The 126,191-nt window shown below is 45.9% G+C and overlaps 1 protein-coding gene across 4 annotated transcripts; it reads right to left on the bottom strand.

The window, feature by feature from the left end:
• Positions 1-17,646: 17,646 nt before the first annotated feature.
• Positions 17,647-119,817, bottom strand: MARCHF4 (membrane associated ring-CH-type finger 4). 4 transcript variants are annotated; one of them, XM_027734793.2, is made up of 5 exons: positions 119,627-119,817; positions 117,747-119,508; positions 49,030-49,191; positions 39,893-40,085; positions 17,647-21,321 (listed from the first exon to the last, which is right to left on the bottom strand). In XM_027734793.2, the coding sequence occupies exons 2-5, from the start codon at positions 118,206-118,208 to the stop codon at positions 20,960-20,962; spliced, it is 1,179 nt and encodes a 392-aa protein (XP_027590594.1). In that variant the 5' UTR covers positions 118,209-119,508; positions 119,627-119,817; the 3' UTR covers positions 17,647-20,959. The 4 variants fall into 4 exon arrangements, with proteins under 4 accessions (XP_027590594.1, XP_027590593.1, XP_027590595.1 ...); XM_027734792.2 differs by having other exon boundaries at positions 117,747-118,951; positions 119,068-119,817; XM_027734794.2 differs by having other exon boundaries at positions 49,036-49,191; positions 117,747-119,817.
• Between the last annotated feature and the right edge of the window lie 6,374 nt (positions 119,818-126,191).

Consider the following 126,191-nt stretch of genomic DNA (forward strand, 5'->3'; position numbering starts at 1 on the left):
ATATAGTGCAGCTGAGAGAGCACCTGCGCTTAGCTGATCTAGCAATGTGTGATACGGTGGTCTGGTATCCTAAGAAAACTCACTGTGGAACTTTCCTTATTTGTTGGCACCAAGTTGGCTTGTGAACTACTCACTGTTACGAGCAACAACTGGGGATCTGTAAATTCACAACTTCAGTGCTGTCGTCCTGCACAACTGTTACCCCAACCGTGTCTGTTAGAGGAGGGCAGGCCCCTCCTCAGGTGGGGCTCTAGGCTGGCAGACAAGTCATGTCCTTGCCACAGATCTTTGTGGACTGACTCTGCACCCTTGAGCTGGGCAAGTCAAAGCCAGTGTGGCAGTGATGCTGGTGGCACGTCTTCATGTGTGCAGTACAATTCATTGCTCACCAGTTGCTGACTGATGCCCAGCCATTGGTGCCTCCTGGCCAAACCCCCCAGTTTATATACTGAGCATGACGTTCTATGGTATGGAATATCCCTTCAGTCAGTTTTGGTCAGCTGTCCTGGCCATGCTTTCTCCTGGCTCCTTGTGCAAATGCTCACTGGCAGAGCATCAGAAACTAAAAAGTCCTTGATTTAGGGTAAATGCTACTTAGCAACAACTAAGACATTGGTGTGTTATCAACATTATTCTCATATTAAATCCAAAACACAGCACTGTACCAGCTACTAAGAAAAACATTAACTCTCTCCCAGCTGAAACCAGGACACTGCTGTAACCCAGTGTGTAGGGGTTCACTGTCTCATGCAGCTGCCTGAGATCCTCGCTCCAAATGGAACAAATATACTCCCTTTCAACTAAGCCTTCACTCCCTTGATTGCTTTTTAAAATGTCTAAAAGAACATTTGCAAAACTATTAAAGGAATCTAATAATCTGTTTATGCTTATTTCCGTGGGAGCATGCAAGAGGGCTCCAGACAAAATTGCTTCTCTGCAAGAGATTGTTTGTGCACTCTTTGCTATCTGCTGCAGCTTGGCTGATGGAGGAGACAATGCTGGAATGTGTCATCAGAGTTGGTGTTGTTCTCTGCCTGGCAAATCAAAGCATATGAAAAGATTTCAAAGATCTTGTGTGCTGCCAGCCATATTTTATGTGCTGGTAGTAAATTGGTGGTACCTGTAATTAGGACTTATGAGTTCTACTTTTTAGTTTTGCTGTGAGTTTCTAACCCCAGGGGGGGTAGTTTAGATCAATTGTCCATGCAGAGCTTTGAGCAGGACGTTAACTGCAGTTTTCAGTGCTGCTCAGCACATGCACTCTGTCATTTCTGGTACACCCTTTGCTTCATTCAGTTTCTATGCAAGAGGGACAATGCACTTTCAGTGCTCCTTTGTTTGAAAGCAACTTATTGGGCAGTTCTTGAGCCCTTTGCTAAATTCAACACATCTTTTACAGTTTCTTGGACAGACATCCTTCCCCTTTCTGTGCTTCAGAAGGGACATTTAGCTCAGAGGCCACCTGTGAAGGATGTGTGAAAATGCAGTGTTAAGCACATGAGATGGAAAGGCATTAGAAAAGTGTAATAATTTTGTTGGAGAGGAAGATATTAAAAGATGTACCATATACATGGGTGAGGGGAAGATAGGTCAAGTTAGAGTGGAGCCTCAATCAAAAATTATTATCTCGAGTTTGTTCAAGCCTTGATGATGCTTCTGTCTCTTGAACTGCATTCTTATCAGCTGAACTGGACCAAACTGCTCAACTCCAGACCTGAGTGAAATACTCTGAAACGTAATCTATGATTACAGGTCTCAGACCAAAATCAAAATTCTAGGAGCAATGTGTTGCATTTGGTTTTATTTTTGCTGGTTTACATAACAATACAGTTTCACTGATTTCAGCAGAGGGATGCTTATTTTTTATATTCTTGTGGATAAAATCAGTCCCTCTGCATATCCAGATGCATACATATATATGAAAATAAGGCAGCTACACTGCAGTAGCTGGTTAGCCAAGAACCAAACAGCATCAGAGAAGAGTTGGTTTTGTTTTCCCTTCTTCCTCCTCCTCTCACAGCTCCTGAAGGTACAAATGGGAGACTCTCCTGACATTGAGAACTGAGACTGTAATTAACAAGTGTTTAATGTGCCAGTCTAATTAATGTTTCTCTTGACTGTCCATGACGATAGTGCTGTGTAATTGGAGGTATTAATTAATTTATAAAATGAGAGTTAGAAAGTGATTTTTATTACACTTCTACTACATGCCTGTTTGTGGATGAACAGGACAGAAGTGTAGTAGAGAATAGCTAATTCAATATGACACTTGTTTTGCAGTGTGGCAGGTTACACCAAGTACCTCTGTAGCACTAGGTCTATACATTGGATAAAAATAACACTGGGGCTTACCTTGAACTGACAGAAAGAAATTTGAAGCTAAAGTTATACCCACATCCCCATCTTACTTTGTAATGGCCAAATGCTGCAGGGAGCTTGGAATGATGGTTCTGCTTGCAGTATGCTGTAAGACTTTCCTGTTGTTATGAAAGTTGTTTCTTCTAACCTGATCTTTTGGAGGGAGTTATGGCTTTAACATTACAAGTCAATATGTGAAATGGGCTTAAACCTAAAACGGGGACAAAAAAATATCCCTGCCTTTGGAGAGCTGTTTCTTGGTACCTTTCCTGAATGTGCAGTCTTATGGGGCTGGACAAGAGAGGAAGGACTTTTGGAGAATAAGACAACTTAAATGTGTGATACTGGGAAGGGATTGAAAGTAAAAGAATTGAAAAACCCCAACCCTCCCACACATCCTTGCTCTCTCTTTTTTTAGAGTGGTCTTTAGCTGAGTTGCAGGTAGAGTCAGAAAATCTGACCCAAATCTTAGTTTGAGTGATGGATTCACTCCACAGTGGATGCACACGTCTGAACATATCTGTCACATCAACTGATCTGCAGAGACATGCCGCATTATCTGCTTTCTGAAGATGGCTTAAAATGCACTGGCAGAAGATTAACCTCCTCTTGCCCTTTGGACTCAGGGGATCACAGTGTTCTGAAGAGATACTTACATGACTCTGACCTAGCTGACTTTTCTGAGATGCCTAGGGCACACCTGCATGCTTCTGTTCTGCATGGTACAGACATACCTTGGGGCAGCTGGGGCTCACCTGAGCAATGACAGCTCCTTGAGTGTTTCTGTTACTCTTCAATAATGTTAATCCTTGAACATCTGCTCTGTCCTAATTTCTCTTCCAATCTTCTCCTGGGAAATCTAGGTATGTATGTGGCATCTGTCTTTCACCCTCCTTTGTTTAGATGGAGACAAAGAGTTATTAGTATTTGGAAATGGCCGCTGCATCTGTTGGAAAGTGCCTTCCTACCACTGCCCTTTCAGATCTATTTCTTTCCTTGATTGTTTACCTCTTTTTATGTAACTGGAAAAGGGGTCTGTTGTTTACTCTACTTGTATGTTAAAAGTTCCTTTCCATAGCGAACCCGTCTGAAACACTTTAAGAACCAGCTACTGTAGTTTGAAACAAAAGCCCCGTATTTATTTTCTTCTGCTTACTTGCTCCTGTTTTACTCTTTGATAGGTGGTTTGTTTTCAATTACTGAACTAAAGACCCAGCAATAAGCAAGAGCCATGCACCCAGAATATAATCACCTTCTCTCTAAGGTGAGGGTGGTGAGACATTGGAACAAGTTGCCCAGGGAAGTTGTGAATGCCCCATCCCTGGAAGTGTTCAGTGCCAGATTGGGTGGGACTCTGAGCAACCTGGGCTAGTGGAAAGTGTTCCAGATCGTGCCAGGGGATTGAAAGTAGATGACATTTAAGGTTGCTTCCAACCCAAACCATTCTATGATTATAGAGCAATGATCTCTGTATTGACTTCAACATGTCTAATCCCACTGTTTCCTGCCCCATTCCAGCATGGAAAGTTATGGGAAGTTGTAGCCTGCATCATGCTCAGCTGAGGCTGCTGTTGCAAAGAGGATTCTCCTCTTGTCCTCAGGAGAGAGGCAGTGTTTAATGAGAACAGCTGTCATGCTTCAACACACTGATGCCTAAGATTGACTGGCAGTCAGTGGGATTGTTGTATTATGGTCGTATTAACTAAGCACTGCTGATAATTGCTATTAATTATTGTCTTGGATCTGTAGTATGAAGAAGCCTTAGTTCCTCAATTGTTACTGTTCAAGGTGAAATGCAAGAACTGCTTAACAATGCATAAGTAGGATAAAAATGGAAGAAAAGGCTTTTTTCCCTCTGAAAAAAGCAGCACCTTGCAGTGCAAGGTCTCCAAACTACACATGTGAGCTGCACTGTCTTTGAAGATAGTCTGGTGTCATCCAGCCGTTTGCTGCAAAATAAAATGGTATTTCATGGTGTTTCCTCAAAATCCCATTGTGTTCCAGCCAGGCTTAGTTTGCAAGACTGATGATCAGTGCAGACAGAGGGCGAAAAATGAAAAGGACTAATTCCTTCCTGCTGGCTGTGGCCATTTTTCCCTGCAGTACACAGACAACATCTTTTGCATTTAAATGGTTGTGCGTTAGGGATTTCCTCTTTTTCCTTCTTTGGAAAGTGGTTCTGGAGTCTAGGATTTCTCACAGTAGAAAGTCCTTTGATTGGGTTCATCTTGTTGGACTTAATGAACCTTATGGGTCCCTTCCAGCTCAGGATGTTCTATGGTTCTGTCTCTCACGCCCTCTTTTTGCTCCTGACCAAGTCAGGACACACAATCTATGTCTGGTTTCTGAGTCTTTCCTTGAGGTTCCCACAGGAAAATTTAATTTGCCACCACTTTTTGAGCAACTGGTGATGCTTTTTGTCATTCTTTGAATGATGAACATGGGAAGCATTGGAAGAGTTTGGGTCCCCATTACATTTCCAAAATCCTGCTTTGTTAGGACTGGTTACAACTATTCCAAGGAGAACAGAGACTCAAGAGCAATACTTAACCCATTCATTATAGCTTGGAGAGTCTGGACAAAGGACAGAAAGGGCCAAAGCCTCCTTAATTTCCTCAGCAGTTCATGTCCTTTACTGAGACTGCGCCTTCCACTGATGTTGAGAGGAGAGAAAGAAAGGGGAGAGAGAAGGAGATCAAACAAGAAATTAAAATTGCTAGGCCCCAGCTCCCAGTGTTACATCAAAAGATTAATGCACCATGGTGGGGATGCTTTGAACTCCATGATATGCTCTGCTGCCACTGTTCTGGGCCTGTTCGAAGTGGTCTCTTCTGCCAGTTCAGGCAGTGATGCTGTTAGATTTATTGAGGACTTTGGCAATTAATTGCCTTCAGACCTGAGAAGGGCCTCGTTGTCCATCAGAGTTTTAATTAATCAAAGCGGCAGATGGGTAGTATCAGCCTCAAATGCTGGTGTAATTAACTCATTCATTATCATGTTCTCTTGCTTTGTGATGGTTTATAAAGGACATCTTTAATCTAGCTGTCATCATGCTGTCCCCATAGTAGGAGTTAAATGATTTTCATCAGTCTTTACCATAATTACCCTGTATCCAGGATACTATTAGGGAAAATGCTGATTTTCCCCAATAAATATGAAGACCCTCCTTGGCTTCAGATAGGTGAGTGGAGTTCGATCAGCAAAGATGAGTAGGGCTGGTGAAATTAGTTATCCCTTTGAAAGTCTCTGGAATTTCTTTGTGACTCACCCAGTACCTCCAGAGACATCCTGTCCTGAACCGTCTGGTCTCCTTGTTTGCGCTGTGTTAAGACAGAAATGCAGTCAACTGTTGCATGTTTCACAGACCAAAACAGCCTTTCTACCTTGGAGAAATAAAAAGAACACACCTTTTTAGGCCCTCAAAACTGGATGTGCAAATTGCTTCAGGAGGGTTTTGCTCTCAGCTAAGTCCTTGCTGGGGTATAGTGCCAGTTTGGGAGGAGTTTCCTGGGACTTTCTGCATATACTCTACCTAAGTCGTTTGAGACATGTCCTCCATCATGAATGGATGCCCAGGAAACGCTCCCAGGATTGTCTGGTAAGTTGTTAGCACAGCTTTTGACATGCTTTTGGCCCAGGCTGTCTCCATGAGAGTAGCCAACAAGGCTCAGGAGTTAACACTGATCAGAAGCAAAACACAGTTTGGATGCAGCCACCCTTTGGACTTTTTTGCCCTGAGGAAAAAGAGTTTGGACATGGCTGAGTCTGTACCAGTTGGCATCAGCACCAGAAAAAGGTTCTGAGCTCACTGAGCATACTAGGATACGTGTTGCCATAGATACTTATCATGCATTAAATTAAGAATTCGAAGTAGAACCAGAAGCAAAAGAACAAAGAACTTAAATCCTATGTTTCTGAAATGTAATCAATACTCCTCCTGAATCATCATGTGATGCCTGGGAGGATTTCTCACTGCCTTGTGACAGCAGCTGCTTCAGGAACTTTAGAGTGACCTGTACAAGTGCTCATATCCAAATAGCTGCTTGCAGCCTAATACGGGTGCTGGCAAGCTGCCTTTGCTCCCAAATGGTATTTCCAAGATTGCCTGAAAGGGATATGAAAGCAAGGACTTTGGTTTACTGAGGAAACCTTTTGTCCTGGATGCTCTTCCTGAGAAGAAGTGGAGGGAAGGTCGCAGTTTTATCTCAACTGTTGTCCCTTTATATGAGGATGGGGGCAACCTCTCCATGGCACTGTCCATCCCAGCTGTGAAGCCAGTGCTTCTCCCCAGCACTGAGGCCATCCTACATAATGAGGTCATTCACCTTTAGGGTGGTGTCAAGAAGGCAAAGGGGTTACCTCTCTGACTGTTGTGTGAAGACTTTACTGCTGCCTGCGTGGTTGCTTTCAAAACATTTGTTAGGAACACAAAACGTGTTAAAATTAAGACCAAAATCCTTGGCCAAACCAATACTGTGGCTTTATTAATCAAAAGGTTTGGGAAAAGAACAGCTTGGCTGTTCTTAATTAAGGTTGTCTTTCCCTGGCAGATTAATTACCCAGAATTCATTGCAAATTCCTGGCACTGTGAATGTTATTGATCCAGTCAGGCTGCTAGTTTGTGCTTGCAGGGATCTGTCTGTGATCCTCCCTCTAAGGGAATTTGAGGAGTGAGGGAAGGAGGGAGCTGGCTGCTAGTTATTAATAGAATTTGGAGCAGGTTTTTTCCCCCTAGCTGATTAAATCAAAATGCTAGACAGTTGCATAATCTCATGCATCTCAGTAACAGCAGCAAATACCACCACCATCACATGCCAGAGAAGAGTGTGGAAGAAGTGTGAAGACAGATGCCAAAGGCAACAGTGGATTTTTTTTTTTTCTGGAGTAGTAAAGTAATGGGATTATTTTACGCATGTTCAGAAACAGTGTGCTTAGAATGTACTGTGAATGTTTCCAATGCCTCCTGGGCTGTAGTTTTAGTGTAACCTGATGGGTTCAAATCAAGTCCACTGCAAGGAACACAATTACTGGTCTCCTTTGATGGTGTCCATGTGCAGTATAGGAGTGATCCCACCATAGCTGCTGGTGCTTGTGTGCACAGGCCCAGTGGCCACTTGCTGGGGGGGAACTGAAGCCAGTGGCATCTGCGCTGCAGAAGAACAGCATGTCTTGGGTTTCCTGAAGGGGACTCTGAGACAGGCTGCAGGTCAAGTGATGGGGAGAGGAGCACTACTGTTTGGGTAGCTGAGAAAAGCAGTCCAAGGAATGTCTGCTGGGAGCAGAGCTCTCCCTGAAAACATCAATTGCTTGTTGTGTGAGGTCATGAGTGATTTCCTTTCTTAGATCTGTTACTTTGGAAAATAGAATGGGCACCAAAAACTTTGGCTTGTGGAGTCTCTGATCTCCAATCTTGCAAATAGTATTTTAAAGCCTCAACACACTTCTGTATGCCTCTTCTTGTTTGCTTTGGCTATCAGGCAAATGCCTTAGTTAAACATTTTCAGGCATGCTTTCTGATCCAGGGGCTATCCTTTAGCATGAGATTCTGCTTTCCATCAGGCCAGTTGTTGGCTATGGTGGCTGTACTCGCTCCATTTTGCCTGTGTACTTAGCCTCTTTCTACCTTCCCTTTTCTGTTTTCTCAGGATTTTTCTCCCTTCTACTGCAGTCTTTAAACAAGAAAACAAACAATTCCCCAAAGCTCTGAAAGATGCTTCTGTTACAAGACATGCTGTAATGATGAGAGTCACAAATGGTGACAGGCATAGGACTAAGCTGCCTTGCTTAGAGAACAGCTCTTTGCCAGGCTTCATCCACAGCCTTGAAGAATTTCCTGTTTAAAAAATGCTGGGTTTCCCCTGAGAGTTTAGAAATTCAGGCTTGAATTTTTAGGAAGTAACAGTAATTTTAAGGCCCTAAATTGTTTTAGAAAGTGTTTTTTTTTTTATTTCCAGGAAAAGTTGAACAGTATTTTATTCCATGCTTTTTGCAAATTCAGAACAGAAGTTAAGAATAGGAGACGTTGCAAGCAACAGATGTATCAAGCTGTAGACCATAAGCACAATTAACTGCAGGGAAAAGAGGTTTGGTAGTTGAAGTCTTATACTGACTGTGGATGGTGGAACTTCACAAGTTCCTTAGGTTTCTTCTCCCTTTTTCAGTAACATAAGCAAAGAAACAAATGCTTTGGGGACCCCATCTCATATCAGCCTGAGAAGCCTAACCCACTCCCCCTGATTAAAAAAAGTCATGGGAAAGATGACTGATGGGACTGCTGGATACCCAGTATGTGCCAAAGAGGGGCAGGTGCTTTATTCCTAACTTTTGAGATAGGTGTCAATTTAAAATTGAGACGGTGGAGGCCAGTTAAGCATCTCAAATCATACTAGACAGCTGTGTAGGCAGTTTGGTGGTGAATACAATCAGGATGAATAATTCCTAGGAGGCACCTATTTTTCTCTGATGATTACTAAGGCAGCTTAGAACATGACAAGTGGCCTTTACATGTATAAATTTGGGTGAGCTGTAGCAGTGGATGCCCACGTTGAATACAAAGGCAGATTGAAATAGGTGGTCTTAAGTATTGCTCAGCTCATAGAAGTGGTTTCTGGAGATTGAGGACAGACACAGCTTCCAGGGTCACTCCATATGCTGTGAACACAGACGACTCCATATCTGGCATCTTTTACTACCAAGAAACCTTATCTGAATTGAAAAGACAAACATATGGATTGCATGTGAAAGTGGGACTCCAGTGAAATGATTTAGCCTCCCTGTACTCCAGTTATAGTGTTGAAAACGATCCATTACAGTCCGACCTGAGACAGCTCCGAAGTTTGATAAGGCTTTAGTGGTGCAATAAAGTTGACAGCATTCACAAATTAGAGAAGGCTGTGGGCATTAAAAAAGTATATAAAATAAGTGAGTTTATGGATGTCTGTTGTTATTTAGTGCATTAAATAACCAGGGCACTGTTTACATTAAGTAATCAGTGCTTGTTGCTCCCAGCTAAACTCGAAATGAGAGTGAGTGGAATACTTATTCTCTGTAAGGGGTGCAACTCTGTGACTGTGTCTAGCCTGGATGCATGGGGCTACTGCTGACTATTTTTGGGGATGTGAGGCTTTGTTTATAGATATGTAAGTAACTGATCTTGGTAATGAACTCACAACGGTTGAGCTAATCTACCATAACTGTCTGTGAACAGGCTCTTTTCCCCTGTAGAAGCAGGGCAACTACATTTCCACTTCAGCTGATGCCAGTTCGTGGGGCAGTGGGACAATGCATGCCAGCAGCCATCTCAGTGTAGCTGCTGCACACCCCTGGGTTTGCCCTGCACCAGCTCTGTGTGTGTCCATAGCACTGTGAGTGCTATCTCACACAGGCATGTATTTACACACGTAAGCATGACTGGACGTAGGTGTGCAGATTCACACAAATTTTGTTGCAATGATGATGCTTTAAGATTAATGGCTATTAGTTCATTGGAAGACGAGGGGGTTTTTTGGTAGTGGGTGGTAAAAATAGTAATTTTTACAAATCTTGCATTAAGACTGACTCAGTTGACCTTGCAGAGTCAATCCACTGACTGCTCTCCTGTGCTTTTGCTTCTGGATTGCAAAACCAGAAAAGTACTGAGTCCTGAGGAGCTGGGAGTACAAAATGCCCCAAGGGCACAATCCTGATCTTATGTGCCCACTCAAGCCTGAGGAAAAATCCTGCTGATTTCAGTCAGGTTTATGTCAGCCCCTTAGGTGTTCTCATTCAAAATTAATTAACTAGTTGTCTGATAGATTTACTTTACATTGGGATTTTTATCACTGTAATTGCAGACAGTTGTTGGACATTTTTTTCAGGTACTGGATCCTCTGGCCATTGAGCAGACAGCTGTTGTACAGCCTCTAGAAGTGGCCATTTCTGGATGGGAGACACTGGTTCACTGCTTGAAATTCTCAAACCACATTATTTTCTCTTTGAGATTCAGGTAAATATATTCCCCATTCAGATACACCTACATTCATTGTAGGTTAGGTTTTGAAATTTCCACCCATTTCTAAAGCAAGATAGTTTCATGTTTCCAGCGGTGAAAACATCTTCCTGCCACCACCTTGCCTCAGATGCTGTTTACTCTAGAGTCTGTGATTTTTGCAATTCTGCTGTGAACTTTGCAGCTTGGGCTCAGATCCCAATGTTTTGGCAACACTCCTGTCTGTGTGTGAGGGAATCCAGGCTGCAATATCACTCAAACCTTCCTGTGTAACAGACTACCTTACATTTCTGAAGAGTAACCCAGTGTTTCAGCCTTCCCGTTTCCTAAAATCCACTGAGCTGGCGAAGACCACATTGTCTTATTGCTGTTACAATTCTGCAGAGCCCTGGCTGGCTGGTGCTGGAAATTACTTTGGGTCTGAGCATGTGCAGGCAACATGATGGCTTTTAGCAATGTAGCTGTGTGCACAGAATAAAACTAGCCCTTGGAGGCCACCTTGAATTAGGAACAATACATTTCGTTAGAAATAATTGGGTTAGAGGTAAGTTAATGTGTGCAGTAATTTGTGTTTTCCTAGCCTAGGTGATGCAGCTTTTTGTTAATCAGGGGCTTGTTAATCTAGCAAGAAGGTTGGTTGTCAGGCTGCAGTCTGTGAAAGACTCAGTATTCGTACTGGACTCATGGAAAGACTGGTTGGAGAGGACTCGATGAAGTCCAGTTCTGTCCATGTTTCCTGGCTCCTTCCTCCCTTCCCTGAGGATCCTCTAGGGCCTGTCTTGTCCTCTTTATTCCAAACCATCAGTGTTATTGCTGCAGTAATCAATATTTGCCACCAGCCTCTTCACACCACATATCTTCCTTCTCTCTGCCAGTCCTATCCATTCTCCCACTGCCAATTCCCCTCTCCTTGTTTTTTGTCATCCATTTCTGATTAGCACGGCTGTTTCTCTCTGAGCAGCTCCTTGTCCTACACATTTTATTTTCTCTATTTGTTCCCTTCTCCCTTTCTGTCTCTCTGTGTATTTCAATAGACTTATTTGAATAGATCTATATTAAAACAACAAAAAAGAAGGGAAGGGAAGGTTTGGGAAGGAAGGGTTTGGGAAGGGAAGGGAACGGAAGGGAAGGGAAGAAAAAGAAAGGAAAGGAAAAGAAAAGAAAGAAAGGAAAAGAAGGAAAAAGAAGAGAAAATAAAAGAAAAGAAAAGAAAGAAAAGAACGACAAGAAAAGAAAAATAAAAAGAAAAGAAACGAAAGAAAGAAAAGAAACGCCAAAGTAAAAGAAAAAGAAAACATAAAAAGGAAAGGAAAGGAAAGGAAAGGAAAGGAAAGGAAAGGAAAGGAAAAGAAAAGAAAAGAAAAGAAAAGAAAAGAAAAGAAAAGAAAAGAAAAGAAAAGAAAAGAAAAGAAAAGAAAAGAAAAGAAGAAAAGAAAAGAAAAGAAAAGAAAAGAAAAGAAAAGAAAAGAAAAGAAAAGAAAAGAAAAGAAAAGAAAAGAAAAGAAAAGAAAAGAAAGAAAAGGACTTAACCAGTTTCCAGGGGAAGGATGAGGAACAGACTCTACCTGTCTTCCAGAGCAGGATCCTCACATGTGCAAATATGGAAAATTCTCTTATGCTTCAGCATAAGTAGTGTTCAGAGCTTCTTGTGGCTGTCTTTGGCTGATAAACACTGCCCCTGCTTTCCTCCTGAGACAGGTAGGCTGTGTGGTTTATTGCACTAGGAATTGCACCTTGAAAAGTGATGCTCTAGGCATTCAGTGGGCACTACAGAAGCAAGGGGCAGCCTCAGAAGATGTCCTGGGGCAGAGGTTGCTGTCATGTGCCAAGCATTCAGGAGAGGAGCTCCAGATCTAGCCTAGCTCTTTACTATCACCTTTGGTATTGCATCCACTGTCCTCTCTTTCTTTGTGCATACTTGCTCTGAGCATTCCCTGTCTGGAGTTCACGTAGCAATTTGTAGAAGATAAAGCCCTGAAGTAAGGACTGACTCCAGCACTGCTTAGACAGATGTCCACTGTTGAGGGCAGTTCTGTAGCGTCCCTGGGAAGGACCCAGCACACCAGAGTGGCTATTCTGAAAATAGCAGCACTTTTCAGTGCTTGCCTGTACTTACCATGGTTGCCTCAAGCTTCTCTTTTGCACAAAGGGGAGGCACTGCACAAGAACCTTAGAGAGATGTTTGCTAAACGATTTTTGTTGTTTAATGCCATAAACAAATGATAAGTCAAAGTGATAACACATTGAGCTATGGCATTTTGTTCAAATCTCCTTACGTGAATTCTTGGCCTCTGATGTGTAGACAGAAGATGAAAGCTTACTGTATAAGGCCCTGTGTGAATTGTGACCAGAAAGAAAGAATTTTTATTGCAGTAAACAAATAAGAAAGGAGGTAAATTTCACAGTGTGTTAAAAGTTAACAGAGGAGAGAAAAAGATTAACAAGATTCATTCATTAGCTTTTTTTATTATGTATATTTTCATTAGAAAACAACCTTGAACACCCAGGAATAGTTTTCTAATAAACGTAAGCTCATGAAGAGCACTTGGAAGTTTCCATTCTGGGTTCAGGAGAATGACGGGACAGTAACACAGTTGACATGGTCATTCCTCTTAGTCAACCCCTCCCTTGTGGCTGATTTTTTCTTACATTGCAACCTTCCCTTCCCCATGCTTCCTGCCCTGGACAAAACCACCTCCTCCCTCCCAACGCCACAGACATCTCTGTAGAAGTCTCAAAGAGAGTATTTCTGCATGGACACACCATTGATTCAACCCTCAGTGAACAGAGTGATTTCTTCCAGGCCTGAATGAGGACCCCAGCAACAGACCTCGAGGATCCATGCAGAGACACTGCTTCCTCTCCTGGGCAGACCCTGTAGTAGTGAAGGAGTCCTTAGGAGTGATTTCAAAGGCAACTTACATGTAGAGATGCAAAATTAGCCTAACTGGGACTCTGCCCACTGGAGATGAAGATCCAGAGAAGTGTTCTTGCCCTCCTGCTACCTCTGTTCTTACGCTCAGCCTCTCAGGGGCAAAAGTCCTGAAGGGGTTGTGCATAGCTATGGGCTGGTTGTGCTTCTGGAATGAGGAAGATTTCCCCACCAAGCCTGGCCTGCATTGCCTACAAAGGGTTTGTTTGTAGTTGAGAGCTGATGTGTATGAGCTAAAAACACGAGGGACAATGCCATTTTGATTTGCTACCAAATAAATCTGACAAAGATTCCTGCTCCTCTATCATCAGAGTAGACCTCACCCAGGTTTACCACCATCTACAAGGAATTTGTCCTTACTGTGTTTTTGGCTCAGGTACATCATCCACTATAGTTACCCTGAGGCTAAGAAACAAAAGATTCCCCATGCCATTATCCCACAGCTCGATAGCTTGAAAGTGGTTGCTCTTCTGGTTGCTCTTCTGGATCAAGAAGCAAAACTCCATGAAAAAGGGTTGTGCTGGCAACATCATTATAGAGGGATGTGAGGAAGGTTTGTGTGCCTGTTAGCAAGGAGTAGAAGGGCTGTCCACACTCCCATCTCAGAGAGATGTTTTGCCATTTAGTAGCAATGATCACCCCTTTCCAAGGGAAAGCAAAGGTTATGGAGTAGTGGGTGAAAGGGGAGGGGGAATATAATCTCATAAGAACATAGGTACTGAGATTAGCTGATCAGAGAACATCAATTTTTGTCTCTCTAGCTGGAAAAGAAGATCAGGTGGGTTAGAATAGAAGTCTGTTCATCCTTATAGGAAAAAGAACCTCAGTAAAATGTAGTGGAAGAACTCCAAGAGAAGAGTGCTAGGCTGGATTTTAAAGCAAAGCTGTCCTGTGACGAAGGACAAAGAGCAGAGTAGCTCTCTCACCAAATTAAGCTGTGAAAGAATGAGACAGGTCACTTGCAGGGGCACAGTGAGCATGTGCAATTTTTGTGTTTATTAGTAACAAAACCTACATAAGCTGATAGATGCTGCCCAACAGTGACTTGCTAACAACAGGAGGTCATCCTGCCATAGAGGGAGGCAACTGTAGGCAAACAGCCTGATGCTGGCTATCCCATCCAAAGGGGAGCTGTGGTCCTCTGCAGACGACTATACTCTAGGAAGGCTCCTTGAGCAGACTTGATCACTCAGACTTTCTTTGAGCAATCAGGCAACTGAAAGTGATGTCCTAATTCTGTTTGGTAAAGTACACCTTGATGCATAATGCAACATATAAAGGAGCATCTCCCCTTAGTACCTCTTCTCTACTGTTATTTAATTCTTTAAGACTTGGATATCAGAACTCTCTTTTTTAATTTTCTCTTTTTTTTTTTATTTTCCCCACCTTTTTTCTTTTTCTTTTTCTTTTTCTTTTTCTTTTTCTTTTTTTCTTTTTCTTTCCCAAGATGCTTGGAAAAAAAAGGGTTATTAATAAAAAATTAAAAATATAGGAAAAAGGTCCTGACAATGTGGCTTGGAAAAGAATTTCTGTCTGAGTTCTTGCCCCACTCAGAAATCCATCTCTTCTCAAACAGTTGTGGTGGCGAGTGCTCGTGCTTTTGCATCATTGTGCTTTTTTGAGTATGGCTCAGATAAGTTTGAGGGGTCTTCAGTTTGTTTCCCACTGCTGGAGCTGAGCATCTGTTTTCCACATACTTCTGCCTTAATTAAATGCTATACAATAATGAGCATGAACCAAAGATAGGCCAGAAGTCACATGAAAGCATTTCCCTCTTCTGTCTTCTCTTTGCCTGGAGTCAAATCATATGTCGCATTTTCCACATGGCAACTCCCTAGCTCCTGTCGGACTTATTCAGTACAGTTAAGTATTCTTTCAGGTTTATTTAGGAGTTTTTTTCTCTTCTTTATCTTTTCAGGATAACATTTATAAATATATACATGTATGTTTACATATATTTTATCTTGAAATTCCGATTCTGGAAGAGAAAACATCATTCTTTCATCAAAGGAGAAATTCACCCACTGACCTGGAGGTAATCTGAATAATGAACTAGGATAGTTTTTGATGTTTGTGTAAACAGCACAGGATTGTCGGTTTCTGCTCTCCTTGTATCCAACATGAGAGATAGGAGATCAAAGACTGCCTTCAGTAACTGCAGTATGTCAGACTTGCATTATTGAGGGAAATATTCCTAGAGCCATCGATTCACTGCTGCTGAATGGGGGAAATCAATCAGTGTTTTCACCATCTCCTTCAACATGTAAGAAGAGGTGGAGGTCAATGCAATAAGCTCCTACACTTGTTTCCCCTCTCACTTATTCAAATAAATCACTATTCATCAATGAAATGATTTTGCCTGTCTGGAAACATGAAGGATGTTGAAGACTTTAAAACTAGTGTGTGAGGAATTCTGTATCTGCTCAGGAAATCTTCGGGGCTGGAGTCTAGGGACAGCAGAGGGGATGAGGCATCTGTTGGCTCAGGAATGGGAAGGAGCAGTCACAGGTGAGGTGACAGTGGAGATTAGGATATTCAGCCAGTAGTCCACTAAGGCAATTGCACTGCTGACTGTTCCCCTACAAGTGCTTGCCCATCATACAATAGTAAGAGGAAGGAATAGGTCTTTCTGACTGTGCATTCTCACAAGGAGATGTGCAGGAATCCTGGCAGATGAACCACAGGTTGGAAGTGCTAATGGTGCAGCCTCCTCCTACACTCAAGCGTAGTAGTGCTTTGATTAGTTTGCTTTAGTTTCCTCTCAAGGAAAACAAAGAGGATGCTTGAATGACTGACCACAACATGTGGGCAGAGGATGGTCTTCAGGACTGGAAAGTCTTCAAAGTTGTCCTCCAGCTACGGGCGTTGGCTATGATGTTTTACTGCTGCCGGATCAAGGCCTTTGAGAAGAGTCAGGGACCTGGCAGCATAAGCAGTATTTTCCTGTCTCCCTGAGTAAAAACAGGACAGCCAACACTTCTCCCAACTAAAATCTATGCTGCTGACTTGCTCTTTCCTTGGGTCATCCATCACAGTAAGCTAAGACATGCAGCTCTTCAGCACCTTGCTTGGGAAACCACAAGAGGGAACATACCTGATTTACTTCAAAAGCAGCCCATCATTTCTTACATTTTAAATTAGAAACCAAGTGTTAGCTGGGTATATGGGTTTTGCTAGCATTATTGTGGTTTTTTGTGGCAACCAAATAACAGCAGGCACTGAGACTGGCAATGAAAATACATACCAAAGAAGACTGACTGATGCTTATAGAGTTTGACTTACTGATACAAACTCTTAATGGTCCCTGTGTTCTCTGATGACTCTTGGGTTAGTGCACGTGCTTGATCCATTGCAGGCACAGAGGAAGAAGGTTTGAACTTGGCAGTGAGTATTTACCAAGAGACAGGATGGCAAGAATAGAAGAGCTGTGGGAGCTGGAGGCCAGCACTGATGTTTCAGTAGTCAAGAATAGCATTGGCAACTGACACAGAGCAAAACACCTCTGAAGAGCATAACCAGAAAAGAATTACCAGAAAGAACTGTCAAAGCTGACAGAAAATCAGGGGACTGGCAGAAATCACAAGATTGAGCAGGACCATACACACGCATTTTCTGATGAAGGCTGAACCCACTGACCACCCCCAAACAATGTCAGAGGACCACAAAGCCCAGGAACTGAAGGGTCTCCACAGTGATAGGACCTGGAATTTTCTCCACTGGGAGAAACAGCTGCCAAACTCTGCAAGCTTTGTTTGTCAGTGGAAGGCGATCTGACAGCTTTGTAACAAAATACAGGGAATGTCTCTTCAGGGACCCATCAGACAAGACTAGAGGAAAGACATTGGGAAGAAGAGATGCCTTCTGTAGCATAGCTCTGCCCCATCTCTTCTGTCAGCTAGAATCCCGCAACACAAAACTTATTTTTCATGTCTCAGGAGTGTACTGTCTCTGTTTGCACCTTTGAAAGTCCTGCATAGTAGCACAAAGGGGATGGCACAAGGAGATTGTGGGAGATGAAAGAACTGTGCTATGGAAGGAAGAGATCCTCATTAGTGTTTCTTCCATCAATACTTTGGGGAGGAAAGAAAAAGAGAATTCAAAACCCCAACCCCCACACTAAATTTGCACTTGTTCTCTTAGATTGGCAGCCTAGAAGTTCATAAACTCAGAAGTACCTTGTTCTGGAGTAAACTGTTCTGAAAACAGTTTCCAATGCCTTCCCCAAGTTTGCTTTGCTGGTGGCAGCCCTTCGGCTCCGTGCTGGCACGTGTATGAAGCTCTCTGAACAAGTTTTGACCTTCCATTAGCCCCTCTGCCCATCAAGCCAGCTAATGACATGCTTCGTATTGCACAGAACACATACAATTGACAAGTTCATAGTGTTGTTTAAATATTAAACAGTCTAGACAGGCTTTTGAGTCTTACGCCACTATGACAAGGCTCAGACCACACCCATCTCTGAAATTGGGCTGCGGGATCATTTGCACAGTAAGACAGACAAAAAGACTTGTATACATTGCCATGCAACAGAATAGACCCCAAACCGCCAGCCCTAAGTGGAAAGTTTATTTCTAAGCACAATATATGGAAAAAACCAAACCAACAAACCCCACAGATATAGAAAACGTTGTAGCAAATCCCTGGTCAAGTAGGACTTCATGTCTGTCACTACCCTGCACCTCACAGCCGCTTAAAATGTCATGCAATGGAGGAGAGGGCACTTGGACGACACCCTCTGCTTCGGATCAAGGAGGATCTCCAAGCAGGAGAAGGCCGATGGAACTCCTGCTGAGTGATTCAGACTGTAACCAGCAAAAGGGCAGCGCTGCTCACCCCCACCACACGCCTCGTGACTACCGGTGGTAGACTTAGCACTTCAACAGGCTTTACCAACGTGGGTTCTCACAACATCCCTGTGAGGTAGGTACGTATTGTTATTCCCCCTTTGTGTGGAGGGGGGACTGAGCCAAACAGCCCAAGGCTACAGAGTCAGTGGCAGAGCTGGAGTGAGAGTATGCAGAGTCCTGTGTGCTCAGAGTACCAGATCACACCACTCTTTCACAGCAAGTTGTGCTTCTGACCTCATAAACTTTTAGCCATTAGCCAAATTAAAGGAATTTGACTTCTCCATACTAAATGAGTGGAGGGCAGGGAGGGAAACAACATCATGGGTTACAGTTGTCCTTTCATCTGCATATGCTTTCCCCTTCCCAAAACCACCATAATTACTCATCTCTTGGAATGGGGACAGCTTCCAGAACAGGTATAGGGGCGAAAGGCTGCTGTGTTTGCTTGCTTTGGCCAGGTTTCTCTCTACTGTGGATCAGAAGCAGTTCTTCCAGAGGCTGTTCGTTGCAACACTTTCCTTCTGGGGATAGCTACTTTCAGAGATGACTGGAACTGCCCCTTCCCTTTCCCTCTGCCCACCAACACCCTCTTCTCCTCTCCACCAAAAGCACTCTTTGGTAGATAGTAAATCTGGTCAGATAAAGGTACAGTGGCCTCAGAAACCATGTTTCACATGGGTCCTCAGTAAGTCAGCTTTTTTGAATGGTGTTTCACCTCCCACACTCTCTGCCACAGAAGTACCTGTTCTGTTGCATCCTGATATTTAAAGGGACACTGTCAAGTAATTGAGGTGAAAAATATGGCCTTGCCTTAAGATGCTAACCTCCATCTTCAACGTTGCAGAATGGCTGGTGCGCTCAAACCCAGGGGCTGAAGTCTGACACCTTCTCTGGTCCAGAAACACCTGACCTATGACAGCCTGGGTGCCAAAGGAGCTGGTAGCCCATGTTTGCCCTGTCTCCAATAGAAGCTGTGAGAGGTGCTGGTATGATATGGAGGGCAGCTGAATGCAGCCATCGTGCAACGTTGCTCGGCACTGCTGCTAAATGGATGCAGTTTGGCTGAAGTGCTTATCTTGATTTTGGGGGGAGCTGGGTTCAGGCTTGATCACCACAGGTTCATTGTTTTAGGACTGCTGAGCTGTTGCTCCTCAATTAGCTAATCTCTGTGTTTTTAAGGTTCTTGCTCTTATGCTTTCTTCATGGCAGATGCAAAATAGCTAAACACCACAGAGTTGGGACATACCCTCCACAGAGCCAGGACATTCAGCAGGAAATCAGCAATATGGATTTCCTCCTGTTGCAGAAGAAAGGTGGGGGGGAGAGGGATAGGGATGATGAAAGGAATGGAGTGAGTGGAGAGAACCATACGTGCCCAAATGGAAAAGGACAAAATCGGTAGGGAAAGAAATTTTATTTTCAAGCTTGTAAGAGAATATTACAAACAATGGAGAGTAAAAAAAGCCCAAACCCTAAAAACTATTAAAAAGTACTTGACAGTGTCCCTTTAATATCCACAAATGATTCAGCCATTGTGCATTAAAAGAGAATGTTCCTGAAGAGCAACCGGTACCTTCGAGGATATATCCCAGAGAAGGAGACTTATTAGAAGTGTTACACAGTCAATCAGCAACTGTGCTCCCTCTTCAGACTAACTCTCTTTTGGATGATTGAATGGAATAGACTCTGTAATAAACTAACAGACTGGATGTGAAAGGATCAGCCTACAAGACTGAGTGAGACTGTTGCAAATTGAGCAGCAGGGATACAGACACCAAAAAAAAAAGTACATCTCTAATGCATGAGTGTCTGAATTGGCAAGGGAGCAGACACCCACAGAGGATGGGTCATCTTCTTGTGACTGGAGTAAAATGGAAGGAAATTAACCTGGAATGTCTGCATGGAAAATGATGTGTGTGAGTGGCAAGATTTGGATGCTGGATTTGGGGTTATGAAGGCATGAATCACACCAGTACTTGTGCTTGAAACACCTGCGGAACGTTTGTACAAAATTTGCCAAAAATGCCTATACGTCGAATAAAGGTCATGGAGCACCCTCCCCCCTCCCAGTTCTACCCTTACAAACCCCTCGTCAGGAACATTATGAAAAAAAAAAGGATTTTTGGTGAAATTTGCGTATGTCTGGATTTTTTTAAGATTTTTTTTGGTGAGATGTTTCAATCTCTCCTTCTGTAAATAAATACTGAAAAATCCCCAGCCATTTAACTTCAGGTACCCCATGGTAAATCAAACAAAGCTCCAGTGACTAATGAAACAAAACAACTCATAGCCCTGGTTAATCACAGTCTGGAAAATAAAAACACTCCAAATATTTCGTTCCCTTCCATGTTTTTATAAATCTCACACTATGTGTGTGTGTTTGTGTGCTCGTGCGTGTGTGTACGGGGGGTGTGTACAGAGCGTTACCTATTCCAGGTAATAGAATTTGTAAGACATGCTAAACCGTCTGTTCCTCTGCTTCCCCAGAACTCTGCCTACTCAGTTTGTAGTCTGTATTGCACTTGTTTTGTTGTTTTTTTTATGATTTGTGTTGTTGTTTTTTTTCTTTTTTTTCTTTTTTTTTTTTTTTAAACAGGCTGGAAAACATTAACCTCTTTAGCATGAGTGTGCAGCTCTCCCTCCACCTGCTTTTTTCCTCAGCTGGCCAGGTGCCGCCTCTTATATCTTGTGCAGTTACTGAAAAATTAAAAGGAGAGGAGGAAAAAAAAGAGAAAAAAGAAAAGGAAAGAGAAAGAAAAAGGCACACCATGCTCCTCTGCTTTATGAGTTCTTTGTCTCCTCCGCTTCATGTTAAGGCCTCCTGAATTCCTCGGCTCAGACCGTCGTGACCCTCATGACGAGCTCTCTGTTACTACTAGACTGACTCCTCTGTTCGTGAGGCCTCAGGTGGCTGAGTATATGCAGGATGGTATAAGCACAGTGGTGGTCAGAGAGGGTGCCTGTGGCATGGCCGGCAGCCCGTGCCCCGCTGTCGGCTGGAGCGGAGTTAGTGGCTGTACCACCAGTGGAGGACGAGTGGGTGGTTTGGGAGGAGGGGCGCTGATTTGTCCTGGTCCCTGTTTTTTGCTCCTCCATGTCCTTTGTTTTGTCATAGTTCAGCACTTTCCACTGCTGATTGACCGCCTGCCACCGTTTAAAAATCCGGTAAACCGAGGGCCCTTCGTGTATTATTAGACCTGGAGGGAAGTGGGAAAGAAATAAACATAAAACAGAAACAAAACTTTAGAAAGAACCACAAACCTACCCCAGCATTCCCCAGCTAGCTGGTTAATCTCAGCTCTCCCTCAGCCAGTGTTTACTCCATATAAATCCTGTATTTTAATTACCGACAGTCAGAACACTGGTTCTCCTCCTCTCCTGGATCCCTTTTCCCCCTGAATTAAAAGGATTACAGTTTTATCTCAGCCATCTATAAAAGGATCGTAAATGCAGCACAGTGAGTTATGCTCTTACAGCAACAGAGTATCTGTTTACCAATAAATGCCTGAGGTTCCTCAGTCGCTGGACTAATTTTTCATGATGCATAGGCATGATTCACTGAGCTAACGGGGTGTGTTTGGAGGGGGTGTAACTGGATCTGATGTTCCAGTGACAGCTGCTGCTCCAGCACCATGTGTGTGCACAGCCCGTGTCTCTCCCCACACACACAGCAGCAGAGCAGACACACATGTGCAGGCCAGAGGCAGCAATCAAGCCAAAAAAAAGGGTCTGTCTATTCCCGTAAGTGGTTTGTTATCCAAGGCAAAGTTTTGCTCATTTGCAGAGCAGGTACCTCACTGGACGTCATTGCTTCGTCTCAAGGGGGAACTCAGCACGCTTGACAGAAAGGGCAGATGAGCTCACACAGTGTGTGCTCACAGTGTGTGCACTGAGTGTGTCCTGCTGCCCACCTGCATTCACCAGAGCTGATGTCTGGGGGTGGCACTGGGCTGCATGACACCTGACTTCTAATGGTCTCCACATTCAAAAAAGAATGAGCAGCTCAGGCCCTTCCACCCAGCGGTTATCTCATCTCCCAGCTGTCTCCATCATCCTCCACAACCTTTCCAGATGAATAAGGACTTAAATAATTGTAGTTGTTTAGATGATGACAGTACTTGAGTATTAAGTTCTGTTATTATTAAGTTGCCAGGCTCTGGCTAGACCCTTAGGAAGCACTAGGTCCAGCAGTGGCTGCAACACAGAGGTGTTCTTCTCCACTCGGGCTGGAGGAAGCTGCAACATCTCATGTAGATTAGCTGGCACGCTGTAATTTATCCCACAGGCTTTGCTAGACAATGGGATTTATGCGGAATGAGGGGGGTCTGAGTCTCCTTGTTTTGCAGCCATCTGTCTCTTAGGAAAGTGCCTTTTTACTCCATGCAGCTAAAGCCAGACCAGCAGGCAGGACTGGGTGAGTTAGCACATGGACAGCTTCATTGTTCTTAATGACTATGGCTTCACCATTCTCAATCAGGATCAAGATTATCGAAAACATTTCTAGGAAGAATAGCTCTCTTACCTGCCTGTTGCAAGTGTAAAAGTACAAGAACAAAAGACCCACAAGAAATAAGAATCAAAATCATGCCTAAACAAAGGGGCTGACTTGACCAACAATGTGTGGAGAGATGATAGTCACCACAGAATAAAGTGGTTTATGGCTATTCCCAATGAATCAAATGCTACAGCTTTAGCCACCACCTGTCTTTTCTGGATTGTTCTAGTTTTTGATGGCAGATAATACTGGAGTAAACCCGTGCTACATCAAAAAAACCCCAAATACCTGAAGGTCATCTTACCCTTAGGGCTGATCTCCCCATTACTCACTGATGGGATGCAGCCACCCCATTTCTCAGGGTCTGCATCTGATGTTAGAGAGTTTAAATCACTGCTTCAATACAGACTGAGTTTCTAGCCTGCCTGGTTTTAAGCATAACTAGGAGCCCTGCTGACTGGATCGTAGATTAGCTTCAGGGGGACTCTCACATTCATTGAAATGGGGTGCCAAGCCTGCTTCCTGGCTGTAGAAGTAATTACATTGGATAGTTTAAGTATGCAGATCTGACTGTTTTGGGACAGGGAATGGCATAGTATGAGAGAGCTCTACTCTCTGGTTCCCATAGACCGTTGAGATTACACAGCTGTAATCCTGCAGTGGTGCTGGCTTTTCATAACCAAACACTATGACATCATAATAGAAAAACGTGGTTTTTCCCCCCTGCTTTGAAACATGGTTGAGAATTCTGACGTGGTCTGATCAAAGCATCAACAATAAAACGCAGGACTTAGGGAAAGCCTGCAGATCCAGCCAAGGAGATGGAGCTTTGAAGCAGGCCTGAAGTGGATCAGCCCACGACAAGGGACATTAGACATATATTTAAATGAGCTGTCTGATCTGTAATGAATGAAATTTCACTCTGATCAATGAGAGAGCCAGTGTTTCTCAGAGGCCACCTTAAGCCTGGGATAAAAGAGTTGAAATCAAATGCTTTCTCTTTGGCTGTAGAACATTCTTCATAGAATCAAATCCATTCTACGAAGTATTAAACACTGAGCCAGGATTGTAAATCTATTCTTAATTACCTTATCACAAATATTTAATGCGCAGCCTGATTCAAGAGGGCTGTTTATAAAATTCTTGTTTGTTTGCCTTCTAATTATAAATGTTTATGATCTTATGCAATTAACTGTGTGATGCTGATGGATGGGTTGCTGAGTCAACTGAGCACCTGCTTTCTTAGATAATTCTGGTTTCCAAATATTTATAAAAGTACAAAATAACTTGTTTTCGTCTGTATTTACTGGGCTCTAAATTACTTATCGATTTCCCAGTGTCAAGCTCAGGAAGCTGTGAAATTAAGAAGAAACCAAGTGGAGGGGTGGGCAGGGAGGCGGAAGTAACAGTGATTCATTTGCAAGAGTAAATGCCAAGAGTAAGCAAGAGTCTTCCCCTTTATATCAAGCTGCAGGATGCTTAATGCTCCCATTGAAACAAATTTTGTCTGCCTTAGATAAATAAGGACTGGAATTTCTAGATTCAGCTCTGTGAATCCCCTAACAAAAAAACCCCTCCCTCAAAGATCATTCTTGTTGACAGAGGTGAAACTTTCAAGTTTAAGGCCAGAGTTCAGTGGGAAATCCTTCAGGAAGAACTGTATTCAACTTGACGTGTCCAGCTAAAGCCAATTATTCCATAAGTCAAATCCTCTGTGTGGGTGTGTAAGATTGCAGGTTGGTGTGAACTTCTCTGTGCAATTCTCTCTTTTCAACACATAGAGAGTTTAAGATGGATTCTGGTAGTGTCCTGGTCCTTTTACACTCCTTCCCAGTTTACCTCACCCTCTTCTGTTTCACAAAATCTGTTCTCAATTGATCCTCTGTGAAAATCATCCTCTTCAGAAGGAAAATCTCTGTAAATTTTACACGGAACTTGTTGGTCCAGACTGTTGCCTGTTTTATGAAATCCCTAGTTCGTGGTGCTGGTGAAATAAAACTCCCATGGAATGTGGACACTGATGATGTGCTGTTCTCATTCCCATTTTCTTGTGTAGAGACCTGGCTGGACCAGCATTGGACAAAATTCCTTGAGCTGAAAGTTGTAGAAAGCTGGAATTCCTTGGTTTAGAAGGGATTGGATCAGCATTGGATCAGCAGACTTGTGACAAAACTGATCAAGAGAAATGGCAGATGTAACAGGGACAACTGTGTTTATGTCTCTGGGTAAGGAAGGGGGAATCAGCTGGTGTACCATCAACTGTGAGGTTAAACGGGGGGTTGTGAACCTCCAATCTAAGGCAATTTTGGAGCAGCAGTTTCCCAGAAATGACAAGCAGTGACCTCCTAAACATGGTCAGACTCTGACACCAAGTTATCTTTTCAGCAGGACTTTCAGTCTCTAATTAAAACTTTCTTCTTATTCCAACACTTACCATGCACTTTCCTGAAAGAAATAGGTAAATTCTTGGGAAAGGAACTGTTTCACCTCTTCGCCCATAAAAAACCCACCAAAACAGGGCTTCTGCTGACAGTGGGTGGTACATCATCCCTGCACTGACACTCTTATTATCTACTGGAGGAAAAATCAGAGTCCATTCCAGCCAGTTGCCTTCTCAAAAAGGCCCTGTCTTGCCACCTGAGTTGTCACCTCTTGTTTCCACCTTCAGCAGCACTTTGCTCTTTTGTTTTCCTTTCCAAATGCAGTTTCATCTCAGCCAGACAGCTGCCATGCTTTAGCCTGTTTCTGTTGCTTTCATTACTGGGTGTCAGGGGAAGATTATGGCAGCTGTGATCAAAGCTTAATGTTTGCATCCACAGCAGTGGTGACTCAGGCCAAGGTAAACCAAGCTTTCTGTGAGACAACACTTCTCGTTGCCAGCTTTTCTCTCTACTGACATCATACACAAACACTTCCCTCCCTTTCTGCGAATTCTTTAATCTTTTGTGACAATCTCAAGTTTCTCCACTTTTGTTTCCAAAACTCCAGCAGCTCAGCCCTCACTTATCTCTTTGCCTTAATCTCATCCTATTTGCTCCATCCTTAGTCGCCTTTTATCTTGACCTAAGAGCAGGAAAGTGGCTCATGATAAACCAGGAAAAGAGAGCCAGAGGGATCTGTTGCAGGAAATACGGGCAGGGAAAGGGATACCTAGTATCTGGCATTCCCCAACATCGTGACCAGGTGAGTTCCAGCATGACATGTTCTTTAAACAACCTAGCATACAATCCTCCTGTGGGTGATAATCAAGGCTATAGAGCTGTGCTCTTCAGGAAACGGGGAAGAGGGTGAACCAAGGAGTGGGGAGAGATAGTTTCATAATTGAAAATAATGTCATGGCACCAATGGGACTCTCACTTGGGCTGATTTGGGAGGAGAGGTGTGAACCTCAGAGCTGGCCAGGTTGGGAATGAGGTAATGTCCTTCTTCTCCTCATTCCTGTTCATCACCTCCAGAACCTCTTCATTTCATCCCCCTTTTTTCTTCATGTGAACTCCCCAGGAGGGTGCAGTCCCTAGACCACAGAGGTGCAGAATCTACACTGTACACACCACCTGCCTTTTGATTCCCTGATGAAATAAATTGATATGTCACAGAATTCCTGTCTTCAGCAATGTGACTGCCTGGTCCAGCTTGTGTTTGCACTTCTCTTTATTCGATTACATCTTGTTGGTTCCTCCAATTTGCCAGAATCATTTAAAATTTCAAATGCTGATCTGATCCTCCAAAGTGCTTGCAGCCTTTCCAATCTTGGTGTCATATGTGAATTTTATAACAACACTTCCTATTTAATTATCTAAGTCATTAATAAAAATATTGAAGAGAGCAGAGTACAAAACAGTCTCTACTTGAAATGGGTTCCCAGTTTACAGTACACCACTGACAGCTACTGAAAAAGCAGTTTTTCCACTGGCTGTATACCTGCACTATAATTATGTAATCTAGAGCACATTTCTCTTGTTTATTTAGGAGAATCTAAAGGCAAGGAATCAAGAGCATTGCCCAAATCACAGCATAACAACCTAACTGCTTTCTCTTTAGCCACTAGTACAATGATCCTTCCAAATCACAAATGGTTATACCCTCATGCTCATCAGTTGGTTAGCTAAAAAAATATTCCACTATCTTTCTGTGAATCAGTTAAGCTGATTTGCCCTTCATTTCCTTCATCCTCAGTTCCTACTTTCTTTAATGATAGAGGTTATATTTAAAGATAGGTACTCTGCTTGCATTTCCCCAGCTGCCTGGCACCTCCTGCATCCTCCCCAAGTTCCTGATGATGAAATGCTCATGGGTCAGAGACTGTTCCTGCAGCTTCCTCTGAAGTTCATTAGGACACGCTGACAATGACAGAGCTAACTCATTTGAGGCTGTTCTCTTCTGATTCTGCCCTGGGCTTCCTTCTCCGCATTAAAATTATTTTAGCTAAGTTTTCAGGACTGAAACAAAGGCAACATTTAACTCGTTGGCCCTCTGTGTATCAAATATTACTTGAGCTCTTAGACTTGCCTTGTTCGTCTTCTTTACATATGCTTATGGACTCATTTCTTTTTGCCTTTTGTATTCCTGGATGGTCATCTTGGGGTTCAACCCTGATAGCTGCCCATGCCTGTGTGATTTCTAGAGACTTTTCATTAGTTGAAGGTTATTCTTTCTACCTTTTGTGTGATTGCAGCTTCTGATTTTGGGTCCTCAAAGAGTTCCTGATTTAGCTTCAGTGCTCTCTTCCCACGCTTCTGAGCTTCCCCCTGCACAGGCACAGTTTGCTGTTGTGCCTTCAGTATCATCCTTTTGGCAGCTGTGAGCTGTTCACAGCTCTTTTATCCTTCAAGTTCTCTTCCCAAGAGACGCTCCCTGCTCTGGTCCCCTGAGGCTGCTGCCACTGTTTTTCTGGAGTCCATTATCCTCACATCTTACTTTTCTTCAGCTCAGGAATGCTTTCATCAAACAGTCACTTTCCATACAAACTACTGCTACATTCAGATTTTCAGGGATTTTTTGCTTTCTGGTGAAATCGAAGAGGAAGTATAGACTCCTTCATAACTGCCATCTCCACTTTCCAAAACATAAATTTTGTCCCCAGAATGTTTCAAGAGCTTAGTGGACAGTCTACCCTGCATATAGGAGTAGTTCATAGCGAATGACTTAGAACCTCTGGTGCTGTCTTTTAGACATTTCTGGCAGTTGCAAGACGCTTGACCAGTGGTCACAAGACATCTAGCAAAGATTTGCTCTGAATAACACTTGAACTGTACTAGAGGGTGAGCAAACTTAGCAACTGCCAGCATTGAATGAGAGACAGTATAAACTGAAAATGTATTCATAATGATCAGAGCTAAAATGAATGCTTAACATATGGAAAAATAATTAGCTGATTATAATCAGGCATCTTCTTATCAATCATTTTCAATGCACATTTTTTTAGTATCTTAAGAACTGATTATGTATGAATCTGGACTGTATTTTGTCTTGGCAGAACTGGGATGTCTGCATGGCTGGACTCTGTTAGAGTGCTGTTGATCACTGGATGGCATGTGCCATTATGGAATCCATGGGTCTGGGGAAGATAAAACACACCTTTTGCTCTCTGAGTGCCTTCACCGTAACAAGATTTCACTGTCACAGGGCTTTTGCAGCATGTGTGTGCCATGCTTGGATCTCCTAAGGCCACAGGGGCCACAACTCCATTGGGTCACTACAGCACAAACAGGCCGGTCCACAACCTTCAATTGATGACTAACCAGAAAACCTTGTGTTTATTACAGCTTATCTCCTCTTGTTCAAGGGCAGCTGTTCCTCAAAGCTTCCTCAGCCCCTGGTGGGCCAGGACCCCCCAGAAATGCAGAAAGAGCCCTTCTCCCTCCCTGCTTCCTCCGCTCCATCTGGCAGAGCCATGGGAGCAGCAGGTCCCATCTGGGCGGGTGATTACGCTGTGTCCCTGCAGCTCTCTGCAGCCATTAACACCCACCCCCAGACTCAGCAGGAGTCCTGCTTGGTGGGAGATGGATCCAGCATGCCGGCATCTCAGAGAATCCCCACAGTTGCTGCTCCACCAGGCGAGTGATCATGGAGCAGAGCGTGGGGGGCTGGGGAGAGGAGGCAGCTCCTTTAGTACTGCTGGCAGTGCTTGGTGTGGCAGCTGGCAGCATCTCTCCCCCAGGCAGCACGGTGATTTTGCAGGATGCTGCTGAGCTATGTGGCAAGGAACAATTGCCAGGTCGTGATGCTGCAGCACGTCATGAGTTCATGTAACACAAGTATGCAGCAGTGATTCCTGTGTGCACAGAATGCTATGGGCTCCTCTTGGAAGCAGGACCAGTTCATCCCACAGACATGGCATTTGTAGCTGTGGGAGGACGAAGGCTTTATCCAGCAGGATGAATTGAGCTGACAGGTAGGACTGCCTGTCATGGGGCTTGTGGAGCTTGTGGGAGCTGGGGACAGCATGTTGTAGAAGCATTTGGGGAGCTTTTATGGCTGCAAGGTAGATGCATCTTCTCTGCGAGCTGCTGCCTCCATCCCAGGGCAAACATCCTCAGCCATGTCCCCTGCCGACTCATGTACTCCTCTGCAACACACTGACTGGGCCCTGTAGGGCTGAGCTGGTAAGACCCAAAATGAGGAAAGTCTGGCAAAATTAAGGATCTGACAGGAGATGTCCAGTGGACAGGAAATTACTTTTCATTCAGCACTCCCACATGGTTTGTTTGCAATGGGACATTAGCACTGCCTGTCTGCAGGATGCTGTCTGTGACAGAGGAGCTGAGGTGACCCCAGCAGCTGCACACAGCAACACCCTTGCTCTAGAGATGCCACAATACTTCCAGCTGTAAGCACATGAAATATCAACCACCACTAATTTCTCCTGCGCTGCCCAGACTAGTACTTTTACTCCTTGCCTCAAAACTGCGACAAAAACCACTAAAAAACCAAAAGAAGAAATAACAGTGAAAATACATAAAATGAAACCCTAAGAAATCCTTGCTCGGGCAACAGATAAAACGTAAACTGAAGTACTCCCGTAAACCCAGCTGGCTGTGGACAGCTACAGCAAAATGGATGTTGTGCCCTTAAGGGCTCTTGTACTCCCATGGTATTTAATTCACAGTGCATGATAAAGCAGAGGATTAAAGGGCAGTCTCTAGTTATGCAGGGAGCAATAAATGAGATTCTTCTTGGAAAAAGCAAATAAATAAATAGAGATCGGAGCTCCACCAGCAGAAGCCTTGCTTCTGAATCATGCCTTTCCAGCAGCATTCCCCACTTGTGAGTCTACCTGTAACTGTGCCAGGAAAGGAGGGACAGGGCTTGGAGGCAGTACTAACACACCCTCTTGCTCTCTTAAATTTCCCCCTCCTTATTTTGTAGCTAGGATTGTATAGATCCTCTTGGAGCCTTTTTTCATCAAATTTGAAACGGAGATCACAGCAACACCCCACATCTTGAAAAGGCTTTGTGTACAACAGGTGAAAGACGCTCATTGTGTGCATGACAGATACTCCAAGGTCTTTAAAAGAAGGGAGTAAATAATCATTTCAAGCTAGATTGAACAGAGCACTGGCTAAATGCACACCCTCATCTCTGGGTGATTTTATGGGTCTTTTCTACCTTTAGGTTTCCAGATATAAGTCTATGGAGTTGAATACTCATGGCGAAAAGGGAAAAAGCATGTGGCTTCCATTTCACAGTGCTTATACGAAGATAGTCATTGCTTCAGGTCTGCATTCTGAACCTTGCTATACCATAGCTAATGTTACTTTGACCAAAACACTGCCTGTGCAGTCATGCTGGATCCTCAGCCATTCCCATGACACTTCTTTAAAGGCAAAGCTGGACAACAGCCCTGTTCTGTGTAGGGTTTGGGAATCTGTCTTCACGCTTGCTTGGAGTGAGATCTGAAAAAGTCACACTGTTCCCCAGAATGGAATAATACACATGTATTTTCAGACAGGTGAAAATGTTTCATTTGGACTTGAATTTTTTTAAAATGTTGTATTCCAAAATCTGACACTGAATTTAAAATACTCAGCATGAGCAGTCGTCTCTAAATGCTAAATCAAAATGCTTTATTCAATAATGATCAAAACATGACATTTGCTTATTGAAGGTAGAATTAGTGCCTCCCTCTCTGCTTTTATTAGCAAATGCAATTCTGTAGGGAAAAATGAGAATAGTTTCACATTTTTTCATTTTCTAAGGGATGCAGGTCCTGTCTGAGCCCAGTTCCTCCATCCTGTTCCAGCCACCTCACTGCTCTTCCCCTAAGAGGATTAGGAACCAGTTAGGAGAAACACAAAGGTGAGCACGGATCACCCTTAACATCCCTCAGGGAAATGTAGGGCACACAGGCTAAGTTAATGGACCTGAGAGTGCCTCTGAAGTCACAGGTCAGCATGTGCATTGTGATTTTTTCTACTCCCTCATTGGAGCAAGATGTGGGCATCTTTCCCTCCTGATGTGTAGGAAGGCATCCCATGGATGTCAGGTAGAAGATGTTCATGGTGCTCTTTGGCTAGCCTTTTGTTGGGATAAATGTATTCCTGGGATACACTGTGGTGCAGCCTGTGTTTGGCTGCTTTGTCCTGCACAGCCATGATAAAATCATTCATTGCAAATCTAGGATTTCTGTGAGATTCCCAGAAGCCTTCCATCTTGGGTGCTGCAGCCTCTCCTCTCTGCTCCTTATGCTGTCCTCACAGGTCTCACCCCACCTTCTCCCCTGCAAGGCCTTCACCTCTCCAACAGAAGCACTTTTCAAAATTAATTAGGGTGGTAGAAGCCAAAAGGAAAAGGGTCTATCATTTCTGATCCGTTACTAGCTAGGATCTCTAAGAGAGCAAAACTTTTTCCTTCTTACTCTGGGTATACAAGCTTCTTCCACCAGAGCTGAAGGCCTTTATGAGCTGTGATATCCAGCTGAGTGAATGCTGACGGTGGTTAATGGGGCAGGTAAGAGTTTATCTGCACCTATGGGATCCACCAATGCTGAGCTGACAAGTATGACAGCAGTGAAAGGAACCAAGAGTGGCTAAGCCTGCAGCAAAGGTCTTCAGAAGGGCCTTGTAGGATGCAGAGAGGTCCGTCATGTGGCCGTGGCTGAGCAGAGTGAATTGTCCACTTGAGCAAAGTGAAGTGTCTGGACCTTCAGCTCTTCAGGCTTCTCTGTATTCAGCAGGTAGTGATGACTGCTCACTCCACACTGCCTGAATGTCATTGCTGTGGGCTTGTTTGCTGAGAAGGTAAAGTGTTGGCTGGACTACTGGGCATAGGATCCCTGGAGTTATTTAATATTACTGAACAATTTCTACTTAACACTGCACAGTCACAAGGGTATTATGGATCCAGCTCTGCCATGAGACAGAGGGACTCAGGCTATGGCTGCCATTGGTGGATCTTGGTGCAGTAAGAAAAGCTCTGCTTCAGGGAAAAACTTCCAGGAAGAATTAAGTTTAGCAACTTCGCCCGTGGGCCTGTTTGCAATTCTTCCTTATAGATTGTTGTATTCTGGATCTGAAAGATGGCTCTGTTGGTAGGTAGCCGTCATCAGTCAGTCTCTAGGAAGTGATCCCAGAGCTGGATTAATGTGGTTTCATATTAATCTCCCCTTATGTCTGCTGCTGGCTCCCCACAGAGCTGGGGACACACCAAAAGCAGCTCCATCACTGTGCATGGGGGATGACCTCCTGTGATCTCATCTTTGACCACAGAGTTGAATTCTCTTGGTACAGCCGCAACAGAATGCCATGGACCACAGCTTCCCACCTCCAGGAGTAAAGTGTCTGTGGGGATGCAGGCAGTAGTAGGAGGAGCAATGGGACAGAAGGCAGTTGGAAAAACACAGCCTGGCAAAGAGCTGACTTTTTTTCATCCTTTAGTAGATAGCACAATTTGTGCAGCTGGCATGGGAGATCCTACCAGCTGCCTACAAGGGAATTTCCTGCCATAGTGTAGAAGCTATGACAGGCAGGTAAGTGCTTCTGCCTCTGCCTACGTATGGAAACTTAACCCAGGGACACCAGACACTTCATTTCAGCATGGAGTTTAGTGACAGGGAACCATCATTCTGATTATAACGTATCACACTTGAAAGCACAAGGTGCAATTCACAAGGCAAAAGATTTTTTTTTTCCCTCAGAAAATGTTAATTACATTGCCCTCATTAAATGCTAAACACATTGATCCACTGGAGCAGAGAGCACCATATGGTTATTCACGACAAAATACATCTCTGGAGCCCTGTTGCAACAGTGGGACCCTGCATGGAGATAGATGCGGTGAAGGAGTGTGGAGCTGAACAGACACGTGTGAAAGGCCAGGTGCTGCTCTGATTGTGCTGGAAGCTGAGTTTGTTCCCTACTAAAAGGGAGAGGGTTCAGAGGCAGGTGCAAACCCTGTGGCTCTGCTCAGCACCAACATGCTCACTCTGCAGAAAGCTGCCAGAGCTGCACTGGAGTTCAGTGGGCACATTGAGCCTCTGCAGACACGCCCGCTGGCTAGAGCAGCACCCATGCACGCACGCCAGCTGCCCCACTCTCTTATGGAATAATCAATGCAGCATTAGATAAAAACAGGTCCCGTCTTTCAGGAACAGAGTGGTGGCCTGTCTGGATTTTGCCGAGCATCCGCTGTTCCTGGATAGCGGCCAAGGAGTTGGTTGTCAGATCAGCTGTGCAGCGTTGCTCCTCCTGGTGCCGGCCCAGCTACAAGGCCTGCAATAATTGCTCTCAGGAACAGACTTTGCCCAGCTGGATTGAGAGCCCCATAACGTGACCTGTGGGGACTGTTCCTGTCTCCAAACCCCTCTTTACACCTGATAGATCAATGATTTGCTCAGTGGTTTTGCAAGCATGCACATTTGGCTGAATGTGTGCAAACCAGGGTTCACAGCAAAAAAACGGTGAACTGGCTGCCTGATTTTATCCTGACTGCTGGCTGTGAAGGTAGGACCTGGATCTGGCCACTTCAATTAGCTCCTGGTAGCTCCAGTTTACAGGCAAACTGGGTAATAAGTGCATGAAGAGTGTGGCAAGCAGTGCATCAAGTTGAAAGGCATGGAAGACTTCCGTATATTCTCATGGGTGTCAAAGCCACACACATTTGCTGCGTGTGCTGGTGTCAAGTCTCTCCTCCACACATTTGCTGAACTTCTTTGCCTTGTGCTCTGTCTTTAGGGTGTCATCAAGCCAACACATGAGCTTGGTGCTTCCTCAAAACTGATTCCCTACTGCTGCTGTAAAAATTCTTCCTGCTTTGTACCTTGAGGAACTATGCAGACCTGAATGAAAACATCTGCTTTTCTTTTGAGAATTGGATCAATACAGATGAAGACTAAGACCCTGAAGACACCTCATTTCTCAGTTTCTCTTTATTTTGTTGTGACTTTGTCTCCTAAATCCTTTGAATGCTGAAGAACCAAGTGACCTGGCTAGAAAATACCCTCAGGTTACCTCAGCCTGGCATTTTCTCTAGGAAGCAAAGCTCATTTAAAATGAAACCGCATTAGTCTTGGCAGGAAGCTTGAATTGTCACTGTCTCAAGGAAGCTCCATTAATTACTGTTCCCATTGCACTATGAAAGATCAAATGCTGTGGATCAGTTTTAATTGGCTATTGATTTCTTATGTTATTACCTACGGTTGTGCTGAGATGCCGTCAGACATACTGGATGCTTTTGATTATTCTTTCTGGCAGCTGGGATTTGAAAACAGCAGGCAGACACTTCCTGATCTGTAATAGATTGCCATGGTGTGCCAAAAAAATCGTTGGCTGGATGAATGGTCCTGCTTTGCCTCTCTTGTACTCCTGAGCTGCAGTGCAGTTGCTGTTGTGGAGGCAAATACCGTCAGGGACTGGCTGCCAGGGAAAGAGCGGGAAAAGCTTCAAAGAACACAAGGATTTAGTCCCCGTGGAAGTGCACTGCTGTCAGCACTGAGGCAGGGTGAGTCAGAGAGCAAGGACTGGTGGGCATGGACAAAGCAACAGTCCCCATCAGACAGTGATCCAAGGAGAGGCAGATTGGATTAGTTTTGCATTGCTGGGGATAAACCCCCCAGCATGCCAAGCTCAGGGACAGCCCTCTGTGAGCCCAAGCAGGACGGCACACACAGACCCTAACGGCGACAGCCCTGCACACACAGCCCACCCCAGGCCCTCCTGGGACGCACTTCTCCCTCGGAACTGATCTGGTGGTGCCTGAGCCTAGGCTGTGACATGTTCTCATCAGCTGGCAGAGTTCCTCCATGTTTAACAAGAGAAGGTTTCCTGTCCTACTGACACCAAATGACACCCTAATCTACAAATGCTGACTTTCCCTAATTGCACCTTGACAGAGAGAGAGGCAAACCCCTCCTTTCTCCTCCAAGGACTGTCATTTAATTAACAGGCAGGCATCTCTCAGGATTTACAGCCCAGCTCTTAGCTGCTACTCTCCCTACTCAGTAACTGAGGCCTACGAAGGCTCATTCCATTTATCTGTGCATTTCAATAACCTCATTTCTGCTAATCTCTATGCCAGCTTTCTGGATTTACCTCTCATGGACCGTGGAGAGAACAGTTAATCAAACGAACAGTCCCTGTTTCAATTCTCATTCCCTTCCTGGTTCTTGATCTTAAATCTTTGTGTTGTAGGTGGCTTCACAGCAGAGCAATACCTATGCTGGCACCATCACCAGGTTCTAGTTTAATCCAACTCTCATTATTTGTCCTACAGATGTGACCAGATATAGCACAGATGAAAGAAATCAGAATCAAAGATGTTGAGGCTGGCTGGATATCAAGAAGCATTTAATCGATTCCTCCTTTGTGAACTGGGATCATCTCTCTGCAACCTGTTCTTGACATATTTCCAACAGGTTCTTAAAAAAAAAATCCAGTACTGGAGGTTCCCACAAATCCCAAGCAATCCTTTCCAGTTCCTCCTGCCCTCCTGTTAGATGTCTGAGAGCAAGGGGGAGAACAATGTTGAAAGACCATCTTGCACATCTTGCCCAGATGGACATAGCTTCTGGTCCTTGGGGCCATACCATCTGTCCTGCTGGTCATGAGGAGCAGACTGGTTGCATTTTGGTTGCAGTTTTATTTCCATGGTGGGTGAATGGTGTCTGTCCCTTCCAATTGTTTTTGTGGAGCATGCTAGGATCTAGCAAAGGCCAAAGAAAAGGAGAGTCCTACTGAACATTAGTGGCTGAGGGTCAAAATCAGGGCCCCTGGATTTTGTTGCAGAGATCAATAGTGTCTGAGTTAACAGACGTATTTTGAGAGCTCAGCTTTGAGACACTCTGACTATTACAGATCAAGTACAGCTCAAGTGAAGGTAACAACAACAAAATGATCTGTACTTAGGGAGCTATACATACAAAGGAGCACTTGTGCCCTCTACTCTGACTCTACATTGGAAAGACCAGTTCTTCCATGAGATTACCCATTCAAATTGCCACAGATACCTCTATCTAGGCAAATTGCTACCTAAATCCCTTAATGACTTGGTAGAGAGGAGATCACACAAAACAGCTGTGCAGTTGCTGATGCAGGTGTGTATTCCCTGTTTGATGTTAGTCAGATCTCTGCAGATTTGGTGACTTCTCCAGCTTTGAGGCTCCACAGTGCCAGAGGAAGTGTTCTGCTGAGCACCTCCAGTGACAGGGTGTATAAACCGGCCTCCTGGACAAATGTCCCTGGCTACCCAGTGGACATGAGACATTCAAAGACAACTGAAGGAGCTCTGTTTCAGAACATCTGCTCTTTAGTAAGTACCTTGTCTTTCAAACCTCTGCTCCTCTGCCAGTGAAAGCAAAACGTGGGGGTCAAACTGGAGAAAGAAACAACTGGAATTAGTGTAGGACCTACAGTATAACCTTCTGCTAGCTAAGGCTGCCTGGCCTGTTACCAAACAATGTACAGACAATTTGTGTGTTATATTAGTTGGAAAAAACAACTGTGTGATCTGAGTGCACCTAATGTCCTGCCCTTTCCCCATGACTGAACATTTCATAGTTCCTAAATCTTTCCTACACACCCACAGGCTGGATAGCAAAAGGAGAAAAGGGCTGTACTGCAGAGGAGGAGACATTGGATTGCACAGACAGCACTCCAGTGTTTAAAGATCTGTTGTCACTGCAATTATCCATGAGAGGTTTTATCCTGAACTTGCAGAAGTGGAACTAAAACCCAGGGAGGAGTAACAAGAGGCTTCGGGCCATGCTGGCAGTCAGCAGCAGAACTTTCAATCTCCAAAGCTGGCTTTGCCCAGTTGTAATCAAAAGACCCTGCATGAAGCAGCCAGGTTTGGGAGAAGGATAAAGAGAGGGAGAATAGCTGATCCACAGTGAAGAACTCACTGCAAATCTTCTAGGGAGCTGGAATTGCTGCATCCATCACGGTTGCACAAAACTATAATGAATGAGGAATTAAATTCAGTTGTGGTGTTCATAGAATTACAGAATGGGTTGTGTTGGAAGGGACCCTAAAGATCATCTAGTTTCAACCCCTCTGCTGTGGGCAACGATATTTTCCACTACATCAGGTTGCTCAAAACTCCGTCCATCCTGGCCTTGAACATTTCCAGGGATGGGGCATCCACAAATTCTCTGGCAACCTGTTCCAGTGCCTCACCACCCCCACAGTAAAGAATTTCTTCCTAATATCTAATCTAAACCTACTCTCTTTCAAATTAAAGCCATTACCTCTGTCCTATCACTACATGCCCTTGTAAAAAGTCCCTCTTCATCTCTCTTGTAGGTCCTTTTATGTAATGGGAAGCTGGTTTTCCTGGAGCCTTCTCTTCTCCAGGCTGAACAACCCCAACAGTCTCAGACCTTCTTCATAGGAGAGTATTACTTTTGATGAATCACTTCCACTGGCCTGACCTGGCCTGGCCTCTCAATGGGACAGACTAGCCTTTTGGCTCAAGCTAGTGCAGCCCCCCAAAACCTGCAGGGCTAAAGAGAAGTCTCTCAGAGGAGAGACCTGACCACATGAACAGTCAGGGAGTCACAGATCCCCATGAAAATCTCATGTCACTAAGTTCAAACTGGGCAGAGGAAGAGGAGGAGGCAGGGAGGACAGTGAACACCCGACCTCAGCTAGCACTGCTCAGAGCTCCTTTCGTCTCCACTGCTGAGCAGGGAGCAGCAGCAGCTGGGACTGCAAAGAGCATAGATGTACTATACAAGCAAGTTTTACACCGTGGAGTGGCAGGGGCAGAGTGCTGGCACAGATGAACTTTTGTACAGAAATGGATACACAGGCTCACGTGGTCCAGAACATCGCTTCTCCTGGTTGAGTATGGGTGGGCTGCCTGGCAGCACAGGCAGACGTGCTGCACATAGCCCAAGTGGAGCCAGCTCTGGGTAGTTTCTGAGTGCTGGGCAAGAGAACCCACATACAGACATGTTAACTCACTGCATCTGTAATGCTTCCCACTGGCTTTTGAGTTTGTGGGAAAGCCAGCATGCCTGGCACCCCAGCTGTGCAGGGAAGAGCATGAGACAAGGGGCTGCCTCAAGTCACGACTCTGAAATTTTCCTGCAAATGGGATGGCTGCTTGTTCTTTGGCTGGAAAAAAGTCAAAGCTCCCAGCTTAGGGCATTAAGTTTAATAGTGACATTGGTGGAGATGCAAATGGGCTTATTTTCCCTCTGAGAAGGTGGAAAAGAGAAATAGAGGCCAGATCCTTAGAAAAATGAACAGAAAAATAAAAAAATGAACCTCAAATCTGAATCTGTCTTCCTGATTCCCCTTCAGTTCAAGACTGGCATGGTTTGTTCTCTGCTGTGTGGGAGGATTTAGCTATTGACAGATGAGCTAATCAGTTCCCCTCAGCTCTTGAAGCTTTATCAAAGCCAGTTAATCATGTTACTGATGTCTGCCCAGGCCAGAGCTCTCCACTTCTGTCCTCTGCCAACAAATGCACACCATACATGTGTAGGGATAACTTTTTTCCACTTTCAGTTCCACCAGCAAGAGGACATCACCAGTGGCTATTCAGCCAACATGTGGGTGCTGCCCATCTCTCTTTCAGCCCCTTTGCCACCACTTCTTCCTGGGGAGATGTGGTAGCTCCACCAGCATCTCATGAAGGAGCAGGATGATCTCTACAGGCCAAGCTCACCTCTCATTGCTAGCACAGTGGTGGCAACAGTGGGAGGAATTGTCCTCGGTTTTGGAAGGCCCAAGTCCCATGCTGGAAGGCTGCTGAAGCCAAGAGCCATTTGAAACCAGATACCAGGGTGTGCACTCCAGAATTCTGTCCCTGCCACTGGGTTTGTTTTACTTCTGTACCCAAATTTCACCAACTGCTGCTCTGTCCTGCTTCTCCTGAGGGCTGAACTGGTGGCTGTGATCCTTCCCTCTGGAATGGCTCCATCCACACACACACACACATTTCCACCAAGTCAAGAGGATTGCCTTTTCCCACTGACTTTTGGACGGCTCCTTCCACCTTTATACCAGTGATGGGAGGACCCAGACATGAAGAAGTCTCTGGTCCCGTTTTTGCTTCCTGTCAGGGTCACTTGAACTGATGTTACCTAGTGGCCTGTGCAGGTGGACACTGCTCAGGAGCACATTTGGAGGTTGCCGGTGTTCACCAGACTGTTTCAGTAACTGTTTCAGGTACTGGCAGCTGCGTTCCCCCATCCTGCAGAACTGCACTAGGGCTAAAGCCTGAGCTCCCAGGGAGACTTCTGGGGCCAGGCTGCCAGCATCTGCTCTCTCTCCGGGCATTTGCACTGTGAGTGACATGGCTTCATCCTCAGAGCTACTCTGTTCCAGTAACCTGACAAGTACCCCAGGCTGGTCCATGACCTGGTTGGAACCTGCAGCTCCAAGGTGGACCAAAGAAGGGGCTGCCACCTCTGCCTGGCAGAGAGAGTGGGTTGGAGAGCCAAGGAGCTGCATGTGGAGAGACCCTGCCATGCCCAACCACGGGGCAGTCCCTAAACTAGCTATTCCAGATAGAAAGGAGTTTCTCTAAAGCCTTATACTTCCCAGCTTCCCCCAGACCTCCCCAGCCACTTTTCGATCTGAGGTGAGATTTGTTTCTCTGTGGGTTCGCTGCAGGTCCCTCTGCCATCCCAGCCAAGGAGACACTCTGGGGCCACCCAGAGGAGGAGAGAGGACAGTGAAGAAGGTGCCATAAAAGCAAAGAGGAGGAAAAGCCATGGATGCTCAATCCAAGCCAAGCTGTATGGGCTGGCTCTCCATGCCATCTCCTGCTCCTCTCCACAGGTGAGCAAGTGGGCGCCCTTGGCTGCGCCGTGAGACACGATCACCCACCTATACAGACAATGTCCATGAAGCCGTACATTCCATAGCAGATCTGGAAGAGCAGGTCCTGGCGCTGCCATTTGGCTGAAGGACTGAAGGTCGACCAGATGAGCCACGAGATACTGGCAATGAGGAAGAGGGAACCCAGGATGGCCGCTGCTATCTGAACCTTCTCAATGACTGTCAGAGAGATGGCCTGCCACTGCAACAGGAGGCAACAGGGAGAGGGGACAAGAGGGAGGGAGGAAGGAAAAAAGATAAGACATTAGTTACTTGGGGCACGTCACTGTTTTACATCATTGTGGTGGTTTTGGAGATCTCAAAGAGCGCCTATAAGCATAAGTGCTTTTACCTGGTCCACATCTGGGATGGAGCATGGCATTTGTTCACCAGCACATGGCCCCGTGTTTCCTGACAGCACTGATTAAGAGGCGATGGAGAAGAATCCTGCATCTCACCAGTAAAGCATATAGATTTGAGCGAGGCATGACAGACAAGGGTGATACACCAAAAATAACATCCCCATGACAGTAGTTCTGTGATGGTGATCACAAACCAGGAAGTTCAGTTGCTTCCTCAAATAGAGGCCAGACAGCATCCTCAGCCAGGGCATCCTAGCACATAAGCATCTCAGAGAGCCAAGCTTTCTTTCAGAGGCCTCACATGAGCTGGCTCTGTGCCACTTAGTGAGATCTGGCAGGATCACAGCCCTAGGTAGGATCTTGCAGCGTCAATGCACATCCCACAGAACTAGCTGCAAACAACACAAGTTGCTCTGGTCAGGACACCCTGCCTTTAGGTGATGACAAATTCAGGCTGTATTCCAAGGTAAATGTCATTGCTTCTTCCTCAGAAGAAGAAAAAAATAGAAATAACTCCCCCAAATCCATTCACTATGTCAAATAGCTTTGTACAAGCTACATTATAAATATCCTAAGCCTGGACTCTGTCATCCAGCATAAAACCTCCTCACTCAGATTTACACTGCTGAGAAAACTGCCCTATAAAACCAAGAGCAGAAATTGGTGTCTTTAACAAGACTTGGGGACGTGGTCCATAGCCTCTCCTTCAAATCAAAAATCAAGCACGTAAACAGGCTGGGGAGAGACAGTCTCTCCTGGCATCCAAGTATATAGGCCACCTCTAGCTGTGAGATACATGCCCTTGAAATTGCAATGGGACTGGCAGAAGGATAAACAAAGACGGACTTCAGCCTCCTGCAGGTACAGAATATTCAGAGGAATTGAAAATGTTTAGCCTAGATTCTGCCCAAATCCAGTGTCCCCATGAAGTGTCAGCTCTTCTGAGACCTCAGTACCCTGCATGATTGTCAAACATATCCTAGGACAGCAGGGTCACCCATCAAGCTTGTCCCATCCTTCTGCAGGGTAAAAAGGAGTTCAGTTGCTGGGTTACTCTTTAATGCCCAGGTCAGTCAGGAATTAGGAATGTTTTTTGCAAGGTAGGGAGGACTTTGAACCCTGATTGAAGTGCAAGAAGGATAAGAGGTGGCTTGTCTGGTACAGGCATGCATGGCATTGCTACCAGTCCAAAGACCAGACCCCTGAACTGAATGCTCTTCTCTGAAAAGGGCTGGATTTGGAGAAGAACAGATGAGAGTTTCAGCCTGAGGCTGAGGTCTGCGGGCTGCAACTGGAAGGAGATTGCTCTGCCTCTGCCAGCCTTGCTCCTTGGCTTACATCCCGCAAGGGCAGACAGCCCTCAAATCGTCTATCATGGATGTGCAGCATCAGTGAGGTGGGTGGTACCAGCCATTTCGTAGTTGGCCACAGAATAAATGGCCATAGAGCTGCTGAACAGAGAGAGAGCTTGTTCCCTGCTGAAGCAGGACTGGGTTCAGCTAAACCCAATCCCCTCTCTGGGCTCACTAGCCCCAGTCCCCTTCCTATCATCTGCCCCAGCAGCTGGCCCAGCCAAAGGCAAACATCACATACTGGGGACACTCAATGATCCCTTCAACAGCCCATTCCCACTCTGCCACAGCCCAAACTGCTCCATGCCTCCACCAAATCCAGCCACACAAGTGGCCTCTTTGTGCCACTAAGATGTTGACGTAGTGAACAGACTCCCCTTAGGGCTGGAAGCTTGGTGGTAGCAGTCCCAATGGGTCAAGGCAGGGTGCATGAGTGCTGGAGGTCAAAGAAAGGCCACAGCTGTGCAACTCCTCTCTTGACATAAAAGAGAGCAAAGGCCACCTAGCACCCATTGCCCCCAAATTTGTTTTCTGAGGGTGGGATCAGCAGCTATGCCTTCCTCCCATCAGCTCTTCAGCTTTGTTCTCAACAGCACTATAAGCCAATGCAGGACAAATCTGCAGTGCCATCAGCTCAGAGCTCCAGGACTAAATGCATGTGCCAGGAAGGGAGCTTAGATATGTGTGTGGGGTTGCACTTTCACCACTGCAGCTTTCCCCAGACCTCATCTCCCTATCCAATAACTGGCTGATGCCGAGGGGAAGGGAGTGGAGGGAGCACAGGCTGGTGCTGCGTGCGAAGGCTTTCCTGCAGGTCCCTCACACTGACCCGCGTGCGCCTGTGCCAGCCAAATCATTCTGCATCATTTCTCTCTCTCGAGGAGGTAATGGACTGACTCCTCACCATCTGTCTGGCACACTGCAAGGCCTGTGGTGGCAACAGGTCCTTCCAAGGAAGCAATTAAAGACAGAAAAAGAAGAAGGAACTGCTAGAACAACTAGCAGCTATGTACAACCAACACCACTGTTTTGCAGAGAAAGGGAGGCTTAGGTGCAGTACTAAATACGCAGTCAAAGGGGATGGGACGTAGAGTGCAGAGAGTCACACCTGGGTGCAAACTTCAAACCCTGCTCCTCTCGGTTGGGAACAGAGAAGCTGGAGCAGCAGCAGGGACGCTGCCTGACACTGCTCAGCTGGCAGTGGCTGCCAGGAAGTTTGCTGTGGTGATAATGAAGAGGCTGGAGTCTGTCAGCCGTGCCAGGGGGCAGGAGGCTCTCCCCCTGCATCTGGCACTAAGTGACAGTGACACACACAGCGGCAGTCCTGACTCTGTTCAGGAGATGGCACTGGGGTGTGATTACCCTCTGGCAAGGAGGTAAATGGGTCAGCGCTGAACACTGGGGAAAATAACCAGCTTGCAGAAGAATTTAATATTTTCCAGGAAAAAAAAATAAAGTAATAAGTATTGTATTTCTTCTCTGGCAACCCCAAGAACTGTGATTTAGCGCCCCACATCTAGCATGAGCCACCAACAACCAGAGTAATTATTTCTCATCTTTTAATTCCATTTTGCTACACAACTTAGGGTATGAGGTTTTTGAACAGAGAGGAGAAAAGGGGTGAGACAGAAGATAAAGCCTTTTACCCAGTGAGTGCACACACAGAAGGGTCCAAGAGCTGTTCAGAGGTGGAATGTGCAGATGAATTCCAGCTGCAGGAGCTGGGCTTGATGTGTCCCTGCATTTCTGGCCTTGGGAGCCCACCTCAATCACAGCACTGCGCCTTTCAGATTTCATAACAGGCCTTAGAAAATCACCTCTTTTCTTAACCTCTCTCCACTGCCATTATGACCAGCAGATCAGGGATTTGGCAGGTGACCCTGTTAATCCTTGGGTCATCACTAGAGTTGCAAAGGAAGGTCTCAGCAACACTGCAGAGTCCCTTTACTGGTACATCTAAAACCCGCAAAGCTCTTTGTCTGAATGCCTGGCTGCATACACGACCCCCTCCCTCCAAATCTCCAGCTCAAATGTTCAAGCTGTAGCAAGATCATAGTGTCAAGCAATCCAACCTTGTGGGGATAGATCTAAAGATGAGCCCTTCTTCCTTTGGCTGATAATGACTGTTGAGTTCTCAGTAGCTACTGGGCTGCACTCAGGTTGTCAGTCAGGGATGTGACCTTTAGGCAGGTAGAAAGCTCTACAGATGCTCTGTCAGGGCAGAATGGGGCAGAACTAAGGACTTGGTGGTAACAGAAAGCTTTAAAGGCTTCTGCAGGATAACAGGAGCAGCTTTGTGAGCTCCAGGCTCTCAATGGCTTTAGAGCATGCCCATGCAGCTCTCTGTGATGGTTTGCCATCCACACTGGAAAAAGGGCTCCAACCCTCCGACCCATTCTGAAGAAGCTGTCTGGAGCTGTCTGTCTGTCCTCTGCTATCACCTCCCTTGGCCAGGTGCTTTGGCACACCACCCACATCTGCAGGTGCGATACACCACTCTCTCTCAGATCAATTTCCCCAAGTTTCTCCATTTTGCCCAAATTGCAAAGCTCTGCAGCCCAGATGCCTCAGAAACGGTTTCTTAGGAGTCCAGGTCTGACATTTGTGATGACCATAGCCAGGGGCCCAGTTGGGACCAGTGCCTGCCACTCATGTAACTCATTCTCTTGCACTTTCATAACCTACGTGTAGTACTTAGGACAAACCTGGTTCTCTGTTTGCTTCGGTGCTTCTGCTTGAAGGCTTGGAGTGAAAACCTGCAACTGCTAATGTAACACAGATGAATAATGTCATTAGTATAATATTTAAGGCTTGATCTGTATTTCTCTTTCTTTGACACCAGTAGTCTTCAAAGGTTCCCAAGCACCAGCACTGATAGATTCAAGGCAGCTATTGCCTGCATAAGATGTCTATGTCTTGCTGCAGCAGCTTGCAAAGAAGCCTTGTTTGCTGGAAAAGCCTTCCTACACTCCCCTGAGAGCTTCCCCATGCCTGCCTCAGGCAGTTCAGTTTATTTTTATTGCTGTATCTGACACGTCCCCTTAATACGTATCATTAACATCCTGAGCTGTGCTAGCCAGCAATTTAATTCTCAGACCCAGGGTCACAAGCAAAAACAGCTTTTTCCTAGAAGGTTGGAAAGGATCATTTCTAGCACTGCTTAGGTCTGGCTCTCCCCTTGCTGCTGTCCCAAGGCCCTGGCCATCCTCCTCAATTATCTTTTGGCTTTTCTTTTTATAAATTCACCAAGCAAAGTTATGCCACCTCTGTAGCATAGCCTCCCTGCTGTACACTTACAGATGCTGTGGCTTATTCAGATACTAGAAAGGCAACAGGGAGGAGGGAGGGTCCAGTAGAGCCATGTAATGGAAACGTGCAGTGATGAAAACCCCTCTCTTCCATGTGCCAGAGCATTTGGTAAGACTAAGCATCGATATCCTAGAAAGTTCCCATTATAATGCACAGGCCAGGAAGTCTCTCTTGCAATGATGGCACCCACTGCTTGCAAGCTACAGCTGAAGCTCTGCAGGGACCAGGCAAAGCTCACACTCAGCACAACCAATTCAGCAGGATGGGACAGCCAGGAGACATCAGTAAACTTGCCTCAAGCTTTTTAGCTCAGGATCTCAGGCTGAGGTTCAAGCACCCTGTGACCTCAGGGTGAGTGAAGTTCAAACACTCTGTGAACGCAGATGTGAGTGTCCTGATGAGGAGGCCATATAAGAGCACTCATCAGCTCTTAACAGTGCACCACCACAGACAAAATAGAGCCAGAAGAGACCGGATCCCAACCCCAGCACTGGATAACTGAGAATCTTTGGAGCTGAAACAGCCCACAACACAGGAAGAGTCAGTGATACCAACTGTAAATCAGTTGAACTCTCCAAGACTGCAGACAGTTGTAGGTCTGGGAAGGTTGGTTCAAACAGATTTTCTATTTGCTAAATAGAAGAAAATAGAGCATCAGAGTGGATGTGGCTCAGGAGCAACTACAAAGGACCTGTATAGATTAAATACACTGCAGAGCCACTCCATGGCAGATACCTGTTCCACTATGTATCAGCACCAGGGTGCAGGCAGTACTATCATGTGCTTCTAAAAACCTGTGTCTTCAGGGTCTTTTTAAAATCATGGGCTTTGCACAACTACTGTGCAATATCGGAGAGGAGCATTTAAAGCCTCCACGCCCATGACTCCTGTCTTGGTGACTGGAAGACTGGAGAGCAAGAAAATGGATGGATGGATGGACAAAAGCTCTGAATCTTCTGGTTGCTCACAGCTGGTGGGATATTTTTGCTCATTTTCTGTTTGACTGCTGCTTGGCAGGACACCTGCCATGTTGTCTAACAACTTTAATCCCCCAGTCTCAGCAGGTCAGCAGTGTTGCTGCTTTAAGACCTTTGCTCTTAAATGCCTGCAGTCCAGGGAGAGGGGATGGAGTGGGTTAATTTATAGAGAGTAATTCTGCCAAAATACCAGACTAGAGGTCTCTCTCTGGTATGAAACATCATAATAGCCCGGAGGCTGGAAGGAGTCTGTGTTAATTATGCAGGAACCCGGCTGTAACTTCTCTGCCCACACCATGGGTCTCCACACACATTTGGCCCATGCTGTGCTCCTAAGCACTCCAAAAAATGTGCAGATATCAAAATGGGCAGAGAAACATGCAGATCCTGGGAATATGTGGGTGTTGGATGTGCTGCTCTTCTCAGACCAACTGGACAGGCTTCAGGGAGCCCTGGACCTGCCAGCTGCCTGGGTTTGGCGTTCCAGCAGTCTATCAGATGAGAGGACACAGGAGATAGGTAGGTCATGTTGTTGATTAGAATCCAGGCAGGCTCACATCATCACCCAAACAGTATTCATTTGACAAGGAGGTGAGGTTTGTGGTCCTTGCCTGTATTATGGTTGATCTGGAATAAACAGATGACCACGGCTTCTTACAGCATTTCTGCTCCAAAAACTGTGTTTGAGAAATTCAGACATTTCTAGTAAGAATAAAGCTGGGCAGAAGTTCCAGCAGACCCTGAGAAGAAAGGTTAGGGACTTTGAGGCTTTACTTAGAGATATGCTTGTATGTCCAGCTGGCCCATGTTATGCACGTGTAGGGTGAAGACTAAGCAGAAAGGATGCTCTTCTCACCTGCACATGCTGTGACATGTTGTTACAGGACACAGTGTCAGGGCATTGCAGCTCCTGTGTCCTCTCTGCCTCCCTTTCCTGGCATCTCACCAGATGGTGAGAGCCACTGAGGAACAAGGCATGCGTAGTGATGGGTTATGAGGGGCCCAAGCCTTCAGTCCTCATGGGAAGCCCAGGCCTGGTGGATCAGCCACTTTTCACAGCATTTTGGAAACTAGTGCTAGTGTAGCATCTGTTTCCCAGCAGTGCCTTTGTGCTGGCACCAGACAGGCATCCAGGCACACAGCTGTAACTCTACACACGCTGCATTTAATCTGAACCAAGAGGCTTTTCACTCCAGTTGCTTCTTCCCACCCTTCAAATCTCCCAGTGCTTCTGCGAGAAGTGCTGTGAAGTCTAAGTCAGCAACATGAAGGTCCAAGCTGGGATCTGTACAGTCCTCTGGAACCTTTGCTCTCCAGAGCTGAGCTCTCTAACTCAGTTGTTCCTGCCACTCAGTTTTTGCGTTCATGGCAAAGGCCAGCAGATCAGGCCACTTTCTGACAGGGGAGCCCAGAAAGAGCAATGCTTTGCACAGGCTCTGAAACATGTATGTGGGATGTGAGTTTGTCTGTGAACAGCTCCAACAAATTTTAGCTGAGTGAGGAATGGGAAGAAAGTCACTGACCTACTTCTCTAAACAACCTGAAAGTGCAGAGCATTTGGAGGTCATTAATTAAAGGAAGTGCTGGCAACACACACGCTCCCAAATCTGCACCCACAAACCTTCAGTGCTGCTCAACATCACATCCTCGACTTGAGACATAGGAAGCATTAGGGCAGTCAAGGAGCAGCTTTTCAGAAATAAACAAATGCTGCTTGGTCCACATCCCTCCTCCTGTGTTTCAATCTGTTCTGAGTTACTAGGGCCAAAAAATTGAAACAGTCTGGGTCTGAGGCTTGGGATTAAACTACTGATATCTCCAAACCAGGGCTCACGGAAAATTCAGTCAGAAGCTGTAGGGACTCTCAGAGACCACGCAGGCTTTTTCCTTTCCAACAGCAAATCTTACCCATGATGCTCTCCTAATTTCCCTATTTCATTTAAGTCTGAAATCCTAAAGGGTTGTCCCTCTTTCTTCACTGTGGTTAGTGACCTCAGGCCTGGAGAAAGACACACAGAGGCCACAGTTTGAAGGAGAGAGCAGGAGTTTGCATTCCTCCTCAACCCTGTACAACCAGGGACCATCACTAGCACAGTCCTTGCCTCCTGGTAGAGAATGACCTGCAGAGAGCCAGGAACTGTACAGACCGACATCCCTACAGACATCACCCTGGTCTCTAAACCACTGTAATGTCTTTCCAGTCCAGATGATGCTGATTAAGCAGTAGTGCCTGGATGTGATGTGCTTCCTTACCTCTGAGGCATTAATGGTGCTCAGCAAAGGCATGCAACAATTAATCCATCTTCAGGTGTTGCTCCCGCAATAAACCAATAGCTATTAAGGATAACTTATCCCACTTTTAATAGTCACACAGTTTTACCCTTCTGAATCTTGATTTTAAATTACCAGTCTGCAGTGGGGCCTATTAAACCACAATGCTTTTGAACTCAGAAGAGAAAGAAGGTGGGTCCTTGGATGACTTTCACAGCCACTTACGTCAAGATGTGCTTTACCTGTTGTGCGCACATCTCCAAAAGCCCACCAAGAATAAGGCTTGGAGAGATCAGAGTATCAGAGTCAATACCCCTTGTGCCATGCCACAATCATGGGAGAGCAGTAAAGTGAAAAAGGTGGCAAGAGGAGAATTGTAAGAACCCTCCATCTGCCTCCTCCATCCTTCATGCCAGCAGAGAGGAGTCTCAGCAGGAGGAGATCAAGGTTGATGGAACAACTATAGACAAGTAGAGTCTCATCATACCCTTCTGTCACTGTCACAGACTGTGTCCTCTGTTGCAGTAAATCCCATAATGGCTCTGCCCCTGGAGACAGGGGTCTCCAGTGGATGAACACATTTGAATGGCTATGGGGGTTACAGCACTATCGTGGTCACACTGGAATTTTCAACAAAAACCAAGTGAATGTAAGAATTGCCAAGTACAAAAAAAGCTGATTCCTGAAGGATTCCCCTGGAACCACTGAGCAGAATATGGGGCCTCTTTGAACCAGCCCCCGACGACCCTTTCTAAATGCCTCAGACATATGAATCCCTGTGCACAGGGAAGGAAAACCCACACAGGTAAAATCCACTTGCTCCCAGAAACAAAAACTGAAACAAGAATAAATAGACTTTGAAATGTCTCTAGTACCTTTACCTGCAGAGGGTTCTTTGTGCTTATGGCAATGACGTGATACTTGTAGTAACACAGCTCACAGCTCCAGCAGCCTCTCTCGCTAATCCATTTGATCAGACATGGCTGGTGCGTGCACTTCACCGATCCATCGCATCGACACGGGCTCAGCAACTCCCCCTGAAAGAGAGAGACAGCATCAGCAAGGCTCCCCTCCTCCCCTCATCTCACAAGCATGGCACAGCACAGCACGAGGTGGCACAGCATGGCCCGGCAGAAGTTCCATCATCCACCAATTTGATCTTTGTTCCTTTTTACCTGGTTTGGCTTAGGCAATCATGCTGCCTCCATTCATTTTCCCTCTAATAATGCTTGGCTGATGTGAACAGAGATTGACAGGGATGTAATGGTCTCAAATACTTGGGTCTTACGTTTTTTTGTGGGAAGAGATAGCTGGGTAGATGAGAAGTGCCTAATCACCACTGAAGGAAAAGCTAAATGAACACAACTCTTACTAGGCACTAGAGGACCCACACTAGACCACAACCAGCGAACACAGCTCTGCTGGCAACTGGATATCACTGGTACACTGCTCAGGTTTCTGTTTCTCTGCTACCTGTTTTATAAAGTGAGGTTGGTGGTGGGTATAACTGTGAGACAGCCTCTGCTGCAGACTGGAGTCCCACTCAGCCCAGGGCGGCTTCCTCAAAGCCAGGCAGGCAGGAGGGCGAGCACAGATGTGGCAGCCCTTGGAATTTCTGTGCAGGCTGGCTTGTGCCAGCTGTGGAGGTGCTGTTCCTCCCTGGGAGCTGGCTTGAGCCCAGTGCCATGCAGTAATTCCCAGGACTTGGCAAGCAGTGGGCATTTGCGGTGTTAGACACAAGACTCTCCTTCCCAGTGCTCCCAGACATGGAGGGACAAACCTGACCATGGGTGGCAGGTGTGTGCCTGGGGTCCAGGTTTTTGCATACTCATAGTCCATCAAGGAAAAGGTCCTCAAATTTCACTTCCCTCTCTGTCCACTTCCTCCAGGCAGTCATACCAATGCATAGCCTACAGGGCTGGCTCTTTGCACCCTAGGAACAAGCAAGATGGAGAACAAATTGTGTCCTGGATTGTGACAGAGATATTTATGAGCAGTGGCCAAAACACTGAACCTCCTGGCTTGCTCACTTTTTTCTGGCATAGCTTTAAATAAGGTATCCAGGAAAACCCAGTATTATTCTGATCCATCTGCTATTTTCCTGTTCCCCATGGGACTAAATTCCTCTCTGCACACAAGCTCAGGATCTCATTTTACAGTTTTTTGCCATCACTTTATTTAGGGAAGGACAGAGCCATTACATTTTAGTCCTCAACTCTTAGTGTTTAAAAGCCACAGTAGAGCCCCCAATAGTGTATTTAGCTGTGCTTCAAGATTTAAAAGCTTTTAGAGGCAGAATAATACCTATGGGACAGGGAAGGCTGGCATCATACTTTCAGTGTTGGGGAGATGATATTTGCTCTTACACCCACAGATTAGCCCCATCATTATCACTGATGGAGCACTGGGACAACTGACCCTGGATTTGGACACTGGTGGATATGGTAAAAGACACCCATTCCAACTGCCTCGGATTAGGAAACAGATCCTGCTCTTGCTAACCCTGGTGGGAAACTACCTCAGCTTCCAGGTCACTACATCAGGTCTCAGGACTTGAGGAACTGAGCGCCACACCGGGCAAAGCGATACCCCTTTTTATGAAACCTAATGCAAACATGTTAATTGTTTCATTTGTTTCAGCTAGGTGACCTAGAAATGTCATCTTCTATGAAATTTTAGCAAAACCGTAAATAACTGCTTATGTTACAAAACCAGCCTCAGCTCTACTTGGTTCTTGTTTTCATTACACACTGGAGGGGACGCAAAGGAGGGTTGCAGGGCCCATGAACCTTTTTCACCTGGGAGGGGGGAACAGGACAAACCAGAAGAAGGGAAGCAGAGAAGGATTAGATGGGAGAAAGGAGCACGTGGGAAGGACCATTTGGCATTCAAACTCCCCATGTGAGGTCCAATTTGAGGGCTCGGTTCAGCTGTGCATGTTTTTGACCTTTGATGAGACTGGGATCTTGTTGGAACAGCACAAGTGTGGTAAGGAGCCAGCATTGGCACATACTGCCACACAGGATGCAAAAGGGAAAGGATCAGAGCTTAGCACAGCTACTCTGATTCCCAGCTTGCCAACCTCTTCCACACCAAGAACTAGCCTCATACAAGGACCTCTGCTCTGTGTCTCTGGTCTACCCTTCTCATCTCAGACCCTGGTGCCTTATTTTCTCAACAGCTTCATTCCTCAGCATACAAGTGCATCCCCAGCAACAAGGAGGTAGAGCAGAAACCTCCCAGCTCTGCAGCATCCCTGCCTTTCTTTCCACCTCGCTGCACAGCAGGGTCTCCTGCAGGGCTCAAAGTGGTTAAGTGCGGGACCTGGGTTTTGTCTAACGAGCAGCTGGAGGCATCGGTGATGGAGGATCAGGAACAGAGCAGAATGGAGCAGGAACTAAGAGCAACAACCTCCAGGCAAAGGCAGAGGAGAAAAACTGTAGCTGCAGCCTGGACTCAAGTTAAGTCCTTCTTCTTGGGCTCTGTAATAACTGATCTATGAAATCTGAGCTTATCTCTTCAGAGTCAAGAGATGTTCATAGACATCCTACACTTCCACGGGCACCCAGTCCCTCTTCCCTAACTGGGATGCTCCAACCTAGACAGTCCTGCCAGCTCCTGTAACCTCAGGACTCAACTGTGGAGATGAATCCCCCAGTTACTTCATTTTTGCAAATCCAGCAAAAACTCTATTTATCACATTTTCTCCAGCCGTGTGAAATATTATATCCTTGCATGTGGTGCACAGCTATTTTTGCATACTGTGAAGCCCAATTCTGTCCACAGCAGGAATTTGTAAAACACTGCCACATGCACACACGCGCACATGCACTCCTGTACCAGCAGAAAAACAAACACCAGGGGCATATTAAAGGAATAAATCCTTTGTACAGCAAAGGAGAAGGAGTCTCATTGCTGGCTGTACAGAGAGCTCAGGAACAGACCATCGGCTGTGATACACAGGAAGGATTCACTGCCCAGAGAGTTCTGCTGCTAAAAGCTACATGAACATAAAAGCAAGCCTAAAGTGAGATGCAGATCACAGCAATCAGAGATGGAAATTAAATCCCCATGCCTGTTTCTGCAGGTTTGTAGAAGATGGTTCTGCATAACACATTCTCCAGTGCTCAAACAGCAGCATTCCCACCAATTCCCTTTGGGGACTGCTCTCCAAAGACCCTTTGAAGGGTCTATTTCCTATTTCACAACACTTATTTTTGCAATTTTGCTTTGTAGAGTTACATCTCATCACTGGGATGAGCCTAAGCAGCATTTCTTCTTTATCAGCAACTAGTGGAGAAATGCTCCCCAGCTGCAAGCTTCCTCCTCAGCTTGCTCAGTACCATCTTGTTCTTCTGAAACAAGCAAGTGCGCTTTGGGTTTAGGGCACCTGACTTTTTTTTTCTGCTGTTGTCTAAGTCTAAATTAGAAAAAAAAACAGAGTTAAGAAAAAGTGAAGGGTGGTCTGGCTTCAGCCATAACCATCTCAACATATGCAGGAAATACTCTTCCCTATGTATTTCTCTTCCCTACCTCTGGGGAGAGTAATATATTAAGCAATTATTTATAATATTGTTTCCTATTTCTGGCTTTAATGGGAGCTCATCTCTAGGAGCAGCAAGTGCAAGGCCGGGCTGAACTGGCTTTACCCTGAGGAGGACAGTACTGCTGGAGATGAACCAGGAGTGCAGGTCTGTTCCAGCTTTATCCTCTCCTTCTGAATTCCCAATCTGTACCCATTGCAGTACATCAAAGTGGTTAATGATTATCTGGCCATTGCTATTTTAAGCCTACTGGGAGGAGTGCTGAGAAAGGATGGAAAAAAAATTATCGCCAGTGCGTGCTTCTGGTGCTCAGTATATCCAGGGGAAAAATAACCACGCCAGGAGCAGCATCACCCCTGTGGAGTGCTGGTGGCAGTGTTTCACCTGGCCATTTTATTTGTCATTTCTCAGTGCTGGGAGACCATCCACACATTGCTACCACAGCTGCAGCTGCTCACCCACCAGCAGGCAGACATGGGAGGTGTTTCTTGGGCCTGGTCTTTTAACTGCAATTAAGTATAGCAAGTTTGCCCACCCAGTCTGCTTTAAACACAGCAAGGCTGGGGACAATGGTGTAACCAGGCCAGGATGTGGCCTTCTGGGCTGGCCCAGCTCCAGCTGTGCTAACCTACGTCTGCAGCCTGGGTTGCTCCTAAGCACCAGCTCAGCTGGAAACAGCCCAGTTATCAACATCCTGCTACCACAACCATTAAAGCAAACATTTTGAAAGTCAGTGCAAGCTGTACAGAAAACCAAGATAGCTGACGGTGATCTTAAGACCTGTAGTTTTTCTTCAACAGCTTAGGTGTGTAAAGTAGCATGAACATCACCCACAGGACCAGTGCCCTGGACAGGTCAATGAGGAGATGCTGAAGGAGTTGTCCATATGACAAGGGCTACCATCTCTCTCTCTGTGTGTGCACATGCAGCTACTCCTGCTCACAGATCTTCACACACGGACCTGACTGCTAGCATTTATCTGAGTTTGTCTTGTTTGGAAAAGGAAACCAGGAATATTTAATTTCAGGTCTTCAGCTGTGTCTCCTAAATATACTTAAATCTTCACATTGAATTTAAATGCAATGGGAAGTTTTATTATGGCAAATAAATGCCAAATGATTTCTATATTAGGAACATAATTACTGACAAATTAAGTCCGATGGCAAAGAGAAACCCATTTTTTTCAGAGCTGGTAAACTTCAATAAACATCTACTAATGATCACTCTGTCTTCACACACAGTTACAAGAGCTGCCCTTCCATCCTTTGAAATTAAACATGTATGTTACTACCACCAGCTCAAATGCTTCCCGTGAGTACCCTCATGAGTGCAAGCACTGTGCCAACCAGCAACAGACAACGAGGGACTTGAAATAGGTATCTACGTGTATGTGTGTGTGTGTATGTATATATACGTGTATATGTGTATATATATATATATATAATGAAATTCTCCAGCACTGGGGGAGATTGATGCAGAGTGTGAACCCGGAGAAGAGCAGACTTAGGTCTCCTGTAGTGTCAGGACATCACAGGACATGGTTATGTTTGGGGCTCTGTGGCAGGGTGGCATCTCCCCAGGCCCCTCAGCAGAGCTGGGTGCCGATCCCAATCTCCATTTTGGCAGCAATTGGCTGAGAGACTTTTCTTGACTCACCTGGGGGGATCCCCTGACAGGACAGCACCCTAAAACCTGGAGAACCAACACGAAAATCTATGTGAGTAATTATAAAAAGAAATCATCCAGACTCTGCCACCTCTGTGACCAGGACTGTCTCATCCCACAGCAACCCTGCAAGACTGGGCATCCCTGTGGCATGCAGAGGTAGCGCTGTCCCATTGCAGGCAAGACCTGTGTGCCCTGTGGTGCAATGAGTATCTCTACCCCAGCAGCAAGAGAAAATGAACTCCCTTAAAGGACTGAAGAAAAATCCAGCTCTGGACAATTCTTTGTGTTGCTCAGATGTGGCATTAAGCCTGTGGCTACCTGGTTGCAATCTTTGGTGTGGGCTCTTGGCCTGGCAGCTCCCTGGGGAAGGACCACATCTCTGCAGGGCTCAGCTCGGTAGAGGTGTGGGTTGCCCTCTGGGGCTCCTCATCCCTATGGCAGTATGAGTGAGCAGCCACAGCTGGACACCTCAGGCTGGGGGCTCTGAGATGGGTGTAGGGGGCACAGCTCTGCTTTTTCATGGTTTTCTGCAATTTTAATGATATTAGCTGTTCTGGCAGCCCTGCGAATGGGGCACTTATCTCTGATAGGGCGATGAGAACTCTAGCAACAAAACGCAGGCATCTCCCTGCCTACAAGCTGGGTGCAAGCAGATAGGCATCTCAGCTTTAATGCACCCAGCAAAACCATCACACACCCCTTCAGGACCATCAAGAGTATTTTGGTGATGTCTGGAAATGTGGGTGCTGGTCAGGAGAGGGATATATCTCACACGGTCCTGAGCTGAAACCCAATGTTTGTTCCAGAGCGAGTCCTGTCTGAAAAGCCATCATGTCTGCAGAGCTCCCAGTTCTCCAAACACAGCACAAATTGCCTTTCTGCCCACGGAGGCTGCTGCTGCAGCACCTGTGAGGAGTGCCGAGGCTGCCACACTACTCGGGCTCTTTCTGCACCTCTCTGATGAAAACATGAAAGGTTGCAGCCAGAGCTGCGAGGAGGGCAGGGTGGGACCTGCCTTGCAGCCTCCTGCTGGAAAACTCATCCTACTGCTACAACAAGAGACATGACTTCCCAGCTGAGCAGCTGATCCTCACAGCCTTTGGCTTTACCATGGACAAAGGAAATTTTAAGTTATCTCTGTTACTTCCCGTCTGCAGTGTTTTGTGCCTGTCACCACTGCTAAGACAGACAATGACAGGGGTGGCAGCTCAGAATTTGGGAGTGGGATGGAGAAGTGGGAAGGGAGACTCCTTTTTCCAAGCATTACTGTTCCCCTTGGGGACTCTGTCACTGCAAAGCTGAGGGACCATCACCTCATCTGGCTGCTCATCAGGGCAGCAGTGAAGCTTGCCCATGTTTTAAGTCAATCAACGTTTTTTCGGTTCAAGCAGATGACTCAAGAGTCTCAGCTGCGTTGGAGGCAAGCAGAGGGTGAAACTCCTGTGCTCTCATGCCCCACAACAGTGCAGGGATTTGGGGGAGAGGCATATGACTGATCCCATCCCAGGGCTGTGCCCTGGTCAGCAGAGAACAGGAAAGTCCCAAAAGAGCCCTGAGCTGCACCATGACGTTGGTTGCCCTCTTTATCAAATTGCCCTGCTCCTACTCTGACACCTCTGAGCAGGGTGTTCAAAAGCAAGACTCCTCACAGCTCTGTCCATGTGCCCCCGTGGGATCCCCACTGCTTATGAACACGATGGGTGCCATGTCAGAAAAGCCTGAGAGCAACCTCCGCATTCCACCTTTCCCACAGTGTAAGCAATGGTGCCACAGACTCAGCTGGGCAGGAGCAAGGATGGATTTCCTCTGCACACAGATCAGCTCTCAGCTCCGCCAGGGAGCAGAAAAAATGGCTTCTTTTCCTCCCTTAATTGCTAAAACCTTAAAGAGTTCTGCAGGGCAGGAAGGCGGGTGAGAGAAATGAAGACAAGGAACAAAACTCATGAAGAAAAGAAGAAGGAGGAAGAGGCTTGAGAAGTCCTTGGTGCAGAAAGCCCAGCACATTAGAGAGTGGTGGCTCTGGCTCACTCAAACAGGAACCTTGGCCGTGGTGACTCATCCTTGGAGCAGTCTGGAGTGGTGGCTCTGCTGCATGGCTTTGCCCTCACTCCTTCCCTGATTTCCAGGGGAAGGTGATTGAACGCAGCTCCACTGAGCTTAATGTGAACTGTCAGGGAGGTGGGGCACATTTATGCAATGCCTTGGTAATAGAAAACAGGAAAGCTGCAGAGTTTAACGTAAAATATTTGGACATGACCCTATCCCTTCCCACTATAAAAAGGAAAAAAAGGATTTAATCTAGGCTAGGGCTATTTCAATATTTATCTGACAGTAACTTGCCCATGTGTTTGCCCACAGAATGGCACCATCCAACTGCTCTGGGTGCTTCCCTGCCACCACTGGTAAAGACCAAAAGGAGGTTTTTCAGGAAGGACCAGGTGTCTCATAGCTTACCACCAATTTCCTTTAAAGGAAAGTACTTTAAAGAAGCAGAAAGCATGCATTTTTGTGAGAAACAGAGAATCACAGATTATTTTTTGTTCGATGAGCTATGGAGTATTTTAACACCTGGTTTCAGGCCAGTGAAATGTAAGTCCCACTTGGCTGGGAAAGGGAGACAGCATGGAAAGGGGATTAGTTCTCACCTGGGACAGCCACTGCTGGGGAAATGAGAGGGAAGGACAGTCCCTAAGGGTCCCTTTAACTGAGAGGAAAGATCAGCTCCATCTCTGTGTGCAGGTCTTGCCAACAGATGGGCCCTTCTCAGAGGAGATTCCTCTAAACAGGAATCCTGATCCATCAGTTTTCCTCAGAGCAAATCAGAGCAAATCACAACAAATCAGTCCTCAGAGCAAATCCGCTTTCCTCAGCAAACGCAGGGCATGCTGCCACCATCGAACCCACAATGAAGAAGCTGGTACTGACCCTGCCCTGTGCCTGTCAGGCTGGGCTGCTCTACACTGTGCAATGCAGCACAAGGGCTCTATAACTTCAGAGAGGAGAAAGCACCAGCCCTAACTTCCCACAGGTGTTTTTCTCTAGCTGTTCGTGCCAGCGGTGTCCCTTGCTTTATTTCTCATCAAAATGGAAGCCCTCAGTTTGCAGAGTCCAGGCAGTTTAGCCAGGTCTCTCTGCTGCACCTGTACCCAATCAGTCCCTCACAAAGGGGGACAAAGCAGCACAAAGTGTTGTGGTCCCCTCCACATGGATAGGAGGAGCTTGCCCAGCTTCCAGAGATGGAGGTGACATGAGGTTGGAGGTGAATTGTCCCCTGCTCTGCCCACTGAACCAAGCTTCAAACTTTGCACCTTTAGAGCTCCACCAGCTTGTCATTTCAACATCAGCCCTCTTTTGGGTAGCCAAACTCCATGGAAATTGATTTCCTGAAGTCGGAGAACATCCTTGTTAAGGAATTCAATATAAACCTATTCAACAGAAACAGGAACTGGTGGCCCAATGTTGGAAAGGCCCACACCACTGTCTACATGCAACACCATCAAAATCCACCTGCAAACAGACCCACTGTCCCATTTTCCTGGCATGGAAAGACAGACACCAGGCTGTCCCGGTTGCACACAGAGGTGTTCGCAGAGCCCAGCTACAGCCCAGCTGTACCTCTGTGTGCCCTTGCTTTGGCACCTATCACACAGGCTCTTGGCCAGTCTTGGCTATGCTACCAAAGCATGAGTAGGAAACGTTTGTGAAAGCCTGTCCCACTAAAGCAAAGCCAAACCTTACCTGAAATATGAAATAAGAAAGGATTTTCAGGAATTAAATATCAATAGCCCAAGGAGCAGAGAGCTTACAATATATAGATCATACTGGTATTTATTTGCTTTTCTCTCTACAGAAGGATTTCCACAAGAAGAATAACTTCACTTAGGTGTTCTACAGCCCACTTCATTCTAATGTCATTGAACACGTTTTTGATTAGCTGATTTAAGTAATTCTTACTAAATGTTGCTCGGTTGCAAGGAATCAAAAGGTAAGCATCTCAAATATCACCTGCTGTGCCTCATCAGGTGTGATAATAGCACCGATTAAGTGAAGAGCCTTCAGTGCATAGAAATCACAGCACTGCGCATGTGAAATCAAGATACATGAATATCCCTGAGCACTTGGGTGTTGGAGTGAGTTCAGCTCCAGACTTGTCCTGAATACAGAGTGAAGCTGTTTCAGCATCTTAGAGAAGAAATATCCTAGTCTGTAGCTCTTGGGCTTTCATCAGAAGTACTGAGGCTTTAAACTTCTGGAGACTTATGGTAGATCCCATTCATTTCATGAGCTAGAACAATCTAGTTACTTCTGAAAGAGAAATCCACTGTTGTTTCACTCCGGCTCTTCTTAATTAAATTTAAAGTATTTCAGACAATACTTAGATTTATCCTGTGTGAGATACAAGAGTGAGCTCAATTTTTCTCCCTAGGATGCTGGGATAAATCTTATGCGACACCATGAAGCCAAACAACTCTTCAGCACAAATCAAGTACCTTTATGTTATGGCTTGTTACAGTAAATTTTCAACCAATTAAAGAGGTTTTTCATTAATCTTTTTTTTTTTGCTACAAATGGCTTTTTTACTAGAAAATTCTCAGCTAAACAGAATTCTTCTAAATATACTTCTTTTTTTTTTCCATGGGAAAAAAAAAGACAGCAATTATTCCTTATTATCTCTAATCCTTGGGGACCTTTACCTTTCCACTTCTTCAGTCCTCATCAGATTCATCAATGTGTATTTAAGAAGTTCAAAGTATAAAGCTTTCAGTGTGCAAGTACCATATAATGCAATTCTTATCCGAGATGTGCTCATAATTCAGTAAATTGAACTTTGCAGCTACTTCCCTGGGAAGCTCTTCATAAAGATACTCAGCTAATGGCCATTTCAGAAAACATTATGCCATCGGCTGCTGAGGAGCAGCCATGGAAAATCCACAGAAAAGGATGCTGGTTTGACTCTCCAGATGATAGATCCCACTTTTAAAGACAGTGAAACAAACAGAGCAATAGGCTTTTTTTTCTCTTTTTTCTTTTTTTTTCTGAGAAAGCTGAAAAACCCTTCAACATTAGAGCTGAGAAAGTCTTTACTCTGTAATATTTGCCTCATCTTCCTGCTTTCTTCACAAACAAGAAAACGGCCAGGTGCTGTTGGCAGCCTTACAGCAGTGAGATGTTCCTTCCAAAAGTGCAGCACCTGCACTAGAGAGCTGCTTCATGCTGGTACCATCAGCTCATCAATGGAGGGGAGCGGAAAATGACAATAGCACAAGATTTGAGGGTTCTCATTTGCCATAGTACCCTCAAGTGAGCCCCAGCCATGACTGAGGGCAGGGGGGTGGGAAACTGGGGGAGCTGGGAACACATTCAATACGTGGAAGCCAATATTAAGGTGCCAACAGTAGTGCAGAGCAAATCTCCAGCACTCAATGGCAGCATTTCCCAGCGGGGAGCAGAGATGAGGATGTGACAGGAGGAACTGTCCCAACCGGTCTGGATGGGAATGGTTATGCAGGAGCTTTTCCTGCTCCATCTGGGCTGGTCAGGACTGGCAGCTCAGAGATGGAAACCCTCCAAAGCCATATCTGTCTCCAAAGCTGTTTGTGTCTCCTGTGGTGCGAGGTAGTTCTCGAACGGGGGTAGCTGTTGGCCTTGGGTGCACCTGGGGTAAAGGCTGCCCCTGGGGCTGGGAACAGCTGGGAAGAGGGCTGAAAGCAGAAGTAAGGTGGGAGACAGCACAGCACACACGGGGCTGCCGCAGGGTCGGGGAGCCGCAATACAAAATAATGAGTGTGGTTTGTTTACTTTTAGCTTCGCTAGCACTGCAGGACTGAGCTGTTTCATTAAGACGCGGCCTGATCTGCTTTTCCTTTCTGCCTCCCAGACTCAAGGAGAAGAATATGCAATTACAAAGTTCACTCATGTAGAGCCCTTCAATTACTGGGTAGCTCTGTTATGGCTTTTCTAAACATTACAAGACTCGTGCAATAGGACATGACATCTGAAGTAATTCATTTTTCATCTACCGATTAGCAGAAATTAAAATGGTTCTCAGAACATCCCAATTTATGTGAGATCAAGTTCCTTATTACTACACATTGTCTTAGTAGTGAAGGCATTTCTTTTTAATGTCTCAGGCAACCCTGCAAGCAGAGATACTGAGCAAAAATACATGAAGGAGGCAGCAGAAAGGAGAATAGAGGCCCACAGTGACCATGGGGAGGTGGAGCTTCAGAGCCTTGCCTTCCAATCCTGCCATAAGGTCATTTAAATATTTGGCAAAAAGTCAAAATGCTTGCTGGCAAAACGTGCACTGGAGGCAGAGGCACCTCCATTGGAAATGATGCAGCGACAGAGTGAGGCTGAACTGCCTTTACTGGCAGTGAGCTAAAAACCAGACATAACTATAAAGTGTTTCTTCAGGAGGTGCCTGCCAGCGGCAGCAGAGCAGCTGCCTGCAGGATGCACTCATGCAGAGATGATGGATGCTGCTCTGGACCCCAACATGCCAAACTGCCAGTAACAACTCTCCAATGGGATCTAGGGAAGTACTCACGGGGCTGGGGTGGGGAGTGCCTGCAAGGCTGGCAGCTCAAGGTCACCCTGGGGGAAGTCAGGGGGCTGTGAGACAGAAGAGCAAGTGGCAGCATGGAGCAGCCAGAGCAAGTGATGGGATTAAGAGAGAGGATAAAAGCAGGGGGTCTCACACCACTTGGCCGTGACAAGAGTGGTCACAAACCCTTTCGCTTGCATTTGATTTTCAAGGCATCCCAGGTGCTGGGAAAGCAGGTGAAGTCCCCTGGGGAAAGGCTGGGATTAGGAGGTGGGTGGGCATGCTCTTGCTGACTCTCAGCACCATCTTCCCCGTGACTGCAGTAGCATGGTCCAGAGCTCATGAACTCATAGGCTCACTTAGCTGAAGAGCAGCAAAAATAAACCGTGGGAAAAGAGAACAGGCAGCTTAATCCCCAAATCCCTTTGCCTCGCGTGACAACTTTCCAGTCAAGAGCAGCTCAATAGGATAGAGCTGAAGGTACCAGTGGCATTGGCCACACTGCCCCCAGGGGAAGCTGCACAACATTAATTACATTTTTTCAATGCTGCCCTGGCCAAAGGCCTCCTGTATGCAAAGTTGCATGAATCCATACACCTCCTGGTGAAAAGCCTTGTTGTGTTTTCCTACTGCGGATGGGGAATCCAGCTTTCCCTTTCCCAGACAGACTATGAAACAGAGAAGGTCGATATAAATGTAAGAATTGCCGTAACATCAGTCAAGTGGGCTATAGAGGCCATTTTCTTTTTTTTTCAGTCTTCCTTTTGCACAAGGAGAAGATCAGGTTTATTGTGTGCATAAAAGTGAAATACGCTCACAGAGATGTGTATATATAAACAGTGCCAAGGCTTTGAGGTTTCAGCACTGTCAGTATAAAGATATTAAGCATTACACAGGATGATTTATTATCTGACTCTACAATAACCTTTTGAAGATATACTGATTGGCAATTTACATATTAACAAATACATCAACACTGAGGCAATGTCAGATGCTATGCACGGCTGTGTTCCACTCCGGAGGTGGCTGAATTTCAAACAGTGGCCAAATAATTTGTATCCCTCAGCACGAAAGATGCCCTATTGAAATATAAATTATTACCTCTCTGTTGTTGGTCTTTATTGTGCTTTGTCAAATTGGTTCTCCTGCTCACTACACATGGGATTTGCTGTATCAGATACAGAACCTGTTTCTGCCATGCAAGGTTCCTCTTACCACACCTTGATTAGTTTAATTCAGTGAACTATGTCCAGTCAGACTGGGCTGTTGCAAGTCTTCCAGCATCCTCCTGTAGCTAGAGGGTAGGCCGTCTTCTGGCAACACATATCCTCTGTAGCAACTTACAGTTCCCTCAGCAAGTTGTGCTTTCGCAGAGGAAGGGCCGAGTACCTGTTGCTGAGCTCCAGCAAAGGAGGTTTTATTGTCTTTCTAACCTGCATTCAGCTTTTAGGATGGGATTGTCCTTTGCATCCACCCAGCTGCTCTACTCCATTTCCTGGTGCACCAAGCTAGGAAAAACATGAAAATGCCCAGACTGTTTCCCTGACAGTGACCTGCTGTATTCTGGCAGGATTAGTTACTCCTTCGCTGCTGTTCACGCTGCAAGCAGCTCAGATGGAAGAGGGTCACTGAAGAGAGAAGAGGAAAGAGGGCTGCTGTTCTCGTTGCTTTGCCCTGGGTGTCACGGGTAGAAAGGAGACAGGGTTGGAAGTCCCAAGAGCTGAGTTCTTTTAGTGCAACACTCCTGGGCTTTGTTATGCCAGAAAGATTTTAAGAGGTTTTTGAAAGCTCCTGGTTTTTTTTTCCTTGCCTTTGCAAAACTGGGGTTGGTAGAGACAAGCACAGAAATTATCACTATCCACACACGTGTGTTACCTGGAAGAAGTCCCACTAACTGTGTAATCAGCTACTCATCTGCTCTTTGGTGTCAAACGCTGAGAAGTTGTGTCTGCAGAGCTGAAGTCATTCAAGCAAGACTAAAGAAACTCATTATCCAGCTATCACCCCTCACAGCGACGCTCCAGGAATGGGAAATACCTGCAGCAGCCGCAGACGCTCCTCCTGGGCTGCAGCGTGATGGGAAGCACAACCATCTGGGATTGGCAGGGGCAGAATGCGCCTTGCCCCCAGCTCTCCCCCTTACAGCTCTGCTGACGACACACTGTTGGATTTGGGGCAATATCCAGTTTGAGATCCTTGCTCTGTGTATCAGGGTAATGACTCTTATCCACCACACATGGACAGCTGTAGACTTCATTAGTCTGCATGTGTCAAGGGCTTAAACTTCTTGAAAAAAATAAGACTGTTGAAGAGAAAATGATTAAATGTGGCTTTCCACCTGCCTGCATGGACATTGACCTTCACTGGTGTGCCTTTGCTGCTCTGACAGTCAGAACATGTCCCAGCCTTGAACACTGGGGCAGCCCACGTCTGCTCTGGAGGAAGGCCCCATCCCTTGCAGCAGTCCCATTCACTTGCAGGGGTGTTTAAGTGGAAGGTGTCCTTCAGAAGAACCCTGCCAGTGTTCTGTGAGCCTTTGAGGAAAAAAGGAATTATCTTATTACTGCACATTCACCTAGTCGGGGGCTTCTCTTTTTCAGTATGTGTACACACAAACTCTCAGTCTGACTTCTGTGTTCTGGATAAAAGGAATGTGCAGTGGCTGATGATTTGTCATAACTTCGTTTCCAAAACAAGTACTACCAACTACCATGAAACCCCTGTGAAGTGCCAGGGCTCAGCAGTCCCTCACTGCAGGGATAGCAGAGCAGGGTCGAGGTACCCTGGTAGAGATACACAGCTCTTGCCCAAGCTGCATCTGCCTTCATCTCTTGTATCCACACATTTCCACAGGCAGTAAACAACTTCGAGATTTTTTTTTTTGAGAGGCAGCAAGTATGAAATGAAACCAGTGGTGTCTGCCGGCAAGGGTACTTCAGTCACCCTGAGAAACTGAAGGACTTCTGACAGCCCCAGGGCCTGTGGGGTGGAAACACTCCTTCTGTGTCCTCCAGATCCTCTCCTTGTGCTTGGCCACATCCCTGGGCTCTGGTAGCAGCCAGGGAAGCTGAGCGAGATCTCTCGGTGGGACCTGCGTCCTGGGCTTCACTGTTCAGTATCTCCAGCAATTTTGTCCTCCTGCTGCTGGGAGGAGAGCAATATTTTTTTTTAATTTTTAATGTAATTTCTTTAATTTCTTTGGAGATACCAGAGATGAAAGTCTGCCTAGTAACAGCACTGATGAGCACAAGCACACAGGGGGGCAGGTCTTGAAATATGCTCTGCTGCACTGCCACGTGTTTCAGGGCTGGCTGTATTACAAACCAAAAGCAGGGTGACTAGGTCCCTCCTGACCAGCTTTTCTGGTTAAATTCATTGCTTAATAGGAAAAAAATAATAATCCAAGCCTACAAGTATTAGATCTGCCTATCGTTACAGAGGGGAGCCTCCCTCCTTACCTGATTAGATCTCAAGGAAACAGGGACACAAGTTGAGTGAGCGATTCCCCAAGGTGAGCTGGAAACACGGGAATCTTTGTCACCACGGGAAGGGTTTTATTTGCACAGCCTGCAGGTAACCTGGGCAGGTGAAGGCAAAGCTCAGTGCTTGGGCTGGAGCACAGGAAAGGAAAGGCAGAGGGGAAGCAGTCACCTCGGCGTAATGTGATGAAAGGAAGCGAGGTGTGAAACTGCAAAGGAAACAGAGATGCGGGAGCTGCACTGCGAAGAGTAAACACGGGCTGGCAGCAGCACAGAGCCCTGCCCGCGCTGCCAGCACACTGCCTGCGGTCGATACCGGCCGGCTGTGCAGAAAGAGCCAGGCAGCAGCCTGGGGAGATTTGTTATTGGGTTTTCCCTATGAGGCAGGGATAAACTGCTGCTAGGACCGAATGTGTTAAAGTCATGCCATCTCGAGACCGCCGGCAGATCCAGTCCTGCCTTAACCTGGGTGATGCTTTGGTTATCTGCCTCGGGCCTTAGGATTTTGGGCAGACAGACCTCAGGGGCTGATTACCTGCTCATCATCCCAAGGCATAAGCCCTTCAGAGCACAGCTGTCTCAGGCTTTCGCTGTTCCCAGCTTTGTACAGACCCTTACACATTGTTTTCCAGAAGCAAACCCAGCACTTCCCCTGCCTTAACTATGAAGCAAGCTCAGACACGCACAGGCAGTCACTCAAACGTGCCTGCCTCTGCCAGAACCTTCCCTTTCCTCCCTCTCTGCTCTTTACAACGCCTCTACATGCATGAATTTCTCCTCTTTCATTCCAGACTGTCAGGAGGAGATGGCAACAGAGAGCTGCTTACCCTATGTGATGTCCACCTGCACGGTTGTCTCAGGAGGAAGATCATGTAGTACAGCTGTGAAAGGTGATGGGGCAATACCTTGGGACAGACACAGAGATTGAGGGCTTACAAGGGAAACAGCATTATCCATCATCAGTGTGGGTGTACTCAGGCTTTTTACACACTGATATTTGGTTATGGAGATTTGTCACACATAGAAAAGCTTCTCTGTCCCCACCAGGCAGCACAAGAAGGATCCTAAAGTGCCCTAGAACACAGAACAGTCCTATTACAGTTTTTAAGTATTAATATTGAATTAAAACTAAAAGCATCCTGGCTAAAGTAGAAAATATTTCCAGGAGCCTAACTTCCAAAAATACAGTTTGGACTTCACCAGCTCAGACCTCTTCCACAAGGACCCCACACCATCTTTGCAGCCTACTTGCAGATGCTGCAGCACTCCACCTCTCCAAAGGGTGTCCCAGGAGGACTTCTGCCCAAACCTTCTCTTTACCTTTGTTATTAAAGACACCTGTGGAAAGCCATTGGGTTCATTTCCACACTCTTTGAGAGTGGAAAGTGAGCCTGGTTTGGACGAGACAGCAGGACCTCAGGCTACCTGATCAGGATCCTCCAATCTTAGGATCCCCAGGAGTGAAGTCTCCACAGCTTGAATTGTCTCTCAGAGCAGCTGTGAGGAGGTACTTTCTAAGCCTCTGTTAAAGCAGAGAGCTGGCTGGACTCGGGCTGCTTTTGCTGGCTCTCTGGTGCTGCTGCTGGTATTTGGGTGGCTGTGTTTATGATCAGCTCTGTTGAAATGCTACCTGGGAATTCCTGAAGTCTTTGGTGAGGCCAGAAAAGATGGAGATTTATAGAAGGGAACCTTTCCTTGAAAGCCATGTGGAAGGAGGCTGAGCTCCCTTTTAGGCAGCAGTGTTATGGCCTTGGTTTGGCTTTAGTGGGTTGTGGTATGTTACTCTGAGCCATGCAAGATTGGTTTACCTGGTACAGTGACAATGTTAGGCTGACTTCCCTCCTAGGGGGAGTTAGGTCACCAGTCTTGTTGGTTCATGGAGGGCAGGTACCACAGATTTTTCTCAGCCTCCCTTTTCCTGTCTCCTCTGCTTGTCTCTTAGTGGGCACGCAGTGCCTGCATGTGCTCTGAGCTCGTTCTCAGCCACGTATTTTAAGTATTTAATAACAAAATGCAAACTAATTTTATTCCTAGAACACAGCTATTGTCACGGGGAAGAAAAAAAGTCCTCTGGCAGCCTGTGATGACCAGAAAACACCTAAAATCACTTCTCATCAAGGAATCTACCCCTGCCCCAGGCTGAGCAGCCCCACAGGACACCTTGAAGACCTAGGGGACAGATTTGTTGGTCCTGGTCCACAATGAATCCAGGTGCAAATGGAACTATGAGCTCTGAACTGAGCTGACTGGGATTCCTCCTACATCCACCTTTACTCTGGATGCTTCTCAGGTAGAGAATTTCTCAAGAGCAGATTAATGGCTGAATGTGAGCAGGCAGCTGGCATGAGCTTTCTAACTTGATGCTAAACACACTTCATCTTTAACCATCTGTGATTCAAAAGCCCCTCACAGTACTCCAGTCCACAAAGGAGACTTTCAGCTCTGCACAGAGCAGGACTAGAAAATGAGACTGCCATGGATGTAAAAGTTGTAGATTGTGTGTAGTATACTCACCCTTGCTGGATTTTAGGCTCCAGACTGGTCTCCTCTATCATGAACCTGAATAGAGACCCTCAGTCAATGGGAAGAAAACATTTTTCACCAAAGATCTGATCTAGTTCTGATGTTTTTTTCTCTTCTCTGATCCTTGAGAGTTTGATATGATCTTGAGGCTAAAAATCAGTTTTCTGTCCATGAACTCACTGTTTCTCTCATGTTTAAGGACCACAATGATGGCTTTGCTCACCTCTGGTTACAGTTGGTGCTCAGCATTCTTCTCTCTCTCAATTTGGGGCTTGCATCATTTCCCTCCACTTACACTACACTACCTCCCAGGGCTGCCCATCCTCACCTTTTTCTGTATAACCAGATTAAGCCAGAGCCTCTGTATCTGGCCTGTGCTTGCCATAGTCTTTTTCTGTGGTTCAGGATAGTTTTTCACCCGTATCAGCTCAGCTGATGAAAGCCATTACCTCCCACTGCAAACCTTGCTGTGGATTATGGGACTGCATTTACCCTGCCCTATCTCCAGGCTCACAGAAACAAGCCACTGCAACCCAGCAGCCTTTCAGGTAGGCATTTACTTATTTCTCTAATTTTGCTGTAATTCTGTTGTTTTGTGAGTTGTGAAGTGGGTGTTGGCAGCACTGACACTGCAACCTGCATTACTGCGAACCTGCGACAAGGCATCACTCACCTACGAACTGTTGTCTCAGGTTCTCTGCAAATGCAGGCAACAGTCTCTGGGCCACCATAATCCATCTTTAACAATCATTTTTGCAAGTGTGACAGGATAAGGCATTGTGAAACTGAAGACTGAGACTCTTGGGAACAATTATGAAACACGTACCTCAAAGACCCTCATTTTCTTCTTGCAATTTTGTGTTTTCATTTACACTACAAGAAAACTACTGTAGCCTGTGTTATCTGAGAGACGAGCACTGGCAGCAGCAGGCTGGAGATGCTGTTGAGTTCTTTGGGATGCTTTTCCTCAGGGCAAAGACTATTTTTTTTCTCTACTCTACTGAATGGCTCATTAGACCCTATTTAGGTGGAAACAGTACTTATTTCACTTGGGAGATACTCAGAGCTATATGCCAGACAAGCACTATCTACCTGGAAGTATTCTGAAGGATGCTCTTCTGCAATACTACAGTAATTGTAAAAATATCACCCAGGTGTATTAGCAAACTGGGAGCTTAGAGTGATAATGTTAAATGAGCAGTAAGTTGTTTGCTAATTTGAGGTTTATTTGCTTCCTCACATGTGTGTGTGTGGGTTTGGAGCTGGTTACTTTCAGTGATCATGGCTGGTTTGAAGATTGCTTGTCCTGATTCAGATTTGCAAAACCCAGTGGGGGTTTAGCACAGGGGAATATCCATGCTAGAATCAGCAAAAACATTGGAGAGGCACATGGTTTTATGAAAGCCAGGTCAGGGAGTGAGAGTGATTATTTAGTAAAGAGAAGCAATCGGAGAAAGTGACCAAAAATCCCCCATGTGGCAAGGATCCACCTTAGCCTGGATGATGCTCTTCTGTTCTGGGGAGGGTTTTCCCCTCACACTGATTCTGGCTGTCAGGCATTGTGACTTGGAATGCTTCTGTTTCTGTGTGTGCCTTTTCTGGGTTGCTTCTGTATTAGGAATAACACACCTTTCATCCTTTTAGTCAGAGGAGAAAAAAAAAAAAGCTTAAATGCATTCAAGGCAGGCTCTCCCAGAAAGAGAGCATGGTTGGGTTTGATTTTAAAGGAAGGAGCTTTTGGTGCTAAAATTTTGTTGCCTTGCACAGTGGCTTGACAATATCTTCTTAGAGAGAGTAGATCATTGCAGGCAGATCTGGGCTGTGGGGAGAGGCCCTTGTCCTGGTGTCCAGCCATGTCTTCCCTTCTAACTGAAGTAAGTTCCTTTACATTAGGAAACCGAAGCCTGCTTTGAGCAGAAGGATAAGATTGAAGAGATCACTTCAGCAGTCAGCTCCAGCCTCCTGTTATTGCATGTCATAAATTTGCTCTCAAATGCGCTCTGCTTCATTATAAAATCAGTTCAGTTTAATGACCCAGCTCCTCCAATAGCTCCCTACTTGGTCAGTTAGAAACTTGCTGGCGATTTTCACTGTAAATTCATTCAAGCTCTATTTATAGTAAATATTCCTGTTGCAGAATAATTGGGGGGGGGGGGGGGGTGGCTTGAAGAGCTCTTTTTCCTACCCAGAGTTATTTCTCTCTTGGGTGTTTACAGGGACAAATCAGGTCCCCTGTCAGCAGCTTCTTTTTCCCTGGTATTAATATTGCAGAGAACAGTGGGGGAGACTGTTTTTCACCATGTTGCAGGATCACATTTGTCTTTTTCAGCTGAGAAGCACTTTGGTCATTCAAAATTTCTGTATGTTCAGCAACAACACCAAGACTTGGTGTTACAGACACACAGGTCCCAGACTTCCTCAAGGAGCTCAGTTACCTTCTCTCTGTTCTGGGGGTAGAAATGTCGGACACAAGGAACCATACATCTTTCTGCTTTTGATGCATACAGGACTTTACAGCAGCAAATGCAGGAATATTATTTGTACCAGAAGGCATACACCAGAGCCTTGTGAGACCAGCCTGTTTGAGGTGGAAGCCTCACAACTTAATCAATTTTTTATTATTTGTGCATTAGGGACTGAGATATTTTATAACAAGATGCCACACCTTTGGGATTGCTCGACACTACATCGGATCCAGACTTGCCCAAGTCTCATCTGGAACTAAACCCCACCTTCCTCTCTCATATCCTACCTGCTCTAGCACTAGGGTAAGGATCTGAGCTACTCCTAAAGCCAAATGGTCTTTAAATGATGGGAACCCCTAGCTACAAAAAGCCAAAAACTGTGAAGGAAAAGCACAAAGGGGCACAGCAGGAAAAGCCCAGATGAGCTGAAGATTTTCTTCAGCAAAGCAGAAGCCTTTAGTGTCCCTCTTGTCTGTGTTTCCCTCCAAGACACAAGGCACAGTGAGTACTCCATGCACTGAGGCTCTAAGCCATGGAGCTGGGAGGGGGGATGGCCCTGCTGCTGGGAGAACTCCCACTTCTCTTTAATGGTGGAATTTCTGTGTTTCCTGCTCATTTGTTCAAGTGTTACATTGTCCAAACAATTCATTACAAAAGGGAATTGAACAAACATCTCCTTCCATTTTCCACAATAATAGTTTTATTCCTGAGAAACCTTGTTTGGTGCATAATTATTTAACAGGTATAAGACAAATATACTGATTAACTAACTGTTTCTAAATTTACTCACCTGGGGCAACAAAAGGGAGCTTAACCTTGCAATGATGGGATTTGAATGACTGGTACCTTTGAGAGGCAGGTCAGGATATAAGGCCAAATAAGGACCTGTCCTGGGGAAGCCTGCTGCTCTGTTCCTCTGTGCCTCTCCAGCTGTTCCTGCATTTTGGGCAGAGCACTGAATGGGAAGTAGAGGTTCAGACTTCTATTTAAAATACCCTTGGTGCCATTCAGTAGAAGACAGTCCTTCTCCCAGGTGAGCTCAGGCTGGCTGTGGCAATAGTAGTGTCATACCACGATCTCGAGTTCACAAGATGCACAAGAGGAAAGTCTTGTGTGTGTTATTTTCTGCTTGCCATCTTTTGAAGTCTGTGGCTATTTTCAGACCTCATCCTGTGAAGCCCATTGCAGGCAAAGATCTTGAAGTGCTTTCTGGATCCCTTTGGTGCATCACCCCCCAGAGCACAACAGCAACAGTGCTCAACTAATAGTGCTAGAAAAGCAACAAGGTGGTGAATGCATTTCCTAGCACTTTCCTTCTGCTGGTCAGCTTCACATAATTGTAAAGAAGGGAGGGCAAAATCCAAGGAGCTGCCACTAAAACTAGTTCATTCAGGCCTGCAGCCAGCATCCCAGATGTTCTGAATCTTCTGGGACATGTGGCAGAAAGAAAACAAACCAACAACAACAACAAAACCCCTAGCTCTTTACACTTAATTCACATAATTTTTTATGCTTTTTCTTATCCATGCTGTCATGGCTTGTGAGAGTATGAAGGCACTCTAAGGATTCAGGCAAAGATTTAAGGCATAATCCCTTCAATTTCAGATATTTAAAAATATGAATGCACTACCAGAGTAACTGCCCCTCCCTGGTCTAAGAGATGTTAGTAGTCTGCAAAAGGAAGGTCAGAAAGGACAAAAGACTCAATCTTCCTCTCCAGCAAATACAACAGCAAGCCTCTTTTTGACTGCTGAAATTGGGACCTTGAAGAAAGTGTCTCCTGCTGAAACACACTGAGGATATTTTAAAACCAGATTAATAAATAATTGGACCATCTGCATCAGAGTCTGTAAGTGGAGTGACACACAGAGGGTGTCTCTAAATGGAACAGCTTCAAATATGCAGAGTAAAATACACAGAGGAGTGGATTATTTTTTTTTCCAGAATAGACATAATTATTGCCAATTTAGGTCTCTCTTGCAAGCACTGCCTTAGAAGATGGGTTGATTTCTCCTAAGAATGAACAGACAGATAGTGAAATATTGCGCCTGCCCTGCAGAGGTGACCATCATATTAGTAAGACAGACCAGGGTCAGGAGCAATAGAAAGGAAACGGTTTTCTGAGGCTATGCAGCAGATCAGCTTCCCATTTCCTATAGTCCAGATGGGCCCCTTTGATTTCTGACAGGAGATGGTATTGTCTCTAAGGCTACCAATATCTGTTGAATCTCCTCCCATCACTACTGGGCACTGTTTGTCCTGCGCTGGACAGCTCTTTTAATTAGTGTTCCTCTTGGGGTTGCAACAGTGGTTGGGGTTAATGTTTCAGAGCCACAATCTTCATAAGAACAGGGTCAGATCACAGCTCATTGAAAGGGGCTGCTTCTGGACCACTGAGTTTAATAACTCCTGATCCCTCTTTCAGGTGTTTTTATTCTTTTTTTCCTCCTGCAACATCCCAAGGAAGTGAGCTGCCCAGCTGATAAAATGTGCTTCCTTCTGCTGCCTTTTGATCTAGTAACTGGGCACCCTTTGGCACTTGTATTGGAAGAATCAATGAGTAATTAACTGTTCCACGTTCTTGATTCTGTTCTTGATTTTACAGCTTTCTCCCCTAAAGTCCCCACCACCACTCCTTTGCTGAGCCAAGGTGAACTAGTTATTTACCTTCTTGTTTTCTAGAAACACAGCAAAGAAAGGTGGTGTATTCCGGGGGTGAAAATGTCTCATTTGCATAATCTATAGATAGTAGCCACATCAGCCTTTTTTAAAACTTGAAATGGAGAAAAACATTGAGAAAGGCACTGACAGCAAGAGATACAGTTTGACTGAGAGACAGAGTGTGTGATTTATCACATCTAGTGTGCAGTGCTCCCATGCAGACATCTCCACCTGAGGTTGTCTCCCTGGGATGCTGGTTTAGGAGCGAGTCAAGACAGGTAAGAGAGGACAGGGCTGATTTGGTATATTTTGGGTGAGATGATGCCTGTCCTACAGCCCTCAGTCTAATGAAGGCTGAGGTAGATGTGGGCACCTGCTTTTTAATGTGAGAACACTGATGTAAATTAAGAGTCTTGAGCTGGGAGCTGTAGTGTAACCATTAACTATCCATGGCAAATGAGTTGGTCTTGACACTTCCTTGCTGTGCCACATCTGTTATTGATCCAGGTGGATAGTGCTTGCTTGCTAGATGTTTCCGAAGGTATGTGGGGTGCAGTGTGCTCACTTTCCTCTGTGCACCTGGAAATTTCTGATCTCCATGGCAGAAATTATGTCTCAAGAAATCTGAGAAGTGATATTTTTAGGCTTTTTGCTGCACAATAAGGCTGACTAGAATTTAAATTTTTTATAAATGCAAAAATATTTTTGATGAGTTGATGTCTCGTTTACACTAATAGTCTTTGAATATAATTAGTTATTATAAGGATAATTTCCCTATTTTTAAAGTGTAGTTGAAATTACATTATATGTATGTAGAGGGGGGGACAGGCTTTTCTGTTTCAGTTGATTTATTTTTACCGTGAATAACGCCCTTCATATTTTTTACAGAACAAAGAAGAAAATCTATATCTCACTTCACTTCTTCTTTTAGTGTCCTCATGAGCAAAAGAAAACAGCAGCATTAGCATGAAGCAGATGCTAAACATATTAAATACATGCCAAAGACCTTTAGGTCCTTACTTATGGTAGCAATGGAATCTATCTCTAAAAAAATTACACAGGAGTAGAGATAATTATATAGACATGCAGATAAAACTGTACAGGAATAGAGCATCCCCTTGAAAAAAAGGGAAGGTCCCACCTGGATGGTAGAACAGATAAGGCTTCCAGTAACAATCAGGCCCTAACTTTAGACAGCTGCCAGTGTGTGACCCAAAGAATGGGACAATACCAGGACTGTGCCCATGAGTGCACAACTGCAGGGGTACCAGGAGACACAAACTCTGCAGCACCTCTCTGCAGGCACTGCCCTGCAACCAAGCAAGGCCAAGACTAAGGACCTCACTGAGCAAGAAGTTAGAGATCATGGGAACTAAAAATGGGGGAGAGAATGGAGAAGTGAAAATAGCAGGTGTTGCCATGTGGATCCCATCCTTTCACTTGCCTCTGTTTTCCCTAATGTGAGTGTCCAAGAAAAATGCATGGACAGAGACAAATCAAAAGAGTAATTTTTGCCAGGATGGACATGACACACATCCATGCTACACCATCAGGATAACCCATGTTCCCTGCTTTCATCTGAGGCAGTTTAAGGCCAGTCCCTGCTGGCATCAGTGGATGCCTGAGCACAGTTCTACCCTCAGTCCCACCAGCCTCACCATGTAGGATTCTCCAGTGGAGTCACCAGTCACAAGCTGTACTCAGACCCTTCACCTGATGGGATGGCAAGGCAACATTTGTGAAACCTTGAGAGCCTTTTATGCTCCATGGTCTTATAGTCTTAACCCTCAAGGGTAGGCAGTTGGTTTTCATGAGCAACCTTCACCCCAAACCACCTGACCATTCCCTGTTGAAATTCACGACTGTAGGTTGGGGAAAGGTGGCCATCACAGTTTCTGTGGGAGACTGGGGACAAGAAGCATAGAGGCAGCTCCAGCTTGCCACTGCTGGCAGATTTGATAATGGTTTAGTCCTCATGCAATGTCTCCTCTCTGCATCCAGCTATTCAATGAATGTAAAGCAAAAATAAAAGAATTGCCTCATTAAAATCTGGTCACAGAGCTGGAGATAATACCCCTCTCTTTGTCAGATATGAAGTCACGCAAGTTCCAGCAAGAAGGGAAATGATAGATGGAGTAAACTGTACCTCCTGTCCCTCAGACACCCCGTGCTCCATTGCAGTCACATCAGAGGCTGCGGTCAGCACGTAACATCTCTGGCAATAATGAGTGACTGGCAGCGCTGCACAAATCCCTGCTGGAGAGGTGTCAGTCAGGGGCTCCCGGGAGGAAAGACTGAAGAAATGGGAGGAACCTGATTGAAGAAATAACCCCTCATGCAGATCTCCAGTGACTAACTGCCCACCCTCATCAGAGGATCCAGGTGCAACTCTAAGGGCTGATGTCTGAGTGCCACTGCAGCTCCTTCTCTTCACATTCAGCACTGACTTCAGGGTTTATCACTCCAAACTCCTGGCTGAAGGTTAGTTCCCTTGCTCCTGGCCTCTTCTTGAGCATGACCCATGCTGGGGAGCCACCTACCACTTGTTCCTCTTTCACAAAAACTCCCAACTCCCCCAAAACTCCCTGACTTCAACCCAGCCCCACTAACACCTAGCTGTGAGCACACCTTGATATCTTGCTCTAGCAAAACCACCTGGTCCCGGTTCAGCTCTTTTCCCTACAGGACCACCCTACATGGGCATTCGCTGACCAGGATTTAGACCAGTGAGATAGAAAGGAAAAAGCACTAGTTTTTCCTGATTCCAGCCCCCTGAGTGCATGGAAGCTGTGAATGCTCTGGGTTTTCAGAAGGGAAGCAACACCTGACAACAATGGGGATAGACTCCTGGAGAAATCAGGCAGCACTGAAGTTTCTGATCTGAAGAAAGGGAAGGGACACAACATAAATCTAGATCTTAGAAAAACCTTTTCAAAGAGCCTCTGAAAAGGCCTTCTCCCCCAAGGTTTAGCATTTCTAAATGCACTGAATTCTAGAGATATGCCCAGCAGTGTTGTTAGAATAACTGGAAGATGGGAGCTGATCTGAAGTGACCCAAAAGCTGATGAATTCAGGTCTGATAAATTCAGGAATGTCCCATATGGGGATCACACCCACAACCTTGGTGTTATTAGCACCATGCTCTAGCCAGCTGAGCTAATCTCATGGATTCAATCTGTGATAACAGGACCAGGATGCAGATCGTGCAAATGAGATCATTAGTACTGATATGAATCTGGAGCTGAAATGTTGCAACTCTCTAGACAGGGGTTGGCTTTGCATCTTGGCAGGTTTTCATTGGCCCCAGTGTCACCTGGACTTAATAAGTCACTCACAGCAGCATCCCCCCATCCCGAAACAGCTCACAAAAGTGCCCAGACACAAAAGTCTTAGACTGCAGCATCTCTTTGGTCGATTGCTGAAAATAGAACACGCACTTGGTGGAAAATATAATGTACTGTGACTGTAAATACTACGTGAATTATTAATTTGCTGTTTACTAACTTCAATATTTTTCTATTCAATTATTCTCTATAGATAGAGCAAAGGACTCCACTGATTTTTAAATAATACGCAAATTATTTTTTGTACATATTTACAGGAAGAATTTTTGCACATCTTTTTCCTTGAATAGATTTGAATTATTTGTTGCATGTTTTATTAAAGCAGCTCTTCAATAATTAAGGAGGGTATATAATTATATGTAAGACTACTGTGTGCTCCGTATTGCAGTATTTATTAGCACCATATTGAAAATACAACCCCTCTCATATGAGTTGTTTTTCAGGATTACTTCAGAGGTAAGGAGAACAACTATCTGCAATTTACTGCTGGGGAAACTGAGGCATGGGAACGGCAGATGCTTCAGGGGTCTGAATGTGATTTAAGAGTTAAACACAGGACTCAAGACTCAGTACAGAAGTCCAGCCACCAAACACTGCAGCCTCCTGGCGTGTTTTGCATTCCCCTGTAAGACTCTCAACCGCACTCAACTTCTGTGAGCAAAGCAATAATCTTCCTGCAAAAGGAGTGTGCATAACTAAAATCCTTATTGCTCTATGGGCGTTCTGTAGGCAGTGATTGACCTCAGCATTCAGAAGAGACAGGTCCCAGATCTTCTATGAAGATGACATTTAAACACTAATGGCCTTAAAAGCTATCCAGGAAAACTTGCTGACTCAGGAAAAGGAGTGCTCATGTTTAGGCTGAAACCAATTGCACGTGCTCTGATGTAATTTATTGTTCACAATACACAACTTATTTAAGGCCTTGCAAGCTGTGAAATATTCAAATCAGCAAGAGGGTGACTTTGAATGCTGTTGCTGAAACACAGTGGAAATGCCTTCAGCCTAAGGGTCAGGGAGTTTGGAGCTCTTCTGTTCCTTGCCGGTCATCAGAAAATGAGTCCAAAAGGCAGTGGGTTTCTGCTTAAATGCAGGGATCTCAGCCCAGGTTTTCACTTATTTATTAATTATATGCAGCAGTAACCCCTAGACACATAGTGGGGCTGGACAGGGGTATAAATCTAGCTGAAAAAAACACATAAACCTGTAACAACTGATCTTGTCCAAGGCAACATTTGCTCCTAACTTTTCCTTTTCGTTAGATGCAGTCCCAGCTCCTCAGAGTTATGAATCAGGCTTCCATGAGTGCCTTGTAAACATGACATAAGAGGTCCAGGTTGGAATGGTGCGGGAGCAACAACTGCACACAGTGAAGAAGAGTCTCGGCTGTGGGCAGAGATTTTACAGAGCAGCCTGGCAGGAAGGTGTGCACATCAGGAGCTGAAGGAGGTTTGCCTTCCAGCTTTCTTTGACAATAGGGAATTAGCCCCCCATGCTGAGCTGCTCACCTGTTTTGGGTTTTTGTGGCTCTTTTTTTTTTTTCCTGTGAGGCCTTTGTATTGCATGAACTTTGTTTTGTCCTTGCTATGAGTTTCAGAGTCAACAAAGACAAAATTCTCTCCTAATTGGATTTGAGTAAATCTAGCCCACTCTATGCCCTTTGCACCCCACAAATATTGCAGCACCTTTGTGCAGATCTTTACATAAAGATCCTGGTAACTGATGATTGGTGTCAGGTGAAGAACACATTTTTCCTCCTGTCTGTAGTGTGTATCTCCCACAGAAATTAAAGGAAACTGATTTTATTCCACCTCCCCTGCCAACAGGATCTGTTACCCCTCAGTGACAGTCTCAGCTTTCTTTGTGCTGGCAGTTTCTAGCCCTGTTGCACCCAGACTTTCGCATGGATGATCCACCTCTTAGAGCACCACTGGGTTCGTTTCATAGTCCCATTTATAGGAATGGATTTCCAAGGGTTATGTGACCCCACTGGCTAAGAGAACCTCCAATTTGGCAACTAAACTGATGCAGAGGTCAAAGCTGTGGTGTACTGCCCAGTGTAGAGACTGGCTTGACACTATTGATCTGGTGATGCCAAGGCTGCTCTTTATGGGGATTAAAATCCTGGCTTCTTTCCTGGAAAAGTGAGACCATTTTGGACTACTCCTATGTGATGGAACAATTTATGGAAAGCTCTACTGCTTTCTGGCAGATCTGGTGTGAATGTGCTTGCTTCCACGGCACTGACACTGGAACTGGTCTAAATCACCATGATGCTGTGGAGCACAGGGACTTGGTTCAGTCAGCCCATTTGAATCCAAAACTGCCATCCCATGACACCAACACAAAACCAGTGCCTGGACTGCAAACTAACAGGTAAAATTCAGCCTCTGCTGCTAATGGTGTGAGATGAAGCTTATAGATATTGTGGTCAGATCACCTCTCTCAAGCTTCTTAGTTTATTTATCCAGTTGGTGCTTCCCACACCAGCCAAGCTGGGGACAACGCACCATTGCTCAGGATGTGCCATTTACCCGGGGAATGATGCAGAGCCTGAGTCTCCTACAGCCTGCTGGGAAACAACTGAGCCCATGGCCATGATAGTGTACAGGAGAACCAGTTCTGGGTGCCAGCTACTTGCAGGAACCCAAGAAGAGTTCATGTTTCAGCCAACCTCAGAGAGGCCTCCAACACTAAAACCCTCCAAAAATCCAGCCCTCCTGGGCACCAATCTCCCTGTGCCATGAAGCCCCAAATTTACCTGCTGCAGATGAAATGAAGTGGCAGAGTTCGATTACTGACACCTCTTGGCTCATGATTATGATGTTACTAATTAACCACCTTGAGCACACCACAAAGACCTTCCCCTTGATAAATGGTCCATTCTGTTACCATGCCTGGTGGACAGGGCAGTGACAGAGGTGGGCAAATGTCTGGGGCACTGGCCCTAGCCCTGTACAGGGAGCCCTTTTGATTCATCACACTGTTGCCCCCACGATGTAGAGCTTCTCGCATGTCATTCAATCTTACTCTACCAGATGCACAAACTGGCAGAGCATACAGAGTTTCTCACCTCCCCTCTGATCTCCTTCTCCTCTCTCCTCAGCAAGAAGATCAGAAAAGCCACAGTTATCACTGTTTGAGGGTAATACTGGGGTGGTTTACCAGCATGTAACTTGGAGGTCTCATAGTGGAGGTAACTTGGACCCTCATAGTGATAATGATGTCCGTTTTGGATACGGTTTCCAACTCCCACCCGGGACTACTCAGGTTTCCTCTACAAGCCTATATAACAACTCCTCCCCCCAAATAATGCCATTCCCAAGCTCTGCTGCTCATTTCTTCCCAAAAAGACGCTGTGGGGTGGGCTGGATAAGGCACTCAGACTCTCAAAGCTGCGCCTTCCTTGTCATTTGGGAGAACTTATAATTACAATTCCCATTACTGTAAGTTGTGTACACAATCTTGTAAAACATGACACTTTAAGCCTATTAATTGCCATGCTTTGAATTCTTGCCAGCAATTTACTCTCCCCCACCCCCAAAGACCCAACACCCAAAAAAGAAATTATTCAGTCATATCTGTAGCAGAACATCACAGCCACAAGAGAAACCAGATTCCTGCAGCTGGGTTTGGGGCTCCCAAAGAGCTGTCCTGATGCATGATCCACATGGGCTTGTAGGGTCCTTCTCCCAGCTGTTAGCAAGGTCTACTCTTCCCATGGGATTAGTACCTTCAAGACTCTGACAAAACCCAGGCTCATGCACACCAGATGCTTCTCCCCCTCCCCAATCCTGCTTAGCCTCACCCTTCCCCAGAGGGTGTTTGAGCTTAATTAGGACAACCCCTGAGCTTAGACTCCTTTCTGGTCCCCAGTGCTCAGCTCTGAATCATGGTAGACTCTCAATCCAGATCCTTCAGGCTGCCAAGAAAGAGCGAGCTAGCTTGCCAGGAAAGTGGGGGTTCAGCATACCCCAAATGAGCCAAAATGACCTAAAACCTCTCTGTATCCACTTTACAGGCACAGGTGCATTAGTCCTTATCTTCTGCTCAAACTTCAGCTTTCTTCCTAGGAAGAAGTCCCTGTTCTTCAGCTCATTTTTATTTCCAGAGCACTTTGAGTGTCTGGCCCCAGTTAATCTGTTGTGCCTTTGATGGCAGTGACCTTCTTCCCTCCCTCCACAAGTTCCAGCAGCAGCAGGATCCCAAGCCTTGTCCTTGCAAATCGCTTTGGAGCCCTTTAAGCAGAAAGTAATGTTGCAGATGCAAAAGATCTGTATGCAGCAAAGACTGAGTGGATTTAAAATACTAATAATTTTTCTGTCTGGAGCACATGTGAGGACACCAAAGGGTTTTGCAAACAATGGTGAGGTTCTGATCACGTCGTGATGTGGGAAGACAAAGAAACCATGTGTAATCAGAAATGGAAGCAAATGGAGATGGTCAAGAGCCAAAATGGGGACAGGGGTCCTGCTTGCCTTTGGCTTCTCCTACACATGGGACATCTCACTGACTTCAGAAGGGAGGAAAGAGAACTCCCTTTGAGAGAGTTGTTCTTCAACCAAACAAGAAGGAGCAGAGTGGAGGACACCAAAGCACGACATGGAGATCTTCCTCAGAGCCAGGCTCTAGCACAAGAGCCCCAAGAGCTGCATCCAGTTCTTTTCTAATCCCTCACCAAGTGGACTTTCATCATACTCATAATTAGGGATAATAATTTAAAGAGATAGTTGAATAACCAAATCTGCTAATCCTTTAGTGGAGCCTCTTTCCTTTAATCTCTCTCTGGTTCACTAATGCATGAAAATATAGCCAGGCACTCACTGCCCTCATTAGAGGGAAACTTTACCCTCCTCCTCTTGGCCTCAGAGGCATGCCAGTGATGAACAGAGAGCACAAAGGCAGCCCTCTGACTGCTCGAGACATGCGAGAACTTTGAAAACATCAACCTGGGCTTGTTTCAAGACCGATGTCACAACAGAGGCCAGTTGTCATGGAAACAGGTTATCAGCTATCAAAAACCATCCATGAAAAAAGTGTCACAAGGAGAGATGACAACTGGGGCTGTGAAGAGGCGAAGGCCCTGCACATAGGAAACTCTGACTTCTTCAAGCCTCCTCCTTCATCTAACCAGATGAACATCCTCCCCTTTACTATAATTTCTGTGGTCACAATGAGCCACCCTGCTCTTCCTGTGGCAAAGCTTGGTTTGCCACCAACAGGGTGCTTTTGCACATCCCCTCCAGCCCTCTTGTTAGTGCCCTGGCCACTGTGCTCCCACGGTGGGCCATTGGGAGCCCACTGTGGGGACCAGGAACACCAGTGCCAGCATCTGCCTAGTAAGAGCTGATGCACTTGCTGAGCTATGAGCAGTCGCAAGTGGGAAGCCATTGTTAATTAATCAGATACGCCATGTAATAGCATTAATCACAATCAATATATTAGATAGGGATGATGAAGATGCTGTGCAATCTCTGCCAGATAGCAAACACACCCACACAGCACAGCCACACACAGTCCTTGGAATGTCCACGTTCTTCGCCTGATCCTCCTGGCTTGATTACAGCATCAAGCTCTCTTTTCGCCTCTGCTTCTGGGATCTTGTCATTCTCCTCTCCCCTGCCTGCCTCTGGGTTCACCCTTTCAATCTGTCTCCCTCTTCCCTCCATCCTGCCTGCATTCCTTGTTTTTCTCCCATGATGTAACTTGGAGAGCTGCTCTGAGAGGCACCTGTCTCATCCACACATGCCTCCATCTCCAGAGCTGGCAAAAGCTTTGGGAAAGGATGGAATTGAGACCTTGATGTGCTGTTGTGTAGGTGGGCAGTGAGGGCTGTGCTGTTCCTCTCAGAGGCCCTCTGCTCCACCAGAAAAGCATGTTAGCCTTTGCCAGAGCTGAGTGACAGTAGAGACTGCCTAAAAATGCAACATGATCCCACCATTCATCTCAACTGCTCTTCCCATGTTTTCCCGAGGAACAAACTCCATGTTCTCTTCTCCTGGTGTCCCTTATCCCAGGAGCAGGAATTCTGTGATGGAAAGGCATCTGCACTTGGATAAAGGGTCCTTCCAGAAAAAACACTCCTCCCTTCCCACACACACAGCCACAACCTCTCTGCAGAAGCTGGAAGGGTAATGCATTTTCTCTGGCAGCTGCCACCACAGACATAAGAGGCATGTTTGAGATAACAAGACTTCATTTCAAACAGGAATGGTTTTCATGGCAGGCACAGTGAATAAATGTAAGTCGTCTATTCTTGCTTCAAGTCCTGCTCTCCCTAACAGCGTGGAAAAGAAACCCCTGACATACCAAAAACTTTGACAGAGTTAACGACCAGTCCAGGCTTTAAAACAGAAAATAATGCCTTAATCTTGGGTTAAAAAGGAAAACTAAATGCATTCCATTAAAAGCAGATGAGAGGATATGAAAAATGCTTTTGGAAGCTAAATAATAGTAAAAACATTTTAAACATCCTAACAAATTGGCAGAAAAGCCTAGTGAGTCATTTAATGCTCTCCATGCAGGCGGCATTACTGGCTGGGTAATTTATGCTTCTTCACAGCATGGTCTCAGGGCAGGTCGCTCAGGGAGGGTGTGTTCAAACCCACCATTTTTTCAGCTATGAAGAACAAGAGGCCTCTTCCTGTGCTCACTCAGTCTTGAGGGAGGTTTTCTACCGGCACCGGGGCCATGACAAAGCAGGTTGGGAACTGGTCTTTGATGGTGAACCAAGCAGCTTCAGCAGGAGGTCTGCTGTTCCCCAGGATGGCAGTGCCAGCAGGGCAGGAGCAGGATGAAGACCCCCACAGCAGGAGCTGGGACTCTCATGTGCAGAGTGTAAACAGGACCAGGAGAAAGGCTGTTACATGAGAACAGGGAATGAGGGGCATTTGAAGAGTCCTACCACACGTGAAGGCTGAAGGAATAATTGCATACAAGGTTTGCCTGGGGTTGATGAAGGCCAGCATTCTCCTCTGAGTGAAGAAGAAACGCAAAGCAGGCGCTCTGGGATGGAACAGCCAAGCATGGCCAAACTCCTCCTTGCTCAGTTGCCTTCTTGCCACCCTTCTCGGACCCTGATTTGTTGGGCTGTAGAGATACTTCTAGGTGGAGAGGTCTAACAAATTGTGTGGGGTGACAGGAGACTGCTTCCCCCAGTGACCACCCACCCCAATGACTGTCTCAACTTGTACTTTCCATGTTTTCATGAGGTCTCAGAAAAGTTGAAGCTATCAATTTAAAGCAGACCTTGCAATTTCTCAGTGCAAAAATACAGTCTCTCGCAGTCCTCTGAACACAAGCTGAAAAGCCTGCTGCCCCTTGGTCAGGCCCAGGAGGAAGCCTGATTCCCTGCTGCACTTCCTGGGAGTTTCTGAGCCTTTTCCTAGCAGAGAGCATTAGGTATGTTGATAAATTCAGGTGCTGCAGAGGTTGCACCGCCTGGCACAGATGGCTGAGATACAATGGGACCGTCATTACCAGCCTGCATTAGCTACAGGTAATGAGCTATGGCCAATGCCAATCCCAGTTGCCTTCCATTCAGCTGGGTTTGTCCTCAGATAGCCACGCTGGACATCCATCAGTCCAACAGAAGCTTAAATATTGACCTGAATGATCTACCTCTTATCTCCTCACTTTAAGGCCATGTGAGCTGAGACAAAGCCGAGACAAGGTCTTGGTGTCTGTGCCTGCTGTGTTCTTGCTTATGAGAGCAGGAGCTGGATGGAGCAAATCTTCTCTCTATACCTCCTGACAGCTGACCTGGATACTTAGGTGGGATGAAAAGTGTGAGTGGAGATCTAGACCTTTCCCAAATTCAATATTCTGAGTTCAGAGGAAGCTTTACTCTGATTAACACCCATTTCTTTACTAGATGTAGATTACAAAGATGAACTGTCTGATTTATAGTTCTAGTTTTCGAGCAGGGAGAAGAAACTAGAGATGATGAAATAGTCATAAGTTCAAAGTTATTTTTAGCTTCCTAGAGACTGAGTCTCAAATGAGTGAAACAAACAAATCCAGCCGGGATTAGCAAATTGCACATATAGAATTGTATACCTACTTTTGCATTCTCAAAGCCCTCTTCTCCCAGACAAAGCTTTGTGCCACCTTCTTCTTACCTGTAACCACCTAAATTTATAATTTTGGCAAATGAGTGTTGGGTGTGTGAAGAACAGTAGGATTAAAGACTTGGGGACATAAAATGGTGGGTGATTTACATGAGACTTTTCTGAACTGACTGTTATTATGGGGGTGACTTTGAACTTGGATAAAGTTGCATGATTCCACAGCAAGCCTCAATCCCAAGTAAAGGACTCGGTCTTTTACAAATAGTTTTTCCTTTCATGTCATTCCTATTGAGAAGCTGTTTCTGAATTTCTGTCCTTTGAGAACCATGCTGACCACTAGTGTACATTGCTCTTTCATGCTGTGGTGTTCCATCTCCAGCAGAGCTGGAATAGTCCAGCATTTCTCCTTCAGACTTTGCCTTCTTAGGCTAAACACATGGCTGGTGTCTTTGTCTCATCCAATGGGTCTTCATTCCTGTGGCCATCCCAGAAACCCTCCTCTGCTCAGGCCTCCCCAGGAGAGCTTGCTAATGCCATGGTCATGATTTTCCCGTCTCTGCATGAAACACCTGGTCTGCTAGGTCCAGCACTGTCCTTTCCAGCTGCAACACTGGAAGTCCAGGTTGTTATTCCCTGTACCCCTAAATACATTTCACATCATTTCTATTACTCAGAGCAATCCAAAGCTGAGGTTCCCACTCTCCTCTCCATGGAAAATGCCTCTGAACCTCATGCCATCAGCAGATTTCATTAGCGCATTCCAGTGATAGCCCACCAAACCACTCTGTCCTTCAATCAGGCTTTTCCTGTCCCTCAGGAAATCTGATAAGCAAAACCCACCATGCCAGCAGCCATGGCTAGGGCTCTGCTAGCAGTGTGGGGACTGCAGTTCTGGTGCTTACTCTGGAAGTGCTCAGAAATGGAGAAAGCCGAAGAGACTCCAGCTCTTTCTCCATTACACATAATTTTGTTTTCTTTTCCTTTTTTCTTATCTTTTAGTTTTACATCTCATGTTTTCCCAACCGTCTCATGTTCTTTGGTTTTTAAGGTGCAAAAAGAAATGTGAATCCATACATGTATACCATGCCCAGAGAAGTTGTGGATGCCCCATCCCCAACAGTGTTCAAGGCCACGCTGGATGAGGCATTGAGCAACCTGGTCTAGCGGGGGGTCCCTCTGGCCATGGCAGTGGTGTTGGAAACTAAATGATCTTTAAGGTCCCTTCCAACCGAAACCATCTATGATTCTATACTGTGAACACCCATGATTGCTGCATGGACAAGGATCTTTGCATGGGAGATCTTCTCAGTGTTGAACAGTCTCTTTTGTAGTCTTAGTGGGATTAGCATTCCTGAGGCTTGAAGTTATCACCCATGACCTTAAGTACAAGTGCTTGAACACCCTATCCTGTGTGTTTTGTTGAAGTTCAGGGGGACAATGAGGGGACATTTTAACCACCACGGGGACACTGACTTCAAGAGGTCAGCAGTCTGATCCACTCGCCCTGCCCAGCCAGCTAATAATCTCCTTGCTTGCTAAGAAATTTAGTCAGTGTTAAATTACATGTTTGATTGCCTGTGGTAAATACATTTAGCTGGGATTTATAACCAAAATGACAGGCAGATCCTTAAACTCTTCCTCACCATTTATAAGGATTAATTATTTTTAGTCTGAACATTGTAAAAATGTATCTACTACCTAAGACCTTTCACAGGACAGAAAGAGAACTGGGTCCCCATGATTTGCACAACTTCACAATTAACATGTACATTTATCCACTAAGCTTCACTCATTAGGCAAGAAATTCAGAAACCATTTCCCCATTGCAAGGTGTGACACACTGGAGGCATTTTCTGGTCTGCCCAACCATCACCGTATCACCTTCCTGGGAAAGCAGATTCTTCCTCTGGAGAAGTCCTATTGCTCTTGGAAGTCTGATGCCACCTAAAGGCATCAAATGTACTGCTTAATGTCCAACTCACCTACTTAACACATGGAGAGCAAGTGTATGTATAGGTAACTGGAAACGTGGGAGATTAGGCTGGGAGGCAGCAGATTGAGACTAAAAGTAGTAATCTGTCCTCAATGCCACTAGTGTTGGCAGGCCTACCACAATTTCATAATTCTGAGGAGAGATCTAGGCAGACAGCAGGAGCAGTGATTTTCCCAGCATAGCAAGTGGCCCAGACACTTGTTTGGATGCCCTTTCACCAAGACACTGTTGTTTGGATGCCCTTTCCAAAAGCATCATGAGAACTTTCATGCCCATCAGTGAGAACAGGCACTGCCATTCTGATTGAAAGCAAGTTTTTGAGATAAACACAAGCTTTAACATCACACTGGGGACCAGAAGAAGGTGGAAGATATCTCCTTAACTCAGTTACACTGCTCCAAGCAGTCTATTGGGTCTGGAATGGAAAGGTCCCCAACCCACAAGCGGAGTCATTGTGGTGACACTGGGATCAATTCCAACAATTACTCTCCTTTCTACCCCCTGTGAAGCTTGGAGCTGTACTCATTATTAATGAGTACATTAAACCAAATCAGCTAGTAAGGAATTCGTGTTTCACAGACAACATGACAAAACAGCATGCAAAGACAGCAGATTGGACATCTTGCAGTCTCCAGCTCAGAGGCCTATCCCACCCACTGCTCCTGGGTGACAGCAATGACAGAATGTCCTCACACTGCCAGGATGAAAAATGTGCATTTACACTGAGGCAGGAACATGCAGTTGAGGAGTGTGGCTTGGCCCGAAATTCAGATACAGAGATCCTCTTCAAGACTTGGCATGTCTGGTCAGGCAGGACACGTCCTGGCTTTAGAGCAGTTGTTATTTGGAACCTTGGTCCCAGTGTTAGCAAGGTAGGAGATCGTGAAAGTAGCAATGGGGACAGTTATATGAAGCTGCTTAAACTTACAAACTTCTAAGAAGTTTCAGGCTGAGCTTTGGATCAATTCTTATTCCTTCCAGATTGCTTCACTCATCCCTCCTGGGTACTCTTGATCAAATCACAAAAATGCTGAGCAGATTCTTACACCGTACTTTCTAATAAACCGTTTAGGAAAGCAGAGTTGACAGCATCTTACAGTTTTTTCTTCTTTCTTCTTTTTTAAACTAGCTCCACAGTCTCTGCCAAATTCAAAGATGCCAAGTATGATCAGGCTGTGGATGGCACCATTCATTTGTGTCAATCCTCTTCATACTAGATGAGCAGACAGGACATATGGGCCTATCCTTAACAGAGTGCACACAAGAAATAAATGGGAGATTTCTGCAAACCAGTAAACTTCCAAGTGCAAGATTAACCCAAGGACTGCCAGATGCAGAGGGGAGCTGCTCTAAGTAGAGAAAGTTGAGAATTGTTCTTTCATCTCTGATTCCTGTGAATACACCCTGGAAGAGGATACGGTGGAGAGGAGAGGTCTCCAAGACTATACTGCACTGTACTTCATCTCCATGGACCAGAGTTTGGCAAATCAGCATCTCAGACAGTGTGTTCAGCCTCTCAAACACAGTCTACACCTTATCCTCATGTCTTGAGGTTAGTCTGGTCATCTGGACCATCTGGAGAGTACCCTGACACCCCACAACCCTCCTACAGTTTCAGAGGTGAAAATCAGAACTGTGAGTCTGTGTTTGGGAAAACTGGTCTCTCTAGTGAGTAGAGAGAGAAGCTTAATCTGCTTAGCTTAATGAAGAGAAGGTGAAGACGTGATGCGACTGTAATCTGTTAAGTACTACCACTGGGAGAAGGCTTTTAACAGTGAAGGGCTTTTTAATCCACTAGACAGACAGAATGAGATCCAGTAGATGGAAGATGAAGGTGAGCAGATACAGTCTATAAATAAAGTGCAATTTTTTTGAAACAGTGAAAGCAATTAGCTACTAAAGAACCTATAGAGAGATACGCTAGGTCCCCCAACTCCTGAAGTCTTAATCAAGACCTAGTTATGTTTGAAATTACAGGTGCCACTGGGTCTGAAATGGGGGAAACCTGACAGAATTTCACACCTCAGAGAAAGCGGGATAGCTGCTTTATAAAAGACCTGCTTAAAAAAAATCCACAAATTTACCTTTGCTTCCTAAAGGCTTCTGCATGTCTGTTTAGTAGCTGTCACCTTCCAGCCATGAGCTGTGCATTGTGCAGTTACACTCATTCTCCACAGGAGAACGTTAATCCAGCTCTTAATCACTCACACATACTCCTCCTCTCCCGGTTCAATTTTCAAGGGCCCTGAAGTAACCATGACCTCTGCTCCACTCCTGTACCTGACCAGAATAATCTGCCTCCTCTTGCAGCCCACCTCCCTGCTCTCTTCTTGCATGCTCCCTGAATTTCTTGGGCATAAGCATTCCCCATCTCTCCCCTGGATGCTCTCAGAGGCTTCAAATGCATCTCAACCCAGCCAGAACATCTGGCTCCCAGTTTGGAATGTGTTTCTCCCTGTTTTCGTGCTTGCTGGGGCATGTGGAGAATCTCTGTGCTGCTCAGGCTCACATGGACTTCCAGATGCCTCTCCATCCCCCACCTGAAAACAGTTTTTCTGGCCAAGCTGCTACACTCTGAATAACAGAAAAAGTTCCACAAGCAAAAAGACATCCATCTGGTGACCAAAGGGCCACATGGGCACTGTCGAGAAAATCAAGGACTTTCTTTCCTACTTACTGCAGTCATGGCAATGACATGCCCCATGGGCTTTTTCCATTTTCATTGGCACGCTGAGCACTTGCCAGAGACCTTCTTGCCCAACCCTCTGAGATACTTTGGCAGCCCAGCCCTGAAGCCCTTCCTTGGGGACACAACATGCTTGTGCACTAATTCAGGTAGAAATGTATACACCAGTTCTTCCCTGCCCCAGTTTTCCCAGTGTCCCCCAACAGTCTGTCCAGTTCTCTAGCTCAGACTGTGAAATCCACAAGAACTTAACATGGAGGTATTCAAAACAATGCTCAGCCACACCTGAAGTATCAGCCTTTGGCCAGAACTGCAGTTTTTTGGATCATCCCAGCACATGTCAAATACATCCAATTATATCAGCAGCACTGCTGAATGTAATTCTTTCTTCTCTTCTGCAGTCAGAGCTACCCCACCTCTGTCATCACTGCCATCTCTACAATGTTGCATCTTCCCCTACTATGACTTGTCTCATCTCACCAGATATCACAGAGTCTCATCAGGTTTTGCTCCTCCCCGTTTTCTCATGGTTTGTAATGGGAATGAGACTTACAAGACTGCAGAGTTGGTAATACTTGGGCCCGTGTATACCCCCCAATAACTCATTTTTTAGTCACTGGCCACTTTCAGCCAAACCTGGCAAGGATAGGAGGGTTCTAAAATAAAATTGCTTATGTGTCTTGAAAATAGGGGAATGTACAGAAGAGAGAAACCTTATTAAAAAATGTCAGAGTAGGAAAATCAATAGACTGAGCTAAATTCCTTATTAGGCTCTGGAGTACCCACACAAGGTGGAGCGGACACAAAGACAGGTTCAGAAATGCCCTGCTGTCCTGAAAATTGCTTTAGTTCACATGGTCAGAATACCAGAGAATTTGAAAGGCACAGAGGAAAGCAGTCTTGATCCGCCTTGATCCACCTTTTCTTCAAGACCTTCCTGAAGACCCAGGGTCTTTTTCTCCTGGAAACCACAGAGCTAGGACCAGGTGCCAGCACTGGAGACCATGTTTTCCGAGGCTGTTCGGTGAAGGATCCCTCCATCTTGAACCTAACAAGCAGGAAGAACACATTTTTCAAGCTTCTCTAGAGTTCCCTCTCTGCCTGCAGAGCAGCCATGTAACTGGGTGATGTGCTGAGGAGCAGAGAAGGCAGAGACTTCACCAGAAGATAGACTGGGAGTTTTCCCTCCACAAGGAACCTGTAGGTGTTTGGGGGTTTTACTACAGGTGGAAAGCCTGTCTGGCAAGAGCAGAGGGAAATCCAGGCACTGAGATTCCCACCTTGTGCAAAATCACCCCAGCAGAACAGCACTCTCAAGGCAGAGCTGGAGAGTGAGCAAGGGGTCCAGCAAGACCTAATACAGCCACTGGGACTTAGAAGTCATCCCAATGGGGTCAATGCTCTGGCACTAGATCAGATGTGACTGTCCTATGCCCCCAGCCCGACTGGGATGTAGAGAGCACAGAGTGCTCTGAGACACACAGCTCCTGCTGTGTGCAAACATGCTCTGCACAGCTTGGACAGCCACTGGGGTCCTGCTCCTTCATAATGAGCTGGTGTTACGTGTGGCTGTGACATGGTTTCTGGCCACACATTGTCCCTGCTTGAGGTCAATCCTTAGACTCTCCCTTGGATTTATCCAAATGCCCAGTAATTCATTTGGCTGCTCCTAGAAGGCATGCTTTGTGCTGTCATGCTTTCCCAGTGCTACCCCAGGAGTTGTCAGCCCCACTTGGATTTAATCTGTGCAAACCTGGGGCATGCCACACAGAAAGGCAGGGCCAACGACTCAGCAGGTGATATCCTTAGAGGAGGAGAGGAAACTAAAGAGGTGTAAGGGCAAGAAAATGCAAGTGCTGCATAAACCCCATTTCTCCTACCTCCTCCCCTCAGTGTGACAGGCTGTCTGTGGGCTGCCTCGCCAATATTCCCATTCTGTGCTTGAGCAACCCCAGCCTGGATACTGTGATGTCCTCATGTCCCTATCCTTCAGATGAGTTCTTCGTGGGGACCATCAAATCTGCTTGTGCTGGTGCTGACACCTATTCACAGCATGACTGGGGCACTGCTGGGATATAAATACAGCAATGGGGACCATCAGCAGCCAACGCTGCTGTGTGGGAGGGGTCGGTGTGTGAGGCTGCATCGATGTGCATTTTGCTGGCACAGGCAAACTCCCTCTGCCTGTGCAGAGAGCAGCTGAGCTCTGGGCCTGCTGTGTGAACCAGAAATCACCTAGATGCCTTTAGCTCTGCCGAAAACCTATATTTCCCTCCTGTTTAAGACTGACACTGACTCCAGATACGGCCAGAGCCTTTGTTCAACCTGCAGAGACTGTAGCTGTACCTGGGAGAGGCACTGGTGTACAGCCCTGTACATGGAACCACTAGGAAGAAACTCAGTCACTGTGGCAACAAGAAGTGTCACTGCTTCATCCCCAGGGCCTTTGAACTCCGTTGTCAATCTCCACTTTGCGCCCTCCCGCTTGGAGAAAGAGCGTCAAATGGTGTAGAGGGCTACACAGGCAGAAGAGGAGGAAGGGTTGGGAAGCAGAGAGTGCTGAGGCTCCCAGCACAGCAGGAGAAGTGGAGAGGGGGATGCTGGGGACATAAACAGCAATGACTTTCAAAGCAAAACTGGCAGGGTACTGTGTATGATTTTCCAGTTCTTCCTACCTATCCAGGCTCCCTGTTCACTCAGTGACACTTAGAGCAGTCTCCTGGAAAGACATTTTTGCACTGAGTGCTCCTGCCTTTCATGTTTTCCAGGGCTGTGGCAGCTGCAGTGGGAACAGGAAGGGAGAAGAGCCACAGCCAGGTCAGTGCTGGGGCCTGCTCAGCACCCTAGGCACGAGGAATGGCTTTATTTCTGATTACATCAGAACTGGCTTTATTTCTGGTTACATCATTTCTCTGAAATCCCAGGCTGCACACACGAATTTACTACTGTGGGGTTACTCCTTCAGAAGAGGTTGCTACATAAATGCATTTATTTTAATGAGAAGACAAGTGCTATGGAAGGATTTGTTCTGAAACCCAGGGGGATTGTCAAAGAGGCATCACACGAATGAGTGCTAGCCATCCACAGTTGCTGCTGGGTTTGAGACTCAAGTGCTGGGCTATAACTGCTTTTTCAGACCAGGAGCTGAGTCTTCAGAGTGGGGTGTTCCACTTCATCCCCAGCTATGGTTCTATGAGATACCTTGGCATAACCAGCTGCAAAAGAACCAGGTGCCATCAAAAAACAGGCGTGAATGCACTTGTTCGCATCCGTGCTTATTTGAAGATAATAGTTTGAATAAAGCTCCAGGACACAATGAAAAGTCACTTAATGCCAAGGAGATTATGATCTATTGGACAATGAGACTCATTAATGGGAAGGGCTGGCAAGCTGAGTGAAAAACTGCATTTCCTGAAGCTGAGCTTCCTAAAAAGACCCATATCTGAAGACAGCACATTTTCCTCTGACAGCCCTTATAGGCTGGGATGTGAAGTAGAGGATGGTGGTGAGTCATTATGACCTTTTTTTCCCCTTAGTGGATAAGGAAACTGAGGCACAGGCAGCCAATTAAATGGAGATAATCAGTGCATATCTGAGAGCTAGTGTGGAGACACGCAAACTTCTCTTCCAGGCCATAAACATCTGTAGTTAATGACAAAATGTTAATTACTGGCAATCAGCTAATGAGGGTAAAAGCTGAACTAATTTTCTGCTGCCTGAAATGCTACTCTAGATCGTGTTTTGCCCATCAGCTGAACTGCTATTTAAAAAGAGGATGAAAAGGAAAAGAAAAAAGCATTTTGGCACCTCGCTCTGCCTCCTCTGCCAGACCAGATTAGTGCAGGGGGGAAGTTCTCTGGTGGAGACAAGCTCTAGTTCATTTTCCTGTGTCAGGCAGGGAATTGGCTAAGAGCTCAGAGGCCCTGCTACCCAGCCTTGCCTCCCACTGAGATCAGCTGAAATGACTTTAATGCAAGGGTGGAAATTCTGGATCTTCCTTATGCTCAGAAGAAACTCTGCACAACCCTGTTCCCCATAGAAGGACAGGGACAGTTTGCTGCCCCTTTTTTTGCCCATCTAGCGACTCAGCCCTACTCAGCTATGGCATGGAGCGGGTCTATATCACTCCCTTCTCGCATTTTGAAGAGGCAGCTGGAGATGACCCTCCTGGAGCAGTAAGCCAGCACGTATTGCTGCTGTGCATGAGTAACCAGCAGCCATTCTGGAGGAGGCTGTGCACTACCGCTGGGCAGAATGATTCATCTCTATGTCACCGACACAGTAGCAATAGCCCTGTAACAAAAGGCAGAGCCATGGGGTAATTTGTCATTATGGTGACTATCAGCCTTGGACTGATCAGCCTGGGTGCTCACATCTCCAAAGCCTGCAATAAAACCTTTCTACGACACCGAGGAGGGAAAGACACCAAGTTGGAGTCACTGAGGATCTGGCCCTAGTAGGGACTCTGAATCAGTATATTGTACAAAGCTTTTGTTTTGGGGTTATGGAGATGAGCTCTAGGGGGTTTGAGATTAGCCTCAGTGCTGCTTATGATACAGTAAAACCAACTTTGACTGGCACTGTGCTTTACTCTGCCCTGGCACAGTGGTTTCATGGCAGCTCCATGCTCAGGGAGCAGAAATGCCAGGCTGAATCTCAGGCAGGATAAGCAGCTAAATGTCCCTTATTCTCCAACTCAGTTGCTAGGGACAGCTACTTCTGAAAATTGCTAGCTCCAAAATTCACTTTTTAATCTAGTGTTTCAGATCAGTCCCAAGCCCTCACAGCCCATGTTCCAGGGATTTGTCTGTGGCTTCTCTTCTGTGGTCACATCAAACCAGGTTTCTCATTCAGCACATCCCAACTGCTGTCCTGCAAGCCCTTCTCCTCAGGCTCGGGGAGCCTGGCACCCAAGTGTCTACCATGGTCCCCCACTACACTCCTCCAACCCAGTGGATACCTTCAGGCACTACTGCCAACAGATGTGTTTTCTGCCCAGATACCAGCTGAAGAAAACTCTTCCTGATTAAGCTGATTCCCAGCCCTTTGCAGAGTTACCTCCACGCTGCCACGATGCTGACTGTCAATCAGCTTCTACTTGCTGGTGCAATTAATTCCATCTCCCTTTGCAGCCCCAGTTCACTGCGTGCAGGGACAGCTATCACATTTCATGCTCTAAAGGGCTTAACACGCCACTACACACACATGCATCTACACACCAGCAGGGTGGCCAGCAGGGTGATTGGAAACAGACTGAAGGAACAGGAGGCCTCATAGACAAGGCCACCCTAAATCAGATTTAGGGGGTGAGAGGACAAAGCAAATGTGAGCTGTTCCTGTGCAGAGTGGCACGTCTTCACCGTAACACATACGCCTCTTACCCGGGTCAGGGCTGCATCCATCTCACAGCCCTGTGGGTGAGGGTCATCTGAGCTCTGCATTTTACCACTTGGGATACAGCAACTGCAACATCCTGGTAGTTCTTTTCCCAGTTAAAAGCTACTTGCCTTGAAAAGGGGCCAGGTGGAGGGGTAACTGGGGGACAACTAATATATGTAGTGTTTAGCTCCATAAAGAGCATCCCCTGTCATGGCACTAAGACTGGGTGTTGGCTATTCACACTGAGCCCAGCCAGGGTGGATACATCCCACCAGGCAGCATTTCCACAGATGGCTGTGCCAGCTCTGAACCCAGGGAGATAAAGTGAGCCCAGGGATGGCTTAAAGAGGGAAAACATTTTGCTACAGAGCCTGGGACTGGGAGACAGCACTGCCGTGAATCCAAATACCAATTCCTCTATGTCTTCTGCAGAACTCTTCCAGTGAGTTCCAAAGCTCCCCAAATTCAGCACATTTCCCAGCAATGCCACCACCCTCTCGGCTAATGCCATGGAAAAATAGTTCTCGACTACTGCTGCCAACAGCTCTCCAGTTGACTGTAGTGGAAAAATCCTACAGGTCACTTTAGCGTATGATATTCAGGCTACATTTTACAGATGTGCTCTCTCTGGCTCAGCTCGGAAAGAGCAAACGAGCTGTGTGACGCGTGCAGGGGTTGCTGCACCTCTCGCTTCTCCTGCATTAGCACAACATGGCTGGTGCACCTGGTGCTGCAAGATCGAGTCAATAGCTACTACTGTTATTATCTTTATTAATCAATAATAATATCCTTATTTCCTCTTGTGGGGCTTCCCAGCACATCCTTTCTTATTTATCCTCTGTCTTATTTACATCCCGAGCTTGCAATTAGATCTGTGTGAGCGGCAGTCAGCACTGACCCAGCTGCCAAAACCCAGCCACACTCTTGCAGGTAAGTCCCTTTCAGAGCAGGGACAATTCGACTGACTTCAGTCAGCCTGCCTGTGAGGAGGGAGCCCTGTGGAGCCAGGGCCAAAGCCATCAGCTCCTGTAGGCAGCTCTGTTTGAGCTGAAAGGGCTGTAAATACCTAACATCCCCCCAGGGAGACACTGAGACATCTGCAGCAGCTGCAAAAATACATAAAATGAGGCAAGGGTAATAGTGGCTATCTTGGGCATTTGTGCCTCTGCCTCCTTCTCTCAGTAGTTTGAGGGCTGTGTAATTGTCAATGCCTTTACCCTGATATTTCCCTGGGGAAAACGGACAGCACAGTGTCCCCAGTGCCCAGGCAGGAGCTGGTGTGCAGGCAGAGACTCACTGGAGGACGCATAGGAGGTCTTTGCAGAGATCTATGCCACAGGCTTCCAAATGCCAGGTGAGAGGTTTCACATTGGCACCATCCTTCTTTCCAGCCTATATGTCCCTCCATGGCTTTGCATTCAGCCCCCTTCTAATGAAACCAGTTGGTCCTGCCCTGCCTGGCAACACCCCCTCAAAAACCATGGCAAATTCCTGAGCTAACCCACATTTTAGCAATGAGAAGCGACCTCTCCACGAGAGAGTTCTTGCTCTTAGAGAGAACAAAACTCGTTCTGCCTAATTGCTCCTGGCAGCGCACTCTGCCGTAATGAAGGCGGGAGCACAGTGGCAGGGGAAGGCAGTGCTACTCCTTGCCAGTGAGCCTCAAAATCCATCCTTTTGTGCTAAAAGCACAACATGAGGTCGGGCTTGCTCCTTCAAGTCACTTGTGCTGTGGAAAGCAGAGCCTGCTTTGAGCCCAAATCTGCCTTGCACACACCCCTGGCTTTGAGTGCTGGGAGGAGGCTCGTCTCGCTTTATTTTTAATCCTATGAAAGGCCTAAAATACGTCACCAGTGAGGATTTGCATTGTGGAAAGGCTTTTTCGTAGACACTTTGGACTCTCTTTCATGCACCCAGAGGGCTTTGCAACAGTTAATTTTGCCTCCCAGCTCCTGGGAGGGAAGAAGGAAGGGATGGAGGGAGGTGTTACTATTTGCGGTTTGCCAAGAGGACTGTGAGGTAGATGGCTGAGAAATAAAGTCTGTGGCCTGATGGTGCTTCTCGAAAGCATTAACACACTTTCTTCCTTCTCACCCACAGGCACAGTGACGTTTCACACTTCTGCTTGGGTCTGGCTCTCTGGAGGCCTGGTAGCCGCTCCCTAATGCCTCTCCTTTCACAGCAGCTTAAATAAGAGTCAGAGCCAGTGCCACAATTGGGAAAATGGGTCCTCTGCAAAACAGTAATGTGGTACCAAACACCGCACAGAGACTAGGAAAGCTGACCCTGTCCAGGGACAGAGAAGCTGGTTATGGCACTTAATCCAAACTCAGTGTAGGAGAACAGGAGGGAAAATTTAAAAGAGGAAATTTGTAGCTATTTAAAGGAGTATCAATCAATCATTTCACAATTTTGGAGGCTGAAGGTCTGATTTTGGTTAAATAAAGGACTTTGAGGGCACAAAACCCACAAATAGGTCTCAAGTAGCCTGGGTTTGAGGACAGGCTAGAAATTGGTCAAGATTTCCCGGCCATCCCCCATGCAGGCATGCTCTGGGTCTGTCCTGAGCAAAAGCAGGTAGGGAAGAAAGTCCCAGCTGGTGCTTAGGAGACACAGAGGTTTCCTGTGGCAACCAGACCTGTCCAGGTGAGCCCATGCTGCCTGTCCAGAGCCACCCTCTTCAGCTGGCTCCTCTACTGGGGCAGGCTGTAGAGGATCCTAAAGGATCGCTTTTTCCCTTGGCAGAACAGGACCAGACTTAAAACCTTTCACCTGCTCCCATGAGGGAGAAAATAAGCAGCATTTCAACGCATGCTTCAGGTGAACACCTCATGCCTTTTGATAGCTGAATCCTGCAGACACAAACAGCCATCAAGGAGCAAACAGGGAAGCTATTTTCCCTTGAAAGAAGGTGCTGTAGTGAGGCAGGGACATAGCTCTTTTTTTCTTTCTTTCAGCATCACAAATGAAATCCATTAAGCAGTGATGAGCAGACGGCACTGAAAACAAACACCAAATTAAGCACACCCACTCCAAGGGAGAGGTTTTGCCTGCCTTCTCCATCCAAACTCCTGCCGGGGAGGAAGGTGAAGATTAAGGGAGGGCCCCCAGCAAAACCATTTCTGGAGGCTGGGCTGGGAAAGGGGAGATGTGCAGATGATGGGGATGTGCCAAAGGAGAAAGAGTCCTGTGTGAGGATGATCACAAATGTGGTGACTGTAGTACTGAGCTTGGAAGGGGTCTGGGAAGTGGAGGTGTAAGAGAGGTGCTTTCTCATTCCTGGCTGCTTTCCCCTATTTGTTCTCTGATGAAGAAATGGCAGCAGCAGTGCTGGGACAGGCACGGACACACAGTTTGTCCAGGCACTCCAGGGTCTCATAAGTGATACAGGCTTGGAGGACACTATTTCCATCTCTGCTGGGAGGGAGGGGATGAGGAAGTGGAGGCACCAAACCTGGTCTCATGCTCACCAGAGGGAGCTAAGGGGACATTGGAGTGTGGCTTTGTCCCCAGTCCCACTCTGCTGCTAGAAATTGGTCAAGGAATTGCTGTTCCCAAGAAGGACAGAAGGGACCTTCTGCCCAGGTCAGAGTACGAGATCTGAAGGAGAGAGGAGGAAAAAGGAGAGCTATGCTTGGAAACAAGTAGAAGAGTGAGAGGTGGGAAATCAGCTGGGGGCCACGAGGTGGAGAGAAGCAGGATGATATGGGAGATTGGTGGTGATGCAGGGATAGAGCCGGAGCCATGTCGGAGGTACAGGTAAGGCAGGTGGTGGGCATAGACAGCACATCTATCCAGGCTTTTCCAGCCCAAATTTTCACTGCTTCTATGTTAATTTGATCTCAAAAGTGCAGCAGGTGAAGGACAGCAATACCAACCTCCCTGACTTGAGTGGGGAGCACAGGAACCTCCTGGGCATCAGTCATGTGCCAACTGCTGCCACCAGTTCAAGAGGCAATGGCTTTGCTGCGCTCATTAGGGCAGGCTCTCATCCTGGGCCAGCTCAGTCATTTAAAGGTCAATAAGATAGAAGTTGGGACACCACTGAGATGGCTGCAGGTACATCCAGGTTAGAAGGCAGGCAAGTGGGTGGGCTCACATCTCTGCATGTGTAAGAACCTTCTCCCCTCCACATCCTTCTCCAGAATAAGAAGGGTAAAACCTATGAGCAACGACACTGCAACCACTTTTCAATCCCCTCATCCTGTGGTTTTTGTAGGGTCACAGTATTTAGGTTGGGAGGTCTCTGGATTTCTTTAGTCCAACCTCCTGCTCAAAACAGGGCTGTTTCAAGGTTGCTCAGAGCTTTGTTTTGCCAAACCTTGAAGATGTCAGAGGACTGAAATCCTACCATATGTCTGGGCCTTTGTCTCAGAGCTGCTCCCCTCTCACTGTGAGTTTGTCTCTGTCTATCCAATGAGCAGCTCCCTTGCTGCAATTTGTGCCACTGCCTCTTGTCCTTTCCTGTGCCCCTCTGGCTCCATGGTCTTTATAATCTGACTTTAAGTAGCAGAAGACAGCAGATTTCCCCTTTCATCTTCTTGTTGCCAGACTGAACAAGTCCAAATCCCTCCACCTCTCCTCACACATAATGTACTTCTATCCCTTTACCATTTTAGCATCCCCCACTGGACTAGCTCACATTGTTAATCTCTTTTATGCTGGGGGGGCATTTGGGCACTGGGAAAGAAATCTCTGAAATTGCAGCCTGCAACCAACTCATACAGCCCTAGTATAGCCCTTCTTCCCAGGCTGTCCAGAAGACATTGCATGCCTGATCTAGGAACAACTTCACTGTCACTTGGCAAAAACTGCAAAATGTATAAGAACAAAAACGGCATGCTCCATGCCTAAATGTGCCACTGACTTTCTCTGTCCTTTTACAGAGGTAAAAGGGACTCCCTCCTGGGATAGATATTCAGATGTGAGGCCAGGCAAGGAACTTGTTTTCTTGAAAAGCTGAGCCCAAAATTTGCTTTATCTCACTGGGCTGAATATAGAATAATCCCCTTGAAATTGCTGCAGTATATCTTCAAATGCCTTACACTTCATTGTTGCTAGAAGGGAATTGGTATCTGGATGCAATTCTATGCACAGTTTATGCTAAGTCTGTGCTGCCATCTTCCCCTTGCCCTGCCAGGTGTGCTGCCCTGCCCCTTCACCAGTGCTGGGTTGGTGACCAGGTGGTCAGATGGGGGAACTGATTCAACAGAAAGTCAATAAAAAATTTTAAAAAGTTGATTCTTGTTGGATCAAGTCCCTGGCTGCATAGAGACTGGTGCTACAGCTTGGAAACAGTGGAAATGCAGAGCTGAGATTGCTGCTCACTATAGCTGCAAGGACTTAGACTGGCTCAGCTTGCTCATGACTACACATCACCAAGAGACTGGACAGTCACTCCTACCCTGAAGAAAGGTCTGTAGATAAGACTTCACCTTCTTTCAGTGACACCAACCTCTTCTTCAACTTCAGTGACACCTTTTTCTTTCCCATGGGAATGCCCCTGCTGCTCCTGGCTGAATTGCTGTGCAGGGAGACACCACGGTGGGAGGATACAGTTTCTGAACTGACCTTAGCCTGACTATGCTCACGGTGGATATTTTACCTTCCAGCATTGCATGTCTTGTTTCATGGAGCCTTTACCCAGAGCAACTCATTTGTGCCAGCCATCCCCCCCCTCCATCCAGTCCCAAGCAAGGTGTCAGTCTTCATTAGCAGAGGAGTGTGGGGTTTAGCTGATATAATGTCCCCAAGTAGTCTGGCTGAATACACAGTCCCAGTGAAGCAAAGGCACTCCAGGCCTTGGCTCAGTGTTGTAAACTGGGGCCCTCATGCTGGCAGGGCCCTCCTGCTGGTATCCCTGATCTCAGGAGGGGTAGGGGCTCCCTGAGGTCTGAGCTCCTGAGAGTTTTCTCTCAGGACAGATGCACAGAAATACTTATCTCCATACTATGACCAGCCCAGCTCCCTCTCTAGAGGGGATCTCTGACTTAGAAGTTTCACGGAGATCTAACTCCTCTTTATTATAAATATCCAGACATGTCAGTGTCAGAGGGAGATGCATCCCTCTTAATCCTTCCCAACAGTATTAACTAAACAAATCATGAAGAAATTAATTAAGCAAAAGAAAAAACATATTGGATATCCAGGAAAATGTCTTGACATTGAGTTGCCTTATGATAATCTCTTAAGGACTTGGGGGTGGCGGTGGTACTCCTGGCATATGGAAACAGGTGTAGAAAAGCAACAGAGAAAGCAGTGAGAGCAATGTGTAGGTACTGCAAAGTACAAACGAGGAAGGAAACAACAAGCCTTTGATATCTGTGGCACTGCTGGAAGACGGATAGATTCAGCCAGCTTGGATTTTAAAAAATCCCAATAATGTAAATTCCTTAAGTACAAGCCAAGCCTATGAATAAGATAAATCTCTTAGTCACTTTGCCAGTGATATCCTTCTAATCTCATCCTTCCTCAACGATGCTGCTCAGAGAGTGAAACACTTAGCATAAATGGGTTTGCTGCTCAGAGCAATCACTCATGCCTCCCACTCTGACCCCAGGATTAGAGAAGTCCCCTGGATTAAGGATGTTACTATTTAGAGTCCAGGGTGAACCAGCTAAGCACGGGCTCAAGGGAACTTTCAAGTGATTGCAAGAGAGAGAGAAAAAGAGAAGGAGAGGCGAACAGGAGGCCACCACCATCTTAGGGAATTGCATGTCGCACGCTGGTGTTGAACTGTACTTAAAGTGCTTTACAAAGAGAAATGACCCAATAACAAGAATTATCAATATACGCATGGGAAAATAACAAACAGTAACTCAAAGGCCAACCAAGCCAACTTTTTCTTTAAAAAATAAAAATTACATTGAACTGCTGGTGCTGTTTCCAGAGATGCTGAGTGCCTTGGTCCCCAGCAGACATCTCTGTCTGCTGAGTAGGCCCAGCAGTCTGAAATTCAGAGCCAAGGGCTGCTGAACTGTCCCTCCCAAAACAGAGATTGGAAATGACCTGCTGATTAAAATGTGAGCTGAGAATCAGAGACGGATCCTCCATGCTCCTGAGCCCAAGAAGCATGGTGGAGCCATTTACACCCAGATGAGGAGAGCCTCAGCACCAGCTCAGATTTCAGAGAGACTTCAAGCTACTTCATGGAGGTGGAAAGATCATTTTGAATGCCAAAAATAGGAAAACCATGTCAGTTGATCCAAATTACATCTAAGACCGTGATCAACCATTTGCCTTTTGCTTACCGTTCCCTTGTATCACAGACTCACGCGAGAACTGCTCTCAGTACTACTTAGGTAGCATATACAGTAGTAAAGTATGTAATACCTTAAAATACAAGAGCTTTCCTTACAATCTGTGCCTATGTAAACCCAGACAAATATTTAATACATTCTTATCACACCAACGGGAAATAGTTTTATCATCTCTGACAGACACATGAATTTCCAGGAGCGCCTGTCACACGTTTACTACATCAGTCCCCAAGAATGGCTCCCTTTCATTATTTCTCTATGGAGACCCCCTCTGCTGATGCTCTCCCCTCCCCATGGGAGAGTTTCCAGCAGCAATTCCAGTTGGATATTGGAAAAGGGAAAATAGGAACTTCTCAGAAGCCAGACTTTCGGTGTTTTGCCAGGAGAAAGGTATCCTCATGCAACTTCTGCCTAGGTTTGCAGAACAGCATTTCTAGGCTTTGATTAATTAAAATACAGCATGTCTTGCACAACTTTTGAACTCTATTTCTGTAAAAGATACGTGAGGCTGCAGGCTGTCTGTCACATTATGCATGTCCCCTGTGCCAAGACTGTAGTTTTCTATTTGACTGTAAGTCATCCATTAGATGTAAGACAATTATTATTGTTTTTTAGTGAGTCATTTTTCTCTCAGTAATTAGTAGTTGTCAGTTCAACTCAGCCCAGTGCTGATGTAACTCAGTGACTTCAAAGCTGTGTTTAAAGTCTCTTTTCTCCCACACAGCAGCTCACCACAAACAGTATCACTTTTCCTGCCTCATCCACTGGAGCTGTGTTGCCCCATGGAGCTGTGTTGCACCCAGCCAGGCCAGCAACAAGAAGGGTTTGCTGTCTGAGCACAGAAGGGACTGCCCAACAGGAGAAGAACTTGGCCAAGAAAAGGCAGCTCACCTCCTTGACCCCATTTTATTGCTATATGCTTCAAATCCTGGCTGCGTCTGTCTTGCTATAAAAATGTCAGACTGTCTCTAACACTTATTTTTGCTCGCCGCTTCAGTGTGGCCTTACTTGGCAACTTCTCCCATCTGTTTACTATTCTTCAATGTTGTGCATGCATTTCTGAATGCTGTTTACTTATAATAATGTCAGCATTTGCAGAGCACCTAGCTTTGAAGTGGTTTTAGTGTTTTATAGTTGAACAAGGATCCCTTACAGCATTCCTAGAAGAAAGTGAAGATCTCCAGTCCTGCTTCATGGCGGCATGAAAGGGTCCTATGTATCACTACAGGTGAATTCAGGTCCAGAGAGACTATATCTAGATGTAGCAGCTATATGAGCACTGGATGTCCTTGTCCCTGTATAATCGATGGAGGTCTAGTCAATGTTGACAGCAGAGCCCCGGGAGTGAGTCAGCTGAGCAAATGTAGGTGTCTAGCTCTCCAGCTCCACTGACTGTATTGACTAGGGGCACAATTATCTACCTCAAGATGTTTTCCACTAAGAAATCATTGCGTGGGCATGAGTCAAGCTCTTGATTTTTCACTGCCTAGACATCCAGTCCACATGCAGACACCTACGTTGTGACACTCACATTGAGGCGTCTGCAATTCAGAGCTGTGTCCCACCTCAGTGATGTGCCCAGAATCACAGCTTATATACAAAGCTCAGAGGAGAAGCTGAGATCCTTGGTTGCTGTTCATTCTCTTTCATCCGCTTGAACTGGAAGAGAGACCTCCTCTAGTAAAGCCAACACCATAAGGGAACTACTTCAAAGGTGTCCTCTTAGAGCCAGAGAACAACCCTCTACCTTGGCTGGGACCTGTTATCAAGTGATCAAGCTGCCACCTTGATTCTAAAGTGTGGGGTTTTTTAACACTGATCTCTAGGTTAGCTCTCATCTGAGAGGACTGTGTTTGCTGCTCAGTTCCCCACACTGTTCTGTCTGTTTCTTTTTCTTTAGCAGGAAGGCAAACTCTGGCTCTGCAGAAAGCAGAGATGCCCCCCTCTGAGCACTCATGGAGGCAGGCCATGTGATTTTCCTCCATATCACACTGTGCTATTTGCTTAGAGATCTTCTAACATGGGGTGAATACCACCCTGCCTGGGAACTTTTCTTTACCACTTGTACCATCCAGCAAGGGCTCACTACCATTTCATGGTCACAGCTCTGACATCCTAGTGTCAGAAAGTGCTCAAGCCTAAATCAAGTTCTGAAACATCCTTGTATCTTGGATCTTTCCAGGTCAGCCTGCTTTCATGAAGGCCTGGTGAACTTCCTGGATGGTCGGTCAGATGGAAAGATCTTTTTCAGTGGGTGAACATCAAGCACTGATAAGAGGACTGAAACAACAGAAGACATGCAGGCCTGATCTGTGAGCCATTGTGATTCAGCACAATTCTCACACACTGCTAATCACCACACTGCACTGGACATGCCACGCACATACTACTGGGAGGAACAGCCGAAGTGCAGATCTGTAACTAGAAATGTACCAGCAGCAGCAAAGAGTAGTCACATTCCAAAGGAACACTTTCCTCACAGGGACATCCCTGGATGGGGGAGCTCTTAGCTGCTGTGTTGTGTTTCCAACCCTGTAGTGAGCTCAGCAGAGTCCTCCGGGAAAGTGCCTCGCAGCAGCTGAAACTCTGCTGCATCTGCTCCACAGCCCAGATGTGCACCATGCCATCAATCTGCCCTCTGCAGGAAAACGTGACCCTCAAATGACCATTTAATCCCCTTCTCAATCCAATTTGGCTCAGCCACGTGTCATCTGCTTTCTCCCACGCTGCCACAAACACACATACAGCCGGTCCCTGCTCCATAGTGAGTGCTGGGATCAGCACACGCTGCGGCAGAGCCTAAAGGCTGACTGCTGCCTGGAGATCATGAAGAACCTCCAAAGACAGAAGGGTCATGGAGTGTGCTGGTGGGAACCCAGGTCCCTGACCCCCATGAAGCTCTGACTATCTCATAAAAGCCCCGAAGCCCAGAAGCAGAGCAATGCACTGCAGATACCTACCTCCAATGCTGCTGTGCGTACTTCAGGAGTGAAGGAAAACAGCTCAAGGCAATGTAGACACAGTGATTTAAAAGGAAACAGATTAAAGACAGTCACATGAGTGCAGATGTGTCCCAGCAGTTGTGCCATAAGCATTGACAGGTAGATAGGTATCTTGCAAAAATCCCTCTCTCTCCCTTGACAAGATATAAATCACAGGAAGGGCTATTATTCATGCTGCAATCCACCCATTACATGTGAAGCTGTGTGGGAGAGTACCAAACAGTGTTGACCAGAAGGACTCGTGGGTTTTACCTCACCCTGGGAACAAATACCACAGGGCAGTCTGAGAAAGGGGACTCGGTGGATGGATATTTGTTCCAAAAACACGGTTAAGGCAGGCCAAATGGGAAGGATCTGGATGGTTTTCCCAATCTCTGTGCATTTGTGCAGCCTCCTTTTGACTCATCAGTATATCCAGCATACAAAAAGCTAAGGACCTTAGGAGCATTTACCTAGGGGGTAAAGACCTTGGCCTGTACTGGTGGTTGGTGAGTGCATGAAAATGCAAAACAGCTGTCAGTGGAAGTGAGTTTTGAACTCCAAGTTGTTTCATTTCCAGCTGAGCACATTTTCTTTTATTTTAGAGGATACAGAGAGAACATACTCTCTTGTGCCTAAGCACCACTCCTTGTCTCTGCAATACAACAGAACAAATAGCCTAATCAGGCCAAAATGCAGAGCATGCTGAAAAACTGGGAACATTCAGGATGTAGTTAAGAGAAAGTGGAAATCTCCCCTGTAGCCCAGGAGGGCTGGTATTGCTGCTCCAATCACATTGCTTAGGGGTAGAGGATTATCTGGCGAGAAGACAGAGAGTTACATTCCCCTGTTGGAGACACATCACCTGGAGAGGGATAAGTTACAGATCCCTGACCCCCATTTGAAGGAGACACAAACGTGGAGAAAAGCTGAACTGGGATACAAAGAAAGAAGGAGCTGATGAATGCCACTGGGCCTTTTTGGTGGCAGTGGGATAGTCCGTGGGAATGAATGAGTGAGGCTCCATGAGGTACAACATGGCCTTGTGCTGATCAGAGAAGCAGAGCATGTGTTTTCCAGCCTTGTCTGCCCCAAGATCATCCCCCTGCATCTTCTGTTTCATCACAGAAACCCAATCTCAGTAGCCTTCTCACATCCATTACAAGGAAAAATAGCTGGATCCAACCCAAACGGAAAACAGAGCCACGCTACGGTAGCAAACCTCCTGCCAGCTTCAGAGATTGCGACATTTGCCCCATATGTTTCTGATCCTCCCAAACACACGCAGAGCAGCTCAGTTACACACACACTCATTTGTATGCCTTTGCAAATAATCTCTGATGTGGGGCCTCTCAGACTGCTCCTTAGAAATCCATAAGCCTGTAGCAGTCCCTGCATCCCCTTTGGCTTACTACACCAATAAGAACTTCTGAAGAGTCCCAGCAGCTTAGCTCGCTTTCCTACCGACAGATGCACTTTGGATGCCTCTGATCAAAATTCCTCCTCTTGTTAAGTTGCACAGAATTATTTCTGATATTGTCTCTGCCATTCATTATCACTTAACTGGTCTACAATTGTTCCCCTGGTCACCTGGCTCTCCAATCCAGCTGAGTTTGCTACAGTGATGGAGTGACATGTAGGATTCTGCAGGCTTGGGGAAGAGGTGCTGCCATCAACTGCCAATTACCAAAGACGCTGGTCCAGGCTTTCAAGCCATCCCAGCTAGTGCTGCATCAACCTCCTCTATGCCTGTGCTGCCTGAAGGGCAAGTACCATTCAGCTGTGTGTGACCGCCCCGTTGGGAAGCGCCCTTGAAAGAGGCCGACTGAAATAACAGATCTTGGACTGGGGTCAGTGGAGAAGCCTCTAAAACTTTTACCATGCAGTTCCTTTGTTTTCCTAAGTGTACCGTTTTCTGAAATACGCCGGTACTGCACTCAAACTTGCTAGCTCAGCTTCTGCTGGCAGATGGATCTTTTTCTTGTCTTTTTGTAAACAAAATTAAGAACAAAGACAACAGCAAACCCAGAAGTTCTCAGAGCAATGGACCCAAACAACGGGTAGGTTCCCCCTGAATTGAACGTGGGAGTAAAGTGGCTTCTTTGATATCTAGTAGTTGTGGACCTGTTATGACAATTCCCTTCCATGGCACCACAAACCCAATATGGGGGGTATGCCCCCTTGGCCACACATTTTCATGCAACTCATAAGAGCTCAGGAGTTCTGCAGCCTTTATTTATCAAAGGTGGCTGAATTTGGCAGAGAAGTTTAAATGTCACAGAGTGTATCTTGTGGACATGGAACTGACATGGAGAACTATGGATGCTTAGGGAAGCAAGTAAGAAAGAGAGAAAAGGATATTTTCATTTTTATTAAAACACATCTCGGGACAGGTTTTGAACAGCTTTCCAGGCAAATTACTTGAAGGCAGAAAGCAAAAATGGCCTGTAGAAAGGAGAATGGCTGTAAGCTTCCAGAAAGCAGCAATTGAAACATAATGCTTCTGTTTGTTACAAAGAAGCTAATGGAGGTTTTCGCAGTAATTAGACATTGTATAATAAATTTCAGTTATATTGCACATTTTTTGAGGATTCCTAATTTTTCAAAATCTGCTTTTGTAAAGTAGAAAACCTTAGTTACAGATCTCTTTCTGCTTATCCTTCTGTTCAATTTAAGCAGAAACAGTTCTTGCTCAATCAAGTTTTTGTACCACCAGCATTTCTATAAGACTCAGATTTGACATAGTATCACCCCTTGGAGGTTTAGTGATTATTGGATCAAGAAGTGTCCTGGCTATGACAAAGAGAAATATCTGAGCCTTTGCTATTATTAGCAATGTTTGTTCTCATTCTTCAAGCTATAGAGGGGCAGCTATTTTCCCTTGCTATTTATCTGACTACCATTACAAAAATCTCAGCCCCTGTGAAAATCCATCCTGGGGAATTAGAGCAGACATTTAATCCTATCTTTTGTACAGCTCTTCCTAAAATCACTGTAAAAGCTAAGGGGAGATCTTACTGCTATCTTCAGCCACCTCATAGAAAGGTACAGCAAGAAAGCCTACTCTTCTCCAAGCTGCATGGTTACAAGACAAGAGGAAACAGATACAATTTGAAACATAAGAAATATGATTATAAATAAAAAATAGAACCCTCATATTTTCACCATAAGGGAGGTCAAACATTAAACCAGGGCCAGAGAGGTGTGTGAAATAACTGTCTTTGGAGCTATCCAGCTCTGGATATCTGGGTATCTGATCTGGTCAGATCTTCTTGAGTAGGCATTGAACAAAATGACCTCCTGAGGTTTCTGCATCCAAAATTATTCTGAGGTTGTGCGATTTTGTTTGATCTGAGCTACAACACTCAGAATTGTCACCATCACCTGACATTTGCATCACCTGTCTGAGCACACCTTCAAAGAGATGAGGCTCTTGTCTGGTATCACCAAGAAAAAGGTGAAAGAAGAAATCTTATGAATAGATGCAGGTTGGGAAGGCCAGGGACTCTCCTGCAGATTACACATGTCTGCAAGAAGGGCAAGAAATTAATCATAAGGAGTGGGAAAGAGAATAACGATGGCAGCTGGGCCAGGCCATGACAGTTTAGCAAGCTGAACTTTATGTAGGATTCCTCACTGCAGGCTATGGGGGCTGTAGAAGTGTTTTTCTTAGAAATGATGTAGCCGTCCCATGTATGAAGAAAATTTTCCAAATGTGGGTTAAATGTAGGTGACAGCACTTCTGCTCTCATATGTCAGAGGAGGCTATGAACTGTGTTTTTCCTAACTAGCTGAATCCCATGAGTGTTTTTCCAGGCTGAAAGTTTCTTCCTTTTAATCTGATGTGGAATAAAACTGTCTTCAAACACAGAACTTCTTCCATGAGGGAAATCTTCTCTGCCAGCTAGCCCAAGGGTTTTTGAAGCTGGTTTCTAAGGATGCACACAGTACACAGTACTTTCTGTGACAGAAAAGACAAAAGTTGATATGCAAAGACAGTTTCAGTTCTCTTGTTTCCCCAGATTTTCTCTTTGGGCACTGCAACAATTTCCCATTGGTGGGAGATCTGAAAATCAAGATGGGATATTTCTTCTCCAGTCCTTGCACAGCTATTAACCTTCAAGCAGGAATTTCATTCAGGGGACTTATTTCACTGCTAATATAGAGAGGTTCAGACTAGACTGGCCCAATAACTCCCTCTGGCCCTAAATCTTTTACGATTGCATGTCTCTTCAATGTTAAGGAAATGTTGGGGTTTATGTCCTAAATGTGAACTCTTTAGGGCAAGAAAAGCCTTTGCTTCACTTCTTGGTGCAATGCTTGACATACGGATAGCCTGTAAAGGTTACCATAGTATTAAAATCAAGAATGGTCTAGAGGCCAGAAGCACCCATAACTCTCCTGCCTCTTCTGCAAACCCTCTCTTTAATTACTTAACTGCTATTTCTCTCCGATACAGTATTTTATTATTACCTACTTTTCTTGAATGCTCATCTGATCCGTCTTAATGTTCTTTTAATATCACTTGGAATGGGATAATAATATTCTTGTACTTTTCCAGCACTTTAAATCCTGACAGGTCCTAGTGTGCTTAACAAGGAGAAGAGGGAAGTGCTTAATTCATCAGACAGTGCAAGGTCATGCAACATATGAGACAAGCTGAGAAGAACACCTGACACAACTAAAAGCAGTGGGGTGTTTGGAGGGGTAGCTTTAGCCCATCACTCCCCAACTTGCAGAAAGTGCAAACCATCCATTGAACTTTAGTTCACCACCTGCATGAAATTGCCAGGGTAGGTGCTGATGTGATGTGGGTGAAGTGTCAGCAGGATTCCTGTGTGCTGATGCTGTGTGTTATGTCTTCAACAGATTCTTCCACGTGGCTTTCTTAGCTCTCCCAAAGAATGAGAATTGGAGTGAAAAACAATACAGGACCTGTCTTGGTAAGGACGGGGAACACTGATGGGCAGGGACATGCACATGGAAGTTCTTGGAAAACCACTTCTTCCATCAAGATATCAGTCAAAGAAGTGATCTCCTTGGTTTTAACTCAAGGGAAGCAGGGCAATGCCTGTGCTAGGAAGTTGGAGAAAAAGGTATCACAGAAATGAAAGCAAGAAATGAGGATGTGAGCAAGTATCTGTTATACCCTAAAGTAGTAAGTAAATGAAGACCTAAGCACGACATGAATACACAACAGGGAAATGAGAGAAAAGAATCTCAAGGTGAGGGTAGGGTTAATGCCCAAGTGACAGTGCTAGTACAAGACGGTGGAGGAAATGTGAGCTACCCCATCCATAAAGTGACTGGAGAAGCAGGAGAGAAGTGGGTGATGGGGGCAACATTTCAAGCAGGACTGGCTAGAGCCCTAAATCTGTCAGGAAAGTCATATTCAGCCTTGCTGAGAGTGGCTTTAACTGGGGCAGAGAGCAGACACCTGAACTGAAGTAATGAGGATCCATTTGCTCCTCTTCCACATGGCTATAAACGGGCAATGACAGGACCAGCCTCAGCCATAAGTCTTATCTATGGCAGTCAAGGGATCCTTTAAGAAAAGCACAGCTGCTCCTCCAGCCTTTTCCTCCCAACTCTCCTCAGGAGGCAAGGCAGAAGAGCTCAAATCATTAATGACCTCAAAGATTCAACAGACTTAATGCTTAGTGCATCTGCAGGCCCTCCTGGAAGGGGCTGCTACTGAGGAAAAAGGGATGCAATTCAGTAAGGCCAAATACAGCTCCTCCACTGAGAGAGTAATGCCAAGTGCACAGAGTCAGGATGGAGAACTGCTCAAGAAGCAGCTCTGAAGGGCAAGGAGACCGTACTGGATCATGAGTTGAGTAACAATCAATAATCTTCTGCTGTTCCATAAATAAATAAATAAATAGAGCAAACATTACCCTGGAATGGATGACTTCTGTTACTTGTTAAACAGGATTCAAGACCTTTCTGCACTGCTCAGCACTGACAAGGATTCAGCTGGAGAATTGTTTCCAGTGCATTTAAAGCAAAATACGGACCACTTGGGGAGAGTCCAGAGGATAACACCAAGGATGATTAGCAGTCTACAAAACAGGTCATAAGAGGAAAGGCAGAATTGGAATTGTTCAGTCTAGAGAAGAACAGGGAATGTTATGGCTTCAGTTGTCACCTGAACTTGTGAAGTCCTGAAAGGATGAATTTTCACTGTGTAGCTACTGGAAAATACCTTCAGTTACTTACTTCTTGGAAAACAAGTAAAGGTAAAAATAATCTGTTGTCCTCCTAATGGGAGGGCAAGAAGAAATGAGCTGCAGCAGGAAAGACAGATTCTCCAGCCATGCTCATCCTTAAGAACCGGTTAGATCAGCCTCAGGATTTTGGATGGATGGACTCAGTCTCTTGAGACCTGGGCATTGGCCTATGCTTGGGCATGATCAGTGCATGGATGAAGAAACAGAAGCTAAACCCACATAGTACCCGGGGTTACAATGGCAGTCACAAGGAACAACTTGACAGAGGATGCAGCCACAGGACTCTCTTCAGGCCACGAGGGCAAACACCTACAAATGCTTAATGCGCTATAAAACTTACAGGTGCCTCTAACACTCATCTCTTAGCTAATGGCACAGACTTTTGCGTGGGAAAGGTGACCCCATGGCCTTATCTTAAATGTAAACACACTGTCAATCAAGCAATCCTTGGTAAACTTCTGCTAAAAGCGACATGCAAAGCCACTACAGAGACAATAGCAGTCTTTGGCCTCCAAACTGGTGGAATATCAAGTTTATTTTCTCTCCTGTTCTGCAAAATTTGTATGTGGACCTGCTGGTCTAAATGTCTGTGATTCCATAGTAAAAAGTAAGTCTGACAGTCCAGTTCTCCAACCATAATGGAAGTTTGCCAGGAAGTTCTTCTACAGAGGAAACAAAACTTTTTCAGGGTTCCTTTCAAGATTGAACTACCCCATCCTCCACGGAGTTGACACAGTTTTCCCCAAGCACAGCCTGGTTTCTCCAACGAACACAAGGCACTAGATGTAGGAAAGACTAAAATAATACTTAAACCATATTTTTGCTTATCATTCTCCCATTCTGTACCATCCCATCCCTCACTCCCCACACAGGGAAGCAGGTTAAACTTGTGTGACTGTTTTTTGAGTTATGTCATCAGTGTTCAAGCTGCACACAGAGAAGGCTTGGATATGATGGTAAATAGGCCATAGGAGAACTTGTGCAGAGTAGAACAAGGTAGGATGGGTGGGGCCAAGATCTGATGCATGAATTGACTTTAGCCAAGAAGAAGAGAAAGAAGAGGAGGTGAGAGAAAACCACCAAAGACCGTAAAGGAGATATGACATGAGAGAAGAAAATACGTGTGAGGATTTCAGGGTATGGGCCCTGCCACTGCAATCAGTCTGCCCACCATGATTTTGCCTTATCACTTCTCACAGTGGGGCATGGGGGGCAGCCCATTTACTATCTAAATACATTTTCAGGTCTTGCTGTTATTTTCTTCATCAGAAGAAAGTCATCACTCATCATTCTCCGCTGCCAAGAATGTAATCTGTTCTACTGCAACCAGTGATAAATCAGAAAAGGATAAAAGGTAGGTTGTGAAAAGATGGGGGAAGATAAGAAAGTCTTCGGCATCAAGCAATTCATTTTAGGTAAGCAATCCTGATTAACAAAGGAAAAAGAGAAAGATAAAAAGTTAACAAGCTATTCTGTAAGTCTGGTTTCCCATGGAAACCATATGATGATGGGGTTGTTCTTTTTTTGTCTGATGGGATACGCATTCCTGTTAAAGCAGTTGTTCCATCTGAAGCTTTGTCCTCCATGTCCTGCAGTGTCTACCACAGACAATACTATAATCTCTCCCACAACAGGACATTTCTAGCTTTCCTCTTCTTTATCCAGCTAGTTTTCATGAAACTTACAGGAATTTAATGCTTTTCAGATCTCAATTCTCTGCCAAATCTGGCTGAAATTAGCCAATTGGTTGAGGAGGGCTGATGAGCATAAACTGTAACAGCTAACGCCACCACATGGCTTTATTCCTTTAGCAATCAGCTAATAAAAGGATGGGATGGCCACAGATATGGACCGGTAACAATTGTAGTTACTTCTTATTATCTTACTCCAGCCTAGGAGTGGTGGAGACATGTGCAGCAGATGCATAGGACACGCAGAATCACAGATTTTTGGCACAACCACATTTCTGACTTCTGGACTGGGTCAGCCTTGAATGGAAAAACACAAATGTGAGCAAAAGGCTGCCACAGAGGAGGCCCTTGCCGGGAATGAATTTTTGCTTGAAAGACAACCTGAATGCAATTCAGTTTTGTATGAACAGAGCCCTTCCAGGAGCAAGCGTTGCCTTTGTGGAAATAACAGTGACTCTACAGATGCAAACAATGGAGCTACATGCTTTTGCATTGCTTGTTCTGTCACTAACTGACATCAGCCACTGGTAATCATGGCCTGAAATGTATATTTAAGAAACAGTGACATGAACACAGACAAGTTCCTTCATGAAGCCTTTTATATGGGGAAAAGTGAAAGAAAAGAAAAACTGCTGCTCAGGCCAGCTAGTGGCACCGAAATAAATGGGTCAGGCATCAGAGTTTCAGCAGGCACAGAAGGTGAAAACCCTGTCTTCTGGAGCAATTAAAAGTCAATGGGATTAGTGGCTTTCACTATTATTTATAGAAACCCTGCTGTGTGCACAACATTATTGAAATACAGGGGTCAGGTCCCTGCTACTGGATGCCTACACTTTTGCTGTTGAAGTTAATGGGAGCTTTGCCAATCAACTCTGTGGCAACAGCATCTAAATCTAAAATAGATGGCATCCTAGGCTCCATTCAGTTGATGGCTCAAGCAAAGCTTTTGCCAAAGCCAAGAATGGTCTGCCTACACAGCACAGATTTGATCCTGGGACAGATGAAACAGGAGAATTAGCTATAGAGGCATTAAGATTCAAAGATGGGAAGGCAGAGAGGTGGACTGAATGTCACAGGAAGCATCTTCTCTTCCTTTCTGTCATAAATTACAATATACACATTGAAACCTAAACAGCTGCATCCCAAAATCTCTTAGTCTTCAGTTTTAGCAGGACTGGCTGTTTTCCAATTAATGATTCTCCTTCTTACACCAAGTTAATGAACCCTGTGGGAACACACCTATGAAAGGACATGGATGGGAACCCTGCACTGTCATTCTGTGATTCAATGTTTGAAAAGAGCATCCTGATGGTCTAACCAGTTTGGACAGACTCCTTGAAATACCAGCATCTCCATTCCCAAGTTTTCCTGGCTTTGGACATGGTTGTGATGATGGTTGCACAGTTGTTTCTTCTTCCACTCATTCACTATCACACCTGTGCCCTGCATTATGCCACAGCCTGCCTCTTTTTGTCTCACTCCAGAAAACAGGTACCTGATTCTCCTTGATCTTACAATGTTGTAAATCAGAAATCAGGCATCCCAGAGGTCTCCTGCACTCCTCTGTGCTGCTGAGAGACCAGTCTGTAGAGTGGCAATATTTTCTGGCTTAGCTCATGCCTTTTCTGCAAATCCTACTAGGCAGGGGGCTAAAGATGCTTTTTGCCTGTGCCTGGAACAGGAATGTGGCTGAGATTCTCAGTGGTTATTTCAAGCAACGCATGCTAATGACCAGCCATTCAACAGTACTGACCATTCACTGATCCTACATAGGACCTCCAAGAATGTGTGTTAATCCAGACTGAGTAATTTAGGCTCAGTTTAGCTCTAGAGAAGTCCTGAACATGGCAGGTGCCTTGATGATGAAGACATTACATTACATGTGCATGAAATCCAGACATGCACCTGCAGAGGAAGATCCCACTGGTTACACACAAGAGGCTGGTGAGCTGTGGGGTTAGAGACCAGCCCCAAGGCTTTGCTCCTCTTCAGTCTTACCCTGATCTCTAGATTGGCTTCAGATGTGAAGTGTGAATATTACTTTCAGAAGTGTTATCATTAATTGTTCTGACACTAAGTAGTCTTAATAACCACATGGCTTTACAATCACTCATTAAACTTTAGTTCCTTGTCTTGCTGATGTCCTGCAGCAAGGAGCTCCACAGTCTAATTACATATCACATGGAAATGTATGCCCTAATATCCATCGTAAATTGTCTTCCCTTCCAATTTCCTTGAAGGTCTTCATGTTCTCATATTAAGGAGTTGGTGTCCCAAAAGTCTAGAGGGAACTTTGGTGGGAAAGATAGTCTATTTTCAAGCATTTCTATCAAATACTGAGCTAAGTCCAAGCCTGCAAGCAAAATAGTCCACAGACTGTTCTCTCTGATCCTCCTTATCCAACCAAATCTATCTGCACTGACTTTTCAAATCTCCATCCTTACAGCATCTTTCCTCAGAACAGAGAAATAGAGAAATGCAGACTGAAACTGATAGGTAAGAAAAGATGTACACACACTCTAGCTGACAATCTAACAAGCAATCCTTGAAACATATGGATTTCCAAATTATCTCAGTTTTATTTAAGAACGCTTTTCTATTTATTTTCAGCACAGCTAGCATAACTTCTGAGATCCCAAACTCCACAGTACTGCTAACTCCTTGTGACATGGGCAAACAGTTTATCCGCTGATGTGAAGGGACTTTTCACCCATGTTTTTTCCTGCTCATCTCCACAACTTGCTCTCAGCTTGGAATCATACCAAATACTGTGAAACATTTGTGAGAGCAGAGCTCATCTTCGTTTCTTTCTCTTGCAGAATATTGTCAGAGATCCAGGAAAGCCGATAAAATTCTGCAAACACTTAGCACTACCCAAAACAGAAGAAAATACTCCAGCATTTTTCTTTCTTGCCTTCTCTCCAGAGCTTTGCCGTTCAATCCAGAGCCTCAGAATTTCCTGACACAACGGTGCCGGATGTTCAGTCATTGAAACCTTTGAAAATGCCAAGCGAGTCCCCGAAAGGCAATGCCATTACCAAGTGCAGAGTTCAGTCTCTCAGCTTTCATGATGTTAAGCTCTCATTTTCAGCGAAAGCAATTGCCTTTTTCAGCTGCCAGACCTGAGAAGAGCTTGCTGGTCATGCCCTCAAATGGGAGCCCAGATGCTGTGATCCCCCGATCACCAGATCCACTCTTTCTTGTCTGCAACCTGCGTTTCTCTTGAGTAACGTGCAAGGATCAGAACAGTTTCACAATAATGAGCTTTCCTCCTTCCTACAGTCCTCAGCACATTTTTAAATGAAAGAATCAGCTTACCCATAAGAGCCACAAACAGACACGAGGAGCTTAAGATATAAGCAATTCAGTAGCCTGAAGTATCATGCATATTGGGCAATCATAAATTTAAAGTGAAAATCCCTACTGATTTTGTTTTGCATTATATATTAAGTAAAACCTATTGCAAAGCCAGATTACTAAGAAACCTTTTTGACTGTTGTTTTGGTTAGGTTTTTTTATATCGAAACAGGATTAAAACTTCTTTAGGAGACTCACTGTCATTTTATCTGGGTAAATAAGCTTAGGGTACCTAACAGTCAATTTATAATGATGGCTTTTGTTCTTGGTACTGTGATGCAGCCCCGCAAATTTGCCCACAGCTGCAGCAGTTTTAGATGGTTTTGACAGGTAAATAAAACACTGTTTATATCTGTCATTGTCATTAATCTACAGAGTAAAGAACTAGCAATTATATTTTGTTTCCAAGCAGATAAATTTTCATGATGATCTTGGCAGAGGTGGTAGAGAGTAATGTGCATCTATGACTTTTATAGTTGTGAAAGTCCAAAACATGAAGAGTCTTTGCTCAGCTGTTGAGCTGGAAAACAAATGGGAAACAAAGACTAAACCAGTAATAACCACCGTAATAACAAAGAAAAGGAATTTGGGATTTAGCCCCATTGGATTTTTATTGACATAAGGGCCAAGTAAACCAAAGTAGAGGTCTTGACATCATCTGCACCAATTCAGCACTCAGTTATTCTGAAACATACTTCCAGGAATCTGTGTCAGGATCTGGGGATCTGGCTGTGCTTTAAAACCTCATGATTTGGGCCTCCATAATGTGCTTCCCAGCTGCTGCAGGGCAAAGGGTTTCAGATACTCCTCAAGCTATGCTGGTGAAGAAAAAATTATTTACAGAATAAGGTAAAGCTCAAGGACGAGTGGCAGAATCCAGCCATAAGTGTCTTATTATATTGGTCAGAAACTGTGAGAAGCAAAAAAAAGAGAAATCCTGGTGAAACTCTATTGATGCCAGTCACGTCTGCCCAGCTTTTCACTCAGGTAGGCTGGCAGATGGTCAGCAAATAGTCTCACTTTTACAATGCAACCTACACTGGTTTTCAGTGTGAAAACTAGCATCCAATTATTTTCAAGCATTAATGTTCTCCAAGGAAGAGAGCTACCTTTATTTTAATTCTGCTTAGGTTCTATTTGCTCTGACACGTAAGCCAATCTTGCAGGTGCTACGTCTCATGTACACAGGCAGAATGGCAAGCCAGGGAAGAGTACTAGAAATGTGGAATAATGTAAATTCTCAGAGAGTGAATTGCATGGCTTCCAACTTTTAGAAGAGACATGAAGAAGACAAATAAGTGAGAAAGGCATACGATATCTCCAAAAAAGAATCATTTTCCCCATCCCCCATCTAAAATCCTATGATCAAAACTGTCTCACAGCGTAAACCATTAGAGATGGCTACTGAGAACCGAGCTGTGACCTATGGGACCCTTGGTATGACACATCCAGCAGGGCTGTGGATATTGGGATGGGTTGGTGGCAGGCCCTGCTTCTCCCAAAGAAGAATGGAAGCCTATTCTGCACCTTCCAGCCCCCATCACCACCATCCTTGAACCAGCATAAGGGAAGGCACGATCACTGCATTACAGATGTAAGTAGCTCTGGGAAAGGCAGGATGTGTGTCAGAGCGTGGCCACTCTCAGATGAGAACTAGCTTTCCTTAGCACAGCACATAGGTCCGTGAAGGGGAAAGACATGGGGCAAACCCCATTCAAGGTTTCAATGTATTACCTTACATGCCAGAATCTGTGCCCAAAATGGAAATAGTATCAGTATAGTCAAATATCTTAACCCTTTCCCATGCAAAGATCCCCTATTAAGACAGTTAATGGGACTATCCCAAGCAGTAAAGGTTATCAGCATATATGGGCTTGATCCCACAGAGGTCTGCAGCCTTCCTTGTCACCTGCAAGCCACGTCATGTTAGGTACAAATGTTGCTGGGTACATCACTATAAGGAAGTTGCCAGCCTGAAAATGCACGAGCTGCTTTTAATTGTCATTAAATATGGAGAATAATGCCCTAAGGTGGCATCTTATGTTCTAGCACAGTTGCATTTGTTTCATTCTCCTGTGTGGTGTAGGGAAACTTCATTGGCCTAACAAGCACCTCAAGGCTCAAGCTTCAACAGCTACAGTTGTAACCAGACGGTTTTCTCCTCCAGCTAGTGCAACTGGGAGCATGGGAGCAGTGGAGCACCTGCAGAGCTCCTACTAGCCGTCCCCTGGGAACCACTGAAGTGGAGCTGTCTCCTGCCACATGTCTTTGTAGAGACTGAAGCTGTATTTTTAAAAGCAAACAGCACATTAAACTCGTCCTTTGCATCACTTCTGGTATCATTGCAACTGGGCACCCACAAAGCAAGGAAAAGTCTCCCTTGCTGAGCTCCACTGTGCTTCAAGAAGGCGTCAGCACGTCCCTCCCATGCCACAGCTGTACAGCTCTGAGGCTGGGCATGGGCTCCCGGGGCAGGACGGCCGGGCAGCAGAGAGGGATGGAGCAGGCCTCCACCCCACGCTTCCCGGGGAAACACTACCGAGGTGCAAAATCCTAAAGCCCAGGGCCTGGGCAGAAGGCAGAGGCTCCATGGCTTTCGGGTCCTGCTCCGGGCACCAGTGACATCCCTGCAAGCATCAGGCCCCACGTCCTGCAGGCTGGGGCATCGCTGCCATCGGTCCCCCCGCCCCGGCGCCCACCGCCCGCGGCCGCTCACCTGCTCGGGCCCCTGGAAGCAGATCCTGCAGAGCGGGGTGCGGATGCCGCTGTCGACGCTGCTGCCCAGCGAGTATCGGTCCTCGGCCTTGCCCTTGCCGAAGTCATCCGAGGAGGTGCTGCTGGGCAGGGAGGCGGGCGGCTCCCCGGCGGGGCTGCCCCACTCCTCGGCGGCCGGGCTGCCCGCGCCGCCGCCGCCGCCCGCCGCCGCCCGCCAGCCGGGCCCGCGCCCCCCGGGCGGAGCGGCCCCCGCCGCCGCCTCTGCGCCGCCGGGCATGGGGAGCGGCGGCGGCGGGGAGGGCGGCGGCGGCGCGGGGGGTCTCCGCAGCAGGAAGACCTTCAGGTCATTGAAGAGCATGCGGCAGCGGCACTTGAGGAGGCCTTGGTTTCGCAACATCTGTCTCGGACGGAGGAGCCCGCAGCAGCAGTAGCAGAAAATGCCCGCGCCGGGTGGTATTAACATGTGCCTTTCCTTGGCAGGCGGGCACGGGGGGGAAAAGAAAAAGGGCAGGAGCCGGGCGCCCCGCGGCCGGGGGGCTCCGCGGCGGCCGCAGTGCCCGGGGGGGCTGCGCTGGTCGCCGGGGAAGGGACAAAAGCAGAGCCGGAGGGCGAGGGGGCGGAATCCCCGGCAGCCCGCTGCAACCCGGCGGGGATAGCCACTGAAAGAAAAATCCACACCGGAAAAAAACCCGACTCTGTGCTGCTCGGGGACCCTTTGCTCCCCTCCACAAGTTTGCTTAGAAATCAGCGGGAGGAGGAGGAAATAAATCTCCCACGCCCGAGGGTCCAGGGGCGCAGGCAGCGGGCTCGGGAGAAAAGCCCCCGATCAGCTCTCGCAACTCCTAAGCCTTTAAAAAGGAAGGGTCCACGTCTCCAGTGGGTGTGGGGAGGAGGGAGAATATGGTTCTCTCGACAGTATTTGGCATCTCAAGTAATTTTCCTTTTTCTTCTATTTTGTAATTTTTTTTAATTAAAAAATAAAACCTGATCACACGAATCCTGGTGTGAACCCAGACAAAATAGCAGCTGGTCTGGCTATCAAAATGCAAAATTGGTAGCTGTTGTTATTATCAAAATTGCTTCTTTGACAAAAAAGACCTTCACATTGTTTGTGGGAAAACACCCTACGTTTCCAACACTGTACTCCCAGGTGGCTTCAGATTTTACCGTTGCCTTTAAAAGATTTCATTGTAAATATTAAAAGTCCTGAAAGAAATAATTAGCATTCAATGAGCTTAATCCCAGAGGTACTGAGACAAATATATTTTTATATATATAATATATATATCATATATATTTTATATATATTTATATATTCTGACCTTCTCTATTCCAGCAGCTGTCTGGACCACACAAAAAAAAAAAAAAAATCAGAGCGAAATTGGTGAGGGAAGGCGGCTGTATTATTCCCTAAGCTGTTACCATCCTGGACCAAAAAACCCCGTCGAAATCGAATCTATTCTTCGCATGTAATTGACCGGGGAAACGTGGATCTTACATGGTCACGTTTCCTTTCCTCCTTTCACAAAACAGGAACGTCATCAAACGCATTGGCAGCTTGTACAGACCATTGTGGATGGCGAGGCGGCCAGGACTCTATCAGCAATTGCAGGAACCTCCTTTTGATGCATTGGACGAGGCTCCTTCTTTCTCTCCACCACCGTCCCCACCTTCATTTTCCTCCCCTTCTGTCCTCCTCCTCTGACTGTTGCTCTCTCTCACAGGCATTGACATTCAACCATCGCAAGTCTGTCGCACTCTCGCTGTCAGGAAAAAAAAAATCGGAGCAGATAATTCTCTTCTTCCTCCTAAAAGGCTAGGATAAAGCACAATGCGCCAGACACATGGGGCAGCATGGCTTATTTTTCGTGCGGCTCCTACCGCTTTGGCAACATCGAGCTGGTGTGTGCGTGTGTGCCTTCCTCTCTCAGCAGCAGCCTCCTCTCCGCTCTCCCATCCGGCTTGCCGTGATGATGTTGCTGTTGCTACCTCCCTTGGATGCAATGGGGAAGGCAGATTGTTTGCAGTGCGAGCGGGGATTTGCAGGAAGGGAGGGGTGGAACGTGGCCGCGCTCTCCTCCCTCCCCGGCTCAAAAAAAAAAAAAAAAAAAAAAAAAAAAAAAAAAAAAAAAAAAAAAAAAAAAAAAAAAAAGGAAAGAAGAAGCAAAAAGGCGGGGTGAGGAGGGGGAGAATCAAGGAATCAAGGGAGGAATGGGGCCCTTCCCAACCTTTGATGCCCCGGGCTGTCGGCTGCCTGCGAGAGCCCACGCCGGGGAGGAAGGGGAGGAGGGGCGGGGGAAGGGGCTGGGCGGGCGCTGCGGCTTCAGCACCACGGGGCGCGGACAGCTCCGCCGGGCGGGGCGCGGCGTCTCCGCGCTGCGCTGCGCCTCCGGCCCGCTCCCCGCCCGCCCCCCGCCCGCGGCGGCCCCGGAGTCCCGCACCGGCCCCGCCGAGCGCGGCACTGCGGGACGCGGCCCCGCCGCCTCGGGGGAGCCGGAAGGCAGCGAAGCCTCTGCGCCCCGGCGTGTTCCAGGCTGGTTTCCACCTCCCTCCGACCGCTGCGTGGACCTGTGAAACACGGGAACTTCCAGGGGCAGGTGGCAGCGGCCGCGCGTTCAGTGATGTATCGGGCAGCGGTGCCGGCTTTGCAGGTTCCCAGCAGGAAGCCGAAATGCCACCAACAAACTTTTCCCTGGCAGATTAATTAGTTACAGAGGATTTCATGGTCTAATAGCTATGATATTGTTTTTTCATTTTACTCCAGCAGCGTTTACTCACTGATAATTTGAGGTTTTTTTCAGTAGCATATATTGCAGTAGAAATATGGGTTCCTTGTAGCCCAATGAAGGGTAAATATGACTGAACACTATTGCTTAATTAGAAGAGTTTTGCTGCAAGTAACGAATTGATGCCAAGGCCGATAATTTTTACTCTCTCAGCCTGCTTGAAAATTTTAAGTAGCAGCTGCTGAAGGCCATTAGCTTTTCCCTGCAATCATCAGCAGAAGAGGCTTTCTCCACATTGTCCTCCTATATGTGTCCATGCAGACCCATCCAGCCTCTGAATAAAAGGGGAAACTTAGGTCTTCACTGGGACTTCATATTTGCCATCCCAGGCAGAACAGTTGACAAAGGTGCTGGGTTTGATGTGGACCAAAAGTACTCAATGATAAAGAAGATCTGAAGGCTTCTAGTCCATGCAGTATGGCTAATGTCAGTGCAATGTCTCAGCTCAGGGACCAGTGAACACTCTCTAGATGGGATGCACCTCTTGGTGCCCAGGTTTGACATCATGTCAACACCTTGAAACTTCAGGCTCCTTAATTTGGTTTCTCCATAGGATTTCCTTAAACTTCTGCTTCAGGAGGCCATAGCAGGTACCAATGCCCAGTCTGAGTTCTTTAGCTGGTCTTGTGCATGAGGTCTTCAATGGCAATGACCTAAGCATTACCACCGATACATAATCTCATGTCTTAAAAGTTGTGCTGGGCCCTAGACAATGATTTGAAATTGTTTCCCATAGAAAAAGACATGATATGCATAGACCACTGTGTCATGATTAGCAGAGGAATCTATGTTGTTACCTAATTAAAAAGGGAGCAAAACTGATTATTCACTACAGGAAAATGAAAACAGCACATGCAATTAATTTCCAGGAAATAAATTACACATTGGGATGCTCTAAAACATTCATCAATGCAGCCTGCCATTCCTCAGAAAAACTGGGCAGATTTGCCAGTGTGTCTCTCTACAACATATTTAAAGCTTCTCAGAATTTCACACGTGTCTAATGGGGTCATTAGAGAAATAATAATGGAAAGAGCTTTTTAGAGACTTCCTGAGCATGCGACAGGCTGGCTAGAGGCCAAGTCTCTGTGTCCATGCTCCCACTAACCACCTCATCCCTGCTTTTTATTGCTCCCATCTTCTTGTCTTGATGTCACTAACATTTTCAGAATGGTTCCATCAATAACAGAATTGGAGAAAAATATATTGTTGTCATCCTTTTCTTGTGTAAAGTATCTTCCATCCTTCCCTCCTGCCCATGCTTGGTTTTACAAAAAGGATATGCTCAGAGTAGAAGAGATCTTTGTGTTACACTCTGGGTTTAATGTATGGGTTGTGTGCCCAGACAGCTGAATGGCTGATAAGTGTGACAAAATAAATAAAACAAATAATAAAACAGGGGTGCTCCATATGCTTCCCAGAGGTGAGTGGGTACTATTATTCCTGCTTCAGTAAATGGGCCAGCTGCCAATGTTTTCACACTTGGATGCAGCATTCAGGTCCCTTGGTATGGATCAAGGCACCTTGCTTAAAATGCTCTCACTGGAAGGAGCTGGCCCTAGACACTTTAGCAACATCCCAGTGAGAGTCAGGGGCTGTCAGGAGGCCAATGCAGCCTTCCTAAATTTGCTCCACAAGAAGCAATGTGCAGCAAATAATGGGCAACACCTTCTCCTTTTGCAGAAGGGCCTGTTTCTGGGAGTTTTGATGCTGTGTCTCTTGACCCCACTAACAGGCAAGAGGTTAACATAGGAAAGAAACATACAGGAGACATCATCTCTGACACTACCTCTGTCCTCCTCAGGTACAGAAAGAGGAACAAAAAGACATAGATTGATCAGCTAAGAGTGGAGAACTGGTTCCTCTTGGTTGGTTACATTCAAGCTACTGACTGAGAAATCAGAAGGGGAGATGCCCAGGCATCTCAGCACAGACCTGCAGGCCTGTTTGTTTTGGAAGGATTCAGGTGTCAGGCTGCAGGTTGGTCTCACAGCAGACATTCTAATGCCGCTTTCTAGAGCAGAGTGTGGGCCCACTGGCCCTCAGCTACCGCCTCAACAAGGAGGAAAAAAACCTCTCTGTACAAGTCATCACTCAGAGCAGAGGGAGTGGAGGAAGGAAGAAAGAGGGTGGCTAGAGCTGCAGCAACACTTGATCCGCCTATGTGGCAGCCTGATATAAGATCATATCAGCGATTTTTTTTTTATTTTAATGTTGTTAGGTCACGGATTTAAAAAAATGGCAGAGATAGTGAGAGGGCAAATGCAAGCAGGAAAGCACTGTGTGGACTGCAGCAGAACAGCTTGAACACAGCATACTGCTCATTGTGCACAAGTATGTGATAGACAGACAATATAAATGCTGATTTGGACAGTGAGGACCAGGGAGTCAGAAAGCTGCCAGAGAAACATTCCTTTCTGTTTTCCATCTCTCAGGAAGTAAACAGTTACCTAAACCCATTTTCTTGCCCACCTACTCGGTCAATAGCTGCACTGCGCCTCCTGCTCCACTTACAGCTCCTTAATGGTGCAGAGGAGCTTTGATTGCCGTGGCGTGGGCCCTATCCCTCTGGCAAACCATTACTTAAATCCAACACATCGAAGGTTCCTACTGCTCTCTCACTGATGGGGAGCTGCTCATCAGCTGAGTACCCTCTGATTGCTTGTCGCAGCCAGACTTCCTAGTTCTTTTTCCCGGATGGAGATATTAAATAAATCTCAAGTGATGTAATTACCATAACTCAGTTGAGGAAGCTTGTGGGCAGATGGAGCAAGGTGCTGGAGGGAGCTCTGTCACATTTTCTTTGGTCTTTCTTTCTGGGCAGTTGCAAATGTGCTGGTGCAAAGGATATTGCTGCTGGGAAGCCAGGATGATCAGGTGGGGGTTATGCAATCCTCCCAGCGTTCAGAAATAATCCTTGTATTGATTGGAATGATCTTCTCAAAGGACATCAGAAATAATTTCTGGAGTGTTGTGCCTTGGTATATCTGTTGCCTTGGACTTTTGCCTTGGAGCACAAATCATGGCACTCTGCACATGGGGAGTTCCTGTGCTACTGCTTTTTCCCCAAGCAAAGACTTGAACATCCACTCACTCTCTTCCTGCAAGAATCATGATCTGTCTCTGAGTTGACAGAGAGCAAATTTTTCTACTTCCATGGCAGCTTGCTCTCTACAAAGGGAAGAAAAGGATTGGTTCTTTTTTGAAAAATCAGGCATGTCCAGCAACAGGAGCCAAAGCAAAGCAGTACAATTGCACATCTCTTTAATTGTGTTCAGGAAGAAATTCAGGTCTTTGTTTTACTGAACCTTCTCTACAAGCAGGCTTGAGGCTAGTCAATGTGCAGGAGAATGTGAGTAAGAGGATACTATTGCTTATGAGGACAGCCCCCACCTTTCCTCCTTTAGTCACTGGATTTAAAATTCAAACTTGCAATGCCACAGCAATTCTCTTCAGGACTAGACAACCCTAAACATGGAGCTTTCCTGGTAACAAGTCCTACACTACCTCCTACAAAAGGAATTCCTTCTCCCCTTGGATGACTAGTCAGAACTGTGACTGGAATAGAGCAGCTGCAATAGATGGTGTGTTTCAGGATATCTTCAGAAGGCATTTAGCCAAATGTTGAGTGGTTTTAACTATCCAGGAATGTAGTAGTTGTCATGAAATCCCAAACCTAAAAGGACCTGGAAATTAGGCATTAAAAAAAAAAAAGAGAGAGAAAGTATATACTCATATATCCCTTGGATATTTCCACTATTCTCCTAAGTCAAGTCAAATTTGTTTCAAGTCTCTAATTGCATTCGCAGATGTATGTTATTTTAGCGACATGCAACAGCCCTAGAACTAGCTCTCACTTGTCTGACAGGGGATTTAAAGAAAAAACAATGTTGTTAAACAAGCCCAGTAGGGGCTGATCCTGAGGGATATGCCGTGCTTTCCAAATCCAGGTGAATGGAAAGGATGTGTGTCATCAGGCATTTGCTTAGTTACAAGGATTCATGATGAGACACAGTAACACTGAGGATTTCCCTTAGGACCATCATGTGGCACAACACTGCCATACTCAACTTCAGAAAAAAGGAGCAATTTTGTATGGGAAGATTGAACGTCTGTCCTCAGAAGGACCCATTCCTGGTATAAAGGGGGTCATGTGTGGTGACATCATGCCAGGATGTCCAGGATATGAATCCTGTGAATCCTGTGATAAGCTGAGATCCCTCTTGAGCTAAAATTCTGCTTCAGTATAATAAATATATTGGACATTTGAGACTGCTTACCCAAATTCCTACCACTACATATCTTAGGATTTAACATGTTAGGCTGCCCAGATAACTTCCTTAACTACAGCAGCTTGTTTTAGGATCAGCAGGCAGATATGCACATGCTGCATAAATACAATTCAGGCAGTAAAGTCAGCAGCCAGATAATCTTCTTAGTTTCATCAGTAGCAGATGAGTTTCCATGTTGGCAGAGGCCAAGATCCACACATGAGAAGAAGTACATTGTAGGAGGACATCCTAGTGTCTCCCTGTGCTGAAGAAGCACCCACCACATGCACCAGCTTTACATAATTTTCACAGCAGGAGCAGTCCGTAGACTTCCAGATCTGCTGGGAAATGTCAGGTACAAAGCACTGGGCTGACCCAGAGCCTGTTAAGATACCATGTTGTCCCTCCCTCTCTTGCCTGGAATATCCTCCACTGCACACCAGAAGTACAGGAAAGCTCACAACTGTCTCTAAAAAGTGCACAAAGATTTCACTGGCAGGTATCACTCTCCTTGGTGACTTCACCCTGCACCTTTGCACAAAGGACAAGTGCAGCGTTTGTTGATGAACGAACTGAAGGCTCCATCAGGAAGAGAGTGTGGATTTAAAGGCAGGGCTGTTGGAGATGGAGTGCTGCCGGGAATTAAAGCAGAGAGAAATGAAAGAGCTGTGAGTGGGAAAAGTTAGTGGATTTACACCCATGGGAACAGGAGTTGATTTTTGACCATTGCATTGCTAAGGAGGATCTCCCAATAGTACATCACTATGGAAACCTTGTTTTGAAAGGGAAGTCTTGGCCTTGCATGTGGCCCAGACACAGCATTTGAAAGGGAACTTAAGCATTACACTCTCCCAAGGCCTCAGGACCACATAAAGCGAGAGACTGTTACATCCAAGTGATGGCCTAGATCTACTGCTTCCTAACACACTTTATGTTAATTAAAGGAAGATTTCAAAACCATACACATTTTCTTGCCAAGATACTTAATTGATTTAGCAGCTTATGTAGTTAAAGAGTTTTGTAATTACATTTTATTGTGGGGGAGTATTTTAGGGATGGATGTTGCCATGTGCTGAACACCTTCATGAAGTGCTGAGTGCTTGGGTTTCCCAGTGGGCTGAACCCTCAGTGCTGATGCGCTGGAAATTTCCTCTGGTCCTTGGGGTCACACAGCTCCTAATGACATGGTCCCACTAGACTGAAGTATTCAGTCTCACAGACCCCAAAAGGAAATCCTCAAAATAACTGGCTTCGGAGTCAGTGTCTGCATGTAGGCAGCAATTCCCTGCTGTTAAAGGGGCTCTCCCTCCTAACATGCTTTGGCTCTCTCTGGTGATTTTTTTAACCCTCAGGTCAGATGCATCTGTGTGGATGGGCTGACTCTAACAC

This window comes from Pipra filicauda, unplaced genomic scaffold (genome assembly GCF_003945595.2).
Source record: "Pipra filicauda isolate LSUMZ 115617 unplaced genomic scaffold, ASM394559v2 scaffold218_size1660888_pilon, whole genome shotgun sequence".
Classification (NCBI taxonomy): Eukaryota; Metazoa; Chordata; class Aves; order Passeriformes; family Pipridae; genus Pipra; species Pipra filicauda.

What these genes read in the sequence shown, in the direction of transcription:
- MARCHF4 (XM_027734793.2), bottom strand. Translation starts at nt 118,208, where the DNA reads ATGTTAATACCACCCGGCGCGGGCATTTTCTGCTACTGCTGCTGCGGG. An exon ending in GCTTCCAGGGGCCCGAGCAG is followed by an intron (nt 49,192 to 117,746) that starts GTGAGCGGCCGC and finishes TCTCTCTTTCAG; the next exon opens with GGGGAGTTGCTGAGCCCGTG. An exon ending in AGAACCCTCTGCAGGTAAAG is followed by an intron (nt 40,086 to 49,029) that starts GTACTAGAGACA and finishes CTCCTGTTGCAG; the next exon opens with TGGCAGGCCATCTCTCTGAC.